Source organism: Conger conger, chromosome 12 (assembly GCF_963514075.1).
Source record: "Conger conger chromosome 12, fConCon1.1, whole genome shotgun sequence".
Taxonomy (NCBI): domain Eukaryota; kingdom Metazoa; phylum Chordata; class Actinopteri; order Anguilliformes; family Congridae; genus Conger; species Conger conger.
Window position 1 is genome coordinate 25,784,517 of NC_083771.1, and position 133,990 is coordinate 25,918,506.

The window sequence follows — 133,990 nt, forward strand, 5'->3', positions numbered from 1 at the left end:
GGTTGGTGGTTCAAGCCCCAGTGTAGCCACAATAAGATCAGTGCAGCTGTCGGGCCCTTGAGCAAGGCCCTTAACCTAGTTTAAGGGAGTGGCCGCTTCCTAGTCTACTTAACTAAGTTGCTTTGGACAGAAGCTTCAGCTAAATAATGCAATGTGAGGCAGTGCGGGGCAGTGAAGGCCCCTAGTTCTCCCACTCCACACATAACCCAAGGGTAGCACCATGCTTTAGTGAGCCCCTCTTTCTTGTGAAAGGTCTGTCCCTTTGGGATGTGCAAGCTCTAATGCCCAAATGATCTTTGTCTGTGATGGTCAAAGCAGAATGTTTAATACATTGGACTGTTGCCGGAAGGTTGTGTGCTCAGATCCCACTGCTGCTGAGCCCTGGAGTAAAGCACTCAATAATTCAACAGCACATCCAGCAGTATTTACTGAGACTTGTTTAATGAGGCATTTTCAGACAAACTCTTACCCAATTACCCTCAGCCTGCTAGAGTGGGTTTATCTACAGGTATATAAATCGCCACATACCTCCATTCTCTCATACCGTTTCTTCTATGTGCTTTTCGCTCTTTTTCTCTCCAGTTTGGAATGACCATTTCAATTTAGGAGAGAGCAGACTGGCAGCTGTTCTCTTCTGAAACATGTGATGTCAGCTGCCATTTATTATCCAGAGCGACGTACAGTTGATTAGACTGAGCAGGAGACAATCCTCCCCTGGAGCAATGCAGGATTAATCTAACGGCTGTGCGGATCTTATTGTGCCTACACTGGGGATCGAACCACCGACCTTGCGGGTCCCAGTCATATACCTTAACCACTACGCTACAGGCTGCTAACTTAAATGCTCCCACCCCTGGGTGACGCTGGAGCCAGTTGTGTGACCCCCCCAGAAAGGCCCTTGCTGAGTGATTGAGGGCTCAGGGGAAATTTACACCACTCAGTTTCACTATCCTCATCTCCTCTCGTGACCTTCTCTGCACACACAATCACGCACCCACACACACACGCCCCCATCAGATGAATGGCCTTTTCTTTTTACTACACGACGTGATATCCATGTTAACTACCCACTTCTGCTCCCAGTTCACTCACACCCCTGTGCATGTGTGTGTGTGTTGTGTGCGTGGGTGGGTGTGTCCATGGGATCCATGTGTGTGTGTCTGTGCGTGAGTGCCTGTGTTGTGTGTGTGTGTCTATGTGGGGTCCGTGTGTGTGTGTCTGTGTGAGAGCGTCTGTGTTGCGTGTGTGTCTATGTGGGGTCCGTGTGTGTGTGACTGTGTGTGTGTGGGTGTGCGGATGCATGTGTGTACGTGGGGTATGTGTGTGCCATCTAGCTGTAGATTCTGCACACATGCATATATACACACACACACACACACAAATACACACACACACAAAAAGCACACAGACACACACACAGACACACACACACACACACACACACACAAACACAGTCACACACACACACACATTCCTGTGCAGCCCAGCCTCTTTCGGCCAGCTGTAATTCCCAGAAGGCGTGACTAAACGCACAGTCACTGCGGTTGGGGCGGGACATTGGGGGCTACAGTAACGGCCTCGCCCCCCGCAGGGCACGGACACGCCAAGCCCAGACACAGGCGCACACACCAGCTGTCCCCGCGCCTGCATGCGCGCGGGCATCGATGACATCACGGCAGAGCGAGGAAGCCCCGCTCGCTAAGCAGCGATGACTCAGCCTCCATGCCGATGACATAAACACCCTTCGCCGACCTTCAGCAGACAGCTCCGCTGCCAAAGACCGTTTAGCCACGTCCCGCACGGGACGCTCTCAGACAAGTCATACCTCCTCCCCCCCCCCCCCCCCCGAGAGCCCACCCCCCTCCTCCACCCTCCCCAAATCTCATTGAGAAAACAGCCCAGTTCAGGACTACGAACGGCACCGCGCTCCCATTCCTTCACATTCATTCAGCGCTCTCCTACCCAGAATGACTCACCATGCACGAGAACACGAACACGTCCGCCCGTGTCGTATGAGCGACAGCAAGCCTGACCTCCCCACAGCGCTCTCACACCACAGCCCGTACGGGCCGCATTGCTCATTCACCGCCGTGTACGGAGGATCCAACAGACAGCTGTTCATTGGGGCGGGTTTTGACATGGTTGATGTCGTTGGAAATTTACGAATCCAGATATCGACGAAACGGTCACGACAGGCTAAAGCGATGTTAGATTACACTACGAAGGAAATCGGTCTCCTGTCCGCCCCTTTGAGTCCGCGTTCATGTTCAGCCGACCCTGACGAACTGAAGAGACACGGTGTGGTTGAACATAAAATGCGTCAGAGACGGAGAAACCGTTATGTAAAGCTGACTCGGGCTCACAAAACGGCTGCAATGTTCTGGCCGGAGCTGCTATTGCTATTGCTGACACCGAATCAAACCCATTTCCTTTATGGTCAAGGCCCCCAGCACCCCTGACCCTGTGCATCACAATGGCTAGGCTACTCCACTCCTCACACTGTTCCACCCAGTGGTTTTGATGAGAAATCGTTACAACTCAAGAACTGTGGGGGGGGGGGGGGGGGGGCATATTGTGTCCAAATTTCTTATTCTACCAGTGGACTTAAGCGTGTGTGTGTGTGTGTGTGTGTGTGTGGGTGCTCTCCCTCTGCTCTCCCCAAATCCTGACCTAAGCCTGTGTGTGTGTGTGTGTGTGTGTGCTCTCCCTCTGCTCTCCCCAAATCCTGACCTAAGCGTGTGTGTGTCTGTGTGCATGTGTGCTCTCCCTCTGCGCTCCCCAAATCCTGAACTAAGCGTGTGTGTGTCTGTGTGCATGTGTGTGTTTGTGTGTGCTCTCCCTCTGCGCTCCCCAAATCCTGATCTGTGTGTGTGTGTGTGTGTGTGTGCTCCCCCTGCGCTCCCCAAATCCCCAAACCGCAGTGTGCAGACAGCCAGCGGGAAGCTCAGCCGCTTTGCTATTGGCTGCTGAAAGATATCGAGTTTCCTCGCCACCTCGTCACTGCCACCGCAAGTGCCGCGTGCTAGCGGAGCGCTTTCAAACCCGCACACACGCGCGCCACACTGCATACATAGCAGAACGACACACACGGGAGACCTGTGGGATAGCCGCACGGCTTTAGCGCGCACACCCCTCCCTGAAGTTGAAATTACCTCCTTGGAGCCAAACTCAAGGTCATTGCGCTCTGACCCCTCTCGAAAGGGTTCCGAATGTGCTTCACTGCCAGCGGCAAAGCAGTCGCGTTAATTCCATCCCCAGTCTCTTTAGGATTAAAGAAGCCCCGTGTGGACTATGCATCTTCGGATTCGTTTCGCTGCCACGTGTTCGTTAGGGCTGTGGGATGATTCTCATGCACGTGACATTGATGTTAAATCAGACGGTTTTCACTGGCAAGTTATTTCTGGCGTCGATGCTTAAAACAACCCAACACTACATGGTGTCAAGGGGATGCTGACACGTTTTGGAGAATCGGCATAACATTCAAGCATTGTAAAATGACTTATCGGCTAGACAAATAAATAAGGGTAACCGTCTGCAGCTACAGGATTCGGACAATAATGTGATGCGCTATGCCATATAACATATATATGCGCGTTCAATCGCTTGTAGAACTACCCTGTTGTGAAAGTATTTGTGCACAAATGTTGTCAAATTGATTTATGCAAATCCTTCTGTCTCTGGCCATGGAAAGCGCCCTGAAGCGGCACACTTCTGCTAATAAAGTGTGTCATTGCTTTTTAGCTTTCTAAAAACACAAATCAGACTGACGTATGATCGATTATGGACGTCTGAGTCCATTTTAATTTATTGAGCTAATTGGTGGATTACTAGGGTGATACGGAAAACATCGGTAAACAGCAGTGAGCGGCTGTCGATAAAACGCGTCAGATAAAAGACTATCGTTACCCTACTATTAAAACGCCTGTCGAAACTGGGACAAATTCGAAACTGTAGTGTGCAACTGATCGGAAATACATTTTTTGCTGTCTATAAAAACACTTTTAAACCACGACACAATCCTTCGCACATCGACAATGTCAAGCCTGCTTTTTTTGGATTTAACTATTTGATTTTAACCTTATCACTTAGCCTATAGAGGTGAGCGGATCAAAGCGATTTGCGCTACGCCTTAGCACTTATGCTTTACGCGACCCATTCAGCCAATCCAAACCACTCAGTCGACTTTTGTAGCAATGTCAGTTTGGCACCACTAACAAATCATTAATAATAATAATAATAATAATAATAATAATAATAATAATAATAATAATAAGAAGAAGAAGAAGAAGAAGAAGAAGAAGAAGAAGAAGAAGAAGAATGCTAATTCAGTCCACCGCGACTGTATTAGCTACAGTATATGCCTATCCACCAAATTCAGCAGTTCCCACCTGTGATATTCCGAAAATCCCGTCTCTTAACCTTCACTTCGCCCCTAGTGAAAGCTCATAATGAATCCCAGAAGAACAGCAGCCACGTCCGAGGACAGACGACAAACGATGAAAGCAGGGACATGCAGTCAAAGTTTTATAATACGAGGCCGTTTGCGCACTCTAGTCATGTCTCCCTACATAGCTGGTTACGCAAATAATATGGCAGCATTGCAGGAATCTGCTCGAAGAGAAACCACTGCAGGTAGCTACTGCCTTAGTACAATTTCTGACTAGTGCAAATTGCTGTCACTGATTTATCCAGTACTTCGAAATACTCGAAATTAATTAACGACAAAGAACTGTCATTCACTGCACTGAAGACAACGATGCCGCGCGGGCGTTCTTGGTACAGTAACTTCCCCACAGCGCAAAACTGTCAAGGTCCTGTGTCTTTCGCCAATGATCCTGCGTTAACCAAGGATACAAGGCAGCGTCTGCCAGCCGGTGTTTGGTATCACTTACCTAACTTTTGCCGCCACGGAAGATATCGCATCGTTTCTTAGATTCTTCCTTTTGGACACGGCAGTTCCCATACTGAAATGGAAACAACGCTGGCAGAAAAACAGCTCATTCCAAAGACCGAGTATAGGTAGAATCAGGGGAAGAAACACATGCAAACCAAAACAATTCCGAAATATAAAAATATAATGGGATGTGTTGGTTTGGATGTTGTTCTCTTTCTGTACTCTCCTGTGGAAAGGGCAAGGATTCAGAAGGGAATAACGCGTCCGGCCATTGCAATAGACCCGCAAAGCTAACAGTCGCTGAATGATAATTGCTATCAGCGGGTAGATTAGAGGGGAGCGCGATGCCTCCGTCTCACTGTTCAGTGCGGTCCAAGTGCGCCTGCGATGCTGTCAAATAGGGGCAAAGAAACACGCACGGCTCGATTCAGCCATCCCCCCCTTCTCTCTCTCTCTCTCTCTCTCTCTCTCTCTCTCGCCCGTTTCTCTCATTCCTTCACTGATCTGATTCGAGCGAGGGAGGTGCGGAGGGAGGGGTGAGGTGGACCATGGGCCGCCTTCAAAGGACGCAAGAAGGAGCGAAGCCCATCGGAAACCAGCAGTAGCAGGAACCATAAAAGGAGTGTCAAGTCAGGCGGTAGGTGGGGAGGGAGGTTGTTCTGTTCCCAAAGCTATATATCCACCATTTCTATGATTGGACATATGGCTATAAGATGGGTGAGCTTATACTGTGGCATGTTAGTTTCGAGACGAAAATGAATACAGCTGTGGGAAATCAGAAGAGGCAGGGTCTGACTGTGTTTGACTCTGTCGGACTGTGTTTGAGTATGTTTGACTGTGTCTGACTGTGTTTGACTGTGTCTGATTGTGTGAGGTGAATTTGTGGTGCCTTTCTTCCCTCACCAATGCTACAGCACACACTCACCTGCAGAATGAGAGGAGATGTTCATCAGTAGGGTCCAGTACACAGGGAGCGGGGTTGGGGGTTTGGGCAGATGTGTTGATTGGATTGATGAGAGGAACAGTGCTGAATTAACCAGGCAGGCGCAGCAGCGAAACGAGCTCATCGAGAGAAATCACTCCCTGCCTGAGGGTGTGCTGCACCTGCCTACACACTGCTGTTCCTGTCCCAGGACACACACACTCACTCTCACACAGACACAGACACTCACACACTCACTCACATACACACAGACACACACACTCACACACTCACTCACTCACTCACATACACAGACACACACACACACACACACTCTCACACACACTAAGACACACACACTCACACACTCACTCACACACTCACACACACACTAAGACACACACACTCACTCACATACACACTCACACACTCACTCTCACACACACACACACTCAGACACACACACTCACACACTCTCATACACACACTCACACACACACACAAACACACACACGCTCACTCACATACACACAGACACACACACTCACACACTCACATACACACACAGCCACACTCACACACTCACACACACACACACGCACTCACACACATACACACACACTCACTCACATACACACACACACTCACACACAGACACACACTCACACACTCACATACACACACAGCCACACTCACACACTCACACACACACACACGCACTCACACACATACACACTCACTCACATACACACTCACACAGCCACAGACACACACACACACACACACTCACACAACAGTGGTATGCAGAAGAGCATCTCTGAACACACAACACGTTAAACCTTGAAGTGGATAGGCTACAGAAGCAGAAGACATAAGTAAAAACATAACTCTAACGAATGCCCCCCAAAAAAGTGGTCACTGAGTGTAAATAATTATATGAATGAATGAATACCCTGTCCCACAGTTAAATATGGTGGTGGGTCATCGATGTTTCAATTTTTTAATTCCAGAGGCGCAAGGGTCCTATAACGGATTCCAAGCATCAGGCAATTTTGGCTGACAATCTGGCTGAGACTTGTGGATGGACTTTCCAGCAAAACCTTTTGACTTTTTGACCCAAAACATTCCTCAAAATCCACACAGAAGTGGTTCACTGACAACAAAATCTGGCCATCTCAGGCACCAGACCTCAATCCAATAAAAAACCTGTGGGCTGAACTGAAGAGGGCAGTTGATAAGCACAAACCCAAGAATGTGAAGGATCTTGTGAGGATCTGCATAAAGCACAGGTGTCAAACAGTCCTGGAGGGCCGTAGTGTCTGCTGGTTTTTGGGGTGTTCTGGGTTGATTCAAGTCATTGATTGTATCCACACGTCTTGTTCTCAAGGCCTTAATTGGCCTTAATTGGTAACTGATTGAAAGGAAACTACAAAAACCCGCAGACACTGCGGCCCCCTGGGAATTCAGTTTGACACCCCTGGCATAGAGCAAGGGTGGGCAATTCCGGTCCTGGAGAGCCGGTGTGTATGCAGGTTTTTGTTTCCACCAATTACCCTGGCTAAATGAGCTCATTGGCTGAATGCACCAACACTGGTTCACTTAGAGATTGGATCACAGTAAAACGGGGGACACAAGAGCAGTCTTCAGCTGTCAGTCATGCACATCAAGTAATGTACTGTAGCTAAAATGTCAGATGGCATAAAAGGCTAATTATGTAATTAAGGCCAGAAGTTGGTATGAAATCCAGAAATGGATACGGCCCTCTTTGCCCACCTCTGGCATACAGAAATGGTATACAGCACATTCTATCAATATACAAGCAAGCTTTAAATACATTGGACAAGAAACCAAAAATCTGTCATCGCTGAATACACTAAATACATATGTATTTGGACAGTGGATACTTGACCTTCGCATGTCTGACCTGCCTATTTTATAATAAAGACTATTATAAAATCTACACCTCGGTCTCACATCTGGGTCGCTTGTTCATTGGACCTGATGGATGTATTCTTCTGACCTTTTATTTTAGTTGTGTATTTGATTGTCTTGCTCTATGACTTTCTTACCTGTTGTTTAATGGCTTTTCCATCTTATTTGGCTAGCTTTCAGGCAGCAATTATGTTTTATGATTGAAATATTCACAATTTATTGACTTGTTTATACACTCACTGAGCACTTTATTGGGTGGACCTGTAGGCCAAATTGTTAATGCAAATATTTAATCAGCCAATCATGTGGCAGCAACAAAATGCATAAAAGCATGCCGACATGGTCAAGAGGTTCAACTGTATTTCAGACCAAATGTGAGAATGGGGGAAAAATGTGATCTAAGTAACTTTGACCATGGAATGATTGTTGATGCCACACAGGGTGGTTTGAATATCTCAGAAACTGTTGAACTCCTGGGATTTTTAGAGTTTTACAGAGAATGATGCAAAAAAAAAAAACATCCAGTGAGCAGCAGTTCTGGTTGCAAAAATGCCTTGTTAATGTGAGAGGTCAGAGGAGAAGGGCCAGGCTGGTCAAAGCTAACAGGAAGGTGGCAGTAATGCAAATAACCACACATTACAACAGTGGTATGCAGAAGAGCATATCTGATCACTTAAGTGGATAGGCTACAGCAGCAGAAGACCAATAAGTAAAAAAAGTCTAATAAATAACATAGGCCTACCCAATAAAGTGCTCACTGCTGCAATAAATTGCTGCATTTATTCATATGATTATATCATAAAGGCATATTTATTTATTTTGACAATTCCATACTCATGAGGATGGAAACGGATGAAGAGAGAAATGATATGCTCGTACATCTGAATGGTACTGAATAATTCTGGGCAGGTTTCACAGCCCGCTGTGGGGAGGGAGGGAGGGAGAGAGAGAATGAGGGGGGATAGGAGGAAGAGGGATGAATGGATGACAGCATACCTGTACATGCTCAGAGAAAAAGAAGGGGAGGGGAGAGAAAGCAAGAGAGAGAGAGAGAGAGAGTGGGGAGAGAGTGGCAAGAGAAGAGAGAAAGTGAGGGAGAGAGGGGGGAGGGGGCAAGCAAGAGAGGAGAGAGAGAAGAAGAGAGGGGGAGCAAGAGAGGAGAGAGAGAGGGGGAGAGGGGTGGCAAGAGAGGCGAGAGAGAGGGAGAGAGGGTAAAGAGAGTGAAAGCGATGCACAGCTCAATGGATGTGAGAGAGAGGGGGTGTGGGAGAGACACAACACAGAGACCCTGCAGCTCTTTCGGCACAGCAAGCAGCACAGCATGGCTTCAATTACATCACCACGTCATCAGCGTGATGCAGTCAGATGTGACCCCAATACAGTGAACATCTACACAATATTCACATTCTCTTTAAGGTCACAACTCAAATGACCCATGCAACTATCCCTTTACTTTACCAATACTTACATTTGGCAATATATTTCGGAATTGTATTATGTTCTGGAATTATATTGAATATAAACAGTTGGTTGTTTATAGCAGACATATACGTCAGATATAGGCTTGTGTATTGTGTATTAGGGTACACATACACCATATGCAAACGCTACAGCAATTTAAACACAGTAATGCACAGAAGTGCTTCCAAAACAAACTTTAATTTGCCATTTCCTACTTAATATCCTCCCTGGCCAAAGGTGATCAAAAGCACTCAGCTTTTGAAGAGTTGCACGCCTAATCAATAAATTAATCTGGGATAGTGCACAAGCAAACTGCTGCAACTCTGACCTGGCAAAACCCAGAAAGCTGAATCTTCTAAATTCCAAATACAGTATGTACAGTACTGTGCAGAAGTCTTAGGCACCCTAGACTTTATTATATATATCTGTTTATTTTTGTGTGTGTGAGTATAAAAGACACATTTGAGATTTGAGATTTCCAAATATTCATTTTCCAAAAGATTTAATTTGACAGAAACATTTTTGTATTTAATTTTAAAAAGTAACATTTTACTGTAAGCAATTTACTACTTTTTATTGTCTTACCCAACGATGTCCTGCAGTTCTATATCTCAGAGAAGTGATGCAGTTTTAATGAAGGGTGGTCACAAAAAATATTGATTTGATTCAGTTTTTAGCTATTCTGCCAAATGAAGGGTGGTCACAAAAAATATTGATTTGATTCAGTTTTTAGCTATTCTACCAAATGACTAAAATGTAGTGTAAAATGTATAATATGTTTATTTAGGACCTTTCATTGAATTATTTTTGAAAGAATCATATCTGTACAGAATGTTATACAGGTGCCTAAGACTTTTGCCCAGTACTGTATAAAAACAGACCAGAAAGGAACTGAGGAGAGAATGAGGAGAAAGGAATGAAGGAGAGAGCAGAGAGATGATAAAAAAATGTTTTGGGTTGTTAGCAAATATTTGTTTGTTTATGACTGACTTTGAGATGCTGAAAACTGCTATTCAATAGATTTTAATAACGTTACTGTTCCCTTATAACACAATTGTTATATTGTTTTGAAACGAAGTATGAGTATTTCAAATAAGGCCCGCATGTGAAACGTGGAAAAACTGCACAACGTTGCACAGCGAAGCTTGTGAGGTTGCGAGCAGAACGTCATGGCCACACACAGATGTCTAGTCAGTGTATGGAAGGAAATCTTGCTGAAATGCGCCACCTACCGTTAAGACAAGAGCAGACACCGCAGCTTGCCATAAACGGACGTTTGCAGCGGAAGACTTTCCTTTTGACTGGGGGGAAAATAACACATGACATGAATTATACATGCAGGATCAGATTCTCGACTAAGAAAGAACGCACCGATATCACTCTTCATGTGGAGAGGGCAACACGCGGTGGGCGGATATCATTTTTGGCAGGGCCAGGTGGAATGACATGGCAGGAGAGAAGCAGACGCGCTAGACCGCTCGCTATCCCATCAGTCGACAAAGACGAAGCAAAAGCAATCAGCGTAAATCAAGAAAGGAGTCACAACGCTTTTGTAACGTAACACTTGTGACGGGTGATGTGTTACCAGTACATAAATTGGTAAAATGAGCGTGACAGTAGTGCGTGTAGGATACACTGGGGAATTATTTCATGAATTTAAAATTAAATGAACAAATAAATTAGCTGATGAATAAATCATATTGTTACTACTGTGGCTGCCGCCTATTTGCTTTTGCTTTATTAAATTATGAATAGTTTTTTCGTAATTCATTTTCTTTCCCACTCACAGAACTAATAACAATTTTGAGTCTTCTGTTCTCTGTATGGTGTAAGCGCAACCAAATAATGTAGCGGATGGCATACCTGACATAGCCATATTTACATTGTAAAATCAATAAATGATTTCTCCTCCTTATTACCCCAATTTGTAATAACCCATCACTGGTACTAAAACAGGTGGCCAAACTTTTTAACAGGTGGATCGCCATGGTTACTTTGACGGACCGCAGCCCACAGGTGTGGCATTACAGCCAATCACACGTCACTCTGTGTAACCCCATGGCCAGTAAGGGCAACATCCCTGTTCTGTTCTGTGTCACACCTGTGTACTGCACTCAGAGCAGCTCAACCTGTTCAGTCATTGTTCATTTTAGCTGGCAGCTGTAAAGCTTTGCAGGCATGGGCAGGTATGCTGCACACAGCTTGTCACTGATCCCTGTTTTCAGCGATCTGAAATATAAACGCATGAATAGAGATCTCCGCCAATCCTGGAGTATGTTTTAACAATGCACGGAACAAAGCCAGCAGTAATTTGTGGCTGCCTCTTGGCTACATTGCCTTCCCCCCCGGGAAGTATAGCCAGAAGGGGTATGCACCAATCGCGGTTGGCGTTGTTACGTCTGTTCTTAACCAACGCGCTCCGTGAGTGGTGGAGAGCTATCGAGCTGCGGTGACTTCCTGTCCCAGTGTGGAGGGGGGAGTGAAGTCCAGGAGAGACAGCCGAGGCAAATGTTAAACTAAACTGAATAAAACCACAGGAAGACAGGCTGAATAAACGAGATAAATATCCTCTGTTTGAGGTCAACGCCAGGGGAGATAGAGAAGGGGGCCGGAGCTGTTTCATTTTGTGGAAGAATAAAGGGAACAGGGAGGGAGAGAAAGGAGGAGAGCCTGAGGACGAGAAAGAAGCGTGGCGCAGATGAAGAGGTCAGAAGAAATGAAAAAGTGATGGATTTGTACCCGAGGAAGAGTTCTCCCAGACCTGGATAAATAATGCAATCAGTCACTGGGAAGACAGAGAGAGCACGTGTGTGTGTGTATGAGTGAGAGAGTGAGAGAGGTGTGTGTGTGTGTGGGGGGGTTGCTTGCAAAAAGCTCCCGCAAGCTGAGAATGATTTTATTTTATATCAAAAAACTCTAGAACGTGACATATGGCTATCAAAATAAGAATAAGAGTGATACATATTCTCTCTCTCACACACACACACACGCAGGCACACACACACGTAATTTACAGTGCAGTCCATAAGTATTTTGACAGTGGTACAATTTCTGTTCTTTTGGCTCTGCGCTCCAGCACATTGGATTGGACAAACAATGAAGATGACTTTAAAGTGCGGACTGTCGCCTTTAATTTCAGGGTACATCCATATCAGGTCATCCACGTAGGAATTACATCCTTCTTTATCTGTAGTCCCCCTATTTTATGGGACTGAAAGCGTTCGTATGCCTACACTAAGTTAGTGATTGAATACTCTGACTAATCAAGGTGTATTCAATCAAGGGAGTGATAAGGGACAGTCTGTACTTTAATATTATAATTTCATTTAAAATCCAAGACACAGAGCCAAAAGAACAGAAATTGTACCACTGTCCAAATACTTATCGACTGCACTGTTTGTATATGCAGGCATACACACCGCCGTATAATCCAGAAACAGAAGCATTGTTGTTTTAAAATGTACTTGTTATTTTGCAAATGTCAACATGCAAGAAATGCATTATGAAAGGCACTAATTAATCCTATTCCTCATAGTATGTGCAGGTTGACATACAGCACATAATATATTATAATCGTATTTAAATGATTTAAGGCTCTTTAAATTTCGATCTCATTCTTCTCTCTTTTAACATCTCTCTTCTCCTTCCTCTCTTGTCATGCTCCGTTGTCACCCCTGATAAAAGAGTCTCCATGAATATTAAAGCAGCCGATAGCATGTCCCACTGCCAGGCTCTGTCAGGCTACGGCTAACGCAGTGGGAATGCGTTTTCACATGGCGATGAATCACAACTATTAGCCGAATAAGTAACATCTGTGATTGCCTATCACACCGTGCGCCATCCACAGCCCACTACATCAACAAATACGTGACTCACGTCCGATGTTTTCTGCCCTGGACAAGCTGTCAAGTATCATTTTTTAAAATACAAACAAGCAGCATCCCCCTAGTTTCAAATAAATTAAAGGCATAATTATTTCTTTGCATAGATACATGATTGTCAATTATGTCCCACCACTGTACGGAGAACTGGAGGTAGGGTAATGAAATATTTCAGTGGCTTTAAGCCCACCACACATCCACAGGATTGTGTGGTCTCTGTGAGATGTGTGGCTAACACAGTGAGGAGTGCCAGCACACACGCACAAACATACACACACTCATATGAACATACAGTATACTCTTAGTACACACACTCTTTGTAGATCTATCTATCTATCTACAGGTATTTATCCATCTATCTATCTATCTATCTATCTACAGGTATTTATCCATCTATCTATCTACAGGTATTTATCTACAGGTATTTATCTATCTGTCTATCTATCTACAGGTATTTATCCATCTATCTATCTATCTATCTACAGGGATTTATCTATCTGTGTCTCTGTCTCTCTCGCGCACACACAGCGTCTGTGACCTCAATACCTCAACAGCACACGCTAACACACGTGGCAGGCCTGCCTCGCTGTGCATACAAGTGTGACGTCGCGCACGTGCGCAAGTGAGTGTGTGCAGTTCCGTAGCTGGGTTTCCACTCTTAATTAGGCCTGTGGCTTTGCAGGTGACGATCTGCAATCGTGTGTCTATGAATGCACACACTCTGTGATGGCTGTCGTTTCTCATTTTCAATTATGCATTTTTGCTTCATGTAAACCGCTGTCTTGGCCGGGTCTTTCTTGGAAAACAGCCTGTCAAGCTCCACAAGGTTTTTCACCAGGCGAAAGGCGTAAGAATGCATAAACGAAATAAAATAAAAAAGCATATGCACAAGTCTTTAAATCCACATTTAAAAACGCATATGTTTGGGTCTGTAGATGCAGTCTGAAGTTAGCCTGTGATTTCAGTTCTTGAAAGTGGTGTACAGTGTGCAGAGGTCTGACCGTGTTTACTGTACACGGTTTCATGTGGCCCACATTCCAGCAGCTTTTAAAGTGAGCTCTCCTGTATGCGCTGGCCTGGCAATTACACATGAAACATGCATGACACAGACACAGCACCTAACGCATTTCAGCAGATGTGGTTCGAGGAAAGTGTTCTACTGCACCCCACTCACTCTCAACTGTGCCTTGTTTACCTCTGATCCCAGGGTCTGATACGATGTTGTTGGACTACCACTTCCTAATGACCGCAGACAGTCTTCTACCCCGATGGGACCAACGCTGGCCCTCCCAGACAGCGAACTCACAAACCCCCTCACAATTAGGCAGGAGCTGCCAGATACAGATCCAGTGGGATGCTACCACAATGCATCTGTCTCGCCAGGGTGGGGGCTGGGAAGCGGATTCTTATGTACTATTACGTACGACCCCTCCCAAACACACACACACACACACACACACACACACATACACACACACAAACACACACTAAATCGCAACATCACAAAATTTAAATGCAGATTAAAAAGAATAAAAACACCCACTGTAAAGTACACCTTGCTTCCTCCCCGTGACTCATCCGCCAGCCGGGGTCCCGCGCCCCCCCCCCCCCCCCTCCCACCGCACACAGATGTGAGGGGGCGCCGGGATCGTTTTACCGCTCCTTGGAGTCCCAGAGCACCCCTGCGTCCTCCCACACTGGGCCCTGGCAGCGCTCTCTCTCTCTGGGGGGAAACAGGACGACGGGATTAAATTCCCTCGCTCGCAGGATGAAGACAGGGGCGATAATGGCCGCTGCCTCTCCAGCGAGTTAGACGGCGAGTCCACTTTAAATCTCAACGCCAGCTCTGATACAATAAATAATACAGTGTATGTGTTTTAGCACAATCATTGCACAATGTTACTCGTCAACATTCATGAAACAATGTTTTGTCGTGAATTAGGTCTACTGTAAGTTAGCGTCTGTGTTTCTGCTCTCAGGGGGGCCTGCTCATCTGGGTGCACCCCACCCACGGGACCCCCACTAATTCCTTTCCCGGTCGCAGAGCAGGGAGGCTGAAGACATGTTAGGCACTAATTAAATGATTCAACGGTGTACGATTGTTCATTAACCTTTATTTTCACAATGTGTTATTTAACAGAACACATCCCTTTAGGCGGAGAAGTGCTGGGCCTTTCAATCAGCTTTTCACATGGAATTTAATACTACCGGTGTTACTGTCTGTGTATGGAAATGAGGGAGGTGACTCAGTGACGGCAGCTACTTTACCCACCCTGATCACATGACTGGTGCACAGTGTTGTGTCCAAACTCGGTGTTGTTGTCTTGGTAACAGTTTTGCTTTATGGCATGTGTTGTGTTTTACAGCAGAGCAGCGGGTGAAAGAGAAGCCGTGGATGGCTTCGCTCCGCCGGGTTTGTCCTTTGCGCACAACACACAGCTCGTATAAAGACCCAGCCTTTCTGTCAACTGTGTTCCACGGTAACATTGTAATCGTTATTGCTTTAAATACGTGATTTTCTCTTAATCCTCAGAAAATTACTTTCAGCGGAAAGACGTTTCCGGGTCAAGGCAGAAAGATAGTTCGGTACTGTAGGTAGTGACTCTTAAGAGCAGATTCTTGACTGACCTGGCAGATACAGCCACCCGTTATAAAATCAGAACTTGAACATTGAGCTGGTCAAGCTGGTCATGAAGCTAGTCTAGCAGGGTATGAACTGGTCAACCAGGATGGCCAAACTGGTCATAAAGCTGGTCTAGCTGGGTATGAACTGGTCAACCAGTATGGCCAAACTGGTCATAAAGCTGGTCTAGCTGGGTATGAACTGGTCAACCAGTATGGCCAAACTGGTCATAAAGCTAGTCTAGCTAGGTATGAACTGATCAACCAGCATGGAAAAGCTGGTCATGAAGCTGGTCTAGCTGGGTATGAGCTGGTTAACCATTTACATTTTAACACTCAGACCCAAAAAGCAATAATCAATACCACTAAAGGGTCTGACCATAGGTTTATACGAAACACATATTTGCTCATTCTTGGAGCGCCGTTTGATCTGCAAATCTGTTTCATGCGGTAAAAAAAGCTTTTTTGATGTGCTTCTGTGAAAAATCCTTTCATATATTAAAGATAAAAAAAGCATTAGCTCTGCAGGGAGAAGCGTGGAGTGGTTTGCTCCGTTCGCGAGAGCGCAAGGCGATGTACTTTCATGGGCCCTGCACGAGAACCACAGAGGCACATATTTATTTCAAGAACAGGCTTTATAGCTGCGCCAAGTAGATTAGTGCCCAAATTTAAAAAAAAAAAATGTCGCTGCATGGCCTTATAAAGGCGTATTTATCCATTACATTACATTATTGGCATTTGGCAGACGCTCTTATCCAGAGCGACGTACGGTTGATTAGACTAAGCAGGAGACAATCCTCCCCTGGAGCAATGCTAAGAGAGCATGTTCATTCCACATGTGTGGTGCAAGAAAAGCAAAGGCCTTTTTTTCCTAACTCAGATGCAGTGGATGGGATTGCTAAGGTTGGTTCCTGTGGCAGGTTCACAGGTTCGAGGCTGGGCTTTGCCATGGGCTGATTATAACCAGGGGTCCATCGTGAGGGAATGGAATTGGCTTCATCCAGCCAGGAGTAGGGCGGTTCAATGTGAGGCACAGCCTTTTAGGGTCACCACTGTGTTAGCTCATCCTACTGATGTGCCAGATCAGTTTCAGTGCTAGTTCTCTCCTGTAGTACGTTCTGGACTGTAGGATTAGAGCTCTTGTGTGATTGGATTTTTCCTAACCTATACAACACATACTTGTCTAATGATGTCCTTCACACCTCAATGTCATTTTTATAACTATGTTAATCTGTTTGTTTTAATATGTCTGCTGTGAGTGTACGTACCCGTTGCATTTTGTGTAATATATTGTATTGTATGGGTTGAATTGGCTGTAGTTGTCCTGCTAATGGTGCAATTGAAAGCAATTAGAATTGAATAAAAAGATTAATTGATTGACAGAGAGAGAGAGAAAGAGAGAGAGAGAGAGAGAGAGAGAGAGAGAGAGAGAGAGAGATGTGCTCATCTCCTCATTGGCACACATATCTCGGAATGCGGCTGGGTCACATGACGGAACTGCAGCATCATTAGGCTTCCATTCTGTGGTCTGTGAACAGAAGCAGTGGGAGTTTAACTGGCTGCCAGATTGGGCTCACAGCAGCAGGGATATGGAGTGTCACAGGATACAGGCGGCAGCTATACCACCCGGTGTTTTCCCCTAACTGACGGCTGAATATAAGCAGGGCTGGGCTTTGGTGGAAGTGAAGTTAGTCATAACAGGGTTGTCAAAGAACTTTGCGTGATTATTATTATTATTATTATTAGTATTATTATTATTATTGCTGTTGTTCCAGCCTATGAGAGTCATTTGAGGTAGTAACTGAGTTTGCCAGAATACTACACTAGGGTAGCTACACTTTCCCTGCAGCTGCAGCAGACACATATTCTTGCTGCAGTCAACCTTCCCAGCATGCATTCTGCCTTCTGTCCCAGCTGACATGCAGCTCGATACGCCGCCTCTCCTCTGAAATGCCTGTGTGCTCAACCCAACCCTACCTCTCACACAGCTGAGTCCTTATATACAGGCATGCACGGACGCACGCGCACACACACACATGCACACACACACACACACATGCGCACACAAACACACACATGCACACACACACACACACACACACACACACGCACACACACATGTGCACACATGCACATACACACGCGCACATGCACACACACACAAGCACACACACACATGTGCACACATGCACACACACACACGCACGCACACGCACATGCACACACAGGTCCATATGTCTGCCTGTCTAATCTTAGGCAGCCATTCCCAAAATACAGTATGTGACTGTATTTTTAAGTCAGAGTCAAAGAGCCATAAGTTCAGTCAGTAACATGCGTTTACATCCAGGAGGTTTTACCTACATGTATAAAAAGCTCACATTGCAGATCACAGGGAATTGAATTCAGCAAACACCAATTCACAATACGTTCACTCCTGGCCACCTGACCAGAGGGAGGACTGCTAACATCATTAGCCCCACTGTATCCGAATCGCTCTCTCTCTCACTAATGATATTAGATACTTGGCCCCTTCCTTTTATCCGGAGGCAGAAGGGGGCTACGTGAGTTCCATACTTCATCCTCACCTTGGTTCACCTTGGGACGGCTGCAATATCCCCGAATCGCAACGCAACCTGCGACGCGGGGGGAATGTAAGGCACAGTAATATCGCCTCTGATGTCTGCACACAGCAAAAAAAAGACCACCAAAAAATGAAATATCCGGTTCATTAAAAAAGGCAGCGTTGGACTTCAACTGCCGGTGAAAAAAAAAAACGGGAAAGACAGAAAGGAAGGGGTGGTGAGAGGAAGAGATTAGTGAGGTGAGAGAAGGGTGGAGAAGACAGGGATGGAGTGATAGAGAGGAAGAGACTGTTTTGAGAGGACACAGATAGAGGCACAAGTTGAAGGACGTGTGAGGGGAAAAGAGAGGTGGAGGGAAGAGGGGGGAAAAAAGGGAGGGAATGAGCAAAGGAGAAAAAGCAGAAGGGGAGAGAAGGAGCAGGATAGATTGGGCAGAGGAGGAGTGGGCAGGAGAAGGTATGAGAAGAGGGAGAGAGAGAAAGGGAGAGAGAGAGGGAGAGTGAGAGGGAGAGAGGGAGAGTGAGAGGCGTAGTTGAGAGAGAGGGAGAGTGAGAGGTGTAGTTGAGGGAGAGAGAGGGATAGATTGAAACGAGTACAGAGGGAAACAAGGAGAGCAAGGGCATGGAGATTGAACAGGGAAGGAGGAATGAAGAGGGGATGAAGTGAGATGAATACAGAAGGTAGATATGAAACAGAGGGGGATGGAGATGAAGCAGGGAGGAAGGATGGAGGGAGGGAGGGGAGTAGCAGGGGAGAGATGAGCCGAGGGCAGCAGAATGTGTGCAGAACATGTGTGCAGGAATATGTTCAGAAATGTGTGCAGGAATATGTTCAGGAATGTGTGCAGGAATATGTGTGCAGAAATGTGTACAGGACAGGTCAGTGGGTTGAGGCAGAAGGCAGGCAGGTCCAGTGATGGGATTGATGTGGCTGGGATGGGGGAATGGTGGGGTGAGTTACTGACTCCTGACCTTGGACCCGCCAAGCAGTTACCAGGGAGTGGGGGCAGTCTGCTGCAGTCTTCCTCTAGTCCGCTGACTGACTGGCAGTCTTCCTCCACACCACTGACTGACTGGCAGTCTTCCTCTACACCACTGACTGACTGGCAGTCTTCCTCCAGTCCGCTGACTGACTGGCAGTCGTCCTCCAGTCCGCTGACTGACTGGCATTCTTCCTCCAGTCCGCTGACTGACTGGCAGTCTTCTTCTACTCCGCTGACTGACTGGCAGTCTTCCTCTACTCCGCTGACGGACTGGCAGTCTTCCTCCAGTCTGCTGACTGGCTGGCAGTCTTCCTCCAGTCCGCTGACTGACTGGCAGTCTTCCTCTACTCCGCTGACTGACTGGCAGTCTTCCTCAAGCCTCCTGTGCTCTCTCGCCAGCCACCCCTCCCAAATTCACACTTTGCCCAATGGCTGTACGGATCTTATTGTGGCTACACTGGGATTCAAACCCTCAACCTTGCCTGTCCCAGTCATTTACCTTAACCACTATGCTACAGGCCGCCCCATTAATATATGTATTCTAATACAAACATAACATAAATAAACGCATCTCCCCAAATGTCTTTCCTAAAATATAACTTTTATTTATTTCACCTGCAATCTCTCATTTCCCATTGTTGGTTTTACCCTTAAGTGTCAGAACAATCAGGGTAAATTATTTATAAACACGTTTATTTTGGCTCTGTCTTCAGCCGAGAGAGAGCAGGTCTGTTTCTGAGAGGAGGGAGAGGCCGCAGTCAATGAACGGAGGGATGTTTGGCTGCCTTCCTGGACGGTCAGCAGGGAGGTGCAGACCGATGAATTATTGAAAGGCTGTTGCCTATTTTCCAGACGGTGGCAAGGCACCGGCTTCTCTGCTTGAAACGGGCGATGCGTGGGACGCTTGCAAGACCAGCACGTGCGAGACTCCGGCCTGTGAAATCCAGCCAGAGCATTCTCTGTACCCGAATGAGCACGCTTCTAACATAGAGCATTCATTTCAGACAGTGATGCCAGCCAATCAAGTCCCCCATTCACCACACCTGGAGAAAAGTGGGGTTAAGAGCCTTGCTCAAGGGTCCAACAGCTGTGTGGATCTTGAAACTGTGCGGGGCTTGAACCAACTTGAACCACCAACCTTCCGGGTGCCAGTCGTGTACCTTAACCACTAGGCTACAGTCTGCCCCCTAGTTGCCCTTATTAGACACATGTGGGCACGCCATCAGAAGATACAAGAAAAAACTATACAGGAAGACAATGAACAAAAAGGCCTGCATGCCTCTTTCAGTTCAGTCACACCCTTGGCTGGTAACCCCGGCCAGAGATTCAATTCCGTTTGCTATCTACCGGATAACATCACCGATGGCCACCACCGCGCCCAGCTCCCGCTAAGCTTCCTGTATTTTGGGATTTGACGTGGGAATGGGACACAAGGTGAGGGGTGCAGAGACCTCCCGCCGGTAAACAGACAGCTGAACAGGTGGGCCCCGGAAATGAGACGGCTGGAGCAGATCACATTATATCGGGCCCCGATTCTCTCTGACAGGACCGCCTTCCAGAGCCAAACACACACTAAGCAGACCGAGTGAGAGAGAGAGAAAGAGACAGAGAGAGAGAGAGAGAGAGAGAGAGGGAGGGAGAGGGGGAGGAGAGGAAAAGAAGGAGAGAGAGGGAGGAGGGGGAGAGAGGGGGAAAGAGAGGAGAAGAGAGAGAAAGGGGGGAAGGAGAGAGAGAGGGAGAGAGAGAGGGGGAGGAGAGGGGAAGAAAGAGAGGGAGAGGGAGAGAGAGGGGGAAGGAGAGGAGAAGAGAGAGGGGGAAGGGAGAGAGAGGGGAAGGAGAGGAGAAGAGAGAGAGGGGAAGGAGAGAGAGAGAGGGAGGGTGAGAGAGAGATAGCGAGGGAGAGGGGAGGTGAGAGGGAGAGAGAGAGGGAGGGAGAATGAGAAAGAGAGAGGGAGGGTGAGAGAGAGAGAAAGAGAGAGGGAGAGAGAGGGGGGGTGAGAGGGAGAGAGAGAGAGGGAGGGTGAGAGAGAGAGAAAGAGAGAGGGAGAGGGGAGGTGAGAGGGAGAGAGAGAGGGAGGGAGAGAGAGAGAGAGAGGGAGGGAGGGTGAGAGAAGGTACTGAGTATGACTGTGCCAGTTGGCCACTGGGCAGAGACACAGAAAAAGCACCTTGAAGTGACAGGACTGTGAGCATACATCCACATACATTCCCTCTCTCTCCGTATACAAACACATACCAATGTATATACATTCACAAATAAATACACATCTACACAGCAGCCAACAGGAAGAAATGACATACAAACACTTTCTAATATACCCTAAATCCTCTCAACCTGCCTTAACTCACCCCCCAAATATACAAATAAAACATAAAACCCCACTAAATGTAATAATACCTCCATCTGTCACACAAACAGTCCCCTAAATACACCACATCTTTTTTTACATGTTGCCACTCATCAGTTTGTAATCCTCAAACTCCACCGTCAAGTTTAGATGGACACATGCTTCAGTGTCAGACAGGCATGCCAGAGATGCGAAGCGTGAGAGCGAGAAAAAGAGAAAAACAGTCGACTGTCATCAGCATAGCAATCACGAGTAAGACATTACTGTAAAGAGAGGAGTGGACCAAGCACTGAGCCCTGTGGCACACCAAGAGGATACAGAAATAGAGCCCCCCCGGGACACCTAGTAGGATCGGGCAGCAAGATATGTGGAAAACCATGCAAAGGCAGAGCCTGAGATGAGATGTCAATCTTGGCAGGGGATGAAGGATGTGGCCACCTGAATCAAACGCGACAGGGAGGGGGACAGAGAGAAGAGTCTCTGTAACTGAGTGGAGCGGCCATACTCGAAAGCCAATTGGTTGGGGTCAAGAAGGTCATTCTGTAGCAGATGGAGAGGCGCTTGAGTTTTAGAGTGGTAGTTGTGTAAGTCTGTTTGGTTCAGAGGGGGTTGTTCAGTGACACGGGTCCTCTAAAGTATGGCCGGGACTCTGACAGTTGAAACGACATTTGGAGCAGAGCACTTGATAAGAGAGGAGACGAAAGAAGGAATAATGTCCTCAGAAATGGACAGAATGGCAGGGGGATTCAAAAGGTCAACAGAACAGGAAGGATGGCGGAGGGATGACACAGGATGAAGGAGGATAGTGATGTGTGTGTGGGGGGGGGGGGGGGGGGGGGTCAGGAGAGGGAGATAAAGATGCCACTGACCTTCTTCGCAAAGGACACAAAGTCATCCACGGAGATGGGGGAGTGATAAGGGGAGAAGGGACTCAGAACAGTTTGTGTGGGTTAGAAACAGCAGATCGGATTATACAGTGAAAGCACACAGATTCAGCTGAGGGAGGCAGAAAATGAGAGGGGGGGAGCAATCAGGAGGGAGTAGATGATCGAAAGAAAAAGTGTGAAAGGAAAGGGGTGAAAGCTCCCAGATTGAACCACTTTGCCTGACAAAGAGACATGATGGGGTTTCTCTTTAGAGACACAGAAGAATGTACGTGAAGAAGTACATGAAGTAATGAGACCAGCGCTGGCACACCCCACCTCTTGAGGAAGCTACAGAAATGGTAGAGAAACACACCAAGGTAATACTGTGGGGACCATTGAAAGCACACACTCACAATGACACAATTGCCTTACAGCAAAGTTTGTTGAGCCCAGCAGTTAAAAAAAAAAAGTACCGTGTTCTATTTATTTCACAGTTAAAGTTAAAAGGTTATTTAACAGCTCAAGACATACTTCAATCTTTCATTCCCTTCCTCCCATTCTCGAGTGGTGGGGGTATAAGTAAACAAGATAATTCCATTACAAGTAGCAAGAGTTCAGCTACAATAGCCACACTGTTGTCCCGAACGACTGTGATTTTAGCCGTTCCTTACCCTAACCTGCGGTCCGAACAGGCTCGTTCCCACACGTGCCCATCACAACTGCTGCAGTTGTGTATTTCTAGCAGAGTGGAGACATCCCAAAGACAGTCACTATAATTCACTCTATAGCAACGAGACACAGCAAAGACACAATACATGCAATACTGGGACACAGCCTATACAGGACAAGGGGACAGCATAGATGCAACACACCAGGACCACAATATAAACAACATACTAGACACAGACACAGCAGACATGTCCAGGCCAAAGTACAGACAAAGTGACTTGGGCCAGACAAATCCAAGGTACTATTAAAGCAAAATCACCGTCCTTGAATTCTGCAGTCGGCAGCAAGGGCTATTAAATAAAGGCTTTGGCACTGTCCACATTTTACACCCAGCCACTAACAGATTACACAGCGGTCCTGCTGACAAAATGATGAAAGTGTTCTAACCACTGCAGTTGGAATAATGTATAAATGTCAATGAAATGGCTTAACAGCAAGATATAACTCATTGCTTGAAGTCTGTTCCCAGATTATACTCAGATTCCTAAACCACTGTTTGGTGCAGTTTTTTTTTTAACCTGTATCTGTAACACAGTAGCCCTTACACCTATGCACTGGTATGATAGTGAAGGCGTGTACATGTACCATGTATCCCACACAGTGTATTATGGCATGTGTGTGAGCATGTGTGCAGTAACACAAATAACCACACATTACAACAGTGGTATACAGAAGAGCACACAACGCATTAAACCTCTAAGTGGATGGACTGCAGCAGAAGATTGAATAAGTCTAAAAAATAAGTCGAATAAATACCTAATAAAATGCTCGCTGAGTGTATATCATCATTGTTGTTGCATTATTATGTTTTATAATGATTTATTTTATTACCATTATTATGTATTATTATTATTATTATTATTATTAGTAGTAGTAGTAGTAGTAGTAGTAGTAGTAGTAGTATCGTTTCTATGGTCACAGTTATGATATTATATTAATAGTATAACTGTGAGGGTATTTTGCATCTCAATATGAAGAAAGCTGGAAAGTGGGGGGAAGTGGCACTAATTAATTGCAATCATCTGCAGGACAGAGTAAGGCTTGAGGCTTTCCAACGCATCCACAAAATATGGAGAGAGAGTGAGAGTGACAGGAGGAAATAGTGAAACATGATGTGTGAATAATAATAATAAACATGAAAGAATAAAGACAAGGAAATTGAGTTTGAGAGAAAGAGAAAAAATTGAGTCAGGAAAAAAGAGGGGGTGAGGAGAAAATGACCAGACTGCACTGGAGAAGACACAGAGCTGAGAAGGTTCTAACTGATTTTTCAAATGTATACAAAAATACTGTTTAAAAAAACACAAAACATTTAAAAGTTGTATCTGCTTGGAGCCCATTCACTCTGGGATCTTTGAAGCTCACGATCTCAAAACTCTCAGAAGGCAGATAGAACATTTTAATTCTCAGCTCATGAAGTTAAGAAAGAAAAACAGCCTGTGTGACCCCGTGACAACTTCTGCTATCCCTCAAGTACAAAATCATATATTCAGCAGAAACCATAAATATTTGGACAGCGATGCCTCTACATTCCAGCACATTGGACTGGTTTCTCTTGGCTGAGAACCCGAAGAACCCGAAGAAGTTCAATTTAATCCGAGTTAAACTGTAGCCAAAACATTGCGTGTGTCAAAATCAACATTTGGTACATAGTCTAAGGTACAAAAGGTACTTTATGACTTCTAACGGTCAAGAGAGGAATAGCAGCAACAAACTCCTTCAAACCACAACACTATAAACCCCCTTCGCTGTGAACGCGCTGACTTTGAAACTCCTTTGGCTGTGGCAATTAGAACCCTTTTTCAACCAATGAACTTGAATTATTGTACAGTTATGCAATGTTTTGGTACAGAGTGTCGGGCTGTCAACTGTATATTTTGAAACTCAAATTTAAGGACTATAAACACAGGCAGAGGGTCAACATGTCAGTGAGCCGATTTCAATGATAGGAAGGGATTGGGGTTACAATGGTCTTGTACCAATGTTTTAACACAAAAATCTAACCAGCAAGTATGCATTGCTGAGATCAGCAATACCAAAATACCCGGTATACTATGGAAGACCACCGCAATGGATGACTGCAAAGTATTTTAAATTGTAAAGACCAAATGCATCTCAGCCATTAGGCAGATCAGCAACATTCAAGGATGTGGGCATGGATATGACAAAAACTACCATAAGGAGAAGATGACACCAGCATAACATCTGAGCGTTCACTGCAAGATGCAAACAACTGGTAAGCAGCAAGAGAACAGCCAAGTACATAGAATTCTGGAACAAAGTCTTATGGGCAGTAATGGAAGTAATGGAAAAATTAATATTATATATAATTTTTTTAACTGTTCATGATCCAAAGCATTCTAACTGATCTGTGAAACATGGTCCTGGGTGTATTATGGCTTGGGCCAGTATGGCTGCTACTGGAACTGGCACACTTGTCTTTATTGTGAAGTAGCAAAGAAAATGTCTGCTTAAGTTATTTGCTCTGGCCTTATCCCCTCTTGGGAAGGAGATAAAGTCTAAAATAAAGTTAAAGATAAAGTTTTCCCTGCCACTGTCACCCAAGGCCTGCAGGCCCTCATCTCTGTGAAGATGCTTTGATACAACGCACTTTGTAAAAAGAGCTACACAAATATTATTGAATTGAAATTTTGAAATTGAGTTGTGAGTAGTGCAATGTGACTACATATACTCTTATGTGTAAGTGTACAGAAACAATATCTGCTCAGATCCAACCAAACACCTCATAAATCATTTGACGACACATCACCTTTCAGAAGGAGAAGGACTCCAAGCATAATGCTGAAGCCATCAAGTTTTTTCTGAGAGAAAAAGTGAAATGTTATTTTTCTGCCCACATCGATCAACCCCTGAATCTATTTGAACAAGCATTTTGCTTGCTGAAGGCAAGACTGAAGGCGAAAAGCCACCAAGATGGAGGCAGTACAGGCCTGGCAGAGCATCATCAGGGTCCGGGAAGTAATGGGCCCAGACTTCAGCAGTCATCAAATGCAAAATGTTACATTTTGTCCTAAAATGGGGGAACTATGTATAAAAAGGTCTGCAATTCCTAAAGGAACACCCAATGTGCACCCAAAACACCTTCAAATTAAACTCTCATTACAGTACATTGGTTAAATTGGAGTACAGAGCCAAAGCAACACAACTTGTGACGCTGTGCAAATACTGAAGAAAAACATTTGCTTTGTGACATTACAGCAGTGCACAGGCCATCCTCGCAATGGCAGCATGTTGTGAATAAGGAAGTACTGATGGAAGCAAGGGGATGATGAAACCAGGGGAAATAAGCTGAATAAGGAAAGAATAGGCAGTTAAGATTGAGATTCTGCACATGATTGTTCACTCCTTCTTGACCTCTATTATAGTATGTGGTGAGCGTTCTGGCACAAAATGGCTGCCATGCATCATCAAGATGAGAGCTACACATCGAAGCGAGTGCCGGTCGAAGCGAGTTTCCCCATCATCACTGTAGAGCACTTAGACTGTGAGAAAAATATAAATGCAATGAATTATTATTATCCATCCATCCATCCATTATCTGAACCCGCTTATCCTGAACAGGGTCGCAGGGGGGCTGGAGCCTATCCCAGCATACATTGAGCGAAAGGCAGGAATACACCCTGGACAGGTCGCCAGTCCATCACAGGGCACACACACCATTCACTCACACACTCATACCTACGGGCAATTTAGACTCTCCAATCAGCCTAACCTGCATGTCTTTGGACTGTGGGAGGAAACCGGAGTACCCAGAGGAAACCCACGCAGACACGGGGAGAACATGCAATCCACTGCGCCATCCGTGCCGCCATTATTATTATTATTATCACTTATTTTGCAGACATGCTTATCTCCAGTGATATTTTTCAGTGCTGAGCAGGAATAAGAAATAAGCAATAAAATATTCGAGAGCATATCTCAGGGCATAACCCTGATAAACTGAAGAGGAATACCACAGCCATCTGAAGTGCTTCTGAAAGATAAATCGTGATGGCAGTTATGAATACTGGAGTTCTGAGGCCGGGTCTTTCAGAACAGTGACTGGCAAGTAAGACAGGATGACTGACAGCTCAACAAGCCAATCAATCAAGAGCATGAAAAATAACATGAGAACTGACTTACAGGAAAATGTGGGGGAAATATGATTATCCAGCAGTTGAAACAAAGAAATTGTTTTCTCATTGCTATTTGTGAATCTGCAGAAATTGCTTGATGCAATCATATCAATCTCATTCCAGAATCTCAAAGGAATGTTTTCAACATCTTGTGGAACCCATGCCACAAAGAATTGAGGCTGTTTTGAGAGCAAAGGGAGGCTCTACCCTGTATGAGTATAGTCCCTAATAAAGTGCTCAGTGAGTTCATATTTTTGGCCTCAGTGTATGTGTGTGTGTGTGTGTGTGTGAGAGAGAGAGAGAGAGAGAGTATGTGTGTGAGAGAGATAGAGTGTGTATGTGTGTGAGAGAGATAGTGTGTGTATGTGTGTGAGAGAGATAGTGTGTGAGTGTGTGTGAGTGAGAAATAGAGAGAGAGATAGTGTGTGTGTGTGTGTGTGTGTGTGTGTGTGTGTGTGAGAGAGAGAGAGAGAGCATGCATGTATGTAAGTATATGCGATGTGTGTGCGTGTGAGCATGGAAAGTCAGTGTGTGTGGCTCAATTCCCCCGATGCTGTGTTTGCATGCAGGGCCACGTGTTGAGAAGGCTGTGCTTAGGCGGAATGGCGGTGCGCATCAGCCAAGTCAATCAGCCCTCCCTCCCTCTCCCACGCAATAACACCAGCAGGTAAAAATAGCAGCTGGAGCCGAGTTTAGCAGCCACAGCTACCCGCTGTTCTTCCCACTCTAAATACAGATCGATCGCAGACCCAGCCTGTCTCCCACCTGCACCGATAAAGAGCCGTGTGATCAAACTCATTTCCTCCCTCAGCCACTGGGTACTTGGGTCTCAAAAAAGAGAAGTAAACTTTGAGTTTGGGGAAAAGGAGGAAAAAAAAGCTTCACTATTGAGGTATAAGAGTCACTCCAGCCAAGGCAGGGCAAAGCAGTTCACTGTTTATTCGACTGAACGGGCAGCGTTAATCCAGGGGAGAATTCATCCAGTTATCACTGAATGAACGTTAAGGGTACAGAAGAAGAGAGAGGATCTGAACCAACAGATGAAGTTTCCAAAACCGGTACACCACACTTCAGCTGACGAGCTTTGTGGTTGGACCTCATTTGGTTGGATTTTGGTCATTTTGGTTGGACCTCAGGGATAAAACTGTAAAAGGGGGTCAATGTGTAACCCCAGAGGGTAACAGATCTGACCCCAATGTGAAACACTAAGCAATAGTAATTCCATAGGAATGCATTCTATGTTCTGAAGTATGTGGGCGTCACTTTGCTGGAGATTGATTCCATGGCCCTAGGATGTCAGCAGTGGTTGGAGAACCTGCTAACCAGAAACTGTCAATACAGTGAGGCTATTGACCACAGTTCCCGCTGATGGTCAGGCTATGAGGCGTGTCACTACACAGGAAGTCAGTGTCTTAACAGAATGAGTTATCTGAAGGAGGACTGCTGATCCAACTCCTGCTCCTACACTGCAAAAAGCGACCGTCTTAAAAAGCAATAAAGCTTGAGGTCTTATTTTTTTGTGTCAAGTAGAAAATATTTGCTTGTTTTAAGTCATGTTTCTTATTCCATTGGAAAATCTTGAAATTAGTCAAACCGTCTTAACTCATTGGCAATACTTTAATCGTATTTAGTAAAAAGGAAAATAAATATTGAATAATATTTTAAGTCTCAATATAAGACGAAGTTCATTTAGAAAATGAGGCTGGAATAATGAATTAGAACAAAACCTAGTGTAAGCACTAGCCCTCCAAGAGTGTTTGATAACCCTGTACTAATGTGTTTCTTCTAGTTTTACCTTTAGCCAGGTAGGCCAAACAAGAACTGGGTCCTCTGCTGCAGTGACAGCCTGCGGAATCAAAGCAGGTCAGGCAGGGGCTGTGTGGTCAGTGTGAGGTTAAAACCCCTGCTCTCACTGACAGTGTCAGGGCCTCTTTAAATCCGAAGTCTCTCTGGATTCATGCGAGCTTGCAGAGGCATGAGGTGTGAAATCATCACACCCCACGTGAGTAAAAACCACACTCCCGCACCACTGCCCCATCACGGGCCGGTCATCTCCTGTCACTGAGAGCGGCGTCACTGCGGAGGTCATGAAGGTCACACCGCTGTCAACCCCGCCCGTGCCTCGCCCGTGCCCGCATGCCCTCCGTGCGTCAGCCTCAGGAACATAACCCGTACTCCCACAGAAACAGAGGGGGGGGGAAGTGCGTAGACTGTTCCAAACTCATGCCTGGCGCCTGCCACAAAGCTGAGAAGCCAGTAAAAATAACAACGGCAGTCATTGTCTGATGTCACCGAGATCAGTGAGGTCATGAAGAAGTACATTTAAAGCTACAAAGATCAGGCCCAGGTAAAAAAAAACAAAAAAACAGCCAGTTCTTTTTTACGAACATTATCATCATCCTGCTCCCGTGTACAGCAATTCATATGACCTGTAGAACATAGATAGCGCTTTAAACAAAATCTCTATTTGTCGATCGCATTTGTTTTCTTTTCTCTTCCATAATTAAATCATACATGAATATATACATATATACATATAAGGAGGGAGAGAGTACTGGGAGTGCCATGATGAAATAAAACTACTTCTGAAGAAATCCATTTTGAAATGGAACCTCTTACCATGAAGTAAGAATTGCAATGTAATGCAATGTAGCCTATTGTAACAATGGTGTTGTGAAAAGGAATATGCTGAAATAAGATTTTACAATGAGATACAGTCAGGTCCATAAATATTGGGATATCAACACAATTCTCATCTTTTTGGCTCTATACACCACCAAAAAGTGGGAGGCACATATAGAAACTGTTGTAATTCCAACACCGTTCACCTGATTTGGATGTAAATACCCTCAGATTAAAGCTGAAAGTCTGCAGTTAAAGCACATCTTGTTCGTTTCATTTCAAATCCATTGTGGTGGTGTACAGAGCCAAAAAGATGAGAATTGTGTCGATGTCCCAATATTTATGGACCTGACTAAGTATTCATCATCAATTAATTCTTGAATAATGTCACAATGCATTGCCTAACATAGTCTATATATATTGCTCCAATCATTCATATAATTATTCATTTCATAAAGGTTTAGGTTATTTTGATTCCATACTATCCTGCTCCCCTTATCTTCAGGCCCTGCAGTTGTTCATTCCAGAAATCAGAATGGGGAAGAAATGGGATGGAAGTGACTTTGAGCGTGGAACGACGGTAGGTGCCAGGCAGTGTGGTCCGAGTATCCGAAAGCCTACTGATCTCCTGGGATTGTCAGGCACAGCAGTCTCGACAGAACAGAGAATGGTGCATACAACAAAAAAAACCTCCAGTGAGCAGCAGTTCTCTGTGCAAAAACACCTTGTTAATGAGAGAGCTCAGAGGATAATGGCCAGACTGGTTCAAATGGACAGGAAGGCGACAGTAACTCAAATAACCATGTTCTACAACAGTGGTATGCAGAAGAGCATCCCTGAACACACAATGTGTCAAACCTTGAAATTAATGGACAGAAGACCAATACATCTAGGCCCACCTTTATATATTTATTTATCATACCTTTATATATTTTTTCCAAATAACATTGAATACAATGAACTAAAAGCAGGTGTATAATATATATATAATAGGGCTTAAAGTGGCAGAAGTGGCCATGCATAAACAGTCACCCTATGGGATGAAGTGCATACATATTATTTTTAAAAAGGTTCAACATTTTATTTTTACCATTGCATTCTTCTTTGGTTTCTGCTTCTTCCAAGCCGAACCGTGAACCTGGCTGCCCGGGCTGCTGAGAGCAGCAGCAGGCTCTGACTGTCGTACTCTTATCTTGGAACAATTCTAACGCCTCCTGCAGTCTGGGGAGGCAAATCAGCTCCAGGCAACCCGGCTGCCTGTTACAGCATTTCCCCAAATGTGACCCAGCAGGGCGAGGAGCTCAGGGAGTGAGGACAGATTAGTTATCAGATTTTATCACGGTGATAAAAAATTAACAATAACGATATAGCAATCTATATTCAAAACACTGTGCGCATCTTTGGTTCAGATTCAGTCACACAGTGGGTAAGATTCAACGCGAACACATCCGAATACAAATAAATCTGGTTATCAGCTATAACGCAGACTGGCCCAGCTGCAGTTGACAGCGTCCAAATATTCAAACATCACAACGCTTGGCAGGGACAACTTTGATGAGAAGAAAACAACAGAAAGGGGCAACAGAAATATCTTTGTGGCCATGGAAATGCATATGTAGGGCATGGTGCATATCTTCACATACATTACTCAATGTACTGTATATTTTTTATATGTGGCAATGTAATGAAATGTAATGAAAAGGCAGGTTTGCATGTCTCTGATGTATGTGCATTCTGTATTCAGGACGTTTTCAATTTCCAGTAAAATCAGCCATTCAGTGCAATTTTTCAGACAATAATGCTGGAAACATATTTTAGATAAAATTAGAGAAAAGCATCCAGCTCTACATATGATATCAAATCTATCAGCATTTGTCCACTCATTTTGGCACCCTTCAACCACTTCCATCAACAAACAACTTACAGCCGTGCTGTTACCAAAAGCATCAATGACATTTGTTTACATTACATTAATGGCATTTGGCAGATTAGACTAAGCAGGAGACAACCCTCCCCTGGAACAATGCAGGGTTAAGGGCCTTGCTCAAAGGCCCAACAGCTGTCGACCGGGGATTGAACCACCGACCATGCGGGTCACAGTCATGTACCTTAACCACTACTCTACAGGCCCCACCCCACTCCCCTCTCCCCTCCCCCCTCGGTCTGACTCCCATTTGCGCTCCCCTGCCCGTTTTCACTTTCTGCTCCTCAGATAAATTTTCTCCACGCACTCCCTGTTTCACAGATCTCTCATTCATCCATCATCTTGTCCTCATATGGGATGGGCACTCCCTCCTTCACTCCCCTCTTTCACTCCTCTTTCTCTCGTGGTCCAGTTCCTCTGCTCCCATCTCATTAATTACACGTAGCATCGCAGCGCACGCCCCGGAAGAGCTACAGGCACGAGACGCCCATTTAAATCCCTCTAATGACAGAGGACAGACCAGAGCCACGAAGCAGAACGCACACACACACACACACACGCGTGCGCGCACACACCCCACCAGCGCAGAGCGCCCCGCTCTCCCACTCTCACACACACCCCACCCCCCCCACTCTCACACACACCCCCCCCACTCTCACACACACCCCACCCCCCCCCACTCTCACACACACCCCACCCCCCCCACTCTCACACACACCCCACCCCCCCCACTCTCACACACACCCCACCCCCCCCACTCTCACACACACCCCACCCCCCCACTCTCACACACACCCCACCCCCCCCACTCTCACACACACCCCACTCTCACACACATCCCACCCCCCCCACTCTCACACACATCCCACCCCCCCCTACTCTCACACACCCCCCCACCCACTCTCACACACACCCCACCCCCCCCACTCTCACACACACCCCACCACCCCCCCCCACTCTCACACACACCCCACCAGCCCCCCCCACTCTCACGCACACCCCACCTGCTCCCCCCCACTCTCAGACACCCCCCACCTGCTCCCCCCCACTCTCACACACCCCCCACCAGCCCCCCCCCACTCTCACACACACCCCACCCCCCCCCACTCTCACACACACCCCACCAGCCCCCCCCACTCTCACACACACCCCACCCCACCCTCACACACACCCCACCCCCCCCACTCTCACACACACCCCACCCCCCCCACTCTCACACACACCCCACCCCCCCACTCTCACACACACCCCACCAGCCCCCCCCCCACTCTTACACACACCCGACCCCCTCCCACTCTCACACACACCCCACCCCCTCCCACTCTTACACACACCCCACCCCCCCCCACTCTCACACACACCTCCCCCCCACTCTCACACACAAACCTGACTCAGCAATGCTGGCTGCTCAATGTCTCCACCTACAGATCGATGAAAGAACTGCAAATGACCTTTCAGGGTGCCACGCGGTGCAGAATATTTCAGCACAGATTCACAATCTAAATCTTCTAGATTCATGTTATTTTTATGGGCCAAATTCATAACAGCACCTAAGCAGTGAAATTTAGCATCAATTCCTGATTGTCTAAACAGTATTTAATTGCAAGATAAATGCTGATTCACATTAATTTTTTACTGAGGTTTCTGTAATTGATGGGCAAGCAACAAACTTTAACGCATATAATAGCAGGCATCTTTACATATTTTTCATGCAAATGTAATCAGAACATTGTTAGCTATTATGGTGAATCCAGTGTGATTGTAAAAAATTGTTATTGATCATTGATAGCCTATTATCAGTGGATATACCTGGTCGTGCCAGGTCCTTATAAGGAGAGAATTGTCTCCGCCCAAGACCAATCCCCTGTTAGTAACACATCATATCCAGCAATGGATGGTGAGTATATCATATTGTACCATGTCCTAAGGAATACTGTGATTTACATGTTTATAGTGAATGCACAAGAGGATAAAATAACTGTACATTGTGAATATACAGTTCAGGGTACAGAAGACCTCACAGAAGGAGGCACCTCAAAGTAAAGGCAAAAGGAGCCACAAGACCTTTCCAGGGTAGGCAAAAGTCCTACGGCATTCGCCGGCAGGCCCCAGGACTCAAAAGACCACCTATAAAAGAGGCAAAATTGTGTTTTATCTCGTATGTAACGCTCACAATAGATAACAGGAAGCTGGTGAATGTGTTTGTTTTGCGGGCCTTTGCAATACTGTTTTATTATTTTACAGCGTGATTATAATACATATAATAGGCTAATAATCTAATATTTGGAGGAAAAGACAAACGATGGATACAGTAACAGTGTCCTGGACGTAGAAGAGATACAACAGAGATTGAATTGGGAAATTAAAAAGGAATTATGAGAAAGCGGATGAAATCTTGAGAGAAACAATGAAACAATCAAAAGCGGCGGTTAAGAGATAAGTAGTCATACAACAGAAGATTTAACGGGCCGAGTTGGGTTGTCTGTGATGAGCGCAGAAGCCTGGATGGGAGAAGCAGACAAAATGTCCAACTCCTGCTGAATCACAACCTTGCAGGTCAGCATTGCAGGACAGATAATCACAGCACTCTGAATTGCCGCAGACTATGAGGGAATCAGTGTGCTAAATGTAGAGGGGTAGAGTGCTTACTGTAAATCAGTTAAGATCGTCTGGTGGAACAACCAGGCCAGACACTTACAAACATCGGGCGATAGCAAAAGAAGTACATTATTTGGAGAATAATCCATGCATTTTAATTTAATTGTTTTTTTTTAATGTAATTTTTCCCTTTTTCTCCCAATTTGGTAGCCAATTATACCCTATCTAATCCAGTTAGTGTTAGCTGGGGATACACCGCCTTATGGCCCTGTCCCTCAGCGGCCCAGTAGGATCTTGTGACCCTGAGAGTGACACGCCTTCAAGCCATCTCATCTCAATTAGACCGTTACTCCGAGGCGCTTTGTGCACCGATCCCACTAACCCTGCCAAGTCCCTCCCCTGGAGCAGCGAGCCAATTATGCCGCTCCACGAGAGCCGGCCAAACTCAGCTTTTTGGCAGGACCAGGTATCAAACCCCGGTCCTCGGTGTGCAACTGCAACAAACTGCAACCATGATATTATGTACAAAATACTTAGTACACCTCCGACTCATGGAATAAATATACTTGTTAACTGTGTTATTTTCATTGTAAACTCGCCACACTTATAAAAGAGGGAGCTCGTCCCTCAATGAGTCCTTTCCGAGTGTAAATGAAGTTTGAGTGATTGATTGAAAATTTATATTTATGCGATACATCCAAACTATAGGCCTGGTCCTTCGCATTAAAGGGGATAACCTAAAAAAAAAAAGAATCAACACCCCAAGTTTAATGGAAACAATATGTGCAACCACAGGGGCAAATAAAGACACAGAATAACAGAGGTGACAAAAAAGAAACACAGCTTCTAAAGAAAGCTACTTCCCTATTAGCAAATGTCCCGTTTCCCCTTTTCAAAAACGGAGAAGCTCAGAAAAAAGTCGTTAAAATCCTCAGCTTATATTAATGAACCGTTTCAATGTAGTTAAAACTACAAAACTGTTATATTATCTCATTTTAAAAAGCGGTGTTCCACACTGAGCTGAACTGCACACTGGAGTATTTATCTCATGATGTACGACAGTGGCACACGGCCCTGCCCAGCTTAGCCACCCATTGGCTGCAATCCACCACCTCCTGTTCGACTCCTCATCCATGAAAGCGCTGTAAACACTTCAGCCACAGTGCTGCCGCTTTCGCTTCCACTTCATCACTAACATGGCACACACTTATCTTCAAATGGTGATAAACCATGTCCTAAGGCAGTGTTAAAAATAGCCATACTTTTTTTTTCCCAGTGATTCAACTTATCATAAAATCATACCCATAATGCCTCCCGCTTCCTCGATATATCCTCGATACGTCCGCATATTCCCCAGCCTATCAGCACAAACACGGTTCAAGAAATGACTTAATGGGATATCAGGACTTCAGGCAGATCGCGGTGTTTGGTGCAGAGACCAAGGCGGGGGCACTGGGGGCGGGGGCACTGGGGGGGGGGGGTCCAAACGACACTCAGACCTGCATCTGCCCTTAACCCTGCACTGCTCCAGGGGAGGATTGTCTCCCGCTTAGAGTAATCAACTGTACATCGCTCTGGATAAGAGCGTCTGCCAAATGCCATGTAAAATACTCCTTGCATCCTCCATTGGGTGGAACTAAGGGGTGAGGAAAAGATTCAAGGAGCGAAAATACGCGATTGGAACGAGCCCCGTATACTAGTGACAACCCGACGGAAACGTGTTTTAGGAACGTCCTTGCTCAGTCGAGTGTCAGTTTGAAGCCATGTCTATTACAGACATGGAAGACGGATGCCTGGCACCTCCCCCTCGCCGCACCTGCACTTCTCGCTCAGGACTGCTGTCTGTTCTGGCCCCACGGTGGTGGAATGACCTCCCTGTGGATGTCAGAACAGCAGAGTCTCTGACCTCTTTCAAACGCAGACTGAAGAAACTGAAATATATATATTTATATAGTTATATATAGATATTGTATTGTTGTACTCGGGGTATTCTAGCTGCCAACTGTGGTATGCCATTTCGGAAGTTGATGTATTCTTCAAGGGTTCCGATTGTATCTGTATGGTCACACTAGGACTCGGAACTGTACTGTCCTCTCAGGTCCTCTTCGCACTTGTACTTGTGTTTGATTTGCACTTCGTTGTACGTCGCTCTGGATAAGAGCGTCTGCTACATGCCTTGTAATGTAAAGTAATGTAATGTAATGTAATGTAATATAATGTAATAAAGATTAGAATGTCCTTAAAGATGCCGGACCAGAATTTCTGGCCTTGTGAGGACCGAAGCCAAGCGGACTAATAAAAGAAGAGACTGGACCGAGCCCATCTGCCGCCCTACTCCAGCACCTGCTCCGAGTCTCTTAATTAGCCCAATCGTATGTGCGTGTGCATGTGCTTGTGCACACTCCAGTGTCCAGTGACACATGTGTACATGTTGACATGTTCATTATACCTCTGCATCATTTTTATTCCGTGTCCATGCGTGTTTCTGGTAATAGTCTAGTTAAGAGACTGGATTTTCACCTCACTTTACAATGAACTGCTGAACAAAACAAACGAAAACCAAACAGAGAAAAAACCGCCAGCCATATTACCACCAACAAATAAAAGTTTTAAAAACAATATTCATTCAGGGCTTAAATCAAATACATCAACATTAAATCATTACATAAATTACACATAAAATACTATTTTAAAAAAGTGCAATTTATTAGGAATTAATATTTTACAAAGTTGGTGTGGTGCCCCACTGCCCGAAAACAAACACAAATGAGACAGAGTCTCTTACGTAACTGTTACAGTCCTGCAGCACTGGGACTTACGGACAACCTCCATTTTAGGGTCCGCATACTCAACCTTAAGGCTCTGGCTCACGGTCATCTGTATGAGCTGTTAATCAGAAAGGCCTTTGTAGTATCTTTGTTCATTTTATTACACATCGTAAACTTACTCGAAAAGTGTTTCCTATGGTAGCAGCCCTCCTTGTTACGTTTTCTCGAGTGTGATCTGGTTTGCATAACATTGTTCAGCTACACTGCGATCGGACGCATTTTTTCGAAAGTATATTGCCGTCACGCATGCTTAGATTCGATTAGTATGATTAATATTAATGAGACATTATTCAGCACTTGACAGGCTCCGTTGAGTGTGTAGCATTTCTGAGAGAATTTCAGTTCACTGGAAAAGGCATTGGTGAAATCGACACGGATAACACACACAGAGACACACGACACACCTTAGTGAGTCCTGGTGTCTGAAACAGCTACAATAAGGCACACTGATTGGATTTTGTTGACCCGGCGTCACAGTAAATATTTTACAGCCCCGTCACACGGCGGTGCCATGCAAGGCGAGCCTGTCAGCTATGTCCGTCTCCCTGGCAACACTGAGCACAGGGACGGCATCGCTCATTACCAATCACAAAACGTAACATCAAAAACTCATATCAAAAAGTCTTGCATTGATTGGCTCTCGTGTGTGTGTGCGTGTGTGTGTATGTGTATGTGTATGAGTGAGTGAGAGAGAGGTTTAGTTGTTGCTCAAATTTGAGCATGGTAACATAAAAGAAAAAGGCAATCAAACTAATGGAAGTCTCTAGCCCTCAAGACAGCGCTATTACAGTACAGGGTATGTTAGTTCCTGCTGGGGTAAACCCACAGGAACTCTGTGGTTACAGAAAGAAGTGAATACAAAGGGAGCAATGCATGGTAAAAAAAAAAAAGTATCCTTTTGTGAAAAACCTAAAGAATATACTGATCTGAAATAATAAAAAAACATTCATTTGTGTGCATGTTAGTATACTGTGTCCTGGGTGGCAGTGGGGTTTTTCTCACAGGAGGACGGAGAAGAGAATCCAGGTCCGCTGTTCCACACTCCACACATCTCCTCCAGGTGGGAGGGGCCAGTGAGAGAGGTGGGAGGGGCCAGATAGATGTGGGAGGGACCATACAGGAGGGAGAGGCCAATGAGAGAGGAGGGAGGGAGTGACTGGGGAATTGTGGTAATGACTGGGGACGGATATGGGATGGGACAGTCAAGAGAGGTGGGAGGGTTCAGGGAGCGGTGTTTAAGAGCTCAGTTCCTCGTCGTCTGTATCTCAGCTCCATTTCTTCATCCTGAGGAAGACACACAGTCACTGAGAGGTGGGGTTTCCAGGGCTATGATGAGCTCACTCATTCACAATCAGAAACCAGGCCATTCTATAATATATCCCCCTTCTGGGTTTTCATTTCTTATAAAACTTCATAGAATGACTTTTTATTGACTATTATATTTGATTACTCCTTACGAATGGAAATTGTTGAACATTTCCACTTCTTTCATGATATGAAACTATAGGTTTTTTCCGACACGCTGACGGCACGACACACGTGCTCCTCTGGGTCAGGGAGCCGCACAGCTATTGGTGGACGCAGAGCGGGCGGGGCTTACCGTGTCACCAGTCTCCTCCCCCTCGGCGTGGTCGCCGTGGTGATTGGACAGCTCCAGGTCCGAGAGCGCGCTGCCCACCGCCTCCTCCTCGTAGTCCGTCTGATAGTCTGACTCCTCTGAGAGAGCACGGAGAACGAGTCAACATACAGGACCCTGTAGCGTAGTGGTTAAGGTACATGACCCTGTAGAGTAGTGGTTAAGGTACATGACCCTGTAGCGTAGTGGTTAAGGTACATGACCCTGTAGCGTAGTGGTTAAGGTACATGACCCTGTAGCGTAGTGGTTAAGGTACATGACCCTGTAGCGTAGTGGTTAAGGTACATGACCCTGTAGCGTAGTGGTTAAGGTACATGACCCTGTAGCGTAGTGGTTAAGGTACATGACCCTGTAGCGTAGTGGTTAAGGTACATGACCCTGTAGTGTAGTGGTTAAGGTACAGGACCCTGTAGTGTAGTGGTTAAGGTACAGGACCCTGTAGCGTAGTGGTTAAGGTACATGACCCTTTAGCGTAGTGGTTAAGGCTCAGGACCCTGTAGCATAGTGGTTAAGGTACATGACTGGGACCCGCAAGGCCGGTGGTTCTAATCCCGGTGTAGCCCCAATAAGATCCGCACAGCCGTTGGGCCCTTGAGCAAGGCCCTTAACCCTGCATTGCTCCAGGGGAGGATTGTCTCCTGCTTAGTCTAATCAACTGTACGTCGCTCTAGATAAGAGCGTCTGCCAAATGCCATAAATGTCATTTCGAATCTCAGAATGCAGACAGAACCGTATATTCCCAAGGTCACAAATTGGGAATGTGAAATTAGGGTGGGAATTGGACTCGCTCAGCCCCAATTATATAAAAATGTAAAAAATAATCCCTTTTTTTTGGGGTTTCCCGTTCGCTCGCTCTCACCTTCCACCAGGGCGGGCTTGACGGGTTCGATCCGGGACACGATCTCCGCCAGGTCAGTGAAGGACGCGTTGGGACACGTCAGCACCTAGAGGGGTCAGCCCGAGTGTCAGACGGCCAATCAACGTGCCCAAAAGCTCAATCAGGCACACTGTCAGATGGCCCGAGCACAGCTGTCAATCACACAGAGGAACACACCAGCGTACAGCGATGAGCACGGCCGCCTGCGTCGCCGTGGGCGACAGCGGCCAGTCTGCCCATCACCAGCTCAATCTTCAAGGGTCTGTGAGTCATTCTGGCTCCTTCCCCACAGCTCTCTAAATCTGGACACTTCATCCACCCTTTCCTCCCACTCTCCATCTAACTTTCTCCTTCACTCTCTTTCTCTCACTCCCTTCCCTGCACCCTCACACTCCCTCACTCTTTCCCCTGTCTCTCCCTTCCCTTCCTACCTCCTTTCTTTCTCTGTATGTCACTCCCTCTCCTTTTCATCCTCCCACCTTCCTCTCTCCCTCTCCTCTCTCCCTCATTCACCCTTCCCTCCTTCTCCCTCCATCCACTCTCCCTTTCCCTCTCTCACCCTCCCCTCTCCTCCCTCCATACCTCCCCCTCTCTCCCTTCTTCTCCCCCTCTCCCCTCCCATCCCTCCCTCCCATCCCTCCCCTCCCCTCCCTCTCCTCCCTCCATCCCTCTCTCCCCCTCCTCCCCTCCCTCCATCCCCCTCTCTCCCCCCCCTCCCCTCCATCCCCCTCTCTCCCCCCCTCCCTCTCTCCCCTCTCTCCCTCCCTCCATCCCTCCTCACGTTGTTGCTCTTGGTGTTGCAGAACTCCTCCTGGTGTCTGTCCTTCAGCATCTTATCCACCACCCCGCTTCTGCTCCACACGTCAAACACCGTCTTCCCGTGCTGATAGCCCACCTCCTGTAACACACACACACACACCCTCACACACCTCCTGTAACACACACACACACACCCTCACACACCTCCTGTAACACACACACACACCCTCACACACCTCCTGTAACACACACACACACCCTCACACACCTCCTGTAACACACACACACACCCTCACACATCTCCTGCAACACACACACACACACACACACCCCCCTCCTGTAACACACACACACAGACGCACGCACCGCAATCTCGTCGAACTTGCCGAACTCCAGCGTGCCGTAGCGGTCGATGGGAGGCCGGATGTACTCGCAGTACTCACTGCTCTTCACCGACTCCAGCTGCCTCACGCAGCACACATACGCCAGCCTGGTCTGGATCTCCGCCATGTTCAACACCTGAGAGAGAGAGACATGTTCAACACCTGAGAGAGAGAGAGAGAGACATGTTCAACACCTGAGAGAGAGAGACATGTTCAACACCTGAGAGAGAGAGAGACATGTTCAACACCTGAGAGAGAGAGAGACATGTTCAACACCTGAGAGAGAGAGACATGTTCAACACCTGAGAGAGAGAGAGACATGTTCAACACCTGAGAGAGAGAGAGACATGTTCAACACCTGAGAGAGAGAGAGACATGTTCAATACCTGAGAGAGAGAGACATGGTCAACACCTGAGAGAGAGAGAGACGAGTTCACCACCTGAGAGAGAGACATGTTCAACACCTGAGAGAGAGAGACATGTTCAACACCTGAGAGAGAGAGAGAGAGACATGTTCAACACCTGAGAGAGAGAGAGACATGTTCAACACCTGAGAGAGAGAGAGACATGTTCAACACCTGAGAGAGAGAGACATGTTCAACACCTGAGAGAGAGAGAGACATGTTCAACACCTGAGAGAGAGAGAGACATGTTCAACACCTGAGAGAGAGAGAGACATGTTCAATACCTGAGAGAGAGAGACATGGTCAACACCTGAGAGAGAGAGAGACGAGTTCACCACCTGAGAGAGAGACATGTTCAACACCTGAGAGAGAGACATGTTCAACACCTGAGAGAGAGAGACATGTTCAACACCTGAGAGAGAGAGAGAGAGAGAGACATGTTCAACACCTGAGAGAGAGAGAGAGAGAGAGAGAGACATGTTCAACACCCGAGAGAGAGACATGTTCAACACCTGAGAGAGAGAGAGACGAGTTCAACACCTGAGAGAGAGAGAGACGAGTTCAACACCTGAGAGAGACATGTTCAAGACCTGAGAGAGAGAGAGACATGTTCAACACCTGAGAGAGAGAGAGACATGTTCAACACCTGAGAGAGAGAGACATGTTCAACACCTGAGAGAGAGAGAGAGACGTGTTCAACACCTGAGAGAGAGAGAGACGTGTTCAACACCTGAGAGAGACATGTTCAACACCTGAGAGAGAGAGACATGTTCAACACCTGAGAGAGAGAGACATGTTCAACACCTGAGAGAGAGAGACACGTGTTCAACACCTGAGAGAGAGAGAGAGAGAGAGAGAGAGAGAGAGACATGTTCAACACCTGAGAGAGAGAGAGACATGTTCAACACCTGAGAGAGAGAGAGACATGTTCAACACCTGAGAGAGAGAGACATGTTCAACATGTTTCAGACATATTACACTCCAGTGGGGTGTATTTTCAGGGCTCTTTGTGTTTTCAGTAGGTACTACTGCTGCTGAAATGTATGCGTGATTTTCAAACGCACTCCGGCTTTACTGTCAATCAGTTCCCGACATTTCAGAGTCGCAAATCACCAATGCATGAGAAACAAAAAGAAAACAATCCTACCTTCAGAAATAAGGGCTATGCAACGGAGATCAAAGGGAGCGCTTTATGACACCAATTAGCATCATCTCGGTTAAAGGAGTTCAAAAAACCTCATCAACATGTTTGCTAAACCTTGTGGACAAATACAAAAAAAAAAAACGGTATAAAAGGGGACCTCTGAGTCGCTGTTGCTGGAAAGGCTTGAACATAAATTCCAGCGTGCTCTCGTGGTGCTGATAAGATTTGAGTCTAATCCACATTCTCCACTGAGTCCCCGCGGCTCAGCCTGTCTGGGAAATGAAGTCCCGTATTTCACTTTAATTGCCCTTTACCTTGTTGACACGTTTTATCTTGTGACATTTCCCAACATGGAGGGGGTTAATAAAAACGGTTCCTAACAACGAGACGACTGTTTGTCAGTCTATGGGCTACGTCTCACCCTGCCATATCTGGAGGAAGACTGGGTAAATAAACATGTACATAAAACAGTGACAATTTATCATTCACACAGAGATATTACATTATATTGTGAACACTTTTGTTTACTTGCCAGCTATATTCGGGCCAAGAAATTAAAATGAACTCAATACACACGCACACAGGCCAGCATGGGTATGTACTTTTTTATTTATTTATTTTTGCCAGAATATAGCTGCAGCTGGAAAGCACACAAAATTGTAAATACCCTGATTCATGTATGTAATGTATATCTATGTGTACATGATATATTGTCACAATTTTGAATTTGTCATTTTTTTTCCACATACTCACACACACGCACACGCACGCACACGCACACACACGCGCACACACGCACGCGCACACGCACGCACACGCACACACACGCACACACACGCACGCACACACACACACACACACACACACTCTCTCACCTTGACTTTCTCTGCCAGGGGGTTGAACCGTTTCCACAGGAGCCACCAGCCCGACAGAGAGTCGCCGTAGTTGGTGAGGTGAGTCTCGTCCAGGCTGCCCACGTCGATGGCGATCACAACCTTAGCGCCCATGGAGCGTGCCACGTCCGCTGTGTGTGTGTGTGTGTGCGTGTGTGCGTGTGTGCGTGTGTGTGTGAATGTGTGTGTGAATGTGTGCATGTGTGTGTGTGTGTGTGTGTGTGCGTGCGTGTGTGTGTGTTGGTGTGTGTGTGTGCGTGCGGGTGTGAGAGAGAAAGAGAGAAGTGTTTGTAGTGTTTATGTGAGAAAGTAAAAGAGAAAAAGACATTAGCCACGATCTGAAGAAAAAGCAGAGGTCCAGTGTTTCCCTGTGCAGGATCCTAACTGGATGATCCTACGCTCTGCTGTACAGGACTGACAGCAGCCATAGCACCAGATACCCTGTTACTGCACGACTGAAGATACGCAGGTGTGGGCCTGGTTACTGCTCAGACAGGAGACCTCCTGGGAGAACTAACCTGCTGCTGGAAGTAGTGGTAAAGCAAGCAAACCCCAACATGAAATGTCCCTGATCGTGGTCAACTAATTATCCCCCAGTTCAATTGGCTGAAGCCCCCTCCCTCAAAACCTCAGCTGTGTGGTGAGACTGGTGTAAAATGGCTGCCGTTTATCACCCAGGTGCACCCTCCCCCCCAGAGGATACGTGTACGAACATGGCAGTTAGATAAAGAGGGTTACACACCTGGGAGAGAGAGAGAAACAGAGAGAGAGAGAGAGATGTCTGATTCTTAAAAGCACTTCCTTCGAGGGTACACACCAGGCAGGTTGTTGATGTAGCCCCCGTCCATGAGCAGGTGTCCATCTTTGGGGTCACAGAGAGGGGGCAGGTACCCAGACAGAGACATACTGGCTCGAACATACCTCCACAGAGACCCTGAGAAGGGGAGGCAGGAATGGGACAGGGACTTGTGGTCTTTAGACAACATATGATCTTTGCTTTTGACATTTCAGAGACAAGCGGACAGGCAGAGAGATAGAGAGATAGAGAGAAAGACAGACAGACACACACACACACACACACACAGACAGAGGGGATACACACCATCAGTGTGCACTCTCATAGCAGAGGCACTGATGTCAGTGGTGATGTTGAAATATGGGATCCACAAGTCCTGCAGTAAGAGACAGAAAGGGAAGATTTTGAACATCCACGTTCTAAAACTCTATATGAACTAAGAGCGCCATTTTGTTGGGTCAAATTTCTGGTTAGTGGGCGTGCATGTTTTCATTCTCCATGTTTATTTTCTTTGATATCATCGTCTAATTTGCTTCTTGTGCAACATTTTCCTCCTCAAGGACAGGCATGTGAGAGAGCTTGTGAACCAGCCATCCAGCTGCACACAGATACTCATTGTGAAAGAATAAGATGTCTGAGCACATTCACACGGACGCTTGCTGAACGTATGTCGAGCAGCAGGTGAATGCGGGTGCTAATCCAGCGTTCGGCTACAGTGACCAGCGAGCGGCCTGACCTCGATCTGTTTGCCTTTGAAGACGGCGTTGATGCTGGAGTTGAAGGCTGCCCCTGAGAACATGGAGGTGACGGGGTAGGTCAGGTCCAGAAACTTCTTAAACACTGATGTCATCTCCTGAGGGACAGGAGAGAGGAGATGAGGTCAGATTCCTGTTTCTGTCGCAATGACATCATCACTAACAGTTCATCTGCATTACAGACTCAACATAAGAACCAGATGATCAACTCTGCGTTGTGTTGTGCAACACTAAAACATTCCGATTTGATATCAATTACATACAGTATATTCATCAAGGCACCTGGCCAAGAGCAACACCAGTGGGAATGGTCGTTCTAACCCTGGACACGTGTCCAAGAACAAAACTATAATAAAACACTACAATCTCTTGGTAGGGAATGGAATCCCCTAGAACACTGATCCCAAACCCTGTTCCTGGAGATCTACCATCCTGTAGGTTTTAATTTCAACCCTAATTTGGCACACCTGATTCTACTAATCAGCAGTGCAATGAGATCACTAGCTGTTGTGCGCTGTGTCAGGGTTGGAGTGAAAACCTACAGGATGGTAGATCTCCAGGAACAGGGTTGGGCTGTTGAGTGAGGTGCGCTGTGTCAGGGTTGGAGTGAAAACCTACAGGATGGTAGATCTCCAGGAACAGGGTTGGGCAGCCCTGCTCTAGCTGTTGAGTGAGGTGCGCTGTGTCAGGGTTGGAGTGAAAACCTACAGGATGGTAGATCTCCAGGAACAGGGTTGGGCTGTTGAGTGAGGTGTGCTGTGTCAGGGTTGGAGTGAAAACCTACAGGATGGTAGATCTCCAGGAACAGGGTTGGGCTGTTGAGTGAGGTGTGCTGTGTCAGGGTTGGAGTGACATGTGCTTCCTCACCATGGCCCACTCTCGCGCACGCACTGTCATGCGGCTGTGGTTCCTGTCCTCGGTGTACAGCGCCCCCATCAGGGCTCCGATGGAAGTGCCGCCCACCAGGTCCACTGGGATCCCAGCCTCACTCAGGGCCCGCAGCACACCCACCTGAGAACAGCCCCTGAGAGAGGGAGAGAGGGGGAGGGAGAGAGGGGGAGGGAGGGAGGGAAGGAGGGAGAGGGAGAGAGGGGAGGGAGAGAGGGGGAGAGAGGGGAGGGAGAGAGGGGGAGAGAGGGAGGGGGAAGGAGAGGGAGAAAGGGGGAGAGAGAGAGAGGGAGGAGTGGAGGTGAGAGGGAGAAAAGGGGAGAGAGAGAGGGAGGGAGGGAGAGGAGGAGAGAGAGAGGGAGGGGGAAGGAGAGGAAGAAAGGGGGAGAGAGGGAGAGGGAGGAGTGGAGGTGAGAGGAGAGAGGGAAAGGGCATGGCAGATTGTGAGAAAGAGAGGGAGGGAGAGAAAAGGTTTTTTTAAACAGTGGAATGGGTGGACAGGAATACAAGTAAAATGAGCAACATGAGATTTGAAAGAGGACGATGGAAGAACAGGGTGAATGCAAAAGAGGGACAGAGATTCAGAGTGAGGGAGGAGGAGAGAGGGAGAGAGAGAGAGAGAGAGAGAGGGAGCGAGATTCAGAGTGAGGGAGGGGGAGAGAGGGAGGGAGAGAGATTCAAAGTGAACACTGGCAGTAAGAGAAAAGCACTCAAGAGACAGCAGGTTGTGGGGGGTTTCAGATTTAAATCACCTCCCTGCCAAGGTGCCAGAGAAACATACAAAACAACAAAATGCAAATGCACACAGAAGGTGACTACCAGAAATCAGGAAAAGCAGTGAGACAGTACAGACACCCACCAGACAGGCCTGGGGTACAGGTGAGAGACAGTACAGACACACACAGACAGGCCTGGGGTACAGGTGAGACTGACAGTACAGACATATATACACACCTGAAAGCACCTCCTTCAGGGGACCGAGCAAGAGGAGAGACGCACAGAGATCAGAGAAGGGAGAGACTCACAGACACAGACGCCACACAGACAGACAGAGGAACAGATATACTGACACACAGACAGAGGGCCTCCCAACAGAAAATGTCCTCATAATAATTTCTGTAGCGTTGTGAGGACATTTTGTGTTAGCAGTTAGACCAGTGGTCTCCAACCCTGGTCCTGGAGAGCTACAGGGTCTGCTGGTTTTCGTTGTCGCTCTCCAGGAGTTAGACCCGGGCGCTGACTCAGCACTGTGTGAAAACACCTGACTGGGCTCTCAGAGGGAGAGCGTGACACACACACACACACACACACACTGGTGTCCAGTACAGTCCACTCTACAGAGACCCGGCTGGTCGTGGGGTAGGAGAGCGGCCGGGGTCACAGGAGGTCAAGCGGGCGTGTTCGTACCTGGCCCCGCCTCCCCCCAGGACCAGGGCGATGGCGTTGCCGGTCAGGACGCGTGCCAGGCGCGAGAAGTCTGAGTGGCGGTCCGGAGGCTTCTGGAACACCCGCTCGTACATCTCTCTCTGACCAGGGGGAGGGGCACAGAGCAGACACGCCAATCAGCAAGCTTTGGCCCATGTGACTGACAGGACAGCATTCTCAGTGGCAGGCAGTAAACATAGTTCATCAGTGTTTTGTACTTAAAGTGATGATCTCTACACCAGGAATATTGGCAACAGAACATTAGGGGCAATAGGGCAGGAGTAGGGGTAACAAAGAGCAGGGGAAGGGGCAGGTACCAGTTTGGGCATGCTCCTCTTGGTGAAGACCCGTCAGGGGCAGGACAGGTATAGGGGTAATAGAACAGGTGTTGGGGTAACGGAGCAGGTGGAGGGGTAACAGAGCAGGGGTAGGGGTAACAGAGCAGGTGTAGGGGTAATAGAGCATGTGTTGGGGTAATAGAGCATGTGTAGGGGTAATAGAGCAGGGGAGGGGTAATAGAACATGTGTTGGGGTAACAGAGCAGGTGTAGGGGTAATAGAGCAGGTGGAGGGGTAACAGAGCAGGCGTAGGGGTAATAGAGCAGGTGTTGGGGTAATAGGGCATGTGTTGGGGTAACAGAGCAGGGGTAGGGGTAATAGAGCATGTGTTGGGGTAACAGAGCAGGGGTAGGGGTAATAGAGCAGGGGAAGGGGTAATAGAGCAGGGGTAGGGGTAATAGAGCATGTGTTGGGGTAACAGAGCAGGGGTAGGGGTAATAGAGCACGTGTTAGGGTAACAGAGCAGGGGTAGGGGTAATAGAGCAGGGGTAGGGGTAATAGAGCATGTGTTGGGGTAACAGAGCAGGGGTAGGGGTAATAGAGCAGGGGAAGGGGTAATAGAGCAGGGGTAGGGGTAATAGAGCATGTGTTGGGGTAACAGAGCAGGGGTAGGGGTAATAGAGCACGTGTTAGGGTAACAGAGCAGGGGTAGGGGTAATAGAGCAGGGGTAGGGGTAATAGAGCATGTGTTGGGGTAACAGAGCAGGGGTAGGGGTAATAGAGCATGTGTTGGGGTAACAGAGCAGGGGGAGGGGTAATAGAGCATGTGTTGGGGTAACAGAGCAGGGGTAGGGGCAGGTACCAGTTTGGGCAGGCTCCTCTTGGTGAAGACCCGTCGGGGGCAGGACAGGTGGAGGTGTCTGGAGATCCAGCTGCGCATGTTGAGCCAGTCCACCGTGCCTCTAGGGGGCGGCCCGTCCTCCCGATGCAGGAGGACCAGCTGCTTCTGGGCCCTCACCGCACTGCTCTCCAGCATGCGCTCCAGCTGGGGGAGAGGGAGGAGCGGACTCACGGTACATCCAGGCCCATAATGCCAGAGAGCAACAACAGAGAGTGGTCTGACAGAGAGAGCAACAACAGAGAGCAACAACAAAGAACAACAACAACAGAGAGCAACAACAGGGTGAGGTCCAACAGAGAGCAACAACAACAGAGAGAGCAACAACAGAGAGAGGTCCAACAGAGGCTAAATTGCCCTGTGCTTAAATCTGCTCATGCAGACATCAGCGCTGTTTTTACAATGGGTTCCTATGGGAACGTTTCTTACAATGAGCTGTTGATCTGTACTTTTTGAGTCCTTATTGGGTTCGCACGAGTCGTTGGATAGGCTAGATCGTTAGGTACGAACAATTAACGAACAAGTAACTTTCCAGACCAATGTCAAACCTGCTTCATAAATATGCAAAACCAAGCATCCAGCACACCAGGGCGAGATCACATTAAACGATTTTCCACAAAACTGTAAAAATATTTTATCTTGAACCACCGAGGCGTTATTAATTACTAATTCCAAAAATACAGATATTTTAGGACACATTCTCCAAACTCAAGATTTATTGGCAAATTTGTTACGTTTTAATGGCAGGAAACTCATTCGTAAACACTGCCAAAGAGCACGGGGACACGTTTGAACCTGAACGCAGATGAGTCATTCGTAAAAACACGACGACATATATCTTTCTCTCCATCCGGATCGATCCATTTCTCCCTCTGTCCCTCTCCCCTGAGGTAAACTCGGTATTTCCCTTTTGTTCGAGCCCCTCGCGCTGGCCTCTCCAGTTCAGACGTGACCCGTGTTGGTATGAATTTGATTAGCAGGCAGCTAAGCTCTCGCTAATCCACACATACTGGATTAAGCGGACAGAAACAGGAAACAAAAAAGACTCCTCTGATCGCCATCACTGCACATAAAACAAACTCTCACTCAACCACACATTCCACCTTTTCACGCTTCACATATTGTTGCAATATGGAATCAGCAAGAATAAAAACCCTGGACTATTTTACACCCTACTGGACCCACAGTACTACAAGAGAGAGTGGCTATTTTATGCCCTACAGACCCCACAGTACTACAGGAGAGCTAGTGACTATTTTACAGCTTATAGGCCACACAGTACTACAGGAGAGACAGTGGCTATTTTATGCCCTACAGACCCCACAGTACTACGGGAGAGCCAGTGACTATTTTCCAGCTTATAGGCCACACAGTACTACAGGAGAGCCAGTGACTATTTCACTGCTTGTAGGCCATACAGTACTACAGGAGAGCCAATTATTATTTTACAGCTTATAGGCCACACAGTTCTACAGGAGAGCCAGTGACAATTTTACAGCTTATAGGCCACACAGTACTACAGGAGAGCCAGTGACTATTTCAAATGATATCGTCCACAAAGTACAGCAGGAGCTAGCATGGGGGAGCAGACTATCTCTAGTAGCCTATGAGCTCTTAGCCCTGCATTGCTCCAGGGGAGGATTGTCTCCTGCTTAGTCTAATCAACTGTATGTCGCTCTGGATAAGAGCGTCTGCCAAATTCCATTAATGTAATGTCAAGTAATGAGCTGTGTGTCATTATGAAAAACTAGTGTAGAAGTAACACAAGGAGCCGTGCCTCCCCCCCCGCCTCCCCCTCACCTCCCCCACGGCCGGGTCCTGCTCCCCCAGGCCCACGATGATGATGCAGTCGGCCTGGCGGATGCAGCGCTGGGTCCAGGGCGTGAGCGAGCCGTCCGATTGGTAGAGCACGATGCGGTGGATGTCCTCCTGCTGCCCCAGCCAGCTGGACAGCCGGTACTCGTGCACGCTGGAGGGGCGGGGCACGGGGGCGGGTCACACGACATTAGGGCATTACATTAAATTACTTTACATTACATTACATTACATTACATTACAAGGCATTTAGCAGACGCTCTTATCCGGAGCGACATGCAATGAAGAGCAGATCGAACACAGGAACAAGTGTGAAGAGGACCCTAGAGGACAGTACGGTTCCGAGTCCTAGCGTGACCTTACAGATACAATCGGAACCCTTGAAGAATACATCAACTTACAAACTAGCATACCACGGTTGGCAGCTAGAATACCCCTGAGTACAACAATACAATAGCTAATACAAAACACAACAATATCTATATATAGCTGTGCCATTATAGTCTATGGCATATAGAAGGCTAATCATGGTGGTGAGGTAGGGAGGGAAAGGTGCAGCCTGGTGGGGGAACCGTGTCACTGGGAAGGTTTTCGTTTCCACCGATTACTCGCTGGATCAATGAGCTATACTTCATATACACTCAGTGAGCACTTTATTAGGTAGACCTGTACACCAGCTTGTTAATGCAAATATTTAATCAGCCAGTCATGTGGCAGCAAGTAAATGTGTAAAAGCATGCAGACATGGTCAAGAGGTTCAGCTGTTTTTCAGACCAAATATCAGAATGGAAAAGAAATGTGATCTAAGCGACTTCAACCGTGGAATGATTATTGTTGCCAGACAGGGTGGTTTGAGTATCTCAGAAACTGCTGATCTCCTGGGATATTCATGCACACTAGTCTCTAGAGTTTGCAGAGAATGGTGCAAAAGACAAACATCCAGTAAGCAAGGGCCTTGTTAATGAGAGAGGTCAGAGAAGAAGGGCCAGACTGTTCAAAGCTGACAGGAAGCTGACAGTAACGCAAATAACCACACATTACAACAGTGGCATGCAGAAGAGCATCTCTGAACACACAAGATGTTCAACCTTGAAGTGGATAGGCTACAGAAGCAGGAGACCAATAAGTAAAAATAATACGTCCAATATATACCTAATAAAGTGCTCACTGAGTGTGCACAGCACACAGGTTCACTCAAAGATTCGATCATAGTAAAATGATTCATATAAGGAGGCAAGAACGGTCTTCAACTGTCAATCATGAGTCGATCAATAAACTTGGGTAGATTGCGCTAATTATTGGGCTAAACAAATGAGAACAGATGTGGTTATGAAACGTGTTAGGGGCTCCATGCAAGAGAAAACCAGAAATATCATATACCATGCTGCATTAATTACAGCATCCATTCACCTGTCGAGTGCTGCAGCTCCCAGGCGCTGTTTGATGATGTCACTGGTGAGGAGGAGGGTGGGGCCTGAGGAGCACAGAGCTGATGTCACAGATTCTACAGACACACCGGATAGTCAGCTCTGTGTGCATAGCATAGACAGTTCTGCCTCCCTGCCACTGAAGCTGAAGCATTATGAATCATGAATATTAATCACTGCAATCATCAACACTGGCCCTTAAAGGTACAATAGGTAATTTCTGACTTCTAACATTCAAGAGAGGATTTGCAGCAACAAACCACAACACCATTTATCTCTGTGAACGCGCTGATGTTGAAACGCCATTGGCTGTGGCAATTAGAACCAATTTCCTACCAATGAGTTTGAATTATTGTACAGCTATACAATGTTTTGGTACAGAGTGTCGGTCTGTCAAATGTATATCTTGAAACCCGAATTTAAGGACTATAAACACAGGCAGGGGGTGAGTCAATATGTCAGTGAGTGAGCCTTTTTCAACGATAGGAAGGGATTTACAATGGTCTTGTAACAATGTTTTAACACAAAAGTCTTACCCACTGTACCATTAAAATGAATGTGGCACTGGAACCTGCCGGAGCTAAGAATCAGGACAATAGGAATGCAGGAGCTGACCATCCTCACAGTCAGCCACTGAGCCTCAGCTGATGTGCAACGGCTGATTGAGAAGAGATCTCAGGGTAATTACTGCATTTATGCAGAGACAAAGAGTCTGCTGACAGAACTTTGTTCGGAAACGTTTCGCATTTATAGAGACAGTGCGATTTGTTACTATGGAAACCGGCTTCTCCTCAAACCTGTCCGTTTTGCTCGCTAGCAATGTAAACAAAAACATCTTATTCATGGGACAGTGAGAGGGGGCGGGGCTGGGACAGTGAGAGGGGGCGGGGCTGGGACAGTGAGAGGGGGCGGGGCTGGGACAGTGAGCGGGGCTGGGACAGTGAGCGGGGGCAGGGCTGGGACAGTGAGAGGGGGAGGGGCTGGGACATTACATTACATTATTGGCATTTGGGACAGTGAGAGGGGCGGGGACAGTGAGAGGGGGCGGGGCTGGGACAGTGAGAGGGGGAGGGGCGGGGACAGTGAGAGGGGGAGGGGCGGGGACAGTGAGAGGGGGCGGGGCTGGGACAGTGAGAGGGGGAGGGGCTGGGACAGTGAGAGGGGGCGGGGCTGGGACAGTGAGAGGGGGCGGGGCTGGGACAGTGAGAGGGGGCGGGGCTGGGACAGTGAGAGGGGGCGGGGCTGGGACAGTGAGAGGGGGCGGGGCTGGGACAGTGAGTGGCGGGCCCACACACCGATGGCGCTCAGCGCGTGCTGCAGCTCCAGGGTGAAGGCGGTCAGGGGCACGTCCTCAGACACCGGCAGGATGGTCACTGTGGACAGGTTGGAGGCGGGGTCTCCCGTGTCCCACTTACTACTGGGAGTGTGCAGGGCCAGACTGCGGGCTGAGAGAGAGAGAGAGAGAGAGAGAGGGAGAGGGAGAGGGAGAGGGAGAGGGAGAGGGAGAGGGAGAGAGGGGGAGAGAAAGGGAGAGAGAAAGGGAGAGAGAAAGGGAGAGAGAGAGTTTCACATAGGGGCTGAGATAGAGAGAGCACACACACACACAAATACTCTCTCTCTCTCTCTCACTCTCACACTCTCACACTCTCACACTCTCACACTCTCACACTCTCACACTCACCTGTGAGGGGACCATTAACCTGCTGCAGGATCTTCTCCCCCAACAGGTGTATGAGTCTGGTCACCACCTGAGGAACACAGAGAGGAGAGCTCAGGAGACTGTCACCTGTGTGTTTCTGTGTGTGTGTCTGTGTGTGTGTGTACGTGAGAGAGTGTGTGTGTGTGTGTGTGTGTGTGAGAGAGAGATAGAGAGAGAGTGTGTGTCTGTGTGTGTGTGTGTGTGTGTGCCCCTTGGCTGGGTGTGTGGTCAGTCAGTCTGGCCCTCAGGGGTTACAGAGTGGAGTGCCCCCTGGCTGGGTGTGTGGTCAGTCAGTCTGGCCCTCAGGGGTCACAGTGTGGAGTGCCCCCTGGCTGGGTGTGTGGTCAGTCGGGTGGTCTGACCCTCAGGGGTCACAGTGTGGAGTGCCCCCTGGCTGGGTGTGTGGTCAGTCAGTCTGACCCTCAGGGGTCACAGTGTGGAGTGCTGGCTGGGTGTGTGGTCAGTCAGTCTGACCCTCAGGGGTCACAGTGTGGAGTGCTGGCTGGGTGTGTGGTCAGTCAGTCTGACCCTCAGGGGTCACAGTGTGGAGTGCTGGCTGGGTGTGTGGTCAGTCAGTCTGACCCTCAGGGGTCACAGTGTGGAGTGCTGGCTGGGTGTGTGGTCAGTCGGGTGGTATGACCTGCGGGTATCTCCTCTTGATGGAGCTCAGCGCCCCCTCTGGGAGCTTGGCCAGCTCTGAGTCCCTCACTGCGTGCACTGTGGTCGCTCTGTTCTGGTGTGTCAGAGCCTCCACCTGCACAGGGACGGACAGACAGACAGAGAGAGAGACAGAGAGACAGAGAGACAGAGAGACAGAGAGAGAGAGAGAGACAGAGAGACAGACAGACAGACAGACAGACAGAGAGACAGAGAGACAGAGAGACAGAGAGACAGAGAGACAGAGAGACAGAGACAGAGAGACAGAAAGACAGAAAGACAGACAGAGAGACAGAGAGACAATCAGACAGAGAGACAGAGAGACACAGAGAGAGAGACAGAGAGACAGAGACAGACAGACAGACACACAGAGAGACAGAGAGGCAATCAGACAGAGAGACAGAGAGACAGACAGATAGAGAGATAGACAGAGAGACAGACAGTCAGTCAGACAGTAATGATATACAGTAATAAATCAAAACTCCTAGCAGAGGCACCTAGATTTTCTGCCAAGATTTACTTAGAAGTACTTTGTTGAACTCATGCCCCTGGACCACTGGCAGCAAAACATCTCCAAAACATCAATGACCCACCGCCATATTTGACAGGAGGTATGAGGTGCTTCTCCTTGTCGATGGTGTGTATGGTCAAAACATTTAATTTTGGTCTGACCACAGCACTCTCTTCCAGTCATAATTCCAATGAGGTTTGGCAAACTCTAGATGCTTGGTTTTGTTTATTGTGCGTAGTAAGGGCTGTCTTTGCGACACCCTTCCAAAGAGTTTGTTGTTATGGAGGTGCCATTTTATATTTCTTTTAGACACAACCAATCTCTGCAATTCTTAAACTGCAATCCTATAGTTCCTTTCGACTGAGATTAACTAAATTAACGTAAAATTGTATTACCAATTTCACTTAAATAATAAATAATAATTACTAAATAAAATAAATTGAAACATGAGAGTAAATGTATTGAACCAAAAGTATATAATTTTCCCATATATTTGAACATAATACATAACTAATTATCCATGTTGATTAGTATACACAGCCTTTTTTCTCCATTGTTATTAAGGGTGGCAATAATTCTGGAGCCCACTGAATATTTTGTATTTAAATAGTTTGATAACAAAATACAAAGAAAGGTTTATAAAAACGCTGGACGTGTCATTTTACTCTGTAGGCTGTATCATATCATGGCCCAGACCGTCAGAAGCCAGACCTGCTACAGCGCCGCAGATGCAGTATGTAGCGATGAGACAAAGGTGTTCAGGCTAAAAATACGCTGGGGACAATGAGAGCGTGTTGCCCTTTCCACACCCCCCTACACGTCTGCCGTATTGGCAGGATCATTACCTCCACGGAGAGGCGTGAGAGACCTTTGGGTTCTGAATTAAGGGCTACGTTCGACCATCCTTCAAAAGGCGGTGTTGATGGTGACGTAAAGCGATGGCTAAATCTGTATGTGCCAACAACGCGGCTTAATGAGAGCGCTCGATCTCCGTCTGCACCGGCTACAGTGACTCTGAGGAGTCGGTAACCATGGCATCCACATGGCCAGGTATTCTTAGCAGTTTGGTCGTCATCAGGGAGACACGGAGGCGTCAGCCAATCAGGAGCCTGACCGTGCAAATAAACAGGCCGAGAGCCCCTCGGGGGAGAACTGCCTAATAACTCACACACACACACACACACATGCACACACACACACGCACATGCACACAGACACACACGTGCACATGCACACAAACACACAAACACTCACACGTGCACATGCACACAAACACACACACACACATACACACACACACGCACGCACACAGACACACACACACACACACTCACACGTGCACACAGACACACACATGTGCACATGCACATGCATACAGACACACACAGACACACGTGCACATGCACACAGACACACACAGATGCACTCTTCAGGCCTGTCTATTCCATCCACACACTGTCCAAGTGACACTCCACACCACACGTTCTTACTTTTCACTGCATATCAACAGACAAGGAGATCCAAAATACGCGAAGGAAATCATTAAACAAACGAATACATGAAATAAAGAGTATGACCAATGAAGTGAGAGCGAGCGAATAAGGTCCGAAACACTCTGGCCATTTCCCTGAATTACAGTGCAGGAAAGACCTTGTGTAGAGATGCCATCTTTCTTTAACATCATCTACCGTTTGCTTTGTTCCGGCTAATGAATTCATTTTGTGACGTCGCTCCAAATTTCTCTAATCTCTGTTGGTGGCGCGCTGTGCTCCTATGTTGTATAAAAGGCCATCGCGTTTTACCTCCATTTCACGATGTGCAAATGAACGTTTAAATTCCTTTTCCCGTGGCTGCCGTGGTACTAGTGCCCGGTCAGTCCGCGTCTGTTCATTCGCGCTTGGCAATCTGGATATGGCAGCCTGGTAATATGGTGCTATTTAATATGGGTTTTTTTTATGGGTGTCTCCTACTGCGAAATTGCAAATGATTGCATAATTACGACCAGTCTCAGTAAACGAGTTGATCATTTGTCAGGATTTGCGAGCACAACAGAGCTGCGAATGTTTTCAATGTGGGCAATATGTCCAACCACAGCACATACGGATGGTGGCCTTTGACACCCTAACCCAGCGGTCCTCACCCCTGGTCCTGGAGAGCCGCAGGCTTAATTACACAGTTAACTCACCTCACCTGGTTTCTTGGGTCTGAACTGGTTGCAGATATTCTGGTGAAAACAAAAACCAGCCACACCCAGCAGCTCTGCAGGACCAGGAGTGAGGATGGCTGCCCTGACCCCTGACCCCTGAACCCCGACCCTCACCACGCCGATGAGGTCGCCACGGCCGTACTCCCCGGTCAGCTCCTTCTTGCCGTCCTCCTTCAGGATGACCGAGCGCAGCCGACCGCTCAGCACGATGAAGGTGCTGTCAGACTTATCCCCCTGTCTGAGACACACACACATACAGTCATATACACTCACACACACACACACACACACACACACACACAGTCATATACACTCACACACACTCACACACACACACACACAGTCATATACACGATGAAGGTGCTGTCAGACTTATCCCCCTGTCTGAGACACACACACATACAGTCATATACACTCACACTCACACAGTCATACACTCACACTCACACTCACACAGTCATACACTCACACTCACACAGTCATACACTCACACTCACACTCGAGAGAGGGATGAATGAGAAAGAGATGGAGAGGTGCAGAGGGAGGAATGGGAGAGGGAGAGGGATGAATGAGAAAGAGAGGTGCAGAGGGAGGGATGGGAGAGGGAGAGAGGGATGAATCAGACAGGTAGTGGTACCTGTAGACAGCACGGCCGGCCTCCACAGCCATCCAGTCGAGGGCGAAGTCGATCTGCCTGACGAACGGAGACATCCTGCGCACCACTGTGTGGGCCACGTTCAACACCACACTGGGCTCTGCACGCATGATCCTGTACACACACACACACACAGTTATACACACACACACACAGTTATATACACACACACACACACACACACACACAGTTATACACACACACACACACACACACAGTTATACACACACACACACACACACACACACAGTTATACACACACATACACACACAGTTATACACAGACCCACACACACACACAGTTATACATACACACACACACACAGACAGTTATATACACAGTTATACACGCACACACACATATTAACACACACACACACACACACACACAGTTATACACACACAAACACACAGTTATACACACACAAAACACAGTTATACACACACAAACACACAGTTATACACACACAAAACACAGTTATATACAAACAAAACACAGTTATAAATGCACACACACATATTCACACACACAGTTATATACACACACACGCACATATTTACACACAAACACACAGTTTAATACAAACACATTATTATATTTACACATACACATACACACAGTTATACACACACAGTTATACATAAACGGGTGAAACCTCAGGGTATTGCGGGTAACTTTGTCCGTTAATGTCAAAATGTCTCTCAACCTAGATTTCTACCCCTCTAGATGTCTAGATTCAGCCTTTGCTCACTGGGATAGTTTGTTAAATTGACTCTGCGGTAGCATTTGTCATAAGCAAGTTGTCAATAAAATCCTGCAATGGTTCAACGCTTCAGTTTCATAGCTAATGTGCAAATATCTTTGAGTTAAAATGCCAAGTTGCTTTTGAAAGGTTATTGAATTAAATAGCCAACTGGGTTGCCAACTCTCACGCTTCTGGGAACGAAAAACAGGTTCTCGCGCTCTCACACTACCCAAACACATCTCGCGGCAAATAAAAAGACCAAACTAAATCCAAGCTGCTCCCTCGTTAAAAAAATGATCTAGATCATGAATCAGCTCACAGCACTTACATTTTTTCAGGGTGGCGAGCTGGGACTTAAAGCTGGATATGGCCATCAGGACTGGAGGCTGTATTTTCCTACAACCAAAAGCAACATTGGTCTTGTTCCAATGATCCATAAGATCTGGTCGCCTTATGGTTCCCTCACTACGAGCACCAGGCGGTCGAGCTGCACGTTAACGCCTGTTTTCCATTCTGGTTCCTCAGTGGTGGAATGACTTGCCAGCAGCAGAATCCCTCCCCCTATTTCGATGCAAACTAAAAACACACCTTTACAAACTATACCTTAGTCCTCCCTCCTGAACCCCCCCCCCCCAAAAAAAAAGGGCACTTACGATGACTGTATTTTTGTTTATAACAGCCCTTCATGTGTATCTTACTAGTTATGGATGTGATGCTTTAACTTGTGGAAGAACCTACGCACTTGTAAGTCGCTTTGGATTAAAAGCATCTGCCAAATGACTAAAATCACGCCTGGCATGGAATTGATAGGCCTCAGAAGTTGTGTTGTCAATCCCTTCAGGTTCATTCACCTTTTCGAGGCTTCCGGATCGAAAGAATAGACGTGGTGCATCCCAATACTCAAAAAATTAATTCTCCTTTCCTCCACCCGCCCCCAGTGGAGTGGAGTACTTGGATACATCTATTGTATTGAGATGTACTCATGGTCTATGAGAGAAATGAATGGCATTTTTCTAATGGCTTTAAAATAAATTGACATTTGGATGTTTGTTTCTCTACCGTCATTGTCAGAATGGGGGGGCCCGTTTTTAGGCCCTGGAATGCACTAAATACTTTTAAAGTGGTATAATAAATGCAAAAGCTCCCCGTACCCCAAATCCTGCCCCCCAGGGCCCTGGCACCACACTGTTAGAACATTCTGGAAAGAACCCTGCACCTGAAGATACAGACACACAGATAGACACGTGCACACCACTGTGCAAGCCAGGTTTACACTCATACACACCCTTATTATCCGCCACACACAAACACAATGGACACACAGATAAACAACTACATAAACTGACATAAACATACACCCATCAACATGCATAGATACATATAAACAGCCACACATACACACCACACCCACACTAACGTCCAATCTGATGCTAGACCGCGGAACCCCTCCGCACAGACACAGACACAGACACAGTTAGGGGTAGGGGCAGGGGCAGGGTCAGGGGCAGGGGTAGGGATGGGGGCAGGGGCAGGGGCAGGGGTAGGGGCAGGGGTAGGGATAGGGGCAGGGGTAGAGGTAGGGGTAGGGGCAGGGGCAGGAGCAGGGGCAGGGGTAGGGGTAGGGGCAGGGGTAGGGGTAGGGGCAGGGGCAGGGGCAGGGTCAGGGGCAGGGGTAGGGATGGGGGCAGGGGCAGGGGCAGGGGTAGGGGCAGGGGTAGGGATGGGGGCAGGGGCAGGGGCAGGGGTAGGGGCAGGGGTAGGGATAGGGGCAGGGGTAGGGGCAGGGGCAGGGGTAGAGGTAGGGGTAGGGGCAGGGGCAGGAGCAGGGGCAGGGGTAGGGGCAGGGGTAGGGGTAGGGGCAGGGGCAGGGGTAGAGGAAGGGGTAGGGGCAGGGGCAGGGGCAGGGGCAGGGGGGCAGAGCGTACTCATAGAAGTGCGTTTTGGAGATGGCCAGGAAGGTGCAGTCCCTCTGGGCGCGCACGCTGAAGATGAGGGGCTCCCCGGTCAGGACGGCCAGCTGGCCCACCAGCTCCCCGGGGTGGGTGACGAACAGACACGTGTCCTTCTCACAGTCGATCATACGCTGGTACACGTGCAGCAGCCCCGAGATGACGAACTGCACGCTCACGTCCTGACATATGTACAGACATACAACCCCAAACACACACACATATACATGAGTATACATATACCACATACAGATACATACACAACAGACACATACAGTATGCACAGACACATACACCACACATACATACATATGCCATATATGCACAGTTACATATACCCATGCATTCACAGACCAGAGAAACACACGCATTTGTATGCACCCACGGGCGCACAATGTGTGTACACACACACACACACACACACACACACACACACACACAAACACACACACACAAAAGCACACACGGAGGGGTGGGGGAATGAGAAATAAGTCATTAGTCTGCCTCATTAGAAACGTAAAACAGAAATAACCCAGACTGCAAATGTGATGAGGGTTTCGCAGAACACGCCGAGATAAGAAGGGAGGCCTTTGTTCGCGTCGCTGCGTTAGTTTTGGGCAGTCTAGGGCAGCAGCCGTGACCTCTACACAGAGGCCATCAGCGCCTCACTAAAAGCCCGGCCACGTTACATCCTCGGAGCGAGAGGCCGGTTCCCACAGGAGTCTCCCGGAAGCACAGTATCACCACTCAAGGGCTTTATGATGTTAATTAGATTTCTGGAGGAGACAAGAGAAATGAATTGCCGTGGAGCATGATAACAGGGGCCAAATGGAGAGAGCGCTCGTCGTGAGAGTGCTAATTCAAGCCCTTAGCAACCAGTGGAGCCGCTCCACCATCGTGAAGACATTTCAGGCTTCGCTGAAATCATGTGTCTTTCTGCTAATTAAAACAATATCTGCATGTGCTTCACTGGTGGGCACCTTTAGCCAGTGCACTGTAGCTATGAATGGATATCGCATTTAGTAGAAATGGTAGTAAAAATTACTAATGAAAAGCGTTTACTGAAAACGCGAACATTACACAACATGCATATACTTTCTTTCAAAGCACGAATGTACATCAAAATAAAATATGATTTCTTTGTACCGCTTTATCCAATATAGAGTCATTATTAACAGTTATTTAAATAAGTAGAGGCAATAATAATTATAAGAATCATATTGTTCCAGTCCAGTAGGCAAACATCACAGAGGAAAAAGTTTATGTTTGAAATAAATAAAAGATATAACAGAGACAGTCCACGAAATGAATGTTTACAGGAAAAGCCAACTAGCCAACTAGTGTAGCCCTGAGGTAAAGCTATTTGGGTCTGGGTCATGTGACTTGTTGGTGCTAATGAGGAAAAGGAGACTTACCTGGTCACCCTGCCGGGCAACTACCGAGCCTGCCTTCACCTGGTGTAGAGTGACACGTCCCTCTAAGAGACTGGGGTCCTGACACGTACGTACGCACGCGCGCGCACACACACACACACACACACACACACAGAGGGCCCGATCAATGTACAATTACAGCAATCACTTTTATGACTGCAATGCCAGCTTGCATATATGAATTGCTCTACTGGAAATAATACATTCTATCGACTCATTGTATTGGTTCCAATGCATATATTGTGTACAATATATGTATTAGGGAAGCCATCTACACCAGGACACAAATAGTTTACACACACACACACACCTGCAGTGGTATGAGTCCCAGAAGATCCTCCTTGGCCGCCTGGAAGATGGCGTTGATCTTACTGGGAGGGACTTGGTCAGAGCGCCCTCCGCTGTCCGTGTAGCGAAACACAGCCGAGGGAGTCTGCTGCATGGTCACCGTCTTCTTCAGGATCGACTGGGGGAGGCAGAGAGGGACTAAAACACACTCTTCTTCAGGATCGACTGGGGGAGGCAGAGAGGGACTAAAACACACTCTTCTTCAGGATCGACTGGGGGAGGCAGAGAGAGACTAAAACACACTCCTCTTCAGGATCGACTGGGGGAGGCAGAGAGAGACTAAAACACACTCTTCTTCAGGATCGACTGGGGGAGGCAGAGAGAGACTAAAACACACTCCTCTTCAGGATCGACTGGGGGAGGCAGAGAGAGACTAAAACACACTCTTCTTCAGGATCGACTGGGGGAGGCAGAGAGAGACTAAAACACACTCTTCTTCAGGATCGACTGGGGGAGGCAGAGAGGGACTAAAACACACTCTTCTTCAGGATCGACTGGGGGAGGCAGAGAGGGACTAAAACACACTCTTCTTCAGGATCGACTGGGAGAGGCAGAGAGAGACTAAAACACACTCTTCTTCAGGATCAACTGGGAGAGGCAGAGAGAGACTAAAACACTCTTCTTCAGGATCGACTGGGGGAGGCAGAGAGAGACTAAAACACACTCTTCTTCAGGATCGACTGGGAGAGGCAGAGAGAGACTAAAACACACTCCTCTTCAGGATCGACTGGGAGAGGCAGAGAGAGACTAAAACACACTCTTCTTCAGCATCAAAAAGTCAAACAAGTTCTATGCCAACTAAGTACCATCTTCAATGCAAGAGCTGTCAGGGATCATAACCTCTGGTATGTCACAATTAGTAAAGTAAGAGTTGGCAAAATCAACTGAAATGGATCCCTTCTGCTATCCAAATGTGCTGAACATAGTCATAACTAACACTCTGTTACACCAGAGGAACAAATCCATGATCTCTTCGCTGCATCCCAAATCCAAGCGTTGACATCTCATCGATTACGTGATTGTCAGGGAAGTAAACATAAGAGGAAAGACCCGCGCTGATGACTGCCTATCATCTCATTCACTCTACAAGTCCTGACAGGCCCTGTCAACCACCATCAAGCCACACTGCTGCCGATGCTCTAGAGAATGTGGATGACTTCTCTTATCTTGGCAGTCCTCTCTCTGCCAGAGCCAACCTAGACCCGACCTAGATCCATCACAGAATGTGCTGTGCCAGTGTGGCCTCGGCTAGGCTGAGGAAAAAGGGTGTGTGAGGATCAGGACATCGAGACCAAAACTAACCTCCTGGTCTCCTAAGCTGTAGTTCTTCCCACACCACTCTATGGGCCATACACATGGACTCTTGTTACCTCGTAACGACAGCTCTTGCTTTTCAAAAAGGAGTTGTATGCATCAATAAAAGGGGCCCGCAGTGAGCAGGTATGTCTCAGAGTACGGAGTGTGGTACCTTGTGGACCGTGGCAGGACTGGAGGGAGGTTCATCGATGGTGACCCTGGCCCTCTCGTAGGCCATGTTCAGGTCGTTTCCCGTCACCCCTGCTGAGCACAGACAGACTTCAGCACTGGGACCAGAACCATGACAAAACTCTCAGGACACAATCTCATCCCGGTCCTAGACTGACTCGGACATCCACATCCTGAGACTTGCCTAGCAATAAGCACAGAGGGGTTCAATGGAGAGTAATTCAGCGAGTGAGTCGGTGAGTCCGGTGAGTGACTCTGTTACAGTAAGTGCGCCCCCGCGTGGTGGAGAGTTGTACCTGCGCTGTCTGCAGGCGCTGGGATGGAACGGGACTTCTTGGAGGCCTCCGACTGCCCGCCTTTCCCTCCATCTGAAAACCCGGACAACACGGTCACCTCCCCCTCTCACATCCAGCTTTCACTTCCAGAGCAAATCCTGCCATGTTTAGTGTGTATGGGTTACCTGCATGTGCATGTGCGTGCGAACGTGTGCATGTGTGTGTGCACATAGGCACACATACGTACACTTTGTTCTGATAAAAACTATAGGAACAAACCATTAACTGTGGCAAACTCACACTCTGTATTTCATAGCATCACGTTTTGAGTCCAAACCTGATGCCAAGAAGTTTTTGGAGAGCTTATGTTTATTCTAGTGCGTATCTGTGTGTGTGTGTGTGTGTGTGTGTGTGTGTGGATGTGGGGGTATGTATGTGTGTGTGTGTGTGTGTATGTGGATGTGGGGGTATGTGTGTGTGTGTGTGTGCTTCAGTAGGTGTGTGTGTGTGTGTGTGCTTCAGAAGGTGTGTGTGTGTGTGCTTCAGTAGGTGTGTGTGTGTGTGCTTCAGTAGGTGTGTGTGTGTGTGTGTGTGTGTGTGTGTGCGTGTGCGTTACCTGTATCTGCAGTGTTTTCCGAGGCAGCCTCATCCTCTACGGGGGTGTGTGTGTGCTGCCGTCTTCCTGCCCTGCCCCCGCTGGTGTCCCCGATCACACTGGCCACTGACGTCAGGGGGACAGCCTGCCTCTCCTGAGTAACACACACACACAGACACACACACAGACACACACACACAGACACACACAGAAACAGAAACACACACACACATACACAGACACACAGACACACACACACACAGAAACAGAAACAGAAACACACACACACACATACACAGACACAGACACACACACACACACACAGAAACAGAAACAGAAACACACACACACGCGCACACACACACACATACATACAGAAACAGAAACAGACACAGAAACACACACACACACACACACACACACAGAAACAGAAACAGAAATACACACACAGACACACACACACACATACACACACACATACAAAGACACAGACACACACAGACACACACACACACACAGAAACACACATATACATACACACATACACACACATCTGGTGGTTACAGCCAGCCCCTGACCTGGTCTCACCCCGAATGGCCCACCCTCACCCCCGTCCTGCCCCGCCCCCCCAGAACAGTCACAGTCAAATCAAAAAACGTCCTCACTGGTTCCCTCTGCATCTCCAAATGCATCTCAGCTTCAGAGAGATGGACTGAGGGTAATTTAACAGGCCTGCTGAACGAAAACGCAAAGCAGCTTCACTCCACAGGAACCTCGATAAACCCGCTTCCAGTGAACACACAGTACACGGCACCCCGTTTCCGTGAGCGACCGCAGAATGAGGTTGCACACGCCTCGCATTGAATGGCGTTATCCAGGGACATCAGTGACTCACTGCCACAAAGCAATCACAGTGCCAGGCGTTTTTTATTTTACATAAATCTGGCATCTTCAATCCCACCCAAAATTGGAATGCTCCTATACTGCCTGCTGACTGCTCGGGATAGAAACACAGCCAGCCAGCTCCGTCTCTACATAACCGCAGCTCGAGAGCTACCTGGAGCCAGGGCCACCCTGACGGCCAGCAATGAGCAATGCTGGCAACTGACTGCACCCCGCCCATATCCCTGAGCGATACAAAGCCAGTTATTAGCGTCTCCTGTGAGGACTGCCAGCATCAGACAGCACTGGCATGGCTCAGAGCCAAGAGCGATCGAAGAGTGGCGCCCGCCCGTGTACACACACACCAGCCACGTTTGATTGGTTCACAAGAGTCACACGGGAGCCCGCTCACTATGACGTCTGTGAACCCCACACTCCCATTAAATGACACTACTTTAGTGGCATTTGGCAGACGCTCTTATCCAGAGTGGCGTTCAACAAAGTGCAAATCAGAACCAGTGCACTGAAAGACCATAGAGGAAAGTATGGTTCTGACTGGAAATGACCACTGCGATAAGAACTTGGGCCTCGTAGATCTGATGACAGTAAACAAACAAAAGCAATTAAATCGTTTCAGCAAACATAACGCAAGCAATAATAAAACAAGTGTAGTACACAGACGTGCGATAGCTATAATAAACAGCTAGTAAGGAGCAGCCTAAAAAGGTGGGTCTTCAGTCTGCACTTGAAGGTGGTCAGAGACCTCCACAGGAAGGCCCTCCCCACCTCTCTCTAAAGCCAGGCTGGATTGAGGTGGATAGGAGCCGCGATCTGAGAATGCGATCTCCATCTCCACGGACGGGGCCATGACGGGCACGTTAGCGTGTCTGGGAGTTTTATGAGTTGGGCTCTTTTGGGCTCTTTTGAGTGCAGCCCGTATGAAGCATAATAAGGCACACACACAGCTCACTACAGGACAGGGGCTACAATGCACTGCTAAATGTAAATAGCAGTATCTACTGCGCATCTCCGTCTCTCTCTGTACCTCTCTCACTCTCTACCTCTCCTCGTCTCTCTCTCCCTCTCTCTCTACCTCTCTCTCTCTCTACACAATCTTTCCTTTCTACCATCCTCACTCCCTCTCCCCCTTTCCACAACTCCCTCACTCTAGCTCCCTTCTTCCCTCGGCGCCTCTCTCTATCTCTCCCTCTCTCCTCCACCCTTTCCCCTGTCCCCACCAGTAACTGCGCCTGCACACCCAATGGCTTTCCAATATCCCTGTACCCCCCTCAACCACACAGCAGTAACCTCTATGGGTCTCTATGTGGGTAACAACACAACGCCAGCCGGGGAGAGGCCGTATTCTGACAGAGCTGTACACGGAGGCAACTCATAACACGAACATGCCCGCGGGCTCTCCGCAGACCGTGGAGCTCAGTAGACCGCAACGTGAACAAGCGGTCGGGCTCCAGCGGGGCCGGGGAGTTCACAGGTGAGCCGTGAGGCTGTGAAACGGAGACTCTCCCCGGGCCCAAGAGCTCGGCCAACCGTGAGTGAACATGACCTCAGCCCCGTTTACCGGACTGAAGCTCAGCGGACCGTAAGGCGAACACGGGGCTGAAGAGGCCAGCGGTTGACCGAGGAGCTGACCGTAGGGCGAACGTGACTCTCACCGGGTTGAAGAGCTCAGTGGTCAGTCCCAGGTAGTGGTGCAGGGCCAGGAACGTCACTCTCTGAAGACGAACCATGATGATCTTCCCAGAAAGAGACAGAGAGACAAAGTGAGCCAGAGCCAGTCTCTGTGTGTGAGTGTGAGTGTGTGTGTGCGTGTGCGTGAACACCTGAGAACCCTTCTAAAACCCTTACACAGCTGCTGGATAAATTCCTAAGGGATATATGCACAGTGCAGTCCGTAGTATTTGGACAGCGACACATTTCTTGTTGTTTTTGATCCGTACTCCAGCACACAAACAGTTGAAATAAAACAATCACTATGTGGTTAAGGAGCAGACTTCCAGCTTTAACATGTGGGTTTTTACATCCATACCGAGGAACCATGTAGGAATGACACAGGTATACACGGTCCCCCCATAGTCAGGGGACTGCTCGTGTGACAGCAGTCGGCAGCGGTACCTGGATGACCCGGACCAGCGTCTCCGGGTATTTCTGAAACACGGACTGGAAGGCGGAGGCTGGCAGGCGCAGGATGGTGGATCTGGAGGCCGCTCGAGCGGACACGGTCTTATAGGGAGCGGGGTACCCCTGGGGTACAGAGAGAGAGAGAGAGAGGGAGAGAGAGGAGGAGGGGGAGGGAGAGAGAGTATCACTCATACAGGGACTGAGCTGCTCGCACCGTCTCTTCACAGCGCCATCACATACAGGGGAGAGAGAGAGAGAGGGAGAGAGGGAGAGAGAGAGAGAGAGGGAGAGAGGGAGAGGGAGAGAGGGAGAGAGAGATGGAGAGGGAGATGGAGAGGGAGAGAGAGGGAGAGGGAGGGAGAGACAGATAACAGGTAACAGATGGACAGACAGACAGAGGACCAAGCCCAACATGCACAAGCAGAGTTAGGATAGAGGGACAGACGGAAAGACGGACTCACAGTGATGATGTCCAGAATGCTGAGCAGACTGTGTACACTGTCTCCTGGAAGCACGTCCTTCACCACTGGAACCGTTCCATCCTGGAAAGGCCAAAGAAACCGGGAGAAATCCCAATAAACTTGTGCTGAACTCTTCCATTCAGTCAATGCAGTGCACAACAGTTCAGGCCAGTTCAGGCCAGTTCAGGTCAGTTCAGGTCAGTTCAGGTCAGTTCAGGTCAGTTCAGGTCAGTTCAGGTCAGTTCAGGTTGATACGCAATGCAATTCAACCATTGCTGTGTATATTTTTCAAAGCATGTTTACCTACAGTGAAAAAATAATTCAGGTGTCTTCTGACAACGTCTGTCCTAGACAAAAACATCATGTTTCCCTGATTTATAAATTAATGTAAAAGACCATTAACAATGACAGAAAGAGAGGAACAGAGAAAGAGGGAAGGGGGAGAGAGAGAAAGAAAGAGAAAGGCAAACATTTCAAAATAAGAAAAATCTTTTGCAAAATAAACGTAATGGAACGTAATGTAATGAAGATGAAGGACACAGGATATTGGATGACCCCTGACCTCTCAGGGTGAACCAAATTAGCATACAGAAATAAGCACATTAAAATTTAAGCAGAGGTTAAACGGAACTGGAAAGCAATTGCCAAGTTCACGTCACCTAACACAGACTATTGCAAAAGGCATCATTTTAAATTAACCTTCCGTGGCACTGACGGCGTATATCCCGCTATCGATAGCTGAACCAGTCCCATGGCTCCAATTTCACAGTTGTACTCAATAAGGGAGACGGACCATTAACATGGTGGCAGCAGGCTGTTTGGGAGCGCACATTAATGTGGGCAGACAGTAAAATCCCAGATGAAGAAAAAACGCTTGGCTTGACATTTGGACTGATTTGTGTGGACTGACAGGTGTACCCCTGCACTAATCCGCCTCATCCACGGTGCCTGGCTGCAGTGATCTAATCCTTAACACGACCTGGGATAAACCGCAACCACTTTATTTACTCCCTGGTTCAGGGATCATCAAATCACGGTCCTCGAGGCTCGAGAAATGCTGGTTTTCTAAACTCCCTTAAGTTGGGAATCGGGTGCGAAGACAGTCTGGCCAATCAGTAGACCTAATGGTTCAGTTAATTTACCTGGGAGAAAAAAAAAAACACACGAGTTGGACTTGAGTTGGATTTGAGTATCCCTTCTCTTATTCATCTGCCGTCATTTCGGTGTTTATTATTAGCTGTGAGGAGGTTTATACCTGCCCACGCTCAGAAGTGTAGGAGCAAACAAGGGTTCTATAATTCCTGTTGTTCGCATGTAATTGCCAAATGACTGTGAGACACAGTCAGTAGCGTCCGCTGGAGACGTTCCCTCACTGGGTGTTTGCGCCGCTGTGTGGTACTGCCCACGACCGTCAACTGCACACGGATGACTCCGCGTTCATCACAGACAGCACTGCTGACGTCATCGCTAATATCTAGCTTGACTTTTTTCCATGATGGGTAAAGCAGAGTTACAGGAGAAAGGGCCTTAAAGGAGAACGCCCCGGCGGGCGTTGTGACGACAGGCTGGACCTCTGACCCTTGACCCTTGACCCTTACGCTCTCGTTGATGCAGAGCTCCAGGCGGCCGTCCTGCACCACGTAGATGCTGTCGTCCCTGTCGCCTGGGCGGAACAGCCCCTCCCCTTCCTGCAGCTCCATCAGCACCATGTGCCGGCACAGCTCCAGGAACAGAGGCTTCTCAAAGTGTCCCAAAACCCTGCGGGGCGGAGACTCACAGGGGTTAGGGCACAAGAGTACAGCAGGGTGGACACACACAGGTCAGAGCACAAGAGTACAGCAGGGTGGACACACACAGGGGTTAGGGCACAAGACTACAGTAGGGTGAACACACACAGGTCAGAGCACAAGACTACAGTAGGGTGAACACACACAAGTCAGAGCACAAGAGTACAACAGGGTGGACACACACAGGTTAGAGCACAAGAGTACAGCAGGGTGGACACACACAGGTCAGAGCACAAGACTACAGTAGGGTGGACACACACAGGTCAGAGCACAAGAGTACAGCAGGGTGGACACACACAGGTCAGAGCACAAGAGTACAGCAGGGTGGACACACACAGGTCAGAGCACAAGAGTACAGCAGGGTGGACACACACAGGTTAGAGCACAAGAGTACAGCAGGGTGGACACACACAGGGGTTAGGGCACAAGAGTACAGCAGGGTGGACACACACAGGTTAGAGCACAAGACTACAGCAGGGTGGACACACACAGGGGTTAGGGCACAAGACTACAAAGGCGTTTGCCTCAGCTGCATGACACTACGCGCTAACTCAGCTGTACGACACTACGCGCTAACTCAGCTGTACGACACTACGCGCTAACTCAGCTGTACGACACTACGCGCTAACTCAGCTGTACGACACTACGCGCTAACTCAGCTGTACGACACTACGCGCTAACTCAGCTGTACGACACTACGCGCTAACTCAGCTGTACGACACTACGCGCTAACTCAGCTGTACGACACTAGGCGCTAACTCAGCTGTACGACACTACGCGCTAACTCAGCTGTACGACACTAGGTGCTAACTCAGCTGTACGACACTACGGGCTAACTCAGCTGTACGACACTACGCGCTAACTCAGCTGTACGACACTAGGCGCTAACTCAGCTGTACGACACTACGGGCTAACTCAGCTGTACGACACTATGCGCTAACTCAGCTGTACGACACTACGCGCTAACTCAGCTGTACGACACAATGCGCTAACTCAGCTGTACGACACTACGCGCTAACTCAGCTGTACGACACTAGGCGCTAACTCAGCTGTACGACACTACGGGCTAACTCAGCTGTACGACACTATGTGCTAACTCAGCTGTACGACACTACGGGCTAACTCAGCTGTACGACACTAGGGGCTAACTCAGCTGTACGACACTATGCGCTAACTCAGCTGTACGACACTACGCGCTAACTCAGCTGTACGACACTAGGCGCTAACTCAGCTGTACGACACTACGCGCTAACTCAGCTGTACGACACTAGGCGCTAACTCAGCTGTACGACACTACGGGCTAACTCAGCTGTACGACACTATGCACTAACTCAGCTGTACGACACTAGGTGCTAACTCAGCTGTACGACACTATGCGCTAACTCAGCTGTACGACACTACGCGCTAACTCAGCTGTACGACACAATGCGCTAACTCAGCTGTACGACACTACGCGCTAACTCAGCTGTACGACACTACGCGCTAACTCAGCTGTACGACACTACGCGCTAACTCAGCTGTACGACACTAGGCGCTAACTCAGCTGTACGACACTAGGTGCTAACTCAGCTGTACGACACTACGTGCTAACTCAGCTGTACGACACTAGGCGCTAACTCAGCTGTACGACACTACGCGCTAACTCAGCTGTACGACACTACGCGCTAACTCAGCTGTACGACACTATGCGCTAACTCAGCTGTACGACACTAGGTGCTAACTCAGCTGTACGACACTATGCGCTAACTCAGCTGTACGACACTAGGTGCTAACTCAGCTGTACGACACTATGCGCTAACTCAGCTGTACGACACTATGCGCTAACTCAGCTGTACGACACTATGCGCTAACTCAGCTGTACGACACTACGCGCTAACTCAGCTGTACGACACTAGGTGCTAACTCAGCTGTACGACACTACGGGCTAACTCAGCTGTACGACACTATGCGCTAACTCAGCTGTACGACACTAGGTGCTAACTCAGCTGTACGACACTATGCGCTAACTCAGCTGTACGACACTATGCGCTAACTCAGCTGTACGACACTACGCGCTAACTCAGCTGTACGACACTAGGTGCTAACTCAGCTGTACGACACTACGGGCTAACTCAGCTGTACGACACTATGCGCTAACTCAGCTGTACGACACTACGGGCTAACTCAGCTGTACGACACTATGCGCTAACTCAGCTGTACGACACTACGGGCTAACTCAGCTGTACGACACTATGCGCTAACTCAGCTGTACGACACTACGGGCTAACTCAGCTGTACAACACTACGGGCTAACTCAGCTGTACGACACTACGGGCTAACGTGCTAACGTGAGGCGACCGCTGGCGCTCACCTGACGTTCTTAAGCATGTAGAGCACCTCGGAGGGCAGGTGGGAGTTCTGCACGTCGAACTCGGTCAAGTCGGCCTCCAGCAAAGAAGGCGGAGGCTCTTTGGGCTGCAGGGTGGGGGGCTCCCGGCGAATGCGCAGGATCCTGCCAAAATAAAGCGAAACGCGAGCCGACATTAGGTAAGAGCGCTCGTCTGGCAGTCGGAGGGTCGCCGATTCTAACTGCCATCCTAGGTGTGTCGAAAGTGTCCCTGAGCAAGACGCCTAACCCCCCGACTGCTCCCGATCAGCTGGTTGGTGCCTTGCATGGCAGCCTATCGCCTGTGAGCGTGTGCGTGAACGGGGAAGGAGAGGCATTCATTGTTAAAGGCACAATAGGTCAAACTTTTGTGTTAAAACATTGTAACAAGACCATTGTAAATCCCTTCCTATCATTGGAAAAATGCTCACTGACATGTTGACTCACCCTCTGCCTGTGTTTATAGTCCTTAAATTCGGGTTTCAAAATATGCAGTTGACGGGCCGGTACTCTGTACCAAAACACTGTATAGCTGTAATAATTCAAGCCCATTGGTTGAAAATTAGTTCTAACTGCCACAGCCAACGGCGTTTCAACAACAGCATGTTCACAGAGAAGGGGGATGGATAAACAGTGTTGTGGTTTGAGTGTGTTTGTTGCTGCATTCCTCTCTTGACCGTTATAAATCCTAAATGACCTATTGTACCTTTAAGCGCTTTGGATAAAAGCTCTATATAAACAGTCTATTTGTCTCCTGTCTATACAGTACCACATCACTGACTTCTTATACTTCTTGCGCCAAACACGGTTTCTGAGAGCACCCACGGTACATTATACTATCCTGAAAGGCCTCAATTAGTGGTTTTAATTTGTTCACCCGCAATTTCAGTGTAATTGAATTGTGCAGGAAAACCACAGCCGGGGCAACAATGTAATGTCATTTTCAAGAACCTTCATGTGCTTCACTGTGCTTTTCTTTAGTTTTTTTGCTGTTTTTTTCCCCTGAACCAGTGGGGCGTCCCTGCATCTCCATCAGGCACATGGAGGTGGGGTCAGCTGCCTTACCTGCGGGCGATACTCAGGACCTTGGGTCTCTTACGTGTGCGCTGCTGCCTGGACAGAGAGCTGGAGGAAGGAGGAGACGACAGGGTCTGGACCTGAGAGAGAGAGAGAGAGAGAGAGAGGGGGGGGAGGGGGAGGGAGAGAGAGAGAGAGAGAGAGAGAGAGAGAGAGAGAGAGAGAGGGGAGAGAGAGGGAGAGAGAGAGGGGGGAGAGAGAGGGAGAGAGAGAGGGAGAGAGAGAGGGGGAGCGAGAGAGAGAGAGAGAGAGAGAGAGGGGGAGGGAGAGAGAGAGAGGGGGAGGGAGAGAGAGAGGGGGGAGAGGGAGAGCGAGAGAGAGGGAGAGGAAGAGAGAGAGGGAGAGGGAGAGAGAGGAAGAGAAAGAGGGAGAGGGAGAGAGAGACAGAGACAGAGACAGAGAGAGACAGATAGAGACAGAGAGAGAGAAATATGTGGTGATTTCTTCTCAGGGATAGTGCACGTATCCCTGGTTATGGGTATGCACTTTGCACTTTGTTGTACGTCGCTCTGGATAAGAGTGTCTGTCAAATGCCATGAATGTAATGTAATGTAAAGTGATCTACAGTTCAGTCAGTGGCACTTCATAGCCAAGCCCACACTGCCCCCTGCTGGACATGGCATGCAAACAGCAGCGGCAGGGCTCACCTTCCTCATGATCTTCCTGCCGTAGAAGAGCACTTTGTCTCTTTTCCGAAAGCGATAGCGAGGAACGCCCCCCTGCTGGCCCTCTGGAATACAGACAGACAGACAGACAGACAGACAGACAGACAGACAGACAGACAGACAGACAGACACGCACAGGCGCACACACACGCCCACACACACACAGACACACACACAATAAAATTAGCCCACGGTCTTCCCACTGAGATACGCTTCTCGCATCACCGTCATTAGGTTTCGCTCCTATTGCTCAAACACACATAAGCAGCATGAGATTATCAGCCATCTTATGACACTTATGAGACCAACTATGAGTCATGAGTGGAGCGAAGATATGAAGCAGATACACCCATCACAGCTGGTCTTCTATGATATAATCCTGGAACAAGGCTACCTCAGGACAGATAAATCCCACTCCACTGTCGCTTGTGAAGAGTTAAAGAGCTGTACTGTACTGGCTTGCACTCTAACGAGCGCAGAAATCACATTAACTGAGCTAATCAACCTGTGGGCACGAAGACCAGAGCTTCATTTTATCCTCTGTGTGTGTATTCTGTGGATATGAGAAAATAACATCACCACAGGATAAAACAACATGGTGTGGATCAGTCAGATAATGAAATACTTCACTGCTAGTCATTACAAAATATGTGTGAAGGATTCGGCCTGGTCTGTTTCAAGGTCAAGGGTCAGGAATGTTTACCCAGTATGCAGCCTTTGGGGGTTGTGTGTGAAACAGACACACAGACATGGGGGGAGTGTGTGAAATAGACATACAGTCCTTCAGGGAGTGTGTGAAATAGACATACAGTCCTCGAGGGAGTGTGTGAAATAGACATACAGTCCTTGGGGAAGTGCGTTTGAAAGACAGACACACAGTGTGTGAGACAGACAAACAGACGTAGGGGGAGTGTTGGGGGAGTGTGTGAGAGGGAGATACTAACGGGACAGTTTGTATCGCCTGTAGAGGAACAAGACTACAATGCCGATCAGAGAGATGGCCACCACTGCTCCGATTAGCACGCCGGTAAGCTGGAAAACATGGCACAGGAATTAACAGCATTCCTAATGTAGACACATAAGTACACAGGCACGCGCGCACACACACACACACACAGAGAGTTAACATGACACCCCTACACAGATATGTAAACCACGCAAAACAGAATAAGAAGCAGCAAATTTTACAAGCAGACCTTTTCAATTCAATGTCAAATACTGTAAAACCAATTAAAATACTTGAAAGAGCATTTTCCAGAGGTCATAGATGAAAGAAAAAAAGTAACTTTAAAGTCACTTTAAAGGAGGGTTAAAAACCAGTACATGGACATATGTGATGGCAATATTGATATATATTAATTGGCCCCTTCATTAGATAAACATAATTGTTATTAAGACACCTAATGTGTGCCAACAAATCATTCCCTACCACCAGCCTACACTGTTGACACAAGGCAGGACGGACTCATGGATTCATGTTTGTGTGGCCTTTCGCTTAGCTTGAACAAGTCTGTCCGCTGTCCTCTGACATCTGTCTTTAACAAAGTGTTTTAGCCTTTGGATGGTTTCTGTATCGCACCGTTCTCTGTATTGTCTAGAGACAGCAGGGAGTGATAAAACCAGGAGGACAGCGGAGGGAGTTTCTGGTTTCTGAGACACACGCCCTGCCCCTTTTAAAGATTGGTCAAACAACACCTAAATCTTGCAGTGCAGTGCGTGAACAGACTACCATTGTGGTCTGCATCCTCTCCTCCAAAAACTGCTGCACCCGGGCCCGGATATCGATTCTGGCCTGAAACACACACACATACACACACACACGCACACACGCACACACTGTGAACATGCACTGGGAAAGAGGGTAAGCAAACAGCAAAATGATGCAAGCAGATGCTCTGCCAAGGTAACCAAACCCTCATTGGAATGCTTTGTTTTCACTTTAAAACCGTGAAGATAACAGTTGATACAACTTTTCCAGTTTTAAAATCCTGAAAAGACAGCTGCCACCACACTTACTGTAAATAATATCAATAACAATAATAATAACAATAATAATAATAATAATCATTATTATTTCAATACAGTATGGCAGCTGTTGCTGATTCTCTATTAATAATAGCAACAATAATTATTATGTGATACATTGAATTTATTATGCACCTTTCATTCAAGATATAATCTCAAGGCGCTACAGCAAAGAGAACAAGATCTAAAATGTACACAAATAATAATCAAAAAATGAGGAGCAGAGCTGAAAATGAGGGCGTGAGAGGCAACAGAAAGATAAAAAGAGGAAGCAGGCAGAGGGGATAAAGGGAAGCAGGGACAATGCAGCTCACTAAGCAGACAGTCTGTGAGAGAAACACAACTGACACAATTCATTTGCAGCAAATTGTTTGGTTGCTTTTTTTGCCCTCTGGTGGTAAATAATTCTTACTGCCACTTTATTAGAGGACATGAGAGAGAGAGAGAGAGAGAGAGAGAGAGAGAGAGAGAGAGAGAGAGAGAGAGAGAGAGAGAGAGAGAGAGATGGAGAGAGAGGGAGAGAGGGAGGGAGATGGAGAGGGAGAGAGGGAGAGAGGGAGAGAGGGAGGGAGATGGACAGGGAGAGAGGGAGGGAGAGAGATACAGATAACAGGTAACAGATGGACAGACAGACAGAGGACCAAGCCCAACATGCACGAGCAGAGAGAGAGAGAGGTAATAAGGAGGAGGGTCTCCAGTGGGATACTTTGGGCAGGGGACAGAGAAGGCACCGTCCTACCGGGTTTGCGATACATCCTTCACTCTCTGTCCCTTCAAACATCCCTACAGAGAGGCCAACACAGGGGGGAGAAAGGGACATGGTTTAAAGCGCCACAAAATCCAAATGTCTCACCAGCGCACCTGTTCTGCCACCATACTATCAGAAACATTGCTATACAGGAGCCTACGCCACTACTTCACAGATTTTATGCGATTCTTGAATGCTTTGTTCTTATTTTTCAGACATTATCCCATGTACAGATAGCTAATACCTACAGCAATACAGACCATACACGAAATATAACAAAGTAACCATCAACAACACAGATTGAGGGCAAATTGCAGAACTACGACATACTAGAAAGCACTCCTTAAAATACGCCATCCATCATATATGTGTTAATTTGTAAGAAATGATGTAGCTACTGTAAGAGTGAGGTGTGTGTGTGTGTGTGTGTGTGTGTGTGTGTGTGTACAGTTCACTCTGTACAACCAACTAGCTAACGTCCTTTGTCCCTGCACTGCTCTGAATACGTTTCTTACAATGATCTCAATCAAGCTAGGATTTGAAACAGCTGTTTGACCAGCTACCAGCTCAGACAAGCTACCAGCACAAGCTGGATGACCAGCTAATACCCAGTTAGACCATCTTTATGACCAGATTTTTAATCTGTTAGCTAACATTGAAATCCAGCCAGGATGCAATAGGAATAGCCTACACCCGTAATCTGTGCATTAATGTGTCATGATTCCAGGCTTCAGAGTATCTAAACAACATATTACCCAGCGTTAGATATATCTTAGAGAAAATCGTATGCAACGTCTGGGAAAAACTAACGGTTAAGACGTTTATCCAGACCGTCAGCTAGTTAAATCAGTTAACGTACAGCATAGCTAGCTATTAATTTTAAACATTCCAAAGACTTGACATGGCTAGTGATAGCACTGTGTTATTCCAATGGTCTACTGCTCTACCGTCAGCTAAACACATGCAGTTCAATAGTAAATCACAAGTTAGTTAGTCATTTACTTGTTATTTTAACTTTAAAAGGCATAAATTGGTCTTTTCAGTTGACCCGGCAGGTAAGCTAGCTAATGTGTATTTGCTGGGAAGTTTAACTCAGCCTAGCAAACAAGGAGGGAGAACAATAAATACGTTTCTACAAACTAAAACTCTAAAACTATCATGTAGTACCACAGTTATAAAAGTTTAAAATTGTAATCGGCAACATGATGAAAGCTCTTCATGCTGCAAGGCAACATCACCAATCACCGACAATAACAATATTCTCAGTTTACATTTAGAGGAAAACAGTTTTACATGCAGGTTAAGGATTGCAATGGGGACGTGCATGGATACATTTACTGCACATACTTTCGGAATGAATGAATTTCGGATTATATGCATTATCAGCATTTTCCCCTTCTCGCTTAGCTAGGTAGATTTATCCTACGAGAATGTGTCACACGACTCAAACAGCAAAACAGCACCAGCAACATACACTCCAATAATCCGCTACTCGCAGTGTATTACGAACGACAGGCCAGCATAGCATGAGCTGCTATAATATATCGCACTGTACTTACTCCAGCTAAGAAACTTAGATGTCCTCTTTTTTCGTTCTTTTATAACGTGACAACAAAAACTTTGGTATACTTTCTTCTGTTTCAAGATTGCTCGTAACTTGACTAGCTTGACGTTCTCTGAGAAGCGCCTGTCAATATCTGCAATTCCGATTGGTTAGTTTTACGTAAACTCGGCCTATCCGAGTACTGTTTGTTAAAAAGTGCATGTGCTGAAGTGCTTTTTTTTACAGTAGCTAGCTACTCTAGCTGTTGAAATGTTAGCTGTTGATGTACTAGCCAGCAAATGTGACACATTGGGAGATGTTGCTAACCTGCCAAAATTGTGGTACTTACGTTTTCTAAATTTTTAATGATCGCAGATTAGGAAAATATCTCGCTATACATTTTGGTTGGGAGTCCTCTTCCTATGATGGCTAGCTTCTCTTGAATACTTGAATGAAAGCCAGATGTATAAATAAGAGCAAAATATGTGCATCAACCAGACCAGACTGTTTAATATTCTGTGTTTAAGTGGATTTTAAAAAAGTTTATTTATTACAAACTGCAATGGGTGTCAGTATTTGGTAACACTTTTTGTTGGTCATGGGAGTCTGAATATAAACACTCTTCAGCATGCAAGCTAATTGACCCTTCTATGGTGACCTGACCTGAACAATCAGATTTGAAGCTCAGATTCAGTCGACAAACCAGATGGTCAACTCCTGTGTCCATGTGGGTTTCCCCCGCGTTTTACATTGCATTACATTACAAAGCATTTAGCAGACACTCTTATCCAGAGCGACGTACAACGAAGTGCAGTTCAAACACAGGAACAACTGTGAAGAGGACCCTAGAGGACAGTACGGTTCCAAGTCTTAGCGTGACTTGGAACCGTAGATACAATTGGAACCCTTGAAATAGCATGACACTTGGCAGCTAGAATACCCCGAGTACAACAATACAATATCTAATACAATACAACACAACAATATCTATATATAACTACATATAAATATATACATTCCAGTTTCCTCCCACAGTCCAAGGACATGCAGTAGGCCAACTGGAGACTTGTCCTGGGTGTATTCCTGCCTCTTACCCCCTGCATGCTGGCATAGGCTCTGGCTACCCCCAAAATGTCCCGAACCAGGAATAAGAGGTTTAGAAAATTGATTAATCTGAGCTTCAACTGCATAGAGAAGACAACTTTCAGTGGGACACAGAGCTGCATATTTTTAAGGTCTGCTGAATATGGGCTTGATGGTGACCTGCAACACACACAGCAGTAGAAAGAAAATGTGTATTTTCATGACTCTTTTCAGTAATAAAAGAAAAGTGAAATAGACCCTCCTGCCCCAGATGCACATACACAGATATGTGCATGTCACAAATGTCCATGCAATTTATTGAATGACGAGAAGTATTTAATACATCATGAATTTATGGACATTTTCAAAAGCAGTGATATTTTAATAATTGTTTGACATACATATTGTCTGACTGTTTGTCAGAGTACAGGGCCAAAAAAGCAGGAATTGTGTCACTGTCAAAATATTTACTTAAGCCACCACTGTTAAGTGTACCAATTTGAAATTTTGATGTTTTTTTTTCTGCATCTGATTGAGTTGTATATATCATTAAACATACTGACTGAAAGAAAATCAAAATGCATGATACGGTTTAATGTTTTTTTATTATTGAACCATATGATAAATCTATTAAAACATAACTGAAATAAACAGTTGTGATACCACACAAGTAACTTGGAAACATCAAAACTCATCAAGAGGCAGAATTACAGAGTATTCACCTTCGAATAATTCTTCTCAGTTAACAGAATTGAAGCATTGCAGGCAGGGCTCGAGTTGTAGGTCTCCAGAGATTACTAAGACCCATACAATATTTATTGTCTTGACCAGCCCACAAAGTTGTTTAGAATTTATATGTGTGTAATAACATGCACCAAGTGAGATGATTAATGATGAATTTCTTCACTCATCAATGCAGGTATTTACAGTTTCCAGGGTGATTCATTGCAACGCAATTTATTAATCTCTCCTGAAACACCTGGACTTTTTTCTTAACTAACAGTTTGGCAGAAAGTACTGAATGTTAACTGTCCAAAATTGTTTTTTCAGATTAAAGATAAGGACATAGTACGTTGATTGAATTCTGTCCCCTTCCTTCTTGTTACAGCCGTGCCCCCACTACCTCCCAGTCCCTCTCCCTTGTTTTATCTCTTGAGGAACTTGGCCACGGAACAGTACGCTTGCAGGATTTCGGGGTCGTTGGGGCAGGTATGGCAAAACTCTTCCTGCTCACTGGCCTTTTTCAGGTATCGTGTCAGACCCCCCAGCGCCGAGGGAATCTCAAAGTCTCGGTACTTCTTGCACACCACCTGAGGGAGGGGTGAGAGATGGAGAGAGGAAGGTGGGGAGAGACAACATTAGGACCATCAGTTTGCGGCAAGCAATGACCTGGCAAGACTCAGTAGGTCTCCTGAGTAAGAGGCGGCGCTAGCCTGCATGCTAAAGTTGAATTCACTTCTAGTGGAGCAGTTAGGCAGCCACACTAGTGGATCGCTACAGTATGTTTCAACCATATGACTTTTCAAGACTTCAAGGGGTGACAATGTTGGTACAAGGTACAGGTTAGACTCTGAGGAAGACATTGTTGTCTTTGAAACGTCAGCCTGGTCCTCTTCATTAAATGTGCTAAACATCTCTAAGACTCCAGTTCCACTCATTATACAAGTTAGTCTTTTGTAACAAAGTTACAAAGCCCCTTTGTGTTAGGTTTGAGAGGCTACCTTGACGATGTTGAGTTTGGGCAGGAGGTTACAGTCAGCCAGTGTGAGGGAGTTTCCATCCAGGTAACTCCTGGAGGACTGCTCTCCATCCGGGTTCTCCTCCAGCTCATGGGGGAGAGGCGTCAGCAGGTACTCATCCAGCTTCATCAGAGACTTCAGGAGCCCCTTCTCCAGGCCTGAGGGATGATACCATGCAAGATGGCTTTAACTGGGGTGCATTCAGGATGAATGGTGTTTTTCACCAGGTCTTTATGGAACACTTATTCACTCGAAACAACTTGCAATGTTTTGCAAAACGTATGCTCCCATATACAGTATGTATAATATGCGTAATAAATACATCACAATAAATGTATATTTACATCAGATATTCGCATATATTTAAAATATATTGTGAAAATATATTTAAATATTCAAAATTGGCAACAATTGATACTTACATATATTAAATATATATGTATACGTAATATAATAAAGTTGTGTGTGTTATGCATATATCAGACAATGTATTTAAATACATGCATTTCATTTCAATATATTTAAGATATAGATATTGACCCTGGCAGAAGTTGATTAAATAAGCTGATGTATTGACTAAACATTATATCCATTAATATTTCATATTGTGCAAGCTGAGTGCAGTCTCCTGTTCCTGTTGGTCAACTTGTGGGAAAAAGCTTTTGGCAACTGAATATCAAACACACACACAATTTCAGTCTTGCCGAACATGCTAGAACACAAATGTGAATCAAAAACTCAGACACACAGTAGCAAGCAGATCAATGAAGCAAATTCTGATTCTGTAGCACACCAGATACCAGACTCTGTATTCTAAACATAGAAAGTACCCATCACAGGTAAGACACTGAACAAAGTAAGCAATGTGGTATTGCACATTCTATACCGTAATTGCAAATGAACTGTTACAAGCTGGAACCTCCAGGATGTAAATAGCACGACAGAGGCAAAGGACAATGGTGTCATTAAGGAGCAGGAAGAACAGAAGGATTCTATGAAATGAGTATCTGGTGAGTTTACAGAATCTAGACAACTACTGAGCTTATGGAATATAACAGTGCTCTTACTGTCATTACGTGCCGGGGTGGCGTTTTTGATGTAGGCTGAGAACTTATGGAAGATGTCGTCTCCTGCCGTATTGGACTCCTTATACCGAGAGCATAGCTTGGGGTACCTGTGGGGGCATAGTTATGCATGTGAATGTGTGTGTGTCTGTATGTGTGTATGACTGGGTGTGTTTGCTTGTGTCCATGTGCATGTATTTCTTATACTCACTGTGGGGGTGCCAGAGTGGCCTCCAGAAACTCCTCAATCTTGTTGGTGTCGGTGTAGACCTCATCGTTAAAGATGAGAAAGGGAGGCTGGGAGCCAGGGGCCAGCTCCTTCAGCACCTCCGGGGCCCTGCGAGAGCGTGAAAGGTTGTAGTGTTGCCGTGCTAATGCTAATGTGCTAATGTAGTTTGGGTAATATGTGTCATAGTTGTGTAATGTTGTGTAATCTGTAATGCTAATGCGTAATAGTTTCATTCTAGAAATGTGCTGACATAGAGAATTGTTGATTGAATACCCATTGTTTACTTTGAATTTCTCTGGAGGAACATGATTGTTGTCTGTTTCACTGTTGTATACTTCTACAAAAGTACTTGTACATAGAAATGCTACTCTCTACAGTACATTTGTAAAGGCTCTCTAAAACACTATGAGCCAAACTACGGGAATATTATAGAAGTCACAACTAAAAAGCTAATGTGCGTGTGTGTTACGGGAGGTGTGTGAGGCTCACTTCTTCATGTCGACGGTGGTTATGGTGAACTGGGCCCCCTTCAACCACAGGATCATGAAGAGACGCTGGCAGAACGGACAGTTACCCACACCCTCTCCATCAATACTCGCCTAGGAGAGAGGAACAGAGGGAAGGAGGTAGAAAGGGAGTGAGTGACAGAGAAAGGGGAAAGAGGAACACGTTTATGGGGAGAGATGGAGGGAATGGGTCAGAGGGGGAGAGAGGAGTGAAAGGGCAAAAGGGGGAGTTGTTGTGGAGAAGATCAGGGACAGAGAGAAAAAAGAGTGAGAGAGAACAAGAGGAGACAAGAAGACAGGATGAGGAATTAGAAAGGTTACTTACGACATGGGGCTAAACATATAAAATTTTCCATCCTAATTTGGAATGTCCAATTATCTGCAACTGCGTTCGAATGCAAGCCACACTACCCGATAATGAGAGTGTAGACATTCTCAGTTACAGATGGAAATGAGCTCAGAAGCTAACTCTGGTGCATTTACTTTGATGTGGAAACTGAAAATGTTGATTCATGTGCACTGTCCCTGATAAATAAAATGAATAAAATAATAAAATAGTTGTGTTACTCTGTAACACATGGTGGTGCCGGTTGTGACTACACACCACAGACTACAGCCAAGTTCACAAAAGAAAATATGAAGTCCACAAGTGTCTGATCGACCAGTGAGTTTCCATGAAGAGCGATGCAATGCAGACCTGGTGGACTGAACCTCCCATACCCTGGGGTGACACAGTCGGCAATTGCACCAGCCCTATGGAGCTATTGGCCACTTTCGGTACCAGCACGGTACAGATTTCAGTCTGTGGGCCTCATCCTACAGAATGAGCCACCAGTAGCCACCACATAAGGCCACAGCTTTGCTACGGAGAGCATCACAAATGTATTTCTTTCCTTAAATGGGTCAGGTGATTTAGGAACCACCACACTACATGGCTGATTAAACAGTCCTCTGCACTCTTCTATTAATTGAATGATCCACTATGAACATCAGAACTACTGCATATTAGGCTGTATTTCTGCCTACTCACACACAGATAGACTCATGGTGCTGTACTGTATATTGAATTGCATTGCATTGTAATATACTGCATTATATGTATTGTACCCTGTGCACACCTCACAATCCATCCATCCATCCATCCATCCATCCATTATCTGAACCCACTTATCCTGAACAGGGTCGCAGGGGGGCTGGAGCCTATCCCAGCATACATTGGGCGAAAGGCAGGAATACACCCTGGACGGGTCGCCAGTCCATCGCAGGGCACACGCACCATTCACTCACACACTCATACCTACGGGCAATTTAGACTCTCCAATCAGCCTAACATGCATGTCTTTGGACTGTGGGAGGAAACCGGAGTACCCGGAGGAAACCCACGCAGACACGGGGAGAACATGCAAACTCCGCACAGAGAGGCCCCGGCCGACGGGGATTCGAACCCAGGACCTCCTTGCTGTGAGACGGCAGTGCTACCCACTGCACCGTCCGTGCCGCCCCTCACAATCCAATGAATGTATAATTAATTTGCATAGACCCCAAAACTTACTGAGGTAGGCATTTATGACAAGTCTCACACATACATGGTCAGCTCCACAAAACACAGGCATTCCACCAGCCCAGGGCACTGTACACTGTAATACACTGCCAGCCTGCTTTTGAATAATAAATCATGGAATTATGGAATATGTTTGGCTAGTTGATGGGGGTTGGGTATTTGACAAAAACTTCAGTCAATGGACCTCAATGAATATATAAGTATACAAGATATTATTTTGATTACTGTACTTATTTTTTATGATCTTCCCGTAAATGCAGCATTTTACACCTCATAAGACCTGTAATATCATTTAGTTTCCATGTGTCCTTTTGGAGTCTCCAAATGTCAAGACTGCCTAGACATATTTGGTGATATTGTCCTCAAGTTTGAAAGGGGATTTGTCCAGTGTTGTGACTTGGCCTTGTTTCTAAGAGCACAGGCCACAGCTACAATAATCTGTATCCAGGCAAAAAAAGAAAATCTTTTCAGCGAGAAAAACTTCCACTTTCACAGGGTTTGAGCTTCTATAACTTTTTTCTGTAATATTTGGTGTAATTCCCCAAAGGGTTACCTTTCAGAAGAAACCAGGATTATGCCTGAAGTCAAAATGGTTCAAGAATAGTAACTATTTTATTGTGGGTATGTCATTTTTAAGCTTGTGTCAAGAAAAGGGGGGGATTGTGTTTGTGGGAAGAAAATTCGTCAGACCTCATGCAATATTACTGCTTATTTTCTTGAGGCATTCCGTACAGATAAGATTCTTTCAAAAATAATTCAATGAAAGGTCCTAAATAAACGTACTGTACATTTTCCATTACATTTTAGTCAAATCAATATAGTGAGATAGCCAACACTGTCCTGCAGTTCTCTAAGAAATCAGCAGGGAGGTTGTTCCAAGCATGTTAAAGAACTTACCACAGTTCTTCTGCAAACTTTGGTTGGCTCCTTGCTTCTGATCTCAGACAGCCTTGGTCAAGTTTTTATGTAAAAAGTACTCAATTGCTTACAGTAATATGTTACTTTTTAAAATTAAATACACAAATGTCTCTGTAAAATTTAATCTTTTGGAAAATCAGTATTTGGAAATGTCAAATGTGTTTGTTTATGCTAACATACACAAAAAATAAACATAAGTCTAGGGTGCCTAAGACTTCTGCCCAGTACTGTACATTAGGACTAATGAGAAATAATTTGATGGCAGAAGTGTTTGATTATTTGGCTGGAAGGACAGAAGTAATTGGAGCGGTCTAATTTTTAATTAACTCTTGTGTTGTCTTAAGGGTAAAAAATGACCAGCCACTGTGTTTAACAGCAGAGAAATTTGGTGACATAGTAATGAGTGACAGGTTGTTTCTACATGCAAAATAGATTTGGGGTTTAAAATTCAATTAAGATGCTTTACTTTAGGGATTTAGTGAAGGCGTGTCATTTTTTAAGGGGAGTATACAGAATGTTAAGACTACAGTGTGTACCCTCTACAGTGAATAACAGTGGTAAAGTCACCATCTGTGATGATGGTGTTATGCAGATAAATCTGATTTTGATTAATGTTGTAAAATCTGTGTTTGGACCATAGTCTACACAGTACTACAGGAGAACCAGTGACTATTTTACACCCTACAACCAAACAGTACTACAGGAGAGCCAGTGACTATTATACACCCTACAGACCACACAGTGCTACAGGAGAACCAGTGACTATTTTACACCCTACAGACCACACAGTACTACAGGAGAGCCAGTGACTATTATACACCCTACAGACCACACAGTGCTACAGGAGAACCAGAGACTATTTAATACCCCACAAACCACATAGTACTACAGGAGAACCAGTGACTGTTTTACATTATGTAGTTCAAACAGAGTAGTATATCTCTCACAGGTATGACAACCTGTAACCAGTGAGTACCTGGCACATAGTTGTAAGGAAGTAATGTTGTGAAACTCTACCCCTGGAGTGAATAGGGCAATTGTGCTTCAGCTTGTGGTGAGAACCATTGCTCAATTAACCATTCTAGGGGCCTTAAGTACGTTTTTTGAAGTTGTATCACAAAAGCAGATCAAGGACACATCCCCCTTGAGCCCTGAGCCATCTTTTTTATGAGAGCAGCAATGCACCCTTAATACCAACCCACTTTGTGTGGTATGTACGTCTTTCCCGGGTTAACGGTGCAGAGAATCAAGACCAGCGGTCGCTGTCCGAGAGGGCACTGTACATTACACGCTACACAATGCAGACTATACCAAATACAAAAGTGTACAGAACTGAACAAGTTACCCATACGAATGAACATGAGTGAAACATTGTGAGTGGAGGGAGAGCCGCAACCTGTTTACTGAGCACCAGCTGCAGCTGTGAAAAAGAAAAACGGCCAATCTGGGAGTGGAGTGAGATGACTATCTGCAGATAGACGGTTCCCTGCTACCATTCTCTCTGAAATCAAAGGAAGCCAGGGGGGGAAACGGAATCCTCTTCTCAGCTTTAGTTATCTTTTATTCAAATCGTTTTAACTGTTGTCTTTCTTTGCTCTACACTGCAAGTGGAATTTCCCAGTGTAAACTCTCTTTCTCTCACCCCCCCCCCCTCTCTCCAACATTTCACTGGACATACTTGTATGAGCATGTGACAAATAAAATATCTTGAATCTCTCTTTCTCTCTCTCTCTCTCTCTCTCTCTCTCTCTCATACGCCTATACAGGACACACCCTGCACCTGTTTATATTCTCAAAATAAAAATTATAATAATAGAAATAATTTTAAGGAACTCTAACCAGCTGCAGTTGGTAGGTTTTCACCCTCAGCAATGGTTGCTTTGATTCATACTCTTAATTTACCATGGCTCTCTTTGATGTATGCAAAGGATCCAAAATAACTTGATCAACTTGATGTGACAGGTTAGATCTATCAAAGGGTTGGACCTGGCGTTTATAAAAATAAAATAATAAAATAAAAAAACAGGGAGGAGAGAAACTTCAGTGATTTACCAAATGCCTGTATTTAACCAGTCCTAACTGGTGTTTCAAACATGACAGCATTCGTGATTTATCCTTGCAGTGATTTCACAATTCTGCTTGAATTTCCAGATTTCACCAGAGATACTGTTCCGCACAATACAGTCAGTTCAGTTAAGCACAAAACTTAACGCGACTGGCTAGAGACTTTAAATGGACTTTCAATTGGGGATGGGGGAATAATAATTAGCACATTTCATAAAATGGGCTATATATCAGAAACATCACAACAGCAAAACTTCAAATATATCACTCTTACCTTCATGAAAAGTTCGATTTTGGGGGGTTGCGCCATTTTCAAGATCTATCTCCTTTCCCTGTCCCTGGTTACTAGGCGACGGCACCGCCGAGGGCTCGCGTCGTTACCCAGCGAACACACACCTGGGACCCCGGCAGGTGCGGCTGTGTACCCACGTGCCAGGCTGTACCCACTGTGCGCGTGTTAGTGCAGTGCCTATGTCTGTGTATTTCTTCCGTCAGTCAATCTGAAATGCAGTAGGCCGATCGCCGATACCGTCTGTCGCTCGCACTGCCTGCCCGCTCGCCCCTTCGCGAAGTGCAACCGGTGTAGTTTGCCTTTGCTTATTTCCTTCTGCGTGGAAAGAGTTTCACGCTGATGCCGCACCCCTCGGTCCTTAGCATTCCATGAGCATGGCTCTCACCCGTCACACCGGTCCGACCTGCGTGACCGGATCTCTTGCGTCTGTCACGGTCAGATTCCTTTCCGGTCCTCTTTGTGACTGATTGTCTTCATCTCTGTCTAAATTCTGGGAGCAATGTCTAATGGCTACACCCTGACATGTGTATTGTGTGTTTTTGTCGTGTTAAATCCGACGACAAATGATACAGTAAGTGATTGGCTAGTTTGACAGGACAGGTTTAAAATGTACTAGTAAATGCAATTTCTAAATCTCAGAGTCTCTCCCCTGTCACTCACACTCATCTCTCTCTCTCTCTCTCTCTCTCTCTCTCTCTCTCTCTCTCTCTCTCTCTCTCTCTCTCTCTCTCTCTCTCACTAGAATAATTCTTTATTGGAATGACTAAAATTTGTTACTGCAATAACTGTATATAACAGTTTTATGAAAGCAATTAACAATGAAAAAGGCATGCAGATATAATACATGCTGTAGCAAAAAAAGAAAGAACTGTCCCTCCCCTTAATTCACAAAGTGTGAGTGCTTAGTTTGTATCTCTAATTCTCTCCTTTCCTTCTGCCCTTCTTTAGACTTCTGTTGTCTAGTTCAACCTCTCCCTGTTCCTCTCACATTTTTTTTCTTTTTTTTTGTCTTCTCCAAGATAAGAGATTAAACTGTATTATCTCAACGATAGACAGTTGCTGTGCGGCCAGGAAGAACAAAAAACAAAACAACAACGGTTATGCAGGTATGACATAAATATACATGAAGTGCGTGGGTGCCAAGGAAAGAAACTCAGCCTGTGATCCATTGCACTTACTGCGGGCGGCCTGTAGCGTAGTGGTTAAGGTATATGACTGGGACCTGCAAGGTCGGTGGTTCGATCCCCGGTGCAGTCACAATAAGATCCGCACAGCCCTGCATTGCTCCAAGGGCGGATTGTCTCCTGCTTAGTCTAATCAACTGTACATCACTTTGGATAAAAGCATCTGCCAAAAAATGGCATTAATGTAATGTAATATAAGGAAAAAGACTGAGCTGTGAATATACCACAGGTGAATGCGGATAGAGGAAGTGGAGTGACAAGTGACAAAAGCGAAAAGTTACACAGATAACAAAAGGTAAAAGAGAGGGACATTTTTAAAAATAAGGGGAGTGATTGTTCTTTCAACCACAACTGGCTAGCCATTACGTCTAGATTTGAAGAAAGGTGTATTTGTGCTTCAAAAAGCATCGTCATTGCTGCATACAGAGGGGGGGAACCTGCAGACGTTCTGTGAAGTTTGTGGAGAAAGGCTTAGGGCAGGGCAGCCATATGACTGGGGAAAGATTGTAAGGATCCTGACTGACAGGGACCCTCAAAAAATATAAGGAAATAGGATCTTCTGGGGGGGGGGATCTTTTGGATTTGGACTATATATACGAGTACTGGGGACAGCAGGCATTTTTAACATAATATTATATGGTTAAGGTTGTGGGAGCATTTGGCCGGAATAAAGATGTCTGAGTAGGTTTTGCTCATTCCATAGATCATATACAGTATAAACAAAATATGGTCTATGGAATGAGCAAAACCTACTCAGACATCTTTATTCAGACACATTGCTCCCACAACCTTAACCATTAGTCCACATCAATAACTTATAGTTAAAGACAAAACCCAGTGATTAAAAGCTAGAATCTAGACATCTAGGCGGATGGAAATTGGGGTTTAGAGATGTGTTGACCAATACCGACTCGGTTAACCCCAGTATTGCTCATGTTTTACCTGGGCATAGCCTGGCTATGTCCTAGCCTGCTAGGAAACGTTCACTTTTCAAATGAAACGTTTACTGTAGCCCTGAACGCCAAGAAGACGTTTCACTGATTTTTCAACCAACTTTTCACCACAAAAATGTCCACAGGGCAGGAACACAAACAGTTCATTTTAAACAAGAGAGAGATAAAAAGATACAGAGAAAAGGGGAGGAGTAGTTTCTGTACAGAGAGAAGGCAAGGGTGAGCCAATCGTCCTGAGGTTAATCCTTCTCTAGGTCACATTCTCAGCATACTATATTCCCACTACTGCATGCTTTAAGACATTCCCTCAAATGATTCTCAGCATTGTGGATACAAGATATGCCTCTGGCCAAGGACAGCAGGCTTTAACATGATACAGCAGTCTTGCATTTTACTCTCTTCTCAGTGAATATTGTAGTTTCGCATCTAGTCTCTGTGGAAACCAAGGAACGCACCTGTTCCTGTTTGGTTGGTGTGTACAGATTTGTGCCGTAAATGCAATAAGAAGTTGTTCTGCTTCCCAAACATCCAGCAGCCACACCCACCCTCATGCTACAAACACACATGTACGCATGAGCGTGCGCACACACTCACACTCACACACACACACGCGTAGAAATAAACAAAAACAGCTGAACAAACAATCTCCGAAAAAGATCCCTTTTCAAAGCAAACACGTTGTGCAGACAACAAGAGAAAAACAAAAAGAGAACTCCCCAACGCACGCACACAGACATGCATAAACAATTAAAATGCAAGAGAACTTCAGGAAACCGGTAAACATGTGCTGCATAGGTGCTGCATAGCAAGATTATGAATAGCTTGACTCCTGAATCTATTATTATATTATATTAGTACTACACTGTATACTTCAAATAAAACAATTATGGTTCTGCACTTGTCTCTACAGTCGACTTTGTTATCTAGCACCATTCCTGGATGACAGAGACTATTAAAGCTATGATGCTTATAATACTAGCTAATACTTTAATGTAAAATTCAATCAATTGAAATGGTTCAAGAGAACATCAAAGCAAGAAGTCCACTGAAGAATTATGACATCAGAGGACAGGAACATGATTTAGGTGCAGTGTGTTTTTCCTGTTGGGTAATGTGTAGATTATATCATGCTGTTTTTAGTTTTTTTCATCCTTACACAATGCAAGGAATTTAACCTGCAAAGTATGCTTGGCTAAATCCTGTACTAACTTGGCCTAAAATGTGTGGCGTGCAATAATTTTGACCCTCTGTAACTGTATAAATTGTCAGAAAATATACAACTCTCTCAGTTTATCTCAGTTTTCTTTCTGAATAGTGAAACTGGTCATAAAATCTTGACATAATACGAGAGCTTGTTAGCCTTTGGAGGCACGTGACCCAGTAGCGTAGTGGTTAAGGTACATGACCCTATAGCATAGTGGTTAAGGTACAGGACCCTGTAGTGTAGTGTAGTGGTTAAGGCACATGACCCTGTAGCATAGTGGTTAAGGTACAGGACCCTGTAGCGTAGTGGTTAAGGTACAAGACCCTGTAGCATAGTGGTTAAGGTACAGGACCCTGTAGCATAGTGGTTAAGGTACAGGACCCTGTAGCCTAGTGGTTAAGGTACATGACCCTATAGCGTAGTGGTTAAGGTACAGGACCCTGTAGTGTAGTGGTTAATGCTCAGGACCCTGTAGCATAGTGGTTAAGGTACGTGACCCTGTAGCGTAGTGTAGTGGTTAAGGTACATGACCCTATAGCATAGTGGTTAAGGTACAGGACCCTGTAGCGTAGTGGTTAAGGTACAGGACCCTGTAGTGTAGTGGTTAAGGTACATGACCCTGTAGCGTAGTGTAGTGGTTAAGGTACATGACCCTGTAGCGTAGTGTAGTGGTTAAGGTACATGACCCTGTAGTGTAGTGGTTAAGGTACAGGACCCTGTAGCGTAATGGTTAAGGTACAGGACCCTGTAGCGTAGTGGTTAAGGTACAGGACCCTGTAGTGTAGTGGTTAATGCTCAGGACCCTGTAGCATAGTGGTTAAGGTACATGACCCTGTAGCGTAGTGTAGTGGTTAAGGTACATGACCCTATAGCGTAGTGTAGTGGTTAAGGTACATGACCCTGTAGTGTAGTGGTTAAGGTACAGGACCCTGTAGCGTAGTGTAGTGGTTAAGGTACATGACCCTGTAGTGTAGTGGTTAAGGTACATGACCCTGTAGTGTAGTGGTTAAGGTACAGGACCCTGTAGCGTAGTGTAGTGGTTAAGGTACATGACCCTGTAGTGTAGTGGTTAAGGTACATGACCCTATAGCGTAGTGGTTAAGGTACAGGACCCTATAGCGTAGTGGTTAAGGTACAGGACCCTGTAGCGTAGTGGTTAATGCTCAGGACCCTGTAGCATAGTGGTTAAGGTACATGACCCTGTAGCGTAGTGTAGTGGTTAAGGTACATGACCCTGTAATGTAGTGGTTAAGGTACATGACCCTGTAGTGTAGTGGTTAAGGTACATGACCCTGTAGCGTAGTGTAGTGGTTAAGGTACATGACCCTGTAGTGTAGTGGTTAAGGTACATGACCCTGTAGTGTAGTGGTTAAGGTACAGGACCCTGTAGCGGGGACCACTCTCAGAAATCAAGGTAAAATGGAGGTACATTCTCGTTCTTTAAGGAATACATTTCCCAAATGTACAGTATCTGAAAGTACAAGGTAGCTTGTCTGAGCTGATCAAACAATGTCAAGCTGGGAGCTGGCTGGTTTTATGTACCTATTAGGGTCCCACCCCAGTGACAAGCCTGGTTGAGGTGTGAATCAGGAGCATGGCACTCAAACAGGTAATGGAACACGGTCCTGCTAAAGGCTAAAGGCTGATGGGTGGAGGAGTGCTTCTGAGGTGGGGCACTGCTATTGTACAACTGAACAAGATGCTAAACCTGAATCACTACAGTAATGATCCAGCTGTATAAATGCACAAGCATTTAAGCCATTGTAAAAGCTATTATCTCAAATTAGCCTGAGTGTGTCTGCCAAACAAAAATACTTTAATGGAAATCTACAAATAATTATTTTGGACAGTGGCTGTTGTGTCTTCACAGTTTGGAATTCCCAATTGTGTTTGTACCATATAGTCCGATGTGCAGTGTAAAATCAACATGTTTTAGCAATGTGGCAGAGAACATGAGGTAGTATTGGACAGCTGGACTCATATAAACTCATTTATTTAAGGACCCACACGCATCAGCGTTCTCTTCGTGGTTTTGGGTTTGGTTCTTCTTGGTTCTTGGCTTATCTAAAACGGCCACAAAATGTTTGCAAAGAGCGCAAAGACGAGCTCAGGAAAATAGCAGTTAGACCCCAAAATATTCATATTTCTACCAAAATTGCAAGTGTTTTATTTGCATCAGTATGGAATACAAATTGAAAGCTCCAGGATGAAAAGCTCAAAACCACAAAAAATAAACGTTTGGGTCTTTAATACTGAAGATTTGACCATGTAGGCCTCCTCATCTTGAATCTGCCAGTGGTGTTGTATTTTGTTGTCTTTTTGTACACTAATTGTGAATCATGTTGTATTGTGTTGTGAATTTGTTTGTTTGGCTGCTACCTCTCTTGAAAAATAGATTTTTAATCTCAAAGGGACTTTCTTGTTAAATAAAGGTTAATAAATGATAAATAAATAAAGTGCGGATTTTAGTGTCCGTGATGGTAGTACAGTTGAGTTTTGCAGTTGAGTACATGCCTTTCGTGGGACATGCTGCTCTGGGATAGGATTATAGATGTACACATTCCACATAAAGGATAGAGAGGAAACAGGAGTCTCCCTGTTGGAGGATTGGACTTGGGTTCATATTGCCTGTGGATACAATGATGCACAGAGCAAAAATACAACCACAAGATATTTCAGGCAATATGGAGTTTACTTTCACAAACAAGCACCCATAGCTGGAAATTGGTAAAGGTAAAGTTATTATCATTATTATTATTATTTTTATTTTTATTTTTACTATTACTACTACTACTACTACTACTATTACTAGCCAAATAGGGTGGTTTAGTGACTATGTCACCATGATTGTACTTTCTGAGGGAGGCCATTTGGTGGCACTATACGTCCAGAGTCCGGAAATGCTCTGATAAAAAAATAAAAACTGCTGCGCTCACATAAAATACATTCAGGGCCAGTGTCACAGAGAGTCTAGTCCAAGACTAAGTTCAATTTTAAATGGAGATTCTCCATAAAAAACTCAATTTAGTCTAGGACTGAGCTTAATCTGCGTCTGTGAAACTGGCGCAGAAACTGCTGCTGCACCCAGCAGTCTAGGACTGAGCTTAATCTGCGTCTGTGAAACTGGCCCAGAAACTGCTGCTGCACCCAGCCCAACATAAGCAGGGAGCAGAGAGTATTAAAGCACGCAAGTCTGGAGAAATGAGAAACAGCATTGGAAAGATGATAAAGCTTTCTGTATAAAAGGGGTTTGAATTCATTCAATTTTTGTTTGTTTTGGCTTCAGTTATCCAGTGGTGCACTGCACAAAACATTGTCAAAGTCTTATCTCCTTTTTTATGTACGCCACAAAGAGGTAAGCAAAATCGGTTCGGGATCAAACTCTCCAAAAAGGGCACGTGTGAAAATACCCTGAAACACGTGGAGAGCATCAGAATAAGTACAAGCTCACAGAGTGAAAGAACACACAAGATTGGAGATACTATTTGGCAGGAATTAAGCCGTTCTTTTGGCCTGTGCCACAGCAACCGATGTGCCACATCCTAAACCGCCCAAGCCGTGGGGTTACCGTGATGAGGGTGTGGTCAGCCGTGCAGAAACAGAAGCGAAAATAAGAGAGGGACGCGGTGGGGGCCCTGGTAGCACCTGACCACCTCTGCTTCCGCTTCTGCGGTCTGTGACTCATTCAACTCGCCCTCCCCTGAAAACAGGAAAATGCTTACGAGAGAGAAAGAGCGCGACACGCGCTGCCATCAAAAAGTCACCCTCTCCACGGTCACGCCCGGCCTGCCCTCCGAAGCTGTTGAACAGAAATCTCCTATCATCTTAAATAATCAATCATCTCCATAACTGATACTAAACTGGCTACGTGCTACAGTGATAACTAGCCCACGACGCAAATGACGACGCAAAGAAACTAGCAGAAGCAGTAGACCTCTGACCTTTGTCATTAGAGGTTAGCAGACATCCTGTCCTTTGCGAAAAAATTTTCTGGAGAGGTGGGATGTCTGGGTTAGGATCCTGGGTCAGCACTATGGCCCATCAATGGCTGCAGGGACAGTTCACTTTCTGGGTTTTAAAATTTTTATTTCAGATTTAGTCTATGTTCCTTGTGCACATTGAAGGATGTTTTAGATATGAACTGATATGAAGGTATTTGGGTTTGTGTATAGGCGTCAAGTAAACACCAAAACAGCTTGCGTGGTGAGGATTACGTTGAGGCTGGATGTTTGTATATTAATCTTCAAAATATTGTGAGCTGAGAATGAGAAGGTTCTAACTGACATTAAACAAACAGTTACTGTCATAAATATGTTGTTTCAAGGGCACTAAATAAATAGTTTTTCTTTTTTACAAAAATACTGTTTAAATGCTAAATGTAATAGGTCATATCTGCTTGGAGCCCGTTCACTTTGGAATCTTTGAAGCTCAATATTTCATAACTACACAGATAGACCATTCTAATTCTCAGCTCACGGTTTTATGTGTACAGCATTCTTAGTTTCAGGACTCTTGTCACAGGCGACCGAAGGCTGCAGCGCTCCAGGAAATGTCGGTTCAGCTTCCTCTATCAGCATGGCCGTATGTGGAGAGAAGCAGATGAAAATGAAAGAGACGGCCCTCAAGACAAACAAATCTGCAGAACTCAGAGGCTGCACCAGCTTGTGGAAATCTGCACGGTCAAGACGCAGGCCATGAATATGTCTGTTTCGACCAATCTCGTCTGTGTTTAAAACAAACTCTGAATAGTCACATGAATAGTCGTGAAGAAATCAGATGCGTAATGCAATTAGAGTGCTAACGCGGCCATTAACTCCGCTATTGTGAAACTGTGGAGAAAGTAGCCCAAGAAACACATCACATTTCAGCTTCTCGATGTCGAAACTCCTCATCTGTAAATCTGTATTTGAAAAAATAAGGAAGGGAATAAGGTTTGGCAATTGAGCTGAAACTCTCCTGTTTCATATTTGGACACAATTGTCATTTAAATTTCCCAGTCTCTAATTCTCGTATCTCATATCTCGTCATTACTGTTGTGACATCTCACTGGCAGGGGTTTCAAAATGTTTCCTGTCATGACAAAACAGCAGCTTGGATCTTAAAGAAGACTAAAACCTATGATAGCATATTTTAAATGGTAAATGGTTGGCATTTATATAGCGCCTTTATCCAAAGCGCTGTACAATCGATGCTTCTCATTCACCCATTCATACACACACTCACACACCGACGGCGATTGGCTGCCATGCGAGGCGTCGACCAGCTCGTCAGGAGCATTTGGGGGTTAGGTGTCTTGCCCAGGGACACTTCGACACAGCCCACTGCTCTTACTGCCTGAGCCATGTCGCCCCCTATTTTAGTGCTTTTTGCAGCATAATTTGTATGTACTCTGGATTTGTATGTTGGTTCTTGGTTAGCATAGTAAACTTTATTGCTTTAGTGAAATGGTGCCGTTGTGGGAATGTGGTCTAGGCAGGCTTGCCAGTGTCACAGTATGCGTGTTGATCCACATACTGCAGGTCTTGTACGTTTATCTGGATAAGAGCATCTGCAAATTGAATGTAGCGGAATGTATTATCACCAGTTATCACCATTTCTGGCCTGGCAGAGTTTAAGTTAAAATGGACTTTTATGAAATTACTACACACCATTGTCTGGCCTAGTGCCAGGCTGGAAATATAGCAATACTGCAACTCCCTTTTCTGAGAAATTAGATTGTCTACCAACACAAAAGGTGACGCTCACAACGGCAGAAACAACCAAAACCAAGACTAAGCTTTTATGCACAGCTGGTAACTTTCATGTGTCTAACACCCATGCAATGCTTAGTGCTTGTACACTTGTGTTTTTCCATGTCTGACCGTGTTGCCTGACAAGTCATTTACTACTGAGTGTGTCTTTAAATGTGCCTAGAGGTGCACCATTCTTGAGTAGCCCACAGAACGTGTGACATTAAAGTGTAGTTTAACTTTACATCTCTCTCCAGCTTATTTACGTCAGTCAGAGGACATACACTTTTCCACACACATTTGCATTTGCAAAACGGAACTCATGCCATGATTGAGTGAACATAGACTCTGCCAGAGTGCAAATTGTCTAGTGTAAGGGTGTCTGGCCAGCAATTTAATAATGTCAGTCATAATGCCATCCACAATGAGGGAATCTATATACATACATGCCTCTGTAGAGGGGGGTTACACAATATGGCCGTGGCAGCTTATTTTGAGAAGGAATACATGAAGTAAGTTTCCGTCCAGCTAATGAAACAGGAAATGGCGTTCAGATTTTGAGCGTCAGTGTCAGTGTTTTGTGACATTACACCCTCCACCTCTCAGGTCCATGAATGACTCCACGCTGATGAAGAGAGCATGGCCCTTGTCACAGTGCGTGGAGTCGGGCTGGCGTGAGTGTCACATCCTGTACACATCCTGAACACATCCTCTTCTGACCCATCGGGCCACTAGAACACAGCGCACCACCCCTGACTCAGCTCTCTACACACTAGCGCAACAGCAGGCGGCAAAGATGAGGATCAGCTGTTCCCATGCCACAAAATGGCTGGCGAAGGGTCCTGCCACCACCGCTGTCTTCCTGATTTGTGAAAACCAACAGCTGGTGACCACGACGGCCCGATAGAGGCTTGCTTGCAGAATGGAATGAGTTCTCCCTAACTGAACACTGATTAGAAGAAGAAGAAAAAAACAAACAACACCATCGGATTCAAAGCTTGGAAGCACTGGACGACACTTTTTTTTTGGGATTTGAGAAGGCACCCTGCTTGACCGTGACATCACTGTGCTGGGAGCTGGAGCGTCTGTGCACTCCCATACAGCCTGCCACTTGGGGGCCTGATCAAAGGGCCTGTCAGCTGCTTTCCATTTGTGAGAAATGACATGACTTCTTGAACCGGCATTCTCAACTCTTCTCTCTGAGGGCCACATGGATCTGCTGCCGTCTGTTTTCACTTTATAAAGCAAACAACCGGAGGCAGGAGTCTTGGAGAGGTGAGTCCATCCATCACTGTATTTGATGGATTAAGTGCAGAGCAATTCTCAAGCATTCCCACATCTGTGGATAAAAAGTAATGGCAACACAGCACACATGCAATGAACACTCTATATACAACTTAAAGGCAGACAATTAAATAAGGTAACATTTTATATGATATGGTACATGCATTGGCATTAACTACATGTACAGCTTTTCCTATGTATTTGTACATCATTCATTCATGCTAACATTCGTTAATGCCAATTGATATTGGAATGGAAAAAAACGTAATGTATCTGTTAATGGTTAACTAATTATACATTTGCTAATGTATTAATAAATATCAATGTAACTAATACATTAGTTATTAGTTAATTCGTTCATTATTTCAGGCAGAATTAATCTATTTGTACATCAATTAATTCCTGTCAATAACTACATTAGTGAATGCCAGTTCATGAACCCTGACTGTAAACAGATGACCTTGTGTCAGCTATCAGTCTGGTGTGTTTAACAGACTGACAGTTTTTGTGGGGAAGCTGTGTTGAGGATTATGAAGCTGACTCATGAGATTTGTGTTGGGTAGAAACGCTGAAAAAATGAAATCTAGAAATGAATTCTGTGAGCATTTAAGGCAGGACAGCTCATTTCTGAACTTCTGTTCCGCTTGCCCCTGGCCTGCAGCATGCAGTTTGAAACCCCTAGAGCACAGAATTGCATAACTGGAACGACGATACAAATCTTTGAAATAGATGATAACGTGCAGATAAACAAGTGCTCCTGACGAGCTGGTCGGCGCCTTGCATGGCAGCCAATTGCCGTGTGTGTGTATGAATGGGTGAATGAGAAGCATCAATTGTACAGCGCTTTGGATAAAGGCGCAATATAAATGCCAGCCATGAAGGATGGAGGATAAGTCATTTTCTTATTTCTTAAATATTTATTTTATTTAAACCACTCACTTTTACTTGCAATTACATATACTATAATATAGAATTTGTAGTATAGGGAATTTAACATGTTATAAAAGTCACAAGCCTAGTTGTTCAAATAAAATCTGTGTGTTCTTGGTCAAAGGAGACCATTTTAAATCAGTGAAATTAATAATAATAATAATAATAATAATAATAATAATAATAATTATTATTATTATTATTATTATTATTATTATTATTATTATTACTATTATTATGATGTAGCCTACCAAACATGTTACATTGTACTAAAGTACATAGAAATCTCTACCAACATCATATTCTAGTGCGTTTTGCTAACCTTCCAAAAATTCAGTTGATTTGCTATGTATGTCTAAACTGGTCCCACCTATCTTATAAATACTTTGGTGGAGCACATCTGCACAGTAACTCCACCTCAGACATGCGGACACTTTTTTTTTTATATCTATGCCAACATGCCACACCCAACCGCAAATGTTTCAGGTCTCCACCCTGTGACGTATATTGATAGCTGACTCTTCCATAAATCAAGACAATATAGGGTAGAAACCTCAAAGACAAATAATAGGGTAAGCGTGTCACTGAGCAGAGAGAGAGAGAGAGAGAGAGAGAGAGAGAGAGAGAGAGAGAGAGAGAGATACGGTCAAATGAATGGAACTAGACACGCGCTGCTGCTCCAATACCGAAAACAGAGATCACCTTCCCCAGGTAAGTTAAGCTGGCGCTTGATGCTTTGCCTAGAGAGCCACGGTTTGCGAGCGAATCCAACAGAAATATGAACGCCGAGATTTAATTGTGCGTGGTTTCGTGTTGCGTTTCTCGTTTTCGTATTCCCGTGCTGCTTTATTTCTTTTTATAGATACAAGATTTTGTATAATTTAAATCGCCTACTTGTAATAATTCATAGTAAGAAATACTTTATTTTTTTGGTCTACTGTACATGATGTAAACCAAATTATTGTATTTACGCCATATTGGGAATTTTTCTAATTATAATTATTATAAATCAGCTAGATCGGAGGGCTTAGTAAATGTCGCTAGCAGATCACTCACTGGTGATTGAACTAAATGGATAAAAGAGTGCAGACCTGGTCAAGAGTTTAGTTGTTGTCCAGACCAAACAACAGAATGGGGACAAAATATGGAATGATTATTGGTGCCAGACAGATTTGTTAGAGAATTGTGCGAAAACCACATCCAGTGAGCGGCTGTTCTGTGGGTGAGAATACCTTGTTAATGAGAGAGGTCAGGGGAGAAGGGCCAGACTGGTCAAAGCTGACAGGAAGGCGACAGAAACTAACATAACCATGCATTACAGTAGTGAAATTCAGAAGAGCATGGAAACACATGGAAAGCAAACCCGAAACACATGGAACTTTGATGTGAATGAGTTACAGCAGCAGAAGGCTTTTGTTATTCTTGTTTGCCCAGTCAAATCCAATACATTTATTTAAGTTTTAGTAGGTGTATTTCAATAGTGGCTTGCATGTCTTGTGTAAATTCAATAATAATAATAATAATAATAATAATAATAATAATAATAATAATAATAATTGTTGGGCATTTTACATAAGTGTGCCTCTCTGCAGACCCCCAAAAGGAAACAGACTGTGTTGACCATGTTGACACGGGGTCAGCAAGGTTTGATGAAAAGACAGTGCTCGTCAATACAGGACAATTGCTCCTATCATTGTGCTGCTGAGTTGACTACAGTATAGATCATGGGCTTTCCACATACAGTGGTTGGTGTCTTTAGATAGCTAATGATGTGGGAAATAGTTTGGTGTGATTGGTGGTGTAGTACACTGGTTGCTGAATAAAGATCTTGTAGGAATAAACCACAGGTAAGGCAAGTTACCTGTGAGTCAGCATCCAGCTGTAATACAAAGGTTAACCAGGTTTGTTGGACATACAGAGATAACATCAGCAGGACCATTGTTCCTGCCATTTTGATGATTTGTTGTTTTCCTGTAAACCCTAGGTATATAGAGGGGAATGTGGAATGGTTCGAGGAGACTCGCTAATACGATCTCCTGCGCACTATTTGCGTATAGCCATTCATATTACAACTTGTAATTCTTGTAACACATTCTCATTCTATTTCTGCAATGCACATTGTTTAATAAATTGCATTAATTTGGACATTTGCGGTTCCTTTTGTTGAACTGTTAGAACAGAGGAACGGTTGAACTTATCTTTTGGAGTCAGATAAACGAGAACAAAATTAAATTAACCCTATTCCAGTAACATTGGTCAAACTACATGCGTTTCCTTCGCCTCTCGGATACTTCCGCCTTTGGGTGTATTTGGGGGGTTTCTTACATAATAATAATACAGATTAAATTATTAATAATAATAATAATAATAATAATAATAATAATAATAATAATGATGATGGTGGCGGCACGGATGGTGCAGTGGGTAGCACTGCCGCCTCACAGCAAGGAGATCCTGGGTTCGAATCCCCGTCAGCCGGGCCTCTCTGTGTGGAGCATGTTCTCCCCATGTCTGCGTGGGTTTCCTCTGGGTACTCCGGTTTCCTCCCACAGTCCAAAGACATGCAGGTTAGGCTGATTGGAGAGTCTAAATTGCCCATAGGTGTGAGTATGTGAGTGAATGGTGTGTGTGCCCTGCGATGGACTGGCGACCTGTCCAGGGTGTATTCCTGCCTTTCGCCCAATGTATGCTGGGATAGGCTCCAGCCCCTCTGCGACCCTGTTCAGGATAAGCAGGTTAGGATAATGAATGATAATAATGGATAATAATAATAATAATAATAATCATCATCATCATAATAATCATCATAATAATGCAAATAATAATCAAACAATTATAACTACTCATTCCACTGTCTGTGTTAATGCACAGATATTTTTAATAAAAGCCTCTTAACTTTTTTTCTAGGAGACAGCCTAGAGCTGCACGCAGTAAGTTCAGTTTCACATGTTTTTGTGAACAGTTTCACATGTGGCACCCTTCCTCCACTATCCTCCAGATGTCTGGCCACCTGCATTTCATATGAGTACCCGCTGTTTTTTCCTAACCAGATACATTTGAATTACATTCGACCAAATTAGTGCTACAGCTATGTTGGATGTATGTGGGTTTTATTTAAACCACACACTTTTAGTTGTAATTACATATACTGTATAATATAGGGAATTTGTCATTAATTAAATGACCACTAAAATACTTGTAATTGAATATGCATTTTCCTGTTTAGCAGGTTGACCCTGTATGTTTCCCCGATGTAGCCTAGTTTTTCAAATCTAATCAATCTAGGTCATGGTGTGTTCAAAGGAGACCATTATAAAAATCAGTTAAATGTTTTTTCACTGATTTAAAATATTATTATTATTATTATTATTATTATTATTATTATTATTATTATTATTATGTACCAGACATTACATTGTACTAAAGGAAATGGAAATCTCTACCAAAGAAATATTCTAGTGAATAATGGAATATAGAATATATTATTATAATAATAGTATTATAGAATATATGACTATTATTATTATTATTATTATTATTATTATTATTATGTACCGAACATATTATATTGCACTTAAGTAAATGTAAATCTCTACCAACACAGTATTCTAGTGCCTTTTGCTAACCTTCCAAAAAACAGGAATGGAGACGTAGTAAAAAGCCACAAAGAGTATATATACATGATGTAATAAAAAGAGGGGAAATAGAAATGAAAGGTTTGGGGTGCTTCAGTCTCCACCTAACCACCAATTATGATGGGAAAAGCAATACAAAAACAAATGTGCATGCATTCATACACGCATGCACACTCATATTGAAACATGCATGCACACGCAAACAAATATGCATGCTCTCAAACAGATCTATGCACACACAGACACACACACACACACAATCACAATGTCTACCCCTTCACCATTTTAGGACTGCACTATGGATTTCAATTAATTAAGAATGAAGGGTAGCCTCTTTCCCAAAAGATTGCATTCCAGAAAACTACAATATGTCATTCTTCTATCCTGTAGTGACGCCATGCTTTACACAATCTCGAACTGTTTGAAAAGCTGCTTTGTAGTGATGGATTTTCTGGAATGCAATCTGCTCTTTTGGGCAAGAGGCTACCCTTCATTCTTAATGAAGTGAATTCCACAGTGCAGTCCTAAAATGGTGAAGGCGTAGACATTGTGTCACCGAAACAACCATTTGTGGGAAATAAGTTCAACTGCAAAGCAATTCTAAAAGGTTTTTTTTAAACAAAGATGAAATAGAGTAGAGAATTAATGACAAAAGCACATAAACATTAACCTTAACCCTCTTATGTTGTGAAATTACAAAAAACGTATGTGACTAGAATGCTCTTAACTCAACGTTCTTATGTTGATGTAACAATCACTACCGGTAACTGAAAGCGATTGACTTCTAGAACACGGACTTAGAATTTTTTTAACATTCCAAAAAACTCTTCAATGGGTCAATTGGTGAAAAGACTTCAGAAGATCTTCCTGGACTGAGTTTAAAGAAGGTACAGAGACACTTGAATTTAATTTAATTTCGCATCATGCACATTCTCACCTAGGATAAATATAAACGTGTTGGCACTGCACTTGCCTGCCACAACAGATTCTAAGAAACCCTCTGCACATTGTAAAGGTGCAAACCTAAAGCAGCGTGGTGTGCAAAGTGATGACACGTTTTCTCTTCTTCTTTTTTTTGTGCAAAACTAAAAAGTCCCAGAGATCAAATTACCACCCTCCCATGCCATCCATCAAAGTCATCATGTGTTCAGTGCACAGAACTCCAGGCACATCTCCCTCCTGAATTCCCTCCTTTACGGCACCTCAAATTAGTTCCTTCTGTGCATTATTCTGCATGACCGTAATAGGCTCGCAGGCACGCCCTGTGAATCCTTATCACCGGACATAGCTGACTACGCTCAAAAAAGCAAGAGACAAACACACACCCAATTGCAATTGGGGCTGTACGCAACTAACCACAATGACAGTGGTTTTTAGAAAGTGGGTGTGGGAGGAGCAGGCTGAGAGGAAGTACTAGGCCTGAAATCCTTGTTTCACTGACATGACATAACATTTCAGACCCGAATGTCAATTGGCACAGTGTTGTCATTGGTCACACCCCCATAATTACTTATAAGGAGAATGTTTCTCCGATAACAGTAGGGAGACCTTCTATTCAGTTATAACAGAGTCTTCAGATTATTGATCTCAAAGTCCTGGTTAAATAAAGGCCAAATAAAAAGTGTATAAAAAGTGGCCTGACCTACCGAACAATAAGCTGCAGAGATCCAAAATAGTATTGGTTTTCAGTGTCCACTGGAGCAGCACACAGGATGTCAAGTCCATGCATTGATCTTAACTTAGCTTAGCAGCTACCTTGCTAATTAAGCTAGGGTATTTTGTCATAGCAAAAACCAAGGGGTGCCGCGGTGGTACACGGCTAAGGCATGGGACTTTGAGGCAGGCCTCAGTTTGATGCAGTTGCACACTGATTTTGGCCAGCACGTGAGGGAGGGGCGTAGTTGGCCCGCCACTCCGAGGGTGAGGGGAGGGACTCGGCCACGCGTACAAAAGCATCCGATCGCCTCGGAACTACGGTCCGGAGCTCGAGGTGAAGCGCCATGAAGAAGGCATGTCGATCTCTTTATGGCTGCCAGGGGACGGGGTCATAGCAGTGTTTCCTCAACTGACATGGCCGATTTAAATAAACAGGGTACAATTGGCAAACAAGTCTTAAATAAATTTAAGAAAGAAAAGAAGCAAAAACCAAACTCGAATAACCAGATATAGCCCTACAGCAAGGGTGTCAAACTCCAAACAGTCCTGGAGAGCCGTAGTGTCTGCTGGTATTTGTGGTTTCCTTTCAATCAGCAGCCAATTAAGGTCTTAAGAACAAGGTGTGTGGACTCTTTAGAGTCGAGTGTAATCACTCCCGAGGTTCGCGTATGTTTCAAAACCAAATTTCTAAATTATATCTTAAATGGAGTCAGATAACGAAGGTGAATGTATTGGCCCTATTGTGAAGATTCTTGGTCAGCCCGGACCAGTAAAGAGCGGAAGGCAGAGTGGTACTACTGTCTTTGTAACGTGGTTTATTTATTGGCTGATCTAGACTCTCCGCATAGCGGTCATTATTATTTAACCCTAATAATATTCTTCCAGCAACACCAGAAGGACAAGCATGCAAATACCTTCAGCCCACGTGAAATTCCATCGTTGGGTTAGCGTGTGGTTTTACACTACCCAACCCCCCTCCCACGTCTACCAATTTATTGTTCCCTATCATCCAGCAGACTGATGATTCTCGCCCTGAAGCACAAGATCTTCATCGTCTGCACGTGCAGCGTGGTACTCAGCCTCTTCCTCCTGGACCAGAGCTTTGGGGGCAAGGCCGTGAAGCAGCAGGAGCAGCAGAATGTCACCGTCCTGCTCTGGCACTGGCCCTTCCACCGGGCCTACAGCCTGGAGGGCGACGTGTGTCGGGAGTGGTACGGGATCCCCAGCTGCATCCTGACCGACAGCCACGCCGCCTTCCCCCACGCCGACGTGGTGGTCTTCCACCACCACGAGCTGAAGTACAAGCGGGCGAGCCTGCCCCTCCACCTGCCCCGCCCGCCTACCCAGAAGTGGCTCTGGCTCTCCCTGGAGTCCCCTGCCATCAACATGCCCCTGGCGGCCTACGACGGCCTCTTCAACTGGACCATGTCGTACCGCCGGGACGCCGATGTCTTCGTCCCCTACGGGGAGCTGGTGCCGAGAGCCCCGTCTCCGGTCCCGGCCGGCGACGAGCGCCACGACGACTACGCCGTCCCCGGCAACAAGACCCACCTGGCGTGCTGGGTGGTGAGCCGCTACAGGTCCGGCCACGAGCGGAGCAAGGTGTACCAGCGTCTGAAGCAGGTGGTGAAGGTGCAGGTGTACGGGCGCTGGGTGCGGAGACCCCTCAGTGTCGCCGACCTGCTCCCCACCATCTCCCGCTGTTACTTCTACCTGGCGTTCGAGAACTCACAGTCCCTGGACTACATCACGGAGAAGCTCTGGCGGAACTCCTTCCAGGCGGGCACCGTGCCCGTGGTCCTGGGCCCGCCCCGGGGGAACTACGAGGCCCTGGTGCCTGCCGACTCCTTCATCCACGTGGACGACTTCCACAGCGTGGAGGAAATGGGCAGGTTTCTGCAGCAGCTCGCTGGGGACCCGCGGCGTTACGCCTCCTACTTCGCGTGGCACAGGCTCCATGACGTCAAGCTGTATACCGACTGGAGGGAGAGGCTGTGCCAGATCTGCCGACACTACCGGAGCCTGGATCCCGGCAAGGTGTACCACGACCTGGAGGGCTGGGCGAACGGGTACGCCATTACCTTCCACGCCTCGCTTCACTGCATGTCCAACGAGAAACTGATTACAACAATTTCCCGTACTTCTATTATATTTTTGCTGTGAAACGGCAGTGCGGCAACTTCAGCAATCACTAAAATGAACTTGCCAAACGTTTTAAAGGTAAAATGTTAATTGAATACAGGCCAAAATTCAATTCAAACAATCTTATCTGTCATAGAATTCCATCCACAATATATATATATTTTTTTTTTCTCATCAACCTGTTAATTTTCCTCTAGAACTGGATTTGAGACCTGAGAGAACCTACCCTCTGGACTATGTGGAAGGGTGGTCGTTTGGTTCCACTCTTCACAGGTCGAAGCTGCTCTTCCAGAGACCTGCTGGACCCCGAGTTTCCCGGTCTGCATCTTCATTCTCACAGAGCCAACGTCACAGGGAAATGATTACTGATTGTGAAGTCATTTGTGAGGTTTGAGAGCTAACTGGTCTCAGGAAGGGGAGAAAATACTTCTTTGTGAATATGGTCAGAATGTTTTATAAAAACTGTGATTTTACAATCAAATACCTCAAATACAAGCCCAATTCTAAAACAGTTGGGACGCTTTGTAAAATGTAAATAAAAACAGAATGCAATGATTAGCAAATCTCATAAACCCATATTTTATTCAGAATAGAACATAGAAAACATATCAAATATTTAAACTGAGAAATTGTACCATTTTAAGGAAAAAATAAGGTAATTTTGAATTTGATGGCCGCAACACGTCTCAAAAAAGTTGGGACAGGGCCATGTTTACCACCGTGTAGCATCCCCTCTTCTTTTAACAACAGTCTGTAAACGTCTGGGAACTGAGGAGACCAGTTGCTGGAGTTTTGGGAGAGGAATGTTGTCCCATTCTTGTCTGATATAGGATTCTAGCTGCTCAACAGTCCTGGGTCTTCTTTGTCTTATTTTTCGTTTCATGATGCGCCAAATGTTTTCAATTGGTGAAAGGTCTGGACTGCAGGCAGGCCAGTTCAGCACCCGGACTCTTCTTCTCCGAAGCCATGCTGTTGTAATAGATGCAGTATGTGGTTTAGCATTGTCTTGCTGGAATATGCAAGGCCTTACCTGAAAAAGACGTCGTCTAGATGGGAGCATGTGTTGCTCTAAAACCTCTATATACCTTTCAGAATTGATGGTGCCTTTCCAAATGTGCAAGCTGCCCGTTCCATAGGCACTAATGCACCCCCATACCATCAGAGATGCAGGCTTTTGTACTGAGTACTGATAACAAGCCGGATGATCCCACTCATCTTTAGTCGAGGACGCGGCGTCCATGGTTTCCAAAAACTATTTCTAATTTTAATTTGTCTGACCACAGAATAGTTTTCCACTTCGCCTCAGTCCATTTTAAATGAGCTTTGGCCCAGAGAAGACGACGGCGTTTCTGGATTGTGTTCACATATGGCTTCTTCTTTGTATGATAGAGCTTTAACTTACATTTGTGGATGGCACGGCAAACTATGTTCACAGACAATGATTTCCGGAAGTGATCCTGAGCCCATGCAGTGATTTCTGTTACAGAATCATGCCTGTTTTAATGCAGTGCCGTCTGAGGGCCCGAAGATCACGGGCATCCAGTATCGGTTTTCGGCCTTGTCCCTTGCGCAAAGAGATTTCTCCAGATTCTCTTAATCTTTTGATTATATTATGTACTGTAGATGATGGAATTTTCAAAGTCTTCGCAATTTTACGTTGAGGAATATTATTCAGACATTTTTCCACAATTAGTAGACGCAGTCTTTCACAGATTGGTGATCCTCTGCCCATCTTTACTTCTGAGAGACTCTGCCTCTCTAAGATGCTCTTTTTATACCCAGTCATGTTACTGGCCTGTTGCCAATTAACCTAATTGCAAAATGTTCCTTTCTTTTTAGTACTACTTACTGTTCCAGCCTTTTATTGCCCCCGTCCCAACTTTTTTGAGACGTGTAGCTGCCATCAAATTCAAAATTACTTCATTTTTCCTTAAAATGGTACATTTTCTCAATTTAAATATTTGATATGTTTTCTGTAATCTATTCTGAATGAAATATGGGTTCATGAGATTTGCAAATCATTGCATTGTTTTTATTTACATTTTACAAAGCATCCCAACTTTTTTGGAATTGGGCTTGTAGATTATTTGTGAAAATGACGTATGTGTTCAATTTTTGCTAGTGGTTGAAGTATTATCTTGGATTATTATGGATCATCAATGATGCAGAAATCAAATGTTTAATTTTGTTTGATAGAAAGATCAATATTTCATAATTGGAGGAGACAACATTGTTCTTGGAATGACATTGTCAGGCTGAATGGCCTGTTCCCATTGTTATGTTATGTTATGTTATGTTATGTTAATTGAAAATGGCGAAACACTTTTTCTAATGCTTCAGGTTTCAATTTCAAAATGTTAATTGTTTTGTCTATATGATAACATACATGCTACATTGAATAATATTCCAGTTAAGGATAAAGTTTAAATATGTGGATATACATATTTCCAAAAACCACATGGACAGATTTAATTAAGATAGGCTGATTCATTTCACACAAATGTAATCTTAAATAACTGGTTATGAAGAGATATGTCCAGCTTTTTTTATTTTGGTAAAAGCTGGGGGGTTTTATATACTGTGTATTCCCTGCATAAAAAGGGGTCCCTATGCATTTATAGAAGGGCTGAAATTCTGACAGTTAAGCAAATATTTATATAATTACCTGCAACTTTAACCTCAAATCCAATGTGCTGGAGCACAGAAATGGTCACTGTCCAAATAATAACAGGCTGCACTCAATATGTAAAATGAATCCTCCCATGGGGCAAATTAGAGGAAAAAACACTTCTGTATAGGCTTTGTGTACAGTAAGTTAGGTCCAAAAATATCCAAAGAATGGTTTTGTTTCAAAGTTTACAATTGTACTTTTTACCAGGAGTCACTATGTCACAATTTTTATGATTGTGGTTTCTAATTTCTTGGATGAATTTGCTACACATTTCACTTGTTACAATAACTGAATGCAACTTCACCTTGAATATAAGAGACATACTATTTCCTTTTGAAGGTATCAAAAAGAAACTTGAAATTGGTAACAAGTATGCTGATTTTAAGGGGAAATCTTGGCAGACATAAATGCACATTTTCCAGAAATACATAGTAATGTGTACTGTGAAATACTTATGTACTGTGAAAATGTTATGTAAATTGGTCATCCTTTTCATTTTTATAAGCCGCATTGATTTGGTTCATTGGTGTAAAATAAAATAAAAAAGGGCGGCCTGTAGTGTAGTGGTTAGGGTACATGACTGGGACCCACAAGGTTGGTGGTTCGATCCCCGGTGTAGCCACGATAAGATCCGCACAGCCGTTGGGCCCTCAAGCAAGGCTCTTAACCCTGCATTGCTCCAGGGGAGGATTGTCTCCTGCTTAGTCTAATCAACTGTACGTCACTCTGGATAAGAGCATCTGCCAAATGCCATTCATGTAATGACTTCAGCCCCAGGTACATATGTTGTTACCTTTCACTTCAGTGACTTTAAACCCATCGGGCCAAACAGAAGGATTGCAATTTGCAGTGTGTGAAGACAAAAATAAAAGATGCTGAATCATCCAATGACACACTTTGTCCATCTTTCTGAGTGGTGCAGGTTTGAATGTACAGCACAACATTATTCCTCGGGCCTGCTGCGTTCGTAACGTTGAGAGCAGTTAATGTACATTAATCAAAGTTGAGGATGATGTGTGTTATGGTTCAAAGAGCAGTGCCGCTATGTTTAACAGTACAAGTAAACCTCAGATGGGCTGCTTGTTGCAGTTGACCCAATTTTATCACAAGGGTGATTTTAGCCCATAGCCTACATCTTAATTCAGTCCTCAATTTTGTCATCCCCGGATCAAGGTCATGCAACTTTACCTACTATCCAAGTGCCTAAAATGATATTCTCTTGTTTATCAATTCAGCGGTTCGGTTCACTAAAGGAAAGCACATTGCGCCCCATTTTAGCTCATTTCAGGGTTCCTTTGGGTATCATTGCAAGGTTTCTCCCCCATTAAACTGCATGGGGTCATCTTACCCAGGGCACCGGCACAGCAGTACCATTATAAAGACCATCAGTGCCAAGAACAGGACTGGAGTATGAAAACTGAGGGATTGGTTTCTGTGAGAATAGACAGCCCCTTCTGACCATTTTGAAACCATTTGAAACCAAGCGCCTCTGACTTCATTGAACAAGACCACAAATCTGAGGTACAGACTCAAACAAGCGCTTCTGAAACCAACTACACTAACCAACTAAGAGTACAATTTGAATTCAATTTGTAATGCATCTACATGCGAAGATGTGAGACAACATACATAAAAGTAAAAACTACAGACAAGGCTACTCGGGGGTACTCACTTGCAAAAAACCAAAATGCAACACCTTTTTCATGAAGATATTCAAGAGAAAACTTGCAAGTATATTCATCTGAGGCATTCAATCACTTGTCACAGGTTTTGGTATGAGTCAGAAGTTAGAGGACATCACACTGTGATAAACCGTACGCTGTAAGATTGAGTTCTGAGCAGCCCTGAGTAACAGGAGGGTGATTCAGTACAATGTAAATTAAGTGAAAGCTGGAAAGCTAGGACAAATGGTTTTAGTTTGCTGAAGAATAAGGAACCGGTTCTCACCTCAGGGAGAGCTGCCCATTAATGAATTGACAAGGGAAAGTGGCTAAATAAAGCGCCAAGTATCACCAAAAAGTGGCTTGTATACCCCACACCTAAAAATGAAAAGCCAGGGATCACCAGCCCTTCAAGGAATATAAAACAGTATACAGTATCAGATGACAACATTAAGACTTCAATAAGTAGAGGTTGAACACCAGATAGAAAAAGGCGATTTAATCCCTACACTCAAACAGTGTCAACATTTCAGGTCAATACAATATACAGGCTTATGATTGATTGGCATGTCAATAACTTATCAAATATGCAGAGAGAAACAGAACACAGGATATTCTACCGACATTAACCGGAGCAGTTGGGCTGACGTTATGACCGTGCCAGAGTTGTTTAAAAACATTCTGCTTTCACAGCCCTAAAACAAACACAGGCAAACCAAAAGAAACAGTAAAAATAAAAATGTAGAGAAGGCAGCAGGTTTGTTGAGTGACATTGACCAGATATCGGACTCATCTCAGCGATGAGGCAGCACAGCAGCTCGTCAGATAAGATGGCCGCCTTGCGGTTTCTCAGCCCCAGGGCGTGTCTGCAGTGACACAATGAAGGCGAGCAGGCTGCCACACTCAGGGCACAGCCGTTCTTAAAGCGGCACCCGCAGGTACCTCAGCCCAACATCCTGTCTCAGACATGAGACGGGAAGCGGGTAACTGCCACCACGTTCAAAAAGCAAGCCGGGTCATCCGTACGAATGCTGAACGCGACAAATAAGGTAAAATTTGACATTGAAAAGGTTTCCGGTGTCTTTTTGAGGGGGAGGGCAGGTAACGGGGTTCAAGGAGACATTGCATGATGCCCCCCCTCTCCATACATTTCCTGTACGCCCTCTGCATCCACCAACCACCCCAAGTGAAGACTGTGTGGTTAAAACTGCCACTGTGAGGGCTAATAAATTAACCATAAGGAACAGGCATGTGTAACTGGGCCCACCCATCAAGCATGCGGCAGCAAACACCCTCCCAACATCCAGGACTGCGCGGGCGGGCACACACACACACACCTCTGTCCCTACAGCAATTCTGCCTGCTTCTCATTTGGGCCCAATCATTTCACACATCAAATTCATCAAATATTGGCAACTACAGAGTACCAACAGTACAGACGGTCTATGTTTTCTGGTATGAAATCTAGACGTATCAATACACTCGTAAATTATGAAATGGAACACTAAAATATCACAGACACTGAAACGAGGAATGACTAGCCCAGTGTTTCTCAACTCCAGTCCTCGGGACCCACATGCCAGAAGGTTTTTGTTGTAACCAGTAACTCACACACCTGATTTAATTATTGAACCAATCAAACCACAAAAATGCCCTTGATTAGTTAAATCTACTGGCTACTGGTTACAACAAAAACCTTCTGGCAAGTGGGTCCCGGTGACTGGAGTTGGGAAACACTGGACTAGCCCTTAATACAAAGCAATGAGTGCATATACTATTAAAAGATTAAGAAAAATGTCATGGCTTCATTAAAAATGCTGGGCATTTTCCTGGGGGTGGGTGAAGGGTGGGGGGAAACAGGCCAGGGCGCCCCCTACAGGATCGAGGGAGCGAGTGCAAAATCAGAGCATTTCACAGAAAGCCAGAGACTGCACCACTGAAGACACACATCCCTCCTCCCCACCACTGCACCATGATGTAAGAGTCAGGACTTAATGTGCAAAAAGACTAGCTAAGGGAGTTAAAAATAAAAAAGGCCTTTCAGTGAAACTCTCCACTGGAGGGAGTCTTCTACCTGCCCTCCAACCCAATGGTGAGCAGCAAAATTTCATCCCAGGAGATGCAAGTTCATTCCTGGGTCACCTGGACATCGAGTGGCAGGGGGGAGGGGGGTGGAAAATACCCCATGATGTGCAGAACCCAACCCTGGAGCCCTGCTGAAGGGGGCCGGGCATGGTTTAACTGGTCAGGTGACCCACGAGTCCAGGGTGCAGGGCCTGTTTGAAGACGTCCGGTCGGTGGAGGGGGGGCACGTAGAGGCTGGGGGGCAGGGGGTGGCCGTGGTGGATGGGGCCAGGGTAGGCCTGGGGCGGGAGGCCCATGTTGTGGGGCATGGGCGCAGTCTGGTCGAAGTATGGCCCCTCTGCACACTCGTCATCGAAGGGCAGGGCGAGGCGCTTACCCTTCTGCCGCCGGTTACAGAACCACACCCGCACCACCTGCAGGGACACACCACACACACTGTTACAGAACCACACACACACGCAGTGTTACAGAACCACACACACACGCAGTGTTACAGAACCACACACACACACACACAGAACCACACCTGCAGGGACAAACACCACACACACACTGTCACAGAACCACACCCGAGTGAGGGTGTGGTCTGAGTAATCCCGCTTCCTGATATACTCCCTCACAAAACAGAATTACGGAGTCAGCTGGATAACTGCGCCGAGTAAAACCTGGAACGGCTCATTTCACATCAAGTCCATGTTTCAGAACTGGAAGGGACCTGGTTTTTACTCAGTGCAGTTATCCATCAAACTAATTTCTCTTTGCAAAACAGGGCCCAGGGGAGTATCACAAAACAGGATTACTGAGTTAGATGGATAAGTTCAGAGTAAAACCTGGAGAAGCAGTTCAGTCCATGTTCCAGTTTTGGGAGGGTTCCGGTTTTTGTTCTGTGCAGTTATGCAACCAACTCTAATTTTGCTTTGTGAAACAGGGCCCGGGGCTAAGTGTAGCGCAGATGTGTTGGGTGCGCGCACTCACGTCTCTCTCCAGACCCAGGTCATCAGAGATGTGGGTGATCTCCTGTGTGTTGGGTTTGGGGCATTTTACGAAGTAGGACTCCAGAGCACTGCGCACCGTGCCCTCCAGGCTGGTTCTGCGTTTCCTCTTCCTGCTGTCCACAAACACGCGCTCCATCTTGTACATCTGAGGAGAGGAGGCGGCGGGGGGGGCAAGGAGTTCACACAGGGGAGCCAGCTTTTCCTCAAGAGTTCAAAGTTCACACTTTCACATGCCAGATTCCAAAGCACAGCCAGGGAGCTATAAACATTCCAAATACTTTCACCCTTTAGACACCGGGAAAAATTCCTCAGCTTTAGAAGGAACACCCATTGGCGCCAATTACAGGTTTTGGTTAGCAAGGCTATTCCTGAAATTCTCAAATCTGCAGGCGTAATTTGAAATGGCACTCCCGTTTTAAAATCAAAAGTACATAATCAAAGGGTGGTCAACACACATGCCTATTGAAAGTAGGGACATTCTGGCTGTGCCCCCAGCAGAAAGGCTGAGGTTGAGTTTCCCCACAGCACAACTAGGTATGGTCAATTAAGAGCAAGAGTACTAATTTTATACATTCGTTCAGAAGAAACCTGGACTCCCACGTTCAGATGCCTTATGAATATGGGCATTTCTGGGTCCACTCTGAAAACTGAGCCATCCTGCACTACCCACTCAATCCACTAGAGGTCATGATTAACAAGCAGAGGGATCTCCAATGGATTTAGGTGACTTTCTCCCCAGCTAGCAAGACAGACTGTGCAGATCAACAGTGAGTAGATATGAGTATGGTCTCAAAGCCATGGGATTTCAATTACAGAATTTATTGTCGTCGTGTGCATGCGGCTTGGTTAAATAATTGCATTCATCATTCTAAACACTTTCTGAAGCCTACAATTTACAGTTGTATTGTCAGGATCAACAATTGCGCGTATTGCATGTATACGGTCATTGGTGCTGTTGAGTGGCCAATGAACCAGCACTGGAAGTACAGTGGACCTCCTGAAATTGTCCAACTGGAGAAATTTGGTCAGTAGGCAGAAATATTCAGTGCAAAATTACATTAATTTAATTAATTTTTTTACAACTGTGCTAATGTGCTTTTGAGTTATGCTTTCCAGGGACACAGATTCCAGAATTACAGATCTCACTGCCAATTATGAGATTTATATCTAATCAATGGGTTCTGTGTTTCTCCACTTATGATAATCCACACACAAAATTAATAATTGCTGGCCCGGTAGTGTATTATGGACAAAAAAATGTTTGTGCTTAACGTTGGTCCTTGTTGCCAATCGGGTGAGCTCTAGAACATTGAAAAGAACGCGCAGAAAGAACTGCAGAGACAGGGCGTTGGAGAGGAAGACGAGGTGTCGGAGAGGAAGACTCACGTCCTGGGGATTGTCGGAGGTCTCGGCCTCGTTCAGCCACCTCTGGAGCAGGGGCTTCAGCTTGCACATGTTCTTAAAGCTCAGCTGCAGGGCCTCGAAGCGGCAGATGGTGGTCTGGCTGAACATCTTCCCTGAGGACAGACATTTCCAACCATCAAGATTAATATTCCCCATCATCTCCAACTGCATTCTGGGAAGACTGACGGTTAAACAGGGATTTACAGACTCAAATATTCAAACTTTCAATATTTAAACTGCAGGTGGCTGGGAGATGCATCATACATTCTGAGAAATGTTGCTTAGAACGCATCTTTTCTATACACCGGGGCTCCTATACAAACATGATCAGCAAACAAATGGTTTTCATTTATTGAATTACAAGGCAAATCATTCCATTTTAACTGGATTTGATTAAATTAGGCTGACAGGCTTAATCCGAGGGGATCCTTAATGTCAGTACAATCAGACACCAGGTCAAGTGAAAATATGTGGAGCCAAACCTACGTTTAAAATTCATTGAACATTTAATCAAGAAAAAAAAAAAAAAAAAAAAAAAAAAAAAAAAAAACAGTAACATGGCACAAGGCTTAAACATACAAGCAAGTTAAACACGCAAGCAGTACAATTGACATGGCTCAAAGTATGCATTTCTTCCAGCAGAATAGCATTACCACCTAAGGTGGCAAAAATGGCAATTTCCCTGCGTTTTAAAAAGGCTCATTAGCTAGTTTCTACACGAAACCACTCATGTCTCTATTCAGATATGCTGCAACGCCTAAGTGCCATGGAGCTATTAGAATGGAAGTCGAAAATATTGTACAGCAGAAATAAAATAACAGGTTGCATAATGGTGAACCAGCACACGAAAGATAGTCATTTGCGCGAGTGCGATAAATTAGTATAGGGAGCGAGCATTGCAGGCTATCGGCCGCCAGACTGACCGTAGAGGTTTCCCAGCGCGAGCCCGACGTCAGCCTGCGTGAAGCCCAGCGTGATCCGTTTGTGCTTCAGCTCCTTGGCAAACTGTTCCAGCTCCTCGGTGGAAAGGTTTTCCTGCAAATACGCACGAAAACACAAATAAATACTTACAGCCCAACTGAGTTTGACAGGTAATGGAGCAAGTACCGGACCAGATAGACTGGGACCCGCAAGGTCGGTGGTTCGATCCCCGGTGTAGCCACAATAAGATCCGCACAGCCTTGAGCAAGGCCCTTAACCCTGCATTGCTCCAGGGGAGGATTGTCTCCTGCTTAGTCTAATCAACTGTACGTCGCTCTGGATAAGAGCGTCTGCCAAATTCCATTAATGTAATGTCTACCTCAAAGTTAGTTTCTTGTAAGAGGATGCCTGACAATTTAACCCTCACCTCATCTTCCGAATCACTCGCGCCGCCGCTGGACGAGCCGCTACTCCGGGCGTTGGCGCTGGGCAGCGGAGGAGCTGGGACCTCTTGTGTGGTACCCGCCGGAAAAAAGCTCGTCCCCTGGTATCCACTGCTGGGTGGTGAGGGCGACAGAGATGGGGAGGAGGCGGCCGACGTCGGGGGAGCGGGGGCAGAGTTGTTAGGGGCCCCAATGGGAGCCAGACCGGGCCAAAAAGAAGGGTTCCACGGGGTAGTATAGTAGACGCCGTGGGCCATAGATGCCGGTCCTGGAGGGAACTGGGATGGAAGCTTGGTTTCTATTGGGTAATCGTTCACATCCTTCTCGGTCTTTATTTCGGGAATTTTTATCTGTTCCCTCGTTTCCGCTATCGGGGGGCTGAGGTTGACCGGTTGAGCGGCGGTGGTCGACCCCGCTACCTGGCCCGTGTACTCGGGAGCGGCGAACGGATACCATGGCCGCGGCTGACCCGGGTCACTAGTTTGGATTTCGGAGTGCCTATAATCCCCCCCGACAGCAGAAAAAGGGAAAAATGCTTGCGGCGGTGGTGGAGCGATCCCATTGTAAGACGATTTGTTGAAGAGAAGACTCGGATCTTGTAGCATGCCGTGCGGAAATTGCAGCGAAGCACCTCCAATGGATTCCTGGCCAAAGACTTGCGAATACATCGCCCTACTTGCCTCATAAGGTCCTCTAGTACACTCCGAAATTGGACTTAGAGTACGATCAGACATAGTTGTGCCGTTCCAATTAAATTATTCAAATGTAGGCCTATTATAAGATACACGTATGGGGGAGTTCTCGCTAAACACACAGAACGACCCTTTTCATTACGCTTGCAGTTACTGCGCGACAAAATTAAGCAACTAGTAGAACAGCTAGCGGAATCTTTAAATATGTACAGTCCGTTGTTTAAGTCAGGCCTATAGATATACTGAAGTCGCAACTTGTTCAAGAAAGTGTCTGGTCACCTTCTCCCTCGAAACTCGCTTGTATGGAAATGCATGCAATTGTCGCCTCTTCGTGAGAAGGCCATCAATTTAATCCAAGGTTCACCGCCAACAGCAAAATACCTCCCAGTCCCACTCCAAAGTCTGCCCAGACAATTTAGGTACACAGCGTTTCTTAATCAGTTGTTTCAGGAGGCCGGTGTGTCGATTTAGGTTCCTCCATTCTCATTGGTCACATAAGACAATAGCCCCCAGCTGATGGTGATTTTGTGAATGAACTTGATTTGTTTCATTGGGCGTCCGCACTTAGGGGAGGGAGGGGTGGGAGGGTGTCTTTTTGTCACGTCGACATTTGGGTTGGAAGGCAAAGATATATTACCCAATTAATAGTCGTTTCTAATTGGTATTTTGACTAGCATTCCAAAACGCTTTATTTTTTTGTAATATTATTATGGACTATAGATCAGTTCTCTGGATGTGTCCGACAGTGAACTTTACAAGTTTAAGGTTACATTTAGCTATTTTGACATTACAAATTACAATATTGTTTTTAAAAAAATGCTGCTAGACACACGCTCACCGCAAGGGTGATTCGGCCGCTATTCACCTAATATATTTACATTGCTAAATACAGTAGCCTCAAATAAATATTCAAGAAAGCACTGTCAGTGCATATTAAATGTGTTGGTCATAACGGCGCAGTTTGTTGAAATTATTCAGTCTTAATTAGTTGGCCTTGATATTAAAATCCACGGTGATTAGCATACGCATAGACGAAAACACTTGACTATGTATGAAATTTCAAGGCCACAGTTGCCAACTGTAGCTTCCATGTGACAATGCAAATAATTAGGTTCTGGATCAAAGGCATCCCAAAAATAATTTAACAACCGAAAAACATCCTACTTAGGGACTTTTTGTTGGTTATTGCACCTTGGCGTATGCCTAGTAGTACTTGTTATTCTGGGTGTTTTGTGTAGTGTAGCCAATTGGCTACATTTGGAAGCATAAAGAGTAGGACAACTGATAAGTACAATATCTTATGTCGTGTGGTCTACACCATCTCTTCGTGGTTCACGAATATATAATAACAGGCTTATAATTTGTTTGGAAACGTCTTTATTGGGGGCTAGTGTTGGTTAGTGCCAACGGCGAACCATGCAGTTTATAGTTTTACAGTCCGGTCTTGCTGAGACACTTCATTTCAATGACCCTGTGCCAGACAGCAGCAGCAGTGCCTCCAGGCCCGAACAAAAATAAAACCCTTCAGCCATGTTTGCATTCCATATGGCAACGATATTCACCTCTCCAATGGCCTGTAGCCGTGGGTCAAATTAGGCAGAAGAAACTGCACAATTTCTTACAAACTTACAAAACACCGCTGGATCATTGCTTCCAAAGATTGTTTGCGGAAGAGCGTGGTCAAATTCGTGCATTTGAATTTAGTTTGAACCAAGATGATCAGTGTCTCCTGCACCGATTCGTGCTTGTGTTCTTTGGGGCACAAGGGGTGTTTGAATGGGCAGTCATTATACGGCTATCTGTGTCAACTGAGAATGGCCCGTGTTTCTGAAACATGTGCGAAAAACTGAAAAGGGCGGTAAGGATTTCCAGGCACTGTATTAAACCGCATGGCAGATTTGACCAAGCCTACTTAGCCCAATATTTACAAAAGGACACGAGTTAGCAAGAACCCGTGAAGAGGACTCCCTAAAACTCTTAAACGCATATTTATCCGTAGACATCTCTATTCAACACTGCATCACTGTATTGAAGCGTAATTTCTTTCTTTATGCTTATGATATATTTTTTATACTTCGCGATGATCTCGTAAGACTTGTAGAGGAATTCGCAAAGAGTTTTGAGAGGAACGTGCGTGAAATATCCCCGGTGCTTGCGTGCATCGGGCAGACGCTGTGAAGCCCCCACCACACCCCCCCCAGCCCTACCCCACCGGCTTGTTCGCCACAGATTGCGGCAGGAAGACGCGCTGCGGGGAGCCAACGGGGAGTCATTGTGTCGTTGGGCCCCGGGGCTCCCCGTGGATTGGAGGCCCCCGAGAAGCGATGGCCGGCCATTAGCTTCCTTTCAAATCAGAACAATAAGTCGCAACCCTTTGATTGCCACCCCCTCTACTTCGAAACGCACACTGTGGTCGGCAGTTTCAGCAAAAGGCCGGTTTTCAGCATCGGTTTAGAGAGGCCTCCAGTCACTTCATAGGCCGTTATTAACCACCATAGTTTGGAAAATGAAATTCAGGCAGATGTTAGACATATTCCAGATGTTAGTCAGAGTATAATATCGCAACAATAACCAATAGGTAAAATGCAAGGTACAGTATGACAAAATAGAAATAAAGAATAAAAAAGGAAGAATAATTAGTCAGGCTTAATATGCCTACTTCCTCTGTTGCTTCAGATGTCCTGTATTACATAGATGTTAATGTGTGTTGCTCATGCCAGTAGAGATAAGTGAAATCACTGTAATTGAAACAGGGGATACCTGTGATCTAAGTTCTAAATCTAATCCCTCTAATACCCCTTTACCACCCCCAAACCCCCCCCTCACCAAAAAGGAAAAACATCAACGTAACGTCAAGCAATTCACCCCCCAGTCCCCCATCGTCAAGCACACTCTGCCCCAACTTGATCCAAATAAAGACACCCATCACTCCCTGCCCCTTCCCTGCTAGTCCCAATTACAAAGCCAGGGATAGAGGACACTGCAGGCCCAGGGAGGCAGTCAAAGACTTAAAAGACATCAAACCCACACACAGGCTTTGTGCCGCACCATGGACTTGAGCATTGTCATGCAAAGCACAGACGCTTAGGGAGAAAGTGTACAGTCAGGTTTCAGAGAGCACTATGGGTAAGGGATTGGAGGAGATTAGTCAGAAAGCCACGTCTTTAGATCTTGTCTTAAGGTCGCCTTCATTTTCCCCTCTTGTAACCAACCCCTGTATTTTCCAGGACAATTGTCTTGTACAGCTTGTGATGCAAAAAAAGGTTCCTGCTGTGTGGATGAAATGGCATGGTGTTAGTTCAGATGAAGTGCAATTTGATTGATACATGTAAGTAAAGAGGTCTAAAACCTGCTTAGTGGAAGAGACTGTTCAATTCTGTTTGTCAGATCAGGGTGAAAATTATTCAGCTGGGCACCGAGAGGGAAATTAATTGTTAATCTGTGTATCACAGGCAAGCCAAAATATGAGCTAGAGCAGAATGCCATAATAGGGATGACAATTCAGTTAAGTTAGTTAAAAAATGTTTATTCAATATGTATTTTCCCCAAATTGCTATGTTAATACAAATTATGTCATTGGAAATATATTAGAACTCATCCTAAGAAAATAAATATATGTTTGGAAACATGAACAACAGGACGCATATTATATACATTTTAGGATCGACTCCCTCCTATAAGGTTTATGCCTTTATCAGAGCGAATACCTGTACAGAACATTGGTTGGTGTAAAAATCTGATAGAGTACATTTTATGCGAATATAGTACACTTTATCCATTTTGGAGTCTATTAGATGAACTCTATTAGAACTGAATTGCCACTGAGAATTTTACCCTGTGGGATTGAGATCATGGTGAAACATAGATCCAGCTCAGATGTGTCCGATAAATTATCAAAAAAAAAAAAAACTTCCAACAGCCAGTATTCATATGAAAATAAGCAGGTTTAATGATGAGGATGGTCATCTGTCCATCAAGCGTCAGCACTTTGAACAACATGCATCCAGTCAACACACCGCGACACACTACAATTTTATTATTACATTAATGGCATTTGGCAGATGCTCTAATCCAGAGTGACGTAGTTGATTAGACGAAGCAATGCAGGGTTGGGCCTTGCCCAAGGGGATCTTATTGTGGCTACACCAGGGATCGAGGCACCGACCTTGCGGGTCCCAGTCATGTACCTTAACCACTACGCTACAGGCCAAGCTTTGATAAACTGTCCCATACATGAAGAACTCTGTGTGATGAAAAATAAATCCTCCTTGTACCGCCTGGATGGAGAACCAGAACAACCCACAGCTTGCAGCTCTGGAGAAGATATCGGCTCTGGTGCAGAGGCCCAATTTGACAGAAGCCCGTTCTGTAAACAAAGGAGGCTAGACTCACAGACAGCCATAACTCACTCATCCGCCACCCATCCTCGGGGGGACTGGTAAGGGCCGTAAACTGACCAGCTTATCTCATTGTGCTGGAGAGGCAGGTGGGCTGGGCTGGGGACAGGGGAGGAAACTGAGTCTTTACATTACACTGGAACTGGAAAAAGTACACAGAAGGGCAACTAAATTGGTTCCAGGAATGAAATATAAAAGTAATGAGGAAAGTCTCAAGACAATTAATCTAACCAGGCTCAGCAAAATGAGAGGGAGGATTTTTAGTGAAGATTTTAAGGTTGGGATTCAACATGTCCTAATTGACTAACAATTAAAAACAAGTGTTTTCAAAATTGAACATTGGAAACGCATGTCACATTCTATGATAGACAGCAGACTGTTATTTTAATATGAAAAAACAGCAATTCAATAATCAGTTATCAGTTGTTTTAGTGCATCAGTAAATAAATAAAACTTTCAAGAACCAAAGAAATTGCAGGTGTTAATTGAAACCAATCTTAACCACCTGTAACTTTTTCCAGAGATTCTACACACCTGAATCAAGAGAACAAGTCAAAAAATGAAACACAAAAACATAACACCCACAGCTTAGAATGTCTATAAATGCTTTTATTTGATCTGAATGTTTGAGTCCACTTTATCTGCTACCCCAAGTATACAGGTCGACAGCCCCATAAAATTTGCACATATCCAAATCTCAGAACACAAGGTTTCCCATGGCAACACTTCCCAACAAGACCAGCAGTTAAAAGTTCAAAGTTGGTGCTTCCCAAAACCTGCCAATAAGTTTCTCCTCAAGTGAGATGACTGCTCCCAATTTAATGCCCCCCCCCCTCCCCCCCACATCATGCCTTTCACAGCAATATGGGAGGTGTAGGGAACATCAGCGGTGCGTGGTTAAAAAGTAAAATATATATAGGTATATATTATACATACTACCCCTCCCCAAAACCAGGGGTGGAATTCCAATCACTGCTCACTGGACCAGTTCACAGGGCCCGCCCCACAGTTTCGCCATGGTAACCGGACAGTCGTGGCTTTCAGGCGAGCGTTGTCCTGGGACGCCTGTGTTTTGGGAGCCGTCTGCCTACCTTGAACCACAACCAGCTTCCCTCCAGCCATCAGACGGGACAATAGCCTGTAGCCAGGTCAGCTGGAATCTCCCCCCCCCCCCTCCCCTTAACTGCTCCCCCAGAAACACACCTCTACCACGCCAATGGCAGCGTGTTAAAAGCCCATACACACATCCCAAATGCCTTAAGTATCGGATATAAAACCTGAAGCAAAAATCCCCCGGTCTAATATTGACAAGTACATATTTTCAAGATAATCCCCCATACATGATTTTAAAATATCCCAACTGTCACTGAATCACATTAGATTTGACCCCGAAACCTTCCCAATGAATTCTTAAAAATAGCCATACATTTGGAGGGTTCCTACCAATCTGACAACCCTTAGCCCACAGAAAGCTTTGGTTAGCAACAGAGGGAATCCCTCTACAGTAACGTAATCAGTAACGACAGAGCAGGGGCATATTTCCCAGATTCAAAAATCACAATCATCCCCATGGGATTATAGCTGAATACACTCATAGAGCACGAGAGTGTGTGTCTGGCCCAGCGTGTATGTACGTATGTAATAGGTGTGCGTGCATATCTGGTCAGTGTGTGTGTGTGTGTGTTAATATATTGATTTCTTTATTTCTCTGCCTAATGTTTTGTATGCAAAATGTGTGCTTGGAGTGCCTCCATGTTTCAAACAATCACAGCCAGAAAGCTACTGTAGCTGGGTTAAATTCTTCTCCTTCCACAGTTACTTAAGACATGACAGCATGCAAATCACATGGTTTCTGGCCTTGTGTTTATTTTCTACTACTTTGCTGATAGTAAATTTCCATTTGGAACAAATTATTATTTTTCTGACTGATCCCACAACTGGAATGTTAAGGAATGTACATTTTCTTAAAATATTGGTGCTCAACAGCCAACAACAATCTTTTGACCACTAAGGTCAACAATCTATCAGTTCACTCTTATGGTACAAAGATTTAATTATCAATTAATTAATACATTCATCAATTTAAATGTGACTTGATTCAGGGTGGAAATGTTTTTTGGGGTCGCTTGTTCATACCAAGCTGTAAATTCCTCTAGTCACAGCATTCCCAAGGAGCGACGTGTAATGTCCTTAACACGGTAAACCGCTAAACAAAAGTGTCCCATTCAATCAGAACAGGGGGATCCGATTCACGTGATTAAGTCCCTCTAGATAGGCAAATATGAATTTATTTCTCTCTGAACGAGTATTTACATTAAACAGGAAGTCCGGTAGTGGCATTTGGTGAGGGTTTTTATATTTAAAGAGAGATGAGGAGCTTAAGTCGGTCTGAGATATTCTGGGCTCCGTCACTTGACTACAGGGCAGTCTACAGTGCTTTGGAATTTCACTACAAATAACGACATTCATCGTGTTACATATCTGCTCCCATTCCAGACAGTACACAACAAACTATTATCCATGAATTGAGGGTATCCCACATATGTATGTACAGTGCAGTCCATATGCATTTGGACAATTTCTGTTCTTTTTGGCTCTGTAGTCCAGCACTTTGGATTTGAAATGAAACAATAAATGTGAGGTTAAAATAACTTTTTTTTTTTCTTCTTATTTCTCAGTCTCATTGTGACTTTCTTTACAGTTTCAACTCTGGGGCTCTAGTGGGCAAATACCAATGACAGACTCTGAAGGCAATAAAAAGCCTAGAATCAAGACTAGATACTGATACTGATTCTTATACCTGCAGTAAGGAAGCAAATGAATACACCTGACTATTCAGAAGCAGTCAAGAAGCCAGCCATCCAATTACTTTTGGTCCCCTAAAAAAATTAAAAAATAGCCTCAAGTAAGAGGGGACTGTCTGCACGTTAACCTCACATTTACTGTTACATTTAAACCTAATGTGCTTGACAACAGTGCCAAAAGAACAGAAATTGTATGAACTGTCCAACTACATGAAGACTGCAATGTATGTATGTGTGTGAATGTGCGTATACTGACATGTGCACACACACATACAAACATAGGATAATCCGCGTTTTCATTTTCTTTCTCATGTAAGTGAAATTGCATCATGCATAAAATTCTGTCAACCAGTAGAGTAATGCCTATGTACAATCAAGTTCTACTGCGTACATCCATATGTGACGATTATTAAAATCTCTTATGTCCAATGTAAAAAAAAAGAAAGAAAAGAAATTAATTTAAAAAACATGTTTTGGACGGTACAGAAACGGAGCACATCTTTGCCAATCTTCCCTGAAAAAAAAACAAAAAAAACAGAAAAAAAGACTCACAGTATAAGTGCCGTTTACAGTAAGCCCCAAGTCTCCTTCCTCTTTATGTCACTTAGAGTACATTTCTAAACATACTCCACATCCCGCCATTTTACACATCAGCTCTAGTCAGTAAGATCTTCAGCAAACCTAACTAATCAGATGTGTTTCAATGAACAGCTTTGCACAGTGAGGCATTGGTCCTGGAGACAAAAATGAAGGATGACGCTGGAACGTGTGTGTGTGCGTATGTGAGTGTGTGTGTCTCAGACAGAGAGGGCAAGTGTATGTGGGCGTGTGTTTTCTATCTCATTTAACCTCTTACAGTATTATAGCTTTGGGAAAAGAGTCCACTGTTTAGAATCGGTAAAAGCAAACATGAGAAACACAGTTATACAGGATGACAAAAATGATGTTTGAGAGAGAGAGAGAACAAAGAACTACACAAAAGAGAAACTGAAAAAAAGGTCTCAACATAATCTATCTCTCAGAACAGTCAAATAGAAAACAACTAGCACAATATAGAAAGACAACAACAATGAAACAGCAATAAGGTGGTCAGATTAAGAGAAAATATGTAGAGCCATATGGTCAAAATAATTATGTGTGTGTGTGTGTGTGGGGGGGGGGGGGGGGGGGTTCAGGAGGAACATCAGCTCCTTAAATTGGGAACAGTCCAATAGAGTGGGCAGGGAATGGCCAGGATCCAGGCAAACAGCAGGATCCATTGAGAGTGAGAAGCAGTTGCAATGAGTGTCCATCAGGGGGCAGGTTGTTCGGGTGCAGATCCCAGTGACCGTCATCTCCTTCTTTTCCCTCTTCCCAAGGCTCTCTTCTATCCCTTTTATTCAGAGAAGGTTCTGTGGCTGTGTGTGTGCATGTGTTTTGGTGTGTGTGTGTGTGTGTGTGCACCCAGGACTACTTGTGGTTCCTCTGTGGGTTTAGAGTCGAGTCGTCAAAAAGAGGGTTCTTCACCTCCATCTCTCCAGTCTGGAGAAGGGACAACAGGAGAGAATTACGAGCTGCAGCTTCACACAGGGTCAAAAAGCATCATCGCAAAGAATAATCACCACCTGCCCATTTATGTGAGGCTGTGTGCTTGGGCATTATATATGTTATTTTGTGTGTTTGCACAGAAGGCAGGGCTTGCAGTTTTTGAGAGTATTTCATAGGTTCCAAAATACCAGACCATATTTGAGCAAAAAAAGAAGAAGAAAAAAGACGTATTTGACCCAGGTCTAGTCCAAGCAGGCCACAAGGGTGTGGCTGTTACAATGGAGGTATGCCTGTTACAGTGGGGATGTGGCTGTTACAATGTGGGTGTGCCTGTTACAGTAGGGATGTGGCTGTTACAATGTGGGTCTGGCTGTTACAGTGGGGATGTGGCTGTTACAGTAGGGATGTGGCTGTTAAAATGTGGGTGTGGCTGTTACAGTAGGGATGTGGCTGTTACAATGTGGGTGTGGCTGTTACAGTGGGGATGTGGCTGTTACAATGTGGGTGTGGCTGTTACAGTGGGGATGTGGCTGTTACAATGTGGGGATGTGATGGTTGTGTGTCTGTTACAGCAGGGATGTGATGGGTGTGTCTGACAGTGGGGATGTGATGGGCGTGTGTCTGACAGTGGGGATGTGATGGGCGTGTGTGTGACAGTGGGGATGTGATGGGGGTGTGTCTGACAGTGGGGATGTGATGGGTGTGTCTGACAGTGGGGATGTGATGGGGGTGTGTCTGACAGTGGGGATGTGATGGGGGTGTGTCTGACAGTAGGGATGTGATGGGTGTGTCTGACAGTAGGGATGTGATGGGGGTGTGTCTGACAGTGGGGATGTGATGGGGGTGTGTCTGACAGTGGGGATGTGATGGGTGTGTCTGACAGTGGGGATGTGATGGGTGTGTCTGACAGTGGGGATGTGATGGGTGTGTGTCTGACAGTGGGGATGTGATGGGGGTGTGTCTGACAGTGGGGATGTGATGGGCGTGTGTCTGACAGTGGGGATGTGATGGGGGTGTGTGTGACAGTGAGGATGTGATGGGGGTGTGTGTGACAGTGGGGATGTGATGGGGGTGTCTGTACTCACCGGTGCCAGCCCAGGACACTCGTACACGGTGAAGTCCCCGTCCTCATTCTCCTCATCCGATGTGGCCTCAGATTCAGGAACCCTGGGCTCCTCTTTGTGTCTGGGGAGGGCGAGAGAGAGAGGAGTCAGACAGACCACCTGAAAGGAGAGGGAGAGAGGGGGAGAGAGGAAGAGAGGGAGGGGGAGGGAGAGGGGGAGAGAGAGAGAGAAACAGAGAGAGGGAGAGAGGGAGAGGGGGAGGGGGGAGAGGGGGATGGAGACAGAGGGGGAGAGGGGGAAGGAGCGAGAGAGAGGGAGAGGGGGAGAAAGAGTGAAAGGGAGATGACTGACAGCAGTGAGAGGGATACCACAGAAACAGAGAGAGGGGTCAGAACCAGAGGAGAGACTACCACAGAGAAGCCCAAGAGAGTGAGAGCCTATCCCAGAGAGCAGAGAAGAGAAAGGCTGGTGAGGAGGAGTGGAGAGAGGGAGGGGGAGAGTTGGAGAGGAGGAGTGGAGAGAGGGAGGGGGAGAGTTGGAGAGGAGGAGTGGAGAGAGGGAGGGGGAGAGTTGGAGCTCTGAACTCACTTCTCCATCGACAGCATCTGTTGTTTCTGGTGCTGGTAGTGGTACATCTGGGCACTCTGCGCTAGCGTCTTATCCCCCAGCTGGAGAGGAAAGAAAAAGGGAATGAGACACAGACAGGCACACAGACAGACAGACAGACAGGCACACAGACAGACGTACGCACACACAGTGTATAATAGCATTCAGGACAGATGGATGACTGGACAGACCTAGAGGGAGACTGAGGACATAGTGCTTTATATTGCAAAAGGGGTTTGAGGTTTTAGATATACGGCCAGTTTTGCTGACACTGATTAAGCTCCGGGAGTCCTGGACCAAATTCAATTTTGAACGGAGATTCTCCACGCAAAACTCAATTTAGTCGAGGAATATTGTATGGGAAACTGGCCCATAGTATGACAGGTTACTCCATACTCACAGCTGGGTTAGCTGGGCACTGTAATATGCTTTCATTTGGTAATAATTTAATCTACATGTCACGTGAGGGCGGAGCTTGATGGGTAATCGGGATTGATTGGGCGGTGCTCACCGAGGTCCCGTCAGAGGATGAGGCAGGCGGCGGCCCGCTGAATGCTGGGTAATCCATCTTCTGCGCCAGTCGCGTTCCATTCTGCACCCTGCGGGGGAAGCCAGAGCGGACGCTGTTTCACACCCACCCTGGAACAGCCTGACCAGGGCCCACACCGGACTACAGCCCTGAGCACGTGTGCAGAACCGGCCCTGAGCACGTGTGCAGAACCGGCCCTCCTCCACACACAAACAAGCTGACTTACTAAGACTTCGGCCAAATTCAATGCCTGGGTCAGTTTTTGGCCATTAATCTCAGGGGAACAAAGAAAGACCTTTAGCACATGCAAAACCTTTTAGCACAGGCAGAATCAATAACATGACCAACAATTGGTGATGGTGGTAGGGTGACCTGTAGTGTAGTGGTTAAGATACATGACTGGGACCCACAAGGTCAGTGGTTCGGGGGCTCCAGGGGAGGATTGTCTCTTGCTTAGTCTAATCAACTGTACGTCGCTCTGGATAAGAAAAATTATGTAAAATGGTTTTGGTTTTGCACCAATCATCGGTTGCGTTATTAGTTTAGCATGTGCTAAATGTTTTTAGCGTGGGCCCGCGTCAAGCCATTCTGCTGGTGGATGTAAAAAACCAATGAGGTGATGGTAGTCATGACGACCTGACGACCTCGCTTTCAACACACTCGTCTCGGCAGTGGCGCCGTGGAACCGGACCAGAACCGGACCAAAACCGCAAACGCAGATCGGGGCGCGAGTGCGGAACGGACCATGGCCGAGCGGCAGGAAGCGCAGCGGTCTCACCTGATCCAGCAAACCGCCGCCAGAATCAAAGCCACCATGCCCACGATGACACACACAGAAATCACGACTGCAAACAGAGAGAGAGAAACAAAGATATATATCATACACATTATATAACGCTCTGGCAATATGTATTGTAAAGTACGTCATGCCAATAAAGCATTTTGAGCTGAATTGAATTGAAAGAGATAGAAAGATGGAGAGATGAGTGAATACTAGTAAAAGAGTAAACAGCATGATGGGTAAGGATTAAGGGGGGGGGAGGAGAGAAGACAGAAAAAACTCATTTTGGCATTTACTCTCAGGTTTCATGTTTTTTATTGTTATTTTTCTGAAAACCATAGGTGTCAAAATTATTGGCACCCCAAAAATCAAAGTGATATTGGCCAAAATGTTTTACTTCATTTAGTTAATAACGGTCTAAAGGATCTATAAGGGTGGCAATAATTCTGGAGCCCACAGTATTATGGGGCGAGAGTCAGCAAGGCAACCAGTTGAGTTAGCCTGCAGCAGCTAAGCTAATGACATGTTGTACCGCAGTAGTCACAGCAGGCCTGGTGCAGCTAGCACTGTGGGGCTAGCGGGCTGTACCAGTTGAGTTAACCTGCAGCGGCTAAGCTAACAACATGTCGTGCAGCAGTAGTCACACCAGGCCTGGTGCAGCTAGCGCTGTGGGGCTAGCGCGCTGTACCAGTTGAGTTAACATGCAGCGGCTAAGCTAACAACATGTCGTGCAGCAGTAGTCACACCAGGCCTGGTGCAGCTAGCGCTGTGGGGCTAGCGCGCTATACCAGTTGAGTTAACCTGCAGCGGCTAAGCTAACAACATGTCGTGCAGCAGTAGTCACACCAGGCCTGGTGCAGCTAGCACTGTGGGGCTAGCGCGCTGTACCAGTTCAGTTAACCTGCAGTGGCTAAGCTAACAACATGTCGTGCAGCAGTAGTCACACCAGGCCTGGTGCAGCTAGCGCTGTGGGGCTAGCGCGCTGTGGGGCTAGCACGCTGTACGGCGGCACACTTACTCATCAGCAGACGGTCCCTGGAGGGGTAGGGGACCACCAAGGGGCTGCCCTTCCCAACAGGAGGCACGGGGGGAGGGGGGGGTACGGTACTGGGTCCCACTGTGGTGTTGGACTCCTTCTTCTGCTTGGGAGCCTCTGAGTTGGCTTTGGGTAATGCCTGAGTGGGCATCACTGAGAGAGAGAGAGAGAGAGAGAGAGAGAGATAAATTATTACAGTTCATCACCATTTTGAATGCATTATCCTCTAAATGTAGATTTGTATTTATGTCTTCTGTATTTCATTTATTCTGTTTATTGTAGTTAAATTATTTTTGCCTCCGTTATGTTTATGTCATGTCAGTGAATGCTTGGGCAATGTAAGTGTTGAGAGAGAGAAAAACAGAAAAACAGCTGAACCTCTTGACCATGTCTGCATGCTTTTATGCATTTAGTTGCAGCCACATGATTGGCTGATTAGCTATTTTCATTAACAAGCTGATATACCTAATAAAGTGGTCTGAGTATACATCCTCATATACATCCTCATTCTACCTGCGATTTTAATGATTTGTTCAAAACAATTAATTATTAAGATGTAAAAAAACAAGGTCTGTTGCTATCTGGGATATCTTTAAACATTTACTATTTTCTGTTTCATAGTGTTAATTTCATACATTTTTTCACACCTTACTACAAAAGGGTGGTTAAAATAATTAAATACAATGAAAAACAAAGGAACTATAACATGATGAGGATATATTCAATAAATACAAATAATTCCTGGCTACTCAACATCGCGGTTGTGGTTGGAGGGGGTGCTGAGGATGAGACAGATGGACAGACACACAGATGGACAGACAGCTGTCTCACCTGGTTGTTTGCCCTCCTGCTGTTTGGCAATGATGGCAGACAGGAAGTCAATCTCCTCGTCCAGCTCAGGAAAAGAGGCGGCTTTAACTGAAAAGGAGAGATGGAGATGGAGAGGATGTAAACGAGAGAAAGAGACATCTGTCTGTGTGTGTGTGCGTGTCTGTCTGTGTGTGTGTGTGTTCTCTGCATATGTGAAAGTCAAAGTGTCCTGAGTGTGTGTGGGGGGTTGAGTGTGCACGTGTGTGTATGTATGTGCGTTTGCTGCAGGAGTGTGTGCATGGGTTTTATACGCATGTTTGCGTATGTGTGAATGTGTGTGCGTGTCTGTGCACGTGGTCATCTGTTTGTGTGTGTGTGTGTGTGTGTGTGCGCGTGTGTGTGTGTGTGCATGCGTGTGAGCGTGCGTGTGTCTGTGCACGTGGTCATCTGTTTGTGTGTGTGTGTGTGTGCATGTGTGTGAGCGTGCGTGTGTGTCTGTGCACGTGGTCATCTGCTTTTGTGTGTGTGCGTGTGTGTCTGTGCACGTGGTCATCTGCTTTTGTGTGTGTGTGTGTGTGTGTCTGTGCATGTGGTCATCTGTTTTTGTGTGTGTGTGTATAATCCTGCCTCTGCCAGCTCACTGCCTCCCTCAACAACACAAACAGTTAAAGTTTACATGCTGCAGGTTGTTAGAGAGGCTCAGGTGCAGGCCGGGCCTTGTTATTAGCCTCTCAGAAGCAGGGGAGTGGGGTTATTGGCCAGCCCCCCTGTGGTGCCCCCTCCCCTGGCCACACACACACTACCAGCCCCGGTTGCCTAGGAGAGGTCTGTCAGGACCCTGGAATGTGGTTTACACTATGTACCTCTGAGGACCTGTCTGACCAGTGCTGTGGTTATACTGCTGTGTGCTTTAATGGCTTTTCCACAGCATACACACGCACACCCGCATCCACACACGCACACACACACACACACACACACCCATGCCTGCATGCACGCACACACACACGGATGCATGCACATGCACACACCCACACACATATGCATGCGCAAAATAACACACACATCTTACACAGACACACACGGACATATCCACACAAACATGCACACGTACGCACACGCACACACACTAATGCCTGTGCCAACACACACCCATACACAGACACACATATGTGCATATCCGCACATGCACTCACACACAAACACACACGCAATGCACGCACACACACAGGCAGGCACAAACATAAAACCCGATCATGTTAAAAATGCTCAAATCGAGACAGAAAAAGAGCAAACTCAGCAAAGCTGCCTTCAGACTGGGCGTCACTGATTTCACCTAAAAACGCCGCAAAAGAGAAACTCCCACAATTCCATTTGCAGTCCAGCAGGCTGGCAGAGAGGTGAGCCAGCGGGTGGGCCAGGTGCGAATGGCTCTCACTCTCACCTCTCACACCTGTGCTCCTCTGGGTCGTACCGGAACATTCCCTGCTCAATACACCGGTGCGAATGGCCAGTCATGGGTCTAACCTGGGGTCACATTCCTGAAACAAGACTACCTCTCATCACACCGTTTGAGTGAGCCCACATATGGAGCCGGACAGAAGCTTGACGTGAAAACGTTAACGTGCAAAGAGAAGACATACTTTGGGTAACTGTATTCAGGAAACTCGCAAAATCATTCTTTAAATGGTGGTAAATGTAAAAAAAATAAAAAAATACTGAGAAAAAATACAAGGATGTATTCAAATGTGCGACAAACTAGAAGGTACGTACACAACTGGCAGTAATCTACAGGAGGTTTAAGGACCAAAGTATTACAAAGGCAAAAATGTCAAGAACGCAGTCGAACATTATTGTTCAATTCCCCTTCGGTTGTGAGGTAGCGTTATGAGGAACATTCCACAGTTTTTGGAACGCGGCACTGCATATATTAAAGAGAACACAGCTCGGGTGCCAAACACAGGAATTCAGGGTAGAAGGAACTCTTTGAAAAGGATCCATTCGATTAGGCTATTCGCTTATGACAGAAACTGGAAGCACACTTCCTGTTTATAAAAATGAAGAATCGCTTCATTATGGTCACAGCGTGTCTATAGAGGGAACTCAGCTGATCGTGGTCAGTGAGCTGAAAGTACAGAAGGCTTTCATGACAATATCCTGTGGACATGCTGCACCAAAGCCATTTTTACCATTTCCAACAGACCGCCTTTGGGGTTCTCTGTGCTGCCAACATTTGAAGAACGTTCAAAATGATTCCTCAAACTTCCCTGTTTATGAACTAAGATTTACAAGGAATAGTCATCTGCAATTTGAAAGATTTTAAACTGAAATTGAAAAACTGAATATGTAACATTCCAGGAAAATTTCAAGAGGCTTGAAAAGTGACATTGCATGTGCTCATTTACACACTAGTGTTTGAATATCAGTTATAAATCACTTCAACTGAAAAAAGAGAAGAAAATTAATCTGGGTTCTGGGATAACCAGACACATTTCCATAGACAGGAGCACTATATTGCAAGGTTCAAGCACCCTGAATGACAGGAGCCCTCAAAAAAAATTGTGCAGAGATGGGGTGGGAAACCTGTCGGCAGACATTTTGTTTCAGACATTTCTTGGGTTAGCTGGCTGGAAGGGTGTTGAGGGCGGAGCTGTGTTAACAGACATTAACAGACCTGTTACAGTACAGACGGCCATCTGCAACCTGTACCCCGTTAACAGACCCGTTACAGTACAGACTGCCATCTGCAACCTGTAACTCATTAACAGACCCGTTCCAGTACAGACGGCCATCAGCAACCTGTACCTCATTAACAGACCCGTGACAGTACAGACGGCCATCAGCAACCTGTACCTCATTAACAGACCCGTTACAGTACAGACGGCCACCACAGCAAGAGTGTGTTATGAACTGAAGGCATTTTCTCAGTCTGCCTCTGTTTGTCCTCCCCTCTGTTTCCAGAGTGTTTTAGTGTGTCCCACAGCAGGTGTCTGAGGGGTGGGTCGTGCCATCTGCACTTTAGGGGTAGTTCTGACACAGTGGTCTGTGTGTGTGTGTGTGTGTGTGTGTGTGTCTGTGTGTTTGTGCTGCTCTCTGTATTTCTAAAGTACCATTTGAAGAGTGTTCTTTTTTTTGCAACGAGGTTGAAAAGCACGCACAGCTGAGCCCTGGGGAAAGGTGGTTTAGACAGCGCTAATCTACAGACCGGCATTACAGACTACCTCACCCTGCACCACTGCTTCTGCAGGCCAGCTGGTGAGGTCTCTGCACTACATCTGAAGCAAGAATAAAAACAGGACTAGCTCCAGCTCTGCGTGAAAGAGAGAGAGAGACAGAGAGAGCGATAGCAAGACAGAGAGAGAGAGAGAGAGACGGAGAGAGAGATCTCCCACCATCTGGATTCCGGTAACAGCTCTGTAATTACCCATCAGTCCT

The 133,990-nt window shown here is 45.8% G+C and overlaps 6 protein-coding genes across 11 annotated transcripts in view; 1 reads left to right on the forward strand and 5 right to left on the reverse strand.

The window, feature by feature from the left end:
- Positions 1 to 5,166, reverse strand: part of nsmfa (NMDA receptor synaptonuclear signaling and neuronal migration factor a) — a 47,258-nt gene extending 42,092 nt beyond the window's left edge. Inside the window, exon 1 of the mRNA XM_061262108.1 lies at positions 4,893 to 5,166. Within this exon, the coding sequence (XP_061118092.1) occupies positions 4,893 to 4,963 (71 nt within the window). The 5' untranslated portion in view covers positions 4,964 to 5,166. The remainder of the gene's footprint in view (positions 1 to 4,892) is intronic.
- Positions 5,167 to 37,181: 32,015 nt separating this feature from the next.
- pnpla7a (patatin-like phospholipase domain containing 7a) lies at positions 37,182 to 78,102 on the reverse strand. Its single transcript, XM_061262667.1, has 36 exons — positions 77,973 to 78,102; positions 76,405 to 76,448; positions 75,370 to 75,432; positions 74,585 to 74,672; positions 73,623 to 73,705; positions 72,964 to 73,055; positions 71,884 to 72,024; positions 69,345 to 69,504; positions 67,747 to 67,827; positions 67,280 to 67,408; positions 66,820 to 66,900; positions 64,286 to 64,418; positions 63,691 to 63,762; positions 63,378 to 63,466; positions 61,872 to 62,027; positions 61,544 to 61,621; positions 60,105 to 60,310; positions 57,416 to 57,547; positions 56,893 to 57,016; positions 54,045 to 54,158; positions 53,387 to 53,453; positions 53,001 to 53,150; positions 51,689 to 51,752; positions 50,264 to 50,432; positions 48,428 to 48,610; positions 47,270 to 47,388; positions 45,842 to 45,998; positions 44,956 to 45,072; positions 44,526 to 44,595; positions 44,241 to 44,357; positions 43,406 to 43,554; positions 40,966 to 41,118; positions 40,622 to 40,738; positions 39,823 to 39,907; positions 38,928 to 39,043; positions 37,182 to 38,611 (listed from the first exon to the last, which is right to left on the reverse strand). Exons 2-36 carry the CDS (start codon positions 76,444 to 76,446, stop codon positions 38,549 to 38,551), a joined length of 3,960 nt encoding a protein of 1,319 aa, XP_061118651.1. The 5' UTR covers positions 76,447 to 76,448; positions 77,973 to 78,102; the 3' UTR covers positions 37,182 to 38,548.
- A 1,523-nt stretch (positions 78,103 to 79,625) lies between these two features.
- clic3 (chloride intracellular channel 3) lies at positions 79,626 to 87,751 on the reverse strand. The gene is made up of 6 exons (XM_061262747.1): positions 87,395 to 87,751; positions 82,561 to 82,670; positions 82,054 to 82,179; positions 81,846 to 81,952; positions 80,761 to 80,936; positions 79,626 to 80,349 (listed from the first exon to the last, which is right to left on the reverse strand). The coding sequence occupies exons 1-6, from the start codon at positions 87,428 to 87,430 to the stop codon at positions 80,185 to 80,187; spliced, it is 720 nt and encodes a 239-aa protein (XP_061118731.1). The 5' UTR covers positions 87,431 to 87,751; the 3' UTR covers positions 79,626 to 80,184.
- A 9,367-nt stretch (positions 87,752 to 97,118) lies between these two features.
- Positions 97,119 to 106,668, forward strand: LOC133142288 (fucosyltransferase 7 (alpha (1,3) fucosyltransferase)). Of its 5 annotated transcripts, none has more exons than XR_009710169.1 (3): positions 97,119 to 97,757; positions 105,004 to 106,207; positions 106,327 to 106,668. XR_009710169.1 is itself a non-coding variant. In XM_061263420.1 (3 exons), the coding sequence occupies exons 2-3, from the start codon at positions 105,008 to 105,010 to the stop codon at positions 106,343 to 106,345; spliced, it is 1,068 nt and encodes a 355-aa protein (XP_061119404.1). In that variant the 5' UTR covers positions 97,119 to 97,757; positions 105,004 to 105,007; the 3' UTR covers positions 106,346 to 106,668. The 5 variants fall into 5 exon arrangements, 4 of the variants coding, with proteins under 4 accessions (XP_061119404.1, XP_061119401.1, XP_061119400.1 ...); XM_061263420.1 differs by having other exon boundaries at positions 105,004 to 106,056; XM_061263417.1 differs by having other exon boundaries at positions 105,001 to 106,668.
- Positions 106,669 to 110,945: 4,277 nt separating this feature from the next.
- Positions 110,946 to 117,465, reverse strand: pou5f3 (POU domain, class 5, transcription factor 3). Its single transcript, XM_061263024.1, has 5 exons — positions 116,294 to 117,465; positions 115,869 to 115,980; positions 114,928 to 115,058; positions 113,522 to 113,686; positions 110,946 to 112,959 (listed from the first exon to the last, which is right to left on the reverse strand). Exons 1-5 carry the CDS (start codon positions 117,041 to 117,043, stop codon positions 112,699 to 112,701), a joined length of 1,419 nt encoding a protein of 472 aa, XP_061119008.1. The 5' UTR covers positions 117,044 to 117,465; the 3' UTR covers positions 110,946 to 112,698.
- A 5,779-nt stretch (positions 117,466 to 123,244) lies between these two features.
- Positions 123,245 to 133,990, reverse strand: part of npdc1a (neural proliferation, differentiation and control, 1a) — a 34,780-nt gene continuing 24,034 nt past the window's right edge. For both annotated transcript variants that reach the window (XM_061263086.1, XM_061263085.1), the window contains 7 exons: positions 130,577 to 130,663; positions 129,728 to 129,898; positions 128,707 to 128,773; positions 127,911 to 127,998; positions 127,382 to 127,461; positions 126,815 to 126,914; positions 123,245 to 125,723 (listed from right to left, as the gene is read on the reverse strand). In XM_061263086.1, the coding sequence (XP_061119070.1) occupies positions 125,652 to 125,723; positions 126,815 to 126,914; positions 127,382 to 127,461; positions 127,911 to 127,998; positions 128,707 to 128,773; positions 129,728 to 129,898; positions 130,577 to 130,663 (665 nt within the window). In that variant the 3' untranslated portion in view covers positions 123,245 to 125,651. The remainder of the gene's footprint in view (positions 125,724 to 126,814; positions 126,915 to 127,381; positions 127,462 to 127,910; positions 127,999 to 128,706; positions 128,774 to 129,727; positions 129,899 to 130,576; positions 130,664 to 133,990) is intronic.

What these genes read in the sequence shown, in the direction of transcription:
- pnpla7a (XM_061262667.1), bottom strand. Translation starts at nt 76,446, where the DNA reads ATGTTTGAAGGGACAGAGAGTGAAGGATGTATCGCAAACCCG. An exon ending in GGAGCTGCAGCACTCGACAG is followed by an intron (nt 50,433 to 51,688) that starts GTGAATGGATGC and finishes CCGCCCCTCCAG; the next exon opens with CGTGCACGAGTACCGGCTGT. An exon ending in GGGAGGAGACTGGTGACACG is followed by an intron (nt 38,612 to 38,927) that starts GTAAGCCCCGCC and finishes TGTCTTCCTCAG; the next exon opens with GATGAAGAAATGGAGCTGAG.
- clic3 (XM_061262747.1), bottom strand. Translation starts at nt 87,430, where the DNA reads ATGGCGCAACCCCCCAAAATCGAACTTTTCATGAAG. An exon ending in ACCACCGTCGACATGAAGAA is followed by an intron (nt 82,180 to 82,560) that starts GTGAGCCTCACA and finishes ACGCTCTCGCAG; the next exon opens with GGCCCCGGAGGTGCTGAAGG. An exon ending in GCCACTCTGGCACCCCCACA is followed by an intron (nt 81,953 to 82,053) that starts GTGAGTATAAGA and finishes ATGCCCCCACAG; the next exon opens with GTACCCCAAGCTATGCTCTC.
- LOC133142288 (XM_061263417.1), top strand. Translation starts at nt 105,008, where the DNA reads ATGATTCTCGCCCTGAAGCACAAGATCTTCATCGTCTGCACGTGCAGC.
- pou5f3 (XM_061263024.1), bottom strand. Translation starts at nt 117,043, where the DNA reads ATGTCTGATCGTACTCTAAGTCCAATTTCGGAGTGTACTAGAGGACCT. An exon ending in CGAGTGATTCGGAAGATGAG is followed by an intron (nt 115,981 to 116,293) that starts GTGAGGGTTAAA and finishes GCGTATTTGCAG; the next exon opens with GAAAACCTTTCCACCGAGGA. An exon ending in CGCGCTGGGAAACCTCTACG is followed by an intron (nt 115,059 to 115,868) that starts GTCAGTCTGGCG and finishes GTCTGTCCTCAG; the next exon opens with GGAAGATGTTCAGCCAGACC.